General features: G+C 41.8%; 1 protein-coding gene and 1 long non-coding RNA gene across 2 annotated transcripts; one reads left to right on the forward strand and one right to left on the reverse strand.

Moving 5' to 3' along the window:
• Positions 1-8,271: 8,271 nt before the first annotated feature.
• Positions 8,272-18,604, reverse strand: LOC122426866. The gene is made up of 3 exons (XR_006265254.1): positions 18,107-18,604; positions 16,586-16,753; positions 8,272-10,808 (listed from the first exon to the last, which is right to left on the reverse strand). It is a non-coding gene; the product is annotated as an uncharacterized LOC122426866 (long non-coding RNA).
• Positions 18,605-21,683: 3,079 nt separating this feature from the next.
• On the forward strand, positions 21,684-85,376 carry IRS1 (insulin receptor substrate 1). Its single transcript, XM_043446095.1, has 2 exons — positions 21,684-25,415; positions 81,285-85,376. Exon 1 carries the CDS (start codon positions 21,684-21,686, stop codon positions 25,392-25,394), a length of 3,711 nt encoding a protein of 1,236 aa, XP_043302030.1. The 3' UTR covers positions 25,395-25,415; positions 81,285-85,376.
• Positions 85,377-144,179: the final 58,803 nt, after the last annotated feature.

The following is a 144,179-nucleotide window of genomic DNA, read 5'->3' on the forward strand; positions in this document are numbered from 1 at the left end:
ATGGACAGGGAAGTCTGGCGTGCTGCAGTCCATGGGGTCGCAAAGAGTCAGACACGATTGAGTGACTGAACTGAACTGAGCCACCTGGGAAGCCCACAGTTAGACATACCATGTTTAAAATATAGGGCTGTTGAAAGAACACTTAGGAGTGAATGAATTTTATTAAAGGTCAATGAGTCCACCTGTCTCCCAGCTTGTGGCAGTCCTGACTAGAGGGAACAAGAAGCAGAGGGATCTTGAGTGGAAGGAGAGAAATTGGGATAAAAGGCACAGTAGGAAAATTTGCAGAATTATTACTAAGGCTTTGCCCAATTTGCTACAATAGGACTAGGGAAAATAGAAGCCATGGGCAGAGCAGAAGAGGAGGGAATTTTTGGCATCACCTATGAACACAGATAGCTTCACTTTACATAATTTAGATTTTTCTTTTTCTAACACACCTGACTTCTAACAAAAGCGTCTCTTTTCCAGGGAATTTGTTATTCAATTGATAACTATCTAAGTAAAGGCTGACATTTATCTGAGAATGTTAAATATATTTAAGTGAAGATTTTTTTTATAGCTTACTGTTTATTTTTCTTAAGTTATGAGAATGCCAGTCTTTAAGTGGAGGGCATATCACATAAGTTTTCATGGTCCCAATTATGTTTTTAATTTATTTTGAAATAGTTGCAGACATTATAGAATAAAAGTTGCAAAAATAGTACAGAGAATATCTGTATATTTGCAAAATATCCTAAATGTTAACATTTGTTGCTTTTTTTTTCCTCTCTCCCTATCTATGTAGGTTGTATTAATATTAATATATTAATTGACACATTATATACATACACACCATTTTTGAATCATTTTGTTGTCAAACCCAAGTTTGTGTACCTGATGCATTGTGAGGCCAAACAAACTAAAACTGCAAAGGTTGGAGCAGAGAAAAGTTTATTGCAGGGCCATGCAAGGAGGAAAACTGGGTGGCTCATAGTGAAAAACCCAAACTCCCTAGTGGTTTTCAGGGAATGTGATATTCAACTGTCACACTAGCTATGTGGTCTTGTGTAAGCCATTTAAACCCTCTAAAACTCAATTTTCTCAACTGTAAGATAGAATAATCACATGAAATTATTTCCAAGTTCTCTTTCAGCTTAAGTATTTTAAGATTCTAAGATCTAAAGAAAAAAATAAATAGCACATTTGGAAAAAACCAAAGATAGAAAGATATTAAAATGTGACTAGACCTAAGAGTTGCTGAGCCAAAAGGAAGATAAAGTTTGAGATATAAAGAATCATCATAATTTTTAACATTTAAAAATTCACTTTAATTAAAACTTTAATGGTGTAGAAAAATGGGTAGAATATACAGTTTTGTTATATTTTGGAACAAAGAAAATAAAATCGAAGTAGTCAGTAAACTAAACATGACTCGCAGTTACTTAATAAATATATCTTGTGCTATGATGTCCATAAGAGGCAATCACTGCTGCTGCTGCTGCTGCTAAGTCGCTTCAGTCGTGTCCGACTCTTAGCGATCCCATGGACTGCAGCCTACCAGGCTCCTCCATCCATGGCATTTTCCAGGCAAGAGTACTGGAGTGGGTTGCCATTGCCTTCTCCAAAATTATAATGCATGAGTCAAAAAAAAAAAAAAAGTTTAAAAATCTCTATCTACTGACAGCCAGTAAGTCATAGGAAAAGAATAAAGAAAAAAAATATAACTAAACAAAGTCAACAACTCTGGAACAAACTCAAGCAAAGAATAAGTTGATTATTTTAAATTTAACAGGAAAAAATATATTCATTCACTGCTTTAAAAAAAACAAACAGAAAACACTACCAATCATTATTGCATTTATAACTGGCTTGAATTCAGGCAAACCAGGTTTGGGTCCCAGCCCAACCAAGGGACTGTGTGATCTGACCAACCTCTTAAACAGAGCAATAATTCCTTCCTTTGTGGCTTCTTGTCAAGATTGATTGTGATAAGTCATATAAAACATATACCTTAGTGACTGGCACATAGTAAGGGTTCAAAAAGATGTTAACTGTCACATCAACCTTTCCATCATTCATATTCAGTCTTCTGCTCCGAGGTGGAAAAACAACAGCTTGAGTGGCAGGGATAAGTGAGGATGGGTTTACCCAGAAGTCTAGAGAAAGAGCAGAAAAGGTCTGAGTGATGCTGGGGGTGCTACTAATCCACCCTCCTGGACTAGTTAACAGACCCCATTTCTTCAGTGTGATTCTTTGAAAGATCACCTGACTTTCCAGCAACTCCCCTTTGGATCTGTGGTAATAGATTCTTTGATCTTACTTTCAAAAATAAAAGTTAATTTTTAAAAGAAACATTTACTTTTCTGTAGACCTTAATTTTTAGAGACTGAACAAGAGTCAGCAGTGATGATTAGCTATTAGCCTAAACACTCCTTTGTCATGAATAATACATTCCTTTGCCTTTCTTTTGTTAGGTGAATAAATTTCCTTAAAAGGAAAACCGAAACAAGGGTTTACGGCATACTTTTTTAGGGATTTTTCTTAGGACCTATGAAATATTGTTTAGTCAGTGTCAGAAGAGCCAACTCATTGGAAAAGACTGATGCTGGGGAAGATTGAAGGAAAAAGGAGAAGGGGGCTGCAGAGGATGAGATGGTTAGATAGCGTCACTGACTCAATGGACATGAACTTGAGCAAACTCTGGGAGATAGTGAAGGACAGGGGAGGCTGGCGTGCTACAGTCCACAGGGTCACGAAGAGTCAGACACAACTGAGCGATTGAACAACAACAGTATCAGAAAAAGAGTCACCCTCATTGATTAAAATAGAGCCCTCATTTATTAGACTTCCCTGGTGGCTCAGATGGCAAAGCGTCTGCCTACAATGCAGGAGACCTGGGTTCAATCCCTGGGTCAGGAAGATCTCCTGGAGAAGGAAATGGCAACCCACTCCAGTATTCTTGCCTGGAAAATTCCATGGACAGAGGAGCCTGGTGGGCTACAGTCCATGGGGTTGCAAAGAGTCGGACGCGACTGAGCGACTTCACCTTCATCATTTATTGAACCTGTACCATGAACTTCATTCATAAAACTACATTTATCTTCCTAATGAGTCTATGAAGTAGGATTATTATCACATTTTATAGACAAGAAGCTCATAATCAAAATGACTAGTTTTAAGTTCACAGAGACAAAATATGAGAGATTTAGAACCCAAACCTAAATCACCATGAACTCATCCACAGAGCTTCCACTGCTAAAAGGGACACCCGGACTGCAGGAGAGAAATGATATGAAATGCAGTTTTCAAACTTAAACCCAGGCAATATTTCATAAACAGATTTTTACTTTGAATTTCCTTGAGACTTATTTTCAGTGCACATAATCAAGGGGATGAAAACAATGAAGAGAAAGGCTTATTTTTCCATTGCCAGATTATATTTGGTCTGGGGTAAAGGTAACACATTTTATTTTCGAGGCCTTGCTGAGAAATAATACACAAATTTTAACTATATTTTTAATAGAACAAAGAAAAGGGACAACATGTTGCCTATTTAATATTCTTGGGCTATTAATCACATGTGATTGATTTAAAGTGAATTTTTAAAGAGTTTCTTAAATTTATTATTTATCTTTATTTTTGGTAAAGTATAGTAACCATGTTTTCTGTAAAACAATAATCTCTAGCAGTATCTTTCCTTTTGCTATAAAAAACACACACAAAATAAAATATGCACATCAATTAGACAAGGCAAATTGTGTAGCCTCTTAGAAAGACGAGTTAGATTGGACCTTCTTTTGATTAATGGGCATTCTTTAAACGAATTAGCCCAGATTCTGCCCAGGAGCATAGTGTGGGCATCCCAGGGGGATGCAGTCAAACAAGTCTGAATGCAGAATATCTGTCTTCATCATCAAATACTGTTCAAAAGCAATTGGTTTTGAAGCACCCTTAAGACAGGGGTCACCAACTCCAGTGCCTCCAGGAGGTAGGCAGGTGATACAAATGAGTCAAGTGGGCTGGATGGAAGAAAGCATCTGAAACATTGTGGTGACAAATGGCACCTGACACTTGGCCATGGTGTCAGGGGGGTGACCTGGAGCCACACGATCATAGCAAACTGGCCATCCAAAGGGGCAGCTGCTTTTCAGTTCTGGCGGACTGAGGCCATTTGGGAATCAAGGGCCAATGCTCTCAGATCATCTGATTTTTAAAGAGAAATTAGAATTTCAAATTTTGATGTATCATCTTCTAATCTTTATGTTGACAATTAATTTTAAAGATGCTATTTGGACCAATTTAAAAAACCACCCATGGACCACATCTGGCCAGCAGGCTACCAGTTTACAGATTTAAGAAAGTAAGATAATAGTAATAAATACCTGAAAATGATATCATAGTTTTGAATTCTCATATCCATATTAGACTTCATATACATTAAAAATACACTTAAGTTGTACTTTCCCAAAAGAAACAAAAAGGATGGTATAGGTCTAGGGTTCTAGGTGAAACCATAAAGTGTATTTCTCAGTATGTAAACTATACTCTGTCTACTCCAGAATTAACTAAAGAGCTTATTTAAAATGTGCATACTGGATTTGCATTAATTAGGTCTCAGGTGGCTTCTAGCAATCTGACTTTGTCCAAGCACCCTGATCCCCAGATGATTCTAATAGTTATTAACGGAGTTCCTCCCTTGGAGAATTTGCAGGCTATGTGGTCATTTTACTGCCAGTCGTAACTTCTGCGTCTTCCCTATTTTCCCAGGCAGAGGCAGCTGTGATTTAAAGAGGGTTAGGTTTTGGATCCTTTGGATCCCTGCTTAGTTGGATGATCATAACACATCTGTGTTTTGGGGTCATTCAGTCCCATAGTTACAGGTTGATACTTCATAATGACAAATGTCTACCCCATTAGCTTGCAGTTTATGGTTGCTCAGTTTATGTCTTCATTTAGCTAATGTCTTAGTGGGTTATTTCCTCGTGGCTCCCTACTGAGTATCAGTGTAATGTACCTGATCGGTGCCCAGTAAGTAATTTTTGATTGACTATTATAATGCATTAATTAGAACATTGTCAACGAGGCCTACCCGATCAACTGTCTGTGACTGAACTGAATAATCATTTACTTTAACCCACCAGGCATTTTAGTTAAGCCAATAATTTGACTAATTTTTAGCTCTCAGAAGATTGTTTGATGACATTTGACCAAATGAGCCCATCCCCAAATGATTAACATAACTTCTGACCTTGCCTGCTCATACCTTCACGGAGTAAACGTATTATTAGGAGTATACAATTCACTATGAGCTGTCATACAGGACAAAAACAGTATCATCAAAGTGGTATTGTCACACCATTTTAGACACTGGAAACAATAGCTGTAGAAAATGCTGATAGACTGACATGTTCAATGAGCTCCACATTTTAGCGTGCCTAGGGAAAACCACAATTGAAATGTAAATTGTCATTTTGCTTCAGTGAAAAATCAACCAAAATGCAAATTTTCCTTTAAAAACATTGAGAGTGGGGAAAGGCATTCAACCTGTGTTTTCTATCTTGTGTTCACACCCTGTAAATGACAGCATCTTGGATACAGGGCACAGTTTAAAAGATTATTCATCCCTTAGCCTGGACTATAAGTAGGGATGTTTCTTTATTCCAACATTGTTAGACAAAAGAAACATTTGACCTCCGAGATAACCTTCTCCAGAAGATAAACTGATAATTCCTTGCACAAGTTGCCTTTTTTCATCATTTCCATTCCAGTCTAGTTAATGCAACCAGTTCTGCAGTTCACAATATTCAAATATGCTACTTGGGTTCTGGACACAGTGATAGGTCTTGAATTCTCCCTTGCAAAGGTGAAGTGACATTAAATTTGTCATAGTCTCATCTAAGTCAGCAAGATGGCACTGTATAATATCTTTAGAAATACTAAGTTAAGAAGTCCATAGGGAAGAAGGTGAAAAGAAGGTCAGCTACTGACATAAAATCAGACTTCAGATGTGATGACCTTTCGTCAGAGGCTTTGTAGCCTGCAAGTCAGCATAACATTATTGAATCCACCTCCTAGCTGAAGCCAGATACGTTGACAAAGACAGCCCAACCTGCACACTAATAGAGGAGCCAACAGCATTACCTCACAAACGAGACACCCAGAGAAGTTCTTTTTGTAAAACAAACAAACAAAACTTAAAGCTATAAATGTCCACTTTTATTTTTACTTCCTTCAAAGTGTCGATCTTTATTTTAATGTCTGAAGAACCCATGAATGTATTACAACTTAGAGAAAGATAAGAATTAACCTTTGGTAGCCAGAGTCTTGAAAGTTACACTTTGAAGAATTTCTGGAAAATTCAGTCTTCCAACTGACAAGCAACTCAACTAGTAATAACAATAAGCACTTCAGTTTTGCTGGGGACAAATCTAGTGACAACTCTTCAAATAACCCTTTTCCTCCATCAAAAAGAATTAATGAAGTGGAATAGAGATCGCAAGTTTTAAATTTTACTTTTGCCTCATGTTATGTAAGTAGAGTTTATGGTCTTTGGAATCAATAGACCTTGATATGCTTCAATTAATACAATATAAAAATTCCTCAAAGATTTCTTCATTACCTAGAGGAATTAAGCAGTAAAATATTCAATGCATTTTAAAAGCCTGGATGAAATGTTTATTAACTGTATTATCTGATGTGCTGATCCTTATTATAGAAAAGAATCTCCAAACTAGATACAAAGGATTCCAAAAGCAATTCTAGGAAATTGTTCATAACACACCATTATTTTGAGTTATAAAAATAATCTTCACCATGCTTATTGTAGAAATTAGCTTATATAATTACTGATAAGAAATTTCATGACAAAAACCAATGTTACTTACCAACAATTCTAATTAATAATGAATAAGGATTAAGAGAAGAAAAATTAATTAGGTTAGAGTTTGAGCAAAGAAAAGAAAAGAACTTCAAGCCAGTTTTCCTTAAAACTGATCCAATGAGTACACTTGAAAAAATGGTATTGGAAGGGACATCCTCCATGGCCCAAAGCAGTCTCTGAAAATTGTTTCATAGTATCCAGCTGGTACACAGATCTGTCTTCTGACACTGGGCAGTTTCTGTAGCTAGTCATGTGAGCAGTCAAATAGATCAAGGAGCACACAAGAGTGACTGCCAGTAACTGCTCACTCCCTGGAGGATGGCAAGGATGGAGGGTGGCTTGTTCGCTTCTTGTGAGGCCTGTAGCCCTGGACTCCTCTCTATATTCTATGCAAAACTTGTATCAGCCAACTAAGTCACCCTTGTGGGCTTGAGGGACTGGGAACTGGCACTAACATGCTGATTTCCAGCTACTACTTTTTCTGTGCATAATATAGTCTTCCATTTCTTAAAAAAAAATGTAAAAAGTAGTCAGATGTACCACCATCCTCCCAATTGCTAAGAATCAATATCCCAGTCATCTTTGACTTCTCTCTTACAATTGTTCCAAACAGCTGGCTGTTTTCAAAGTCCAATATCCCCACCTCTGAGTTGTTTCTCTTTTTTTTTCCACATATGTTCCTTCTTCCTCATTTCTATCACCATGAACCTAACCCGGACCCTCATTATCTCATTTGATCTTTTGAAACAGGTTTCTACCTAACCTACCTTGCCCAAGATTTCCATTTTATTCTGTTTTCAGATCTGCTCATGTTACTTCCCCTGTTTATCATAAGTACTCCTTATTATTTGCTAAGTAATTCCAAACTCTTTGATCTGCTTTCAAAGTCAGCTGTGTGGGCCCTCGAGGTTAATGTAAAAGCATTCAGCTCTACAATGGGGTACTGAGTGCTTGCCATGAGTGATTCTCAAATGAAGAGGACCCTCTTCTCCTCAAAGAGTTTATAGTCCCTGCTTCTTATAATGGAACTGTGATGATTACGAGGTGATTAATCCCTTACATGCATGATCTCATTTATAGACAGGCAGTGTATTCCTTTTCTTCCAGTCCACACAGAACGCCTGCTTTTCTTCATGACTTTCCCACCGTTGTTCACATAGTTCTCCATGTCTGGAATGCTCCCTTAAACCATCGTTATTCAACACATATTTGTCTGGAGATATATTTAACTTGTGCCTTCCCAGGTGGTAGCTAATGGTAAAGAACCCACCTGCCAATGCAGGAGATGTAAGAGATGTGGGTTTGATCCCTGGGTTGGGAAGATCCCCTGGAGATTGTCAGTATTCTTGCCTGGAGAATCTCATGGACAGAGGAGCCTGGTGGACTATGGTCCATAGTGTCGCAAAGAGTCAGACACGACTGAAATGACTTAGCACACATGCATACATATTTAACGTAACTTGTGATACTTAAGAAAAATAAAGTAAGTTAAGGTGAGAGTTGACCTAGCAAACTCTTACCCCTTCTTGAAGGATAAAATTTCTATGATTCTCACCACTGCATGGTAGGCCCTGTTCTGCAAGGGATGAGGGATTAAAGATGAGAGAGATTACTGGTGGGAGTAATCCCATTCAAAATACATGGCTAAGACAACAATAATGATGGTGACTAATATTTATAAAGCATTGGTAATACAGGAACTATCTGTTTAAAATCTCACAATGGCCCAATGAGATAACCATTATTATTCCCATGTTTTTAATACTTGAGACATGAGGCAGGTTAGATAAGTTATCAACATTTACAATGATGGTAAGTGGCAGAGCCAATTGAACAAGACAATTCAGTTCTAAGGAAGGCTTAAATTAATCACCTTCTATGAATTAATCCACAGAGGATCAGGGTGCTCTTGGCAGGAGATGAAGAAAGTGAGTGCTGTGTAGATGCCTAATAAATTTCCATGTCAATTACCTCTCTGCCTCTAAACTTTTCTCTTCTAAGTCCATCCTCCAAAACTACAAGAGTGATCTAACTACGAAGTCCAACTTTGTCATTACCCAGATTAAACAATTTAATGGCTCCAACTGCTGGAGAAACTATTATCGTTCATTGCTCTCTAAAGAAATTTACAAAGTGGCATTTACTTTAACTATCAGTTTAAGAAAACCTCTACCCCAAATCTAAGCTCCTGGTACAGAAGGGTAAGCTTGTTCTACTTTGTTTTATTGTCATTATGAAGAAATCCTTACTGGATGCCACTGATAGGCTGTCTACAAGGAAGTTTAGCTTTTCAGCCACAGAAATCTGTCCTTGGGTGTATTACAGGAAAGTCAGGAGCAACTCATGGAGGCAAAGGGGTGGAATGGTTAAAGATAAAAGCTCTGGAGCCAGGGTTTGGAATTATGGCACTTTGAATTAAGATTCTTTGAGCCTTATTTGCAGCAACGTCAAGTGCAATTTGAGAAACACATTTTTCTTATAGGGTTGCTGTGAGGACTGAATGAGAAAGCATATTAAAGGGCTTAAAACAATGGCTATATAGAAATTCCTAAGCAAGTGATAACCGTTGCATGTTATTAAAGTTTTCCTTGTTCTACACTTGTTATATTAAATATCATGGTTTAATTCCAGTAGTAATACAAGAATGTAGTTGAAAAAACAAACCAGCACTATAAGAGAATATGGGAAAACAGAGTCCATTTCCCAGAGAAAACCATTGCTAAGATTTGTTTGCCCTTCTAGAGTTTGTCTATGTACAAAAATACACCTGTGATTTTTAAAAAACACAAATGAGAGCATTTGTAATACAGTTTTGTACCTTGACTTTTTTTTCCCGTGAGAATTGTTTCACAGTGATACAAATAAGTTTCCTAAATTATCTTTAATGGCTATGCAGTATTTCAACACTCAAATATGGAATAACTTATTTAATAAGTTCACTATTGATGGACATGTACGTTGTTTTCAGTCATTTTCTATGACAAGACAAATTTCAATGAATATCCATGAACAATTATTTCCACAGAATTCACTTCTGTAAGTGGAATTGCTGGGTCAAATGGCACATGCATTCAAAATTTGTATAGCTCTTGTTCAACTGCCTTCTGAAGAGCTGAAAGATTAATATACTCTTGCTCAGTTCTAGTACAGAGAAGTTATTTAAATACATTCCTTATAAACCACTTCAATTTTCTTAAGCTCATTTTCTCACTGTCCCAGAAAATCCCAGGTTATATCCCTGCTTCCTTGCTGTAAACTTGTTTTGCTTCTAGCCTAGAATTACCTTTCTTCTCATTTATCCATCTCATCCTACATATCTGCGGTGCTAGGACACATTCAGTTGCAAGTAACAAAACTCAAATGAATCTAGCTTATGGAAAATTAAAAGGGGAGAGGAGGAAAACTACTGAAAGGATTCTAGGTAGTTCACAGATCTGAAGGACAAGCTGCAAGTTCCCAGGGCAGTTCTAGAAACATAAGACGGGAGCCTTCACACAATCCTCTGATTACCCATCCTCAACTTCATGTATCTCTGAATGATTTCATTCTCTTCTATGGTAGGTGGGTAAGCCTCCTAACTGTTAAAAAATTTGAAAATTTACATAAAAGGCCTCACATCATAAACATGAAACTTCAAAAGATGTTTTGTACTGGCAGTGTCTGGTTCTACCTACTCTGGGTGTATTCTTGTCTTAAATTACATAGAATTTGATGAAGAAGGTTTAGAAAAAAACTGACACAATGTCCAGAAAAATAACTTCTCACAAATATCAGAGAATCAAGATTCCACTTTTCTTCATTACAATACTGTCCTTTAAGTGAAAATTGTCCAGCAACTATTTCAGGAGCAATCTTTCCCCCACCTGTATGACCAGGATATGTTGGTAGTGCCTCTTCCTCACGCTCTCCATGGTGCTGAACCACATGGGGTGCTTCATTTTAGAGTCTGTTGAAATGTGATAGGAAGGGAATTAAGGAAAAGAGAAATTGAAAAGGCTGTTAAGGAGCGAAAAAAAAAAGATTTTTGTCAATTTTGTTGCCAACAAATAAACCACAATTAACCTTGGCCAAACTGAAAGAGAATAAGCAATTTTGGTGGGAATCATTGCCATCTGTGCAGATGTCCATATGCATAAGCAAGACTGCACGGTGATATTGTCATCGTGCTTATTTAACTTATATATGGAGTACATCATGAGAAACATTGGGCTGGATTAAGCACAAGCTGGAATCAAGATTGCCAGGAGAAATATCAATAACCTCAGATAAGCAGATGACACCATCCTTATGGCAGAAAGTGAAGAAGAACTGAAGAGACTCTTGGTGAAAGCGAAAGAGGACAGTGAGAAAGTTGGCTTAAAGCTCAACATTCAGAAAACAAAGATCATGGCCTCCAGTCCCATCACTTCCTGGCAGATAGATGGGGAAACAGTGGAAACAGTGGCTGACTTTATTTTTAGGGGGCTACAGAATCACTGCAGATGGTGACTGCAGCCATGAAATTAAAAGACACTTGCTCCCTGGAAGAAAAGTTATGACCAACCTAGACAGCATATTAAAAAGCAGAGACATTACCTTGCCAACAAAGGTCCATCTAGTCAAGGCAATAGTTTTTCCAGTAGTCATGTATGGATGTGAGAGTTGGACTATAAAGAAAGCTGAGCACTGAAAAATTGATGCTTTTGAACTGTGGCATTGGAGAAGACTCTTGAGAGTCCCTTGGACTGCAAGGAGATCCAACCAGTCTATCCTAAAGGAAATCAGTCCTGAATATTCTTTGGAAGAACTGATGCTGGAGCTGAAACTCCAATACTTTGGGCACCTGATGTGAGGAGCTGACTCATTTGAAAAGACCTTGATGCTGGGAAAGATTGAAGACGGGAGGAGAAGGGGACAACAGAGGATGAGATGGCTGGATGGCATCACCAACTCAATGGGCATGAGTTTGAGTAAGCTCCGGGAGTTGGTGATGGACAGGGAGGCCTGGTGTGCTGTGGTCCATGGGGTCGCAGAGTTGGATATGACTGAGCCACTGAACTGAACAAGCACGATCTCTGAGGGGAGTGGGCAGATCACCACTGAGCAAAGATGAGATGGCTCAACTGCCATTCTCAGTTGACCCAAAACAAATTATAATGGATTTTCTTGATTTTTTTACTTTTATATCATGATGAGAAAATTGCAGAACTGAAACAATAGTAAAGCTTTCCAATTCACAGATATATGTGTTTAAGTATAGTTAGTAATTCTATAAATATTCAAGAGTATGGTTTTTACTTGTTGGTAAATTGTGTGTCCACCAATGACATAAAGGGCTTCCCATGTGGCTTAACTGGTAAAGAATCTGCCTGCAATGCGGGAGACCTGGGTTCGATCCCTGGGTTGGGAAGATCCCCTGGAGAAGGAAATGGCTACCCACTCCAGTATTCTGGCCTGGAGAATTCCATGGACTGCATAGTCTGTGGGGTCACAAAGAGTCAGACACAACTGGGTGACTTTCACTTTCACCAATGATATAATCATTTCAGTTTTACATAATTATATTGTTGGGTATTGATTTATTTTACATACGATTTTGTTTCTTATTTTTCCAGTTTAACATGATTGCTGATATTGATATTTGTCCTTTGAATGTGCTAAATTATTTTCCATTAATCTTTAAAAGTAATTCAGCCTTTTGGCTGGAACCACCTTCTTCCAGCAATTCACCAAAATGACCAGCAGAAAGGGAAAGAGGAGGGGCACCCTCCACACGTCCTCTAGGCCTTTTGGAGAACTTGGAATTGTTCCTTTGCTACCTACATAAAAATCTACAAGAAGGGTGATGGTGTAGATATCAAGAGAATGGGTAATATTCATAAAGGAATGCCCCACAGATGTTACCATGGCAAAATGGGGAGGGTCTACATTACCCAGCATGCTGTTGGTGTCACTGTAAACAAACAAGTTAAAGGCAAGATTCTGGTCAAGACAATTAATGTGTATATCAAGCATATGAAGCACTCCTAAGTCGAGATAGCTTCCTGAAATGTGTGAAGGAAAATGATCAGTAGAAGAAGGAAACCAAAGAGAAAGGGGCTTGGGTTCAGATGAAACACCAGTTTCCTCTACCCAGAGAAGTACACTTTGTGAGCATCAATGTTAAGGAGTTAAAAACAGTTCTAACAGTTGAACTGTTGGAGCCCATTCTCTATGAATTCATGGCATGATGGGTGTAAAAATAAAGACGTGGACAGTACAAATGTTTCTCTTAATTGAGTAGAGGTGTTGTGTTCCCTCCCCAAGGAAATACTTAAAGCACACTGTAATTGTGTCCAAATTCAGTGGGTGCCGGTCTTCTCAAATTTAGTTTTTTTTCTTTCTGAAAGATATAAAACAGTTTGTTGTTTGATATGCTCTGTTGGTTAATAAATTGCCAGATAATATTTATATAAAAAAGTAATTCAAGATAAAGAGGAAAGCTGTTATTTGTTATTGGGAAAATTTTAAATCAGTAAGCTTTAATAAATCTAGAAGTAGATTTCTAGAAGTAAACTTTCATCTGAAAATATTTTTTAAAAGGATTGTTAAAAATGAGGACATATTATTTGGAAATCTTTCCTATAAATTTCTCTATCCCTCTCTCTTCCCCTCTCCCCTCTCTCGAAATTTTAAGAAATGTCTAGAAGTTTACATTACAGACACCAGAAGGCTAACAGTCAAACTTTTCACACTGTAAGTCATGACACCTGAATGTGCTTGGAAATTCATTTAGTAGATCTTGGCAAGCTTTGGAAGAAAAATAGCCATGGGAGCAAGAGAGGGGGACAGAAAGAAAGTAGAATGATCTGAGTGCATTGCAAAGAGTAAGAATAAGTTTGTTTCGGTTAAGTGTACCCGTGGACAGGGCTTGAGGTACGAGGTCTGCAAATGTATTTTTGCTGTAAAGTGAAAAGTGAAAGTGAAAGTCACTCAGCCGTGTTCGACTCTTTACAACCCCACAGACTACACAGTCCATGGAATTCTCCAGGCCAGAATGCTGGAGTGGGTAGCCTTTCCCTTCTCTAGGGGATCTTCCCAACCTAGGGATCAAACCCAAGTCTCCCACATTGCAGGCGGATTCTTTACCAGTTGAACCACAAGGGAAGTCCTTTTTTCTTTTTTGCTCTAGGTCATGGTCAAAAGTTTTTAAGAAATATGGTAGAGTATTTCTGAATAAAACTATTGACAGAATGTAGCAGTTACTGGAGTTCAATCCATAGGAATTTCATAATATCCTCATTTAAAATACACAGTTTAGATGCAAGCTAATGAGTAGTGTTCAAATCTTAGCACACATAAAATTCCTAGGAGTAGGGGTAGGAAATGGGGAAGGGCACGTGGACCTACAGAACATCCAATTTTGTGACCCTGTGGGGGAGAGGGCTAGTGGGGAGTAGTTGGGGAATATGTAAGCTTTGAGTTAAGCACCCAGGTGATTCTGAGGTGGGTGGTCCTCTGCCAATCTGAAGAGCCAAACCCTGCAACACCCCTGGTAAAAGTGTAATTACAAACATCCTGAGTTCAGATTAACTCCTATCTTCCTAATCCACCCATAGCACATATGTCTAAACTTCTAATCAGCTGGTTTTTGTTTTTCAAAATGAAGGACCTGACGTCACAAGCCCCAGTCTGAAGTTTGAGGAACTATTTTAAAAAAAGAGAGAGAAGAAAAAAGGATGGTTTTTAACCTTGCATTTAAGGAGAGAGTGTGAGAAAAGCGAGGGTCATGTGGATCCAGCAATTCTTTGTTAGTAACACCTATTAGTTTTTACCTCTAGAGCCCTGGGTACATGGATGTTAAGTCACTTCAGTTGTGTCTGACTCTTTGTGACCCTGTGAACTGCAGCCTGTCAGGTTCCTCTGTCCATGGGATTCTCCAGGCAAGAATACTGGAGTGGGTTGCCAAGCCCTCCTCCAGGAGATCTTCCCGATCCAGGGATCAAACCCATGTCTCTCATGACTCCTGCATTGGCAGGTGGGTTCTTTACCCGAGCCACCTAACAGAGACATTGAAATTCATCATTACTTCAATTCCTGTTAAGAAACAAATATTATTTTGAAGATAATTTTTAGTTATCACATTTTATACTGAGTGCATTGCACCAAAAAACAAACAAAAAACCCACAACAACTTTAAGATGAAATATAAGGCAAAATCAACAAGAAGTGTTATAAAGTTTACAAACCCTTCTAGGCATGTGCTTTTCTGCATAAAACATATGTTTCTTTAAACACAAGAAAGAGCTGAGGATTCTTTATTTAGATTAACTAACTGATCAACAGATTTGATGGCATTATCTAAGACGACAAATTGCCAAACCTCAATCCTCGACCAAGAATGCAGAGGAAAATGAAAACACATTAAAGCAATCAAGACAAGTTTTAAAAAGCAAAAGCAAGTCTTTTAGATAAGTGTCAGTTATTAAGGACTAACCTAAAAAAAATCACCAATTGGTAAAATTTGTGAAATGGAAAAATTAAACAGTGGCATGAAGTTTTCACCTCCTCCCTTTCCTTCAACCTCATCCATCTATTTATTTCTGGCTTGCATGCTTGGGTGCTCAGCTGTGTCTGAGTTTGTGACCCAACCAATCTTCTCTGTTCATGGGAGTTTTCAGGCAAGAATACTGGAGTGGGTTACCATTTCCTTCTCCAGGGGAACTTCCTGATGCAGGGATCGAACCCTTGTCTCCAGTGTTGGCAGGCGAATTCTTTACCACTGAGCAAAGCCCCTTATCTCTGGCTTAATTTATATCAAAACCAAAAAAGTCTTAAAATTGTCTTTTGAAAGTATTAGTGTCTTTCTGAAATCTTGTTCCCAAAGTATTTAATTAATTTTCCTGTGTGCCTAAACCAGTGATTCTCAAATTTTACTGTAAGTAACATTCTCTATGGGGCTTCCCCGATGGCTCAGGGGTAAAGAATGTGTCTGCAGTGCAGGGGACTCGGGTTCGATCCCTGAGTGGGGAAGGTCCCCTGGAGGAGGAAATGGCAATCCACTCCAGTATTCTTGCCTGAAAAATCCCATGGACAGAGGGGCCTGTGGGCTACAGTCCAGTCGTCACAAAGAGCTGGGGACCTGACTGAGCACTCACAGTGCATTTATATTCACACTTTGGAAAACACTAACACAAATGTGTGAGAGAGAATTAACTCTTCACACTTGTCAGAAAGATATGATACTTGGGATTGAAAAGAGAGAAACCTCCATTCTGTATTGTCCTAGTTAAGTAGATTTTTTTGTTGTTGTTGTTCTTGGTATGCATACAATCCTAAAATGTAAGTATCTTGCTTGACTTTCACAGCATCATATTACTGTGCCTTTAAATGAACCATCAATCACCTAGAACTTCACTACTGAAAGTGTACTGCCCACATCTGCTCCCTAGCAGAATCAGCATCACTGGGAGTATGTAAAAAAGGCAGACCTCAGCCTGCCCTAGACCTTCTAAATCAGAAACTGCATTTTAACAAGATCCTCAGGTTTGAGATGCATTGATCTTGCAAATTTTCCAGCTAAATGTGATTTTTCAGCTCACTATTTTAATTTCACTTTCACATTTTTAATCGGAAAGGAAGAAAGATTTTGATTACAAGAGAAAATAAGGTTATTAAGGAGAGAGACAACTGAAGGGCCCCAAGTTGACTCTGTGACTTATGACTTTTAAAATGAGAAGGCAGTTGGTTTTTATGGAATCTCACCTGAGATCACGGCGCTCTGTAGATCACAGGGGCCTGAGACCCCAGTACCTTGAACTGTATTCGTTTGTCTCTCTTCACTGCAAGCTTCTTGTGGGCAGGATCCTCTTAGGGTATTTAGATCTTCTGTGGCCAGCCTAACACCTAACCCAAGGAAGTACTCCAAAATGCCTGAGTGGGGGAAAAAAATTACCAATCACTTATGAATTATATCCACCCTTCAGATTCAAGCTTAAGGCTCCTTTCCTCCAAAATATTTCTTTAGTTATTTTACCTAGCATAATCTCCACCTGCTCTAAGTAAATACCACTTATTTGACATTTAATGCTAGTGGTAAATAACCTGCCTGCCAATGCAGGAGATGTAAGAGATGAGGATTTGGTCCCTGGGTTGGGAAGTTCCTCTGAAGGATGACATGGTAACCCATTCTAGTATTCCTGCCTGGAGAATGCCACAGACAGAGGACCCTGGTGGGTTACAGTCCATAGGTCCCAAAGAGTCAGACATGACTGAAGTGACTTAGCATGCGCATGCATGCACGTGCATGCATGCAGGTGCACACACACTTTAGTTATCAATTATCTTTAATTTGTATCTCTCTTATTACCCCACCAAAACTGTTAAAAGCTGCTTCTTTTTATACTTTTCATACTGTCTTGAAGAGTAGGCATTCAAATATTGCTTACTACTGAGAGCAATCTTAAACTTTAAAAAAACTACTAAAGTTAGAAAATCTATACAATTTTATTTTCCTCCAAGGATCATTCTAAATGGTCAAAACTAATTCTAGAGTTGGTAATATTTAAACAGCTCCTCCAGCTGCAATCTATTTCACTGAAGTAAAGCATCACTTTGATATAAGAAATACTTTCTAATTTTCAAATGGTTAGTTGACCCTTCAGCCAACTCAATTCTCATTTTGGTTATTTTTGCCAGTAACTTATACTTCTGTATGTTGTGGGTTCGATCCCTGGGTCAGGAAGGTCCCCTGGAGGAGGAAATGGCAACCCACTCCAGTATGTTTGCTCGGGAAATTCCATAGATGGAGGAGCCTGGCCGGCTAGAATCCATGGGGTCGCATGTCTCTAGACATAACTGAGAGACTAATACTGTCCCACTCTAGCCTCTTATGCAAGTCATCTCTAAGTGTCCTATAGATGGCAGCATTGAGCAACAGATTAGTGTTTGGTAACGATGCTGTTTTGGTTTCTGAGAATTTTCAGTTGGGAGTCAATTTTTCATACAGTATATTTCATTGTAGTACACCACAAGACTAATTTAGCATAGGCTGGCAGGATAATACTTGTACCTGCTCAAAATTACTTCAGTTAGTTTCCACAAAAGCATCCTTTCTATTCTGTATATAAACCATATATGCATTTCCAGAGTTAGCTCAACCCATTAATAAAAGAAGAAAGTAAAGAAATATGAATTACTATAGTATAATTGTAATTAACTATTAAGCACCTTTAACATTGGTAGTAAAAAATCAGCAAGTAGGAAGAAAGGACAAGAATATCTTACCATCAGTGATTATCTATGATGGGAAATCCACTGATTTGGGAAAAAAATGTCAGCAATCTGAGTTATTTCATGATTTCTAATGAATATATTAGCCACTGAAGTTGGGCTTTTAAAGCAGAGATCCTTTCCCACAGAGTTTTTTTTTTTTAAAAGCTTTTATAATAAAAAAAAATAACATTTTTGTGTGATCAAAATTCTAACCTTTCTGTGAAAATTTTTCTAAAATATTTTCAAATTAGGTTGATCTTTCAGATCCCTCTTTCTCCTAGAAAAGAGTATTTTGTTTCCCATAGAGGTATATACTACCTTCATTTAGCTTTATTTTTGAAGAGGAGCATCATTTCTAAAGTAAATGGGTTTGGATTATTTTTCCTACAAAACGTGAAATATTCTCCACCCCCACCCTGCGCTAAACATCAAACCTGTAAAAAGCCCTTTGGCCTTAGATTACATTATTACTAGTAAACAACACTTTTACCTCCCCTCCCCCCCTCTCTCTCCAAGGGTAAAACCCCACAATTACTTTACTACTAACTTCAGACTTTCCTATTCGCATTCCCTTCTTGTACTCGCCATAAAACACGCTTTCCCCCCAGAATCCCGGTCACTGTCATTGCCGCCTAGTTACCGGATTACATTTGCTATTTATAGCTTTGCTGTTGTGGGCACGTGTGCCCACATCACCAAGCTGTCAGAGGGAGAGAAGGGCGGGCTTTCAATTCAACAGCGTGTACACAAATTACAGATGAACGAGGCTCAGTTGAGGCTGCATGATGGCAGGGAATAAGAAGGTGAGGGAAGAAATGAAAAGCTCCCAGGCTTTGGTGGGGTGTAGCTCCTCCACAGATACCGGGTACCCCAGTTCACGTATCTCACACGCTGCTGAATGGCGCCTTTGGTTCTTTTTTCTTTCTTTCTTTTTTTTTTTTTTTACTACGCTTTGCAACCTACCTTGGTACCCTTACCCTCTCTCCCCACCTCCCCTCCTGCAGTGCAAGGTTTGAAAGACAGGCAGCCCCACCAATCAGCAGGCTACCCTAAGAAACTCTCCCCGCCCCTCAGCCCGGTATTAGGCCCAGGCTGGCTCCTCCGCAGCCCAGCGGGTCCTGCCCAGCGCATGCCCAGCGCCTCCACTGCCGCGAGCATCGGGCAGTGCTTGAGAGCTGGCGACAGGGGAGGGTCTCCTGCGCGGAGGGGTGGTGGAGACTCCCAAACGGGTCAGGACTGGGGTGGTAAAATAAGATAACGTCAAAGAGATGAGGAGTCATTTTTAAAAGGGTCCTTAAAGATCTGTAGATCACCTTAACAAACAAAAAACTTTGGGGAGCGTTTGCTTGTGATGATTGATACCGCAAGCTAACAGCCTAAGAGTCTCCGCAGGTAGACCCAAGCTACTGACGTATGCTACCCACGAAACACCCATTTTCCTGTACAGCTCAGCTGGCACCGTCCTTGTTTTCTCCCGATTATCCTTGTAGTCAAGGGTAAAAATTTTATGGGGTGATTCGATGGGTGTGGAAGCTGTGTGTGAAACAGACACTTCGGCCAATGTTTACCCAGTAGTGTTTTGGCCTTACGAACCCTCTGTAGGTCCCTGACATTTCTTTTTTTTAAAAAATCACAAATAGGTTTCGGAATGTGATAAGGGGAGTCTCATTTTCTCCCCAAGCCTTCACTCCCAAGGTGTGACTCCCCGACCGCACGCTAGGATGAGACGGGAGTGGGATGGGGTGGGGAGAAGCTGTGATATTTACAGTCTCTCCCTAATGGATCAGCAGCTAACCCCACCACTCCGGACACACGACACTTCCCCGGGCTCCCTCTTCTAGTTTGGGAGTGACCATAACCTCCTCCTTCCCTCCCCCAGTCGTTGCCCTTGGGCGTCCCTCTGTTCTGTCGTGGTACTTCACTGCAGCAAATTCGGGGATTCCAAGGTGAAAGGCTGGCCCAGAAGTCCTTTAGTAAAACCTCACGAAAATACAGATCTCACCATGGCCTATCACACTGCAACTGAAATCCAGCTTTTAGATTTCCAGGGAGGGAAGAAACACTCTCCAGAGGGGCTGCATCTTACCTGTTAGGTAAGATCCAGCCCAGCTCTCGAGTCCCCCCCTACCCGGGCCCTCCCACGCAGGGCCCAGTAGCCGCAGTGCCCCCCCGTCGCCCCCCACCCTCACTCCTGCGTCTTCCCGGGTTCGCCCCCCTCCCCCGTTTTCCCAGACTCCCCTCGTGCTTTCGGGGAGACACCCAAACACCCCCGCCCGCGGCGGGGATTCCTGCGGGCCTGGGGCGCCCTGGGTGGCGCGCGAGGAGGCCGGCTCTGAGCCCGGGCGGCCGACCGCGTAGGGGCGCTGCCCGAGCGTGGTGCCGAGGCCGGGCGCCGGCGCCTCTGCGGCACAGCCGGGGGGCGGAGAGGGGCGGGCGCGGGGCGGGCTCGGCCGGGAATGTAGAGACCCGGGCGGGAGCCTCCCGGCGGCGGCGGCGGCGGCCGGGCTGCGGAGCGCGGAGGCTCCGTCACGTGTTTTTTTCTCCTCCCGAGTGAGACGGCGGCGCGGTCGGCGCGCAGAGCCAGACGCCGCCGCTTGTTTTGGTTGGGGCTCTCGACAACTCTCGGAGGAGGAGGAGGGAGGAGGGGATAAGTAGCGGCAGCGCCTCCCGGGGAAGAGGCGTCTTCCCCCGACTCCTTCCCCAGCCTCCCCCTCGCACCCCCGACCCCCCCCCCACCTTCGCCTCCCGCCCTCATCCCCTCCCCTCCTCCCCGGCCGACTGGAGCGAGGGGCAGGGATGAGCCTGTCCCTTCGGCGCGCCCCCAGCTTCCCCGGCTGCCTAGTCGCGTTTCGCGTGGAAAAGCCACTTTCTCCGCCCGCCGACATGGGCCCGATCGGGGGCTACAGAGGACGCGTCCGCGGGCTGCGGCAGCAACAGCAACAGCCGCAGCGCCGCGGTCTCCGCGATTGAACTGGTATTTGGGCGGCTGGTGGCGGCGGGGACGGTCGGGGGGTGGGAGGAGGCGGAGGAAGAGGCGAAGGAGGAGGAGGGAGAACCCCGTGCAACGTTGGGACTTGGCAGCTCGCCTCCCCCTGCCCAAGGATATTTAATTTGCCTCGGGAATCGCTACTTCCAGAGAGGAACTCCGGAGGGAAGGCGCGCGCGCGCGCCTGGAGGGGCCAGGCGAAGACCCCCCCACCCCCCACCACCACCCCAACCTCGCCCGCCCGCCCGGGCCGCCGCCTGCCAGCGCCGGACTCTGGCCCCGGCGGCGAGAGATGCATCTTAGCTTCTTCCCGATCGCGGCGGCTGAGAGGAGACTTGGCTCTCGGGGGATCCGGGCTGCACTCGCGCCGGACGCGTTGCCTCCCCCCCAGGGCATGAAACGCCAGTAAACTCGGGTCGGGGCTATCTCCTTGGCGCAGCTGCTGCGTCCTCCCTCGACCGCCCCTCCCCGGCGCAGAGGGCGGCGTGGATTTCGGAGTCGGGGTTTCTGCCGCCTCCAGCCCTGTTTGCATGTGCGGGGCCGCGGCTAGGAGCCTCCGCCCCCCACCCGGTTGTTTTTCGGCGCCTCCCTCTGCTCGGCAGCATGGCGAGCCCTCCGGAGACGGACGGCTTCTCGGACGTGCGCAAGGTGGGCTACCTGCGCAAACCCAAGAGCATGCACAAGCGATTCTTCGTGCTGCGGGCGGCCAGCGAGGCTGGGGGCCCGGCGCGCCTCGAGTACTACGAGAACGAGAAGAAGTGGCGGCACAAGTCGAGCGCCCCCAAACGCTCGATCCCCCTGGAGAGCTGCTTCAACATCAACAAGCGGGCGGACTCCAAGAACAAGCACCTGGTGGCCCTCTACACCCGGGACGAGCACTTTGCCATCGCGGCAGACAGCGAGGCCGAGCAGGACAGCTGGTACCAGGCCCTCCTGCAGCTGCACAACCGTGCCAAGGGCCACCACGACGGGGCCGCGGCGCCTGGGGCCGGAGGCGGCGGGGGCAGCTGCAGTGGCAGCTCTGGCCTCGGAGAGGCCGGGGAGGACTTGAGCTACGGGGATGTGCCCCCAGGGCCCGCCTTCAAGGAGGTCTGGCAGGTGATCCTGAAACCCAAGGGCCTGGGTCAGACAAAGAACCTGATTGGCATCTACCGCCTCTGCCTGACCAGCAAGACCATCAGCTTCGTGAAGCTGAACTCGGAGGCGGCGGCCGTGGTGCTGCAGCTGATGAACATCAGGCGCTGCGGCCACTCAGAGAACTTCTTCTTCATCGAAGTGGGCCGTTCCGCAGTGACGGGCCCCGGGGAGTTCTGGATGCAGGTGGACGACTCCGTGGTGGCCCAGAACATGCACGAGACAATCTTGGAGGCCATGCGGGCCATGAGCGATGAGTTCCGCCCTCGAAGCAAGAGTCAGTCTTCCTCCAACTGCTCCAACCCCATCAGTGTGCCGCTGCGGAGGCATCACCTCAACAACCCTCCACCCAGCCAGGTGGGGCTGACCCGCCGCTCGCGCACCGAGAGCATCACGGCCACCTCCCCGGCCAGCTTGGTGGGCGGGAAGCAGGGCTCCTTCCGCGTACGTGCCTCCAGTGATGGCGAAGGCACCATGTCTCGGCCCGCCTCTGTGGACGGCAGTCCTGTGAGTCCTAGCACCAACAGGACCCACGCCCACCGCCATCGAGGCAGCTCCCGGCTGCACCCGCCTCTCAACCACAGCCGCTCCATCCCCATGCCTTCTTCTCGCTGCTCGCCTTCCGCCACCAGCCCGGTCAGCCTGTCCTCCAGCAGCACTAGTGGCCACGGCTCCACCTCAGACTGCCTCTTCCCGCGGCGGTCTAGTGCTTCTGTGTCTGGCTCCCCCAGTGATGGCGGCTTCATCTCCTCCGATGAGTATGGCTCCAGTCCCTGCGATTTCCGAAGTTCTTTCCGCAGCGTCACCCCAGATTCCCTGGGCCACACCCCGCCTGCCCGGGGTGAGGAGGAGCTAAGCAACTACATCTGCATGGGAGGCAAGGGGGCCTCCACCCTCACTGCCCCCAATGGTCACTACATTTTGCCTCGGGGTGGCAATGGTCACCGCTACGTGCCAGCTGCCGGCTTGGGCACAAGCCCAGCCCTGCCAGGAGAAGAAGGAGCCGGTGTGGCAGATCTGGATAATCGGTTCCGAAAGCGGACTCACTCTGCAGGCACCTCGCCTACCATTTCCCACCAGAAAACCCCGTCTCAGTCCTCTGTGGCTTCCATTGAGGAATATACCGAAATGATGCCCACCTACCCACCAGGAGGTGGCAGTGGAGGCCGAGTACCCAGCTACCGGCACTCTGCCTTCGTGCCCACCCACTCCTACCCAGAGGAGGGTCTGGAAATGCACCCCTTGGAGCGGCGTGGGGGCCACCACCGCCCAGACACCTCCAGCCTTCACACCGATGATGGCTACATGCCCATGTCCCCAGGGGTGGCCCCGGTGCCCGGCAGCCGGAAAGGCAGTGGGGACTACATGCCCATGAGCCCCAAGAGCGTGTCTGCCCCGCAGCAGATCATCAACCCCATCAGACGCCATCCCCAGAGAGTGGACCCCAACGGCTACATGATGATGTCCCCAAGCGGCAGCTGCTCTCCTGACATTGGAGGTGGGCCCAGCAGCGGCGGCAGCAGCAGCGGCGCCGCCCCTTCTGGGAGCAGCTATGGCAAACTCTGGGCAAACGGCGTAGGGGGCCACCACTCTCACGCCCTGCCACACCCCAAACTCCCGGTGGAGAGCGGTAGTGGCAAACTCTTGTCTTGTACAGGTGACTACATGAACATGTCGCCCGTCGGGGACTCCAACACCAGCAGCCCCTCCGACTGCTACTATGGCCCCGAGGACCCCCAGCACAAGCCAGTCCTCTCCTACTACTCATTGCCAAGGTCCTTTAAGCACACCCAGCGCCCTGGGGAGCTGGAGGAGCCTCGGCATCACCAGCACCTCCGCCTTTCCTCCAGTTCCGGTCGACTCCTCTACACTGCGGCCGCAGAAGATTCCTCGTCGTCCACCAGCAGCGACAGCCTGGGCGGGGGATACTGTGGGGCTCGGCCCGAGCCCGGCCTCCCGCATCTCCATCATCAGGTCCTGCAGGCCCATCTGCCTCGAAAGGTGGACACAGCTGCCCAGACCAACAACCGCCTGGCTCGGCCCACGAGGCTGTCTCTGGGGGATCCCAAGGCCAGCACCTTACCTCGGGCCCGAGAGCAGCAGCCGCCGCCCCCCTTGCTGCTCCCTCCGGAGCCCAAGAGCCCAGGGGAGTATGTGAATATTGAATTTGGGAGCGATCAGCCTGGCTACTTATCGGGCCCGGTGGCGTCCCACAGCTCGCCTTCCATCAGGTGTCCATCCCAGCTCCAGCCAGCTCCCAGAGAGGAGGAGACGGGCACAGAAGAGTATATGAACATGGACCTGGGGCCGGGCCGGAGGGCCACCTGGCAAGAGAGCGTGGGGGTTCAGCCGGGCAGGGTGGGCCCGGCGCCTCCTGGAGCTGCTAGCGTGTGCAGGCCGACCAGGGCGGTGCCCAGCAGCCGCGGCGACTACATGACCATGCAGATGGGCGGTCCCCGGCAGAACTACGTGGACACCTCACCCGTCGCGCCCATCAGCTACGCCGACATGCGGACGGGCGTCGTTGTGGAGGAAGCCAGCCTGCCCAGGGCCACCGCGGCCGCTCCCTCCTCATCCTCGACGGCCTCTGTTTCCTCCACTGCTCCTCCAGGAACAGGGGAGCTGGCGGCCCGCTCGGCCCTGCTGGGGGGCCCGAGCGCCTTCACGCGGGTGAACCTCAGTCCCAACCGCAACCAGAGTGCCAAAGTGATCCGTGCCGACCCGCAAGGGTGCAGGAGGCGGCACAGCTCCGAGACCTTCTCCTCGACGCCCAGTGCCACCCGGGTGGGCAACACGGTGCCCTTCGGAGCCGGGGCTGCCGTCGGGGGCAGTGCTGGTGGCAGCAGCAGCAGCGCCGAGGATGTCAAACGCCACAGCTCTGCTTCCTTCGAGAACGTGTGGCTGAGGCCTGGGGAGCTCGGGGGAGTCCCCAAGGAGCTGGCCCAAGTGTGCGGGGCCACTGGGGGTTTGGAGAATGGTCTTAACTACATAGACCTGGATTTGGTCAAGGACTTCAAACAGCGCCCTCAAGAGTGCCCACCTCAACCGCAGCCTCCTCCACTCCCGGCCCCTCATCAGCCTCTGGGCAGTAGTCAGAGCGGCCCCACCAGCCGCTCCAGCGAGGATCTAAGCGCCTATGCCAGCATCACTTTCCAGAAGCAGCCAGAGGACCTCCAGTAGCTCAACTGGACATCACAGCAGGTGCGTTTCATGGTAACAAAGTCAGAAGACAAAACTGCTTTTAACCTGGTGCTCGAATTCTGTGCCTCTGCCCCAGGGCCCTTCCCTCTCCTCCCTCTGCTTCTGTAGGGAGTGCACTCCTGGGAGGGAGAGGTCTGGGCACAGGAGGGGACATGTGCCTGATGGTCAGATAAATCTATAGAAGCAGCCACTCCAGAGAGCTTTCCCCCTTGAGTTTCCCAAGTGAAGTACTTTAGTATTTCCAAGACATATACCCTGTTAATACCAGTTCTGAGGTTTGTGAAGTTCGTTTGTAAGAACCTTGATCTCCTTATGGAAGTTTTCTTTTGACTATATACTTAGGTCAGTCTCTAGAAGGGACAGTTCTACAAAAATATTTGTTAATCCAGGGGCTAAGCCCTTCATTTCAAGGTAATTTCTCAGAACTCTTAAGGGTGATCTTATCAAGTTGCCCTGTGTACTTTAGTTCTGTGATTTCACAATACCAAGGCAACATAAGTAGCAGTGGGAAACATCAATTTTTATTCCTGTTGCCCTAAAAAGATTCAGAAGTAAGAGCTTGCTTTAGGCTTACAGATTTAGAGAAATAGCTGTCTGTCTATGACTCTCTTTAGAAAGTAATTATTGGTGACATTTTGTTTCTGAATGAAGATTTATGAAATATTACCCACACATGGACCCATCACCTCACAGGCATGGCTGCTTTTACACAGTGAAGTCTGCCTGCATCTGGGACCCATTATTGAGTTAAGAGTTATGAAAATTCATCCCACCGTGTCAGCCTTACAGTTGTCTGTTCTTGCTAAGGCCTGTTCAGAGACCCCCACATAGATCATATGGGGGCTACTGTACATCTTCTGTAAAATTGCTTAACATATTTATGTTGAAAAGAAATATTCAGACAGGGAGATGGAAGAGTTTGGTTTTCATCTGCATTGAATGTAAGGGCTAAACCTTGTCCTCTTCCTTTGTAGGATATTTACTGTTTGCTTTTTAAGTTCTAGAGTGGATGCCTCATTAATGTTGAAAGTTGGCTTCGGGTCTTCTGTGGCTAAGGCTGTACTGAAAATGAAAAACATTTCTAATAGGAAATTAGCCTGCCCTTCATTCTGTTGAGCTTTTTTCTGGTGGTCATAATTGTGGGAAGAGGAGAGGAGTATAGTTTGCAAATAATGTGATGAGTTGGCAATGTAGACGTTTCCAGCATTTGGAAACACTTTATTCTGACAAACATTATCTTGTGATAACCTTTTTATATATGTTTCATCAAATGTGCTTTTACATTATTCTTCTTAATATGTGCCCATCCATAAGAAATTCATGTGTATTTGGGGTTCCTATTCCTATTGATTCTAATATTTGACCCATATCATTTGCTGTTTGTCTGGAACAAGGCACAGGCATACAAACATTCAAACTAAGATTTTAGGGGATATTATGCAAAACATTTATTTGATTAGTATTTAGATTTATTTTCATGATTCCTTCTCTGTAAGAGAGATTTAATTGTGTGCATCAACAGTAAAAATTTTGGTTGTTTCAAATGATGTTTTGGGACATGTGGATCCCTCTAACACTTTAGCTGTTTGTGTTGCAAAGTTTCTCATTTATAAAGGAATGGGAATTTGAAAGGGGAAAAAAAAATTCCAGCAGAACCAAGATTTTGGTTTTAAAGAAGAAAGAAGCAGCTAAGAAACAACTCACCTGTTTTCTTAATTTGATCAGGGTTTTTTGTTTTTGAAAGTAGAATAAATAATATTTTGCTTTGAAGGAAGTTGACCAAATAAAGTTTTCATTTTTCAAAATGGCTTTAAAATAAAATCCTCCTTGTATTGAGGATACATTAAAAACAAAGCAACCCAAACAAAACAATCTTCTAGTCTTAACTTTCTGAGAGAAAATATAGTATTCTGGAACAACCATATAGTCATTCCTTAATAATTCTGAAGCAGCAATAGACCAGCAATGGACAGCACCATGCCAGAAAAATTCTACAATGTGTATTTGTAAGACGTAAATGGAGAGAGGTGAGGGGGTGTGTGTGTTTTAAGTGAGGCACCAAATGCTACTTGGCACATATACATCCTGAATTCTGCTTGTTTGCCTTTGCCCTGTTGCCTTTAAAGATGTAATTTAATAGATAATTATCATATGAAACAAAAAGAAATCAAGCCTGTCTGTGGCAAACCCCTTTGCCTGGGAAGGAGTATGTTACTTTGTGAAAACATTTTCCTAACTTCTCAGCAATTGCTATCTTTGCCTGTCTTTCTTATTTCTCAGGTAAAACCTAAAAAAGGAAAAGGAATGAGGGTCTTGGAGATGTGTGTGTGCTCTTTCTCTTAACTCATTTTAAACGTCTCGGCTTGTTGACTGTTTTCCACCGTCTGTTACAGGAGAATGTTTCCGAGGCATTTAGCGCAGGTGCCCAGGAGTGTTGGTTGCCCTTGATTCACCTTCTGTCTGATCACCTTTTCTGTTTCCCTTCTCCACTCTCGTCCATCCATGTCTCCTCTGGGTTCTAACCTGCTGGATTTTTTTTCCGGTACCCTCCTCTCCCATCCCCCTTGTCTCCCACCTCTTATTTAATGTTCCTGCCATTGTCTGTTTTTTTCTCTCTCTTCTCTCTCTTTGGCTCCATTTCAGAATTTCGCAGTACTTGTGGCCTACTCTCCCCAGAGTTAATGGAGAGCCCCGAAAGCAGGGCAGAAAGGGCACAGCAGCCAGCTATCTTCAACCAGCGTTTACAAGTTTGTTTTGTTTGGAAACTGCTGCTGGGCAGGTAGAGCAGGCTTTGGCAAAGACATAGACTCCTGCCATCTATTTTAGGTTCCTTTTTTTTGGGGGGGGGGGTCATTTTGTTCTGTCCCCTTGGGAAAAAAGTCCATTTTTCTTCCTTCCACTGCATTTCCTAGCTGTGATTTCCAGGACTCCTACCTCCAAGTCTGCCTCCCATCTCTCCTTCCCCGTTCCTCCCTCCTGTCACCTCGCTGTGTGGCCTTTTTGTCTGGCACTTTCTCATCTCCACGGTCACCTTTGCTTCTTGCATGCCTCTCTTATTTATTTGGCACTTGGCTCCCCCACCCTCCTACAAGCCCTTTTGGCCCGGGGTTGGAGGGGTTAGTATCGAGGCGGAGGCTACCCTCAGACTCCCACCCGGTCCGTCGCCGGTCGCCCGAGGGCGCGGGGGCGGCGGGACCCCATTCCGCGCGCGGCGCGTGGTGGGCGGTGGCGGCGGCGGCGGCCGAGCCCTTGGCCCCAGCAGAGCGGGGCAGAGACTGGCCCCGAGTGGGCGGGGCAGCCGGGCGCTGATTGGCCTCCGCCAGAGCCAATCAGCGCGAGCGCAGGCTGTGCTGCAGCAGCGGTGGGGAGGGGCCTCGGGTGTAGGGGGTCGACTGGGGGCCTTGGTTGGGGTCCGGCGTGGGCGGCGGGCCAGGCATCCGGGCTGTAGCCTACCCCTCTCCCGCCACCCCTTCCCTCTGGGGCCGCGAGAACCGAGCCAAACACACGCCCCCTCCACCCCCTTCCCGGAGGATGTTGTGCACTCGGCCCTGTTAGTGTGCATCCAGACCAGAATCCTAAGAATGAGAAAGTCCAACCAGCCCACTGACAGAGGCCGGAAACGCACACTTCCTCTTATATTTAATTGAGAAAAATCCAGGCCGTGACCATGTGACGTGCCCCATTTTGTTTCCCTCCTCTCTTTACTACGGTTTACTACTACGCCACGTTCCTGTTCCTTCACCTTCCCAGGAAGCTACAGCACGTGGCTTAGAATTGATTGGGTTGGCTCAGGAGTTTTACATTTATTTCTCTTACTATTGGGAGGGAGGAGAGAAAAACAAAACAAAACATTGGAGTAGAAAATACAAGTGCTGTGGCAGGCACCGTGTGGGGATCATTCGGAAAACACATTTGGCTTGAATTTGCCTTGGAGTTAACACTTTACTGAGTGCTTGCAGTTTGCAAAGCAGGAAGCTAGGTAAGATCAACAAAAACCGACCATCCTAGGCCCTCGGGAGTTCCCGGTGAAATGAAAACATCTGATGTATCTTTGCCAGTCGTGAGAATCTAGAGATTCATTATAAGGGCTTGGATAGGGTTCCTTACTGAGCTTGGAGGTAATGCGGCTTGCTTCTAAAAAAACGATTTTTTTTCCCCTCTAGTGACAGCTCATCAGACAGACTGGACGAACTGATTTTGAAAGCTTGCTAAATTTGTGTTGCTCTCCCTCAACATAACCAAACTTTTGTGCGCTGTATAACCAGATGAGATTGGAAATTTGTTCACATTTGTCTTTTCTACAGTAAAGAGGGAAAGTAACAGAGAAATTCCATGGAAGTATTTTCTTCTCTCCATGGCTCTCAAATAAGTTTTTCTCAGCAGCCGGCAATCACTGTTGCAGTCGCTGAATAAGCCCCAAAGGCAGCATTTTTCCTTAGGTGTTGATTGAAACATCACAGGTGAAAATGTAAGGAAGTAATTCTGTGCCCCCTGAGTAATTCTGTGCCCCAATACTGTGTCTGAGCAGGTGGGAGCAAGCTTCTCTGTTCCAAAAAACTTTGAGCATTTCATAATTTCTACCAATGTTTGGGTAGCATTTTATTTTAAAAATAAATCCATAAACATTTCACATATTGTAGTTATTTATCTGATTACCCCCCACCCCCAAATAAACACTATCTTCAAAATTGTCTTAGAGTAAGAGACTTGGAATTCAAAAGGGAATACTTCCCTCCCTTCTCCCTGTTTTTTTTTTTTTGTTGTTGTTTGTTTATCAAAATTCCTGGAAAATAATTTAACTCCATCTTGAATGATACAATGGAAAAAACAGTTTCTGGGAACCAGAGATCTTGGGTTGTAACACAGCCTGTGTCCTTCCTAAGCCAGGTGACCTCGAGAAAGTCGCTTAATTTCTCTGGACCTATTTCCTTTTCAGTAACTTGAGAATTTTGTACTAAATTATTCTAACCTCTTTTGCAGCTCTAAACATAGCGATATTTTGTAGAAAATGACAGATATTCTTTAATGGGTCAGTTGTAATGAGGGTTCTTTCTGGAAAAGCTGTTGTTGTGGTTGTAATGAAGCACATTAGAATGTTCTGTCCCATTCTACCTTCTGAATCTCTGTTTTGATTTAATTCAGGACTGATTTCAACCTTTCTTATTTGGATGGAGCATTTTCAGGTTTTAACAGACCTTAAGACAAACCTTCCTGACTATACCAGTCTAAGTTTTTGGAACCTTCTCTAAACTCAGTTTGGCTCCTCTCCCCCCTCCTCTTTTAAAAATAAAATTTATGTAAGGATGTAAGTTGGAGAAGACTCTTGAGAATTCCTTGGACTGCAAGGAGATCAAACCAGTCAGTCCTAAGGGAAATCAGTCCTGAATATTCATTGGAAGGATTGATGCTGAAGCTCCAATACTTTGGCCACCTGATGTGGAGAGCTGACTCATTTGAAAAGACCCTGATGCTGGGAAGGATTGAGGGCAGGAGCAGAAGGGGATGACAGAGGATGAAATGATTGGATGGCATCACTGACTCCATGGTCATAAGTCTGAGCAAGCTTCCAGGAGTTGGTGATGGACAGGGAAGCCTGACATGCTGCAGTCCATGGGGTCACAATGAATCGGACATGACTGAACTGACTGAAGCATGTAAGTTACCTGCTGATTCCTTCACTTTAAGGTCAGCTGTTGGAAGCACCCCTCCCCGCCTGACAATATGCTGTTTAGTCACTAAGTCCTGTCCCACTCTTTTTCGCAACCCCATAGACTGTAGCCTCTGGTGGCTCAGTTAGTCAAGAATCTGCCTGCAATAAGAAGATCCAGGTTCAATCCGTGGGTGGGGAAGAGCCCCCGAAGGAAATGGTAACCCACTCCAGTATTCTTGCCTCGGAAATCCCATGGACAGAGGAGCCAGCTGGGCTACAGTGCATGGGGTCACAGAGTTGTACATGATTTAAGGACTGACTACATCACCACCAAGACTGTAGCCCGCCAGGTTCCTCTGTCCTTGGGATTTTCCAGGCAAGAATACTGGAGTGGGTTGCCATTTCCTTCTTGAAGGGATCTTCCTGACCTAGGGATCCAACCCTTATTTCCTGCATCGTAGGAAGATTCCTTATTGACAGTTTAGGTCAGGCTTTAACCAATCCATTTCCATGGCGTTATTCGGTTGGAATAGAGCTGGTGGTCTGTTTATGGATAATGTTTCTCAGTTGTTCCATCAGAATCCTTCAGTGAGGTATCCACTTGAATGAATGGAGAGGAAATCAGAGAGGCCAATTGGGAACTGTAGGAAGTCATGCACAATTTTTTGTTTAGTTTAGTTTTTCCTCTGTTAGGTGTGTGAAAAAGCTCAAAGCTTCTCTTGCTGGCGGAAGTTAGCATTGTGCAGTTTTTGTCCTTCAGATTTTTGATTGGTCATCTGAGCTGTTCAGTGCTTTGCTGACCCGGTGTAACCCTTCCTGTCCAGTTGCCAATGCTTCCAGAAGGTCGTAGCCTTTGGGCACATCCATGTGGATTTCATAAATCATTAGAATAGTCTATTGACTCTTTCATTCAAAACTTCATTGACCTAATGCTTTTCCAGTCTTCCTCCTATAATCAGATCTATTTCTTAGCTGTATTGTATATAAATGATTCCTTTTATTTTGGTGGGTTGGTAGTTTTAGTATAATGGAACGCTTCACCATTTTAAGGTTTTGTTTTGCTTTGTTTTAAAGAAAACCATTTCCTCAATTATTTCCTCATGTTACAGAGTTAGTGGAAATTGTATTAAAGGAAAATTGCTTCTGGTGGATTAACTTGAAGTCAGTTTCACACTAAATATTCTGTAACTTTTTTCATACTAGTACTTTTCTTGTATTTAAAATTATAGATACTGTACCACATTTATAATTATGTAATTGACATTATTTCATTACCTTGAAAATCTATAGCTATGTGGCAAACTTGAAAAGTTCTCTTAAAAATGTTATTGAAATAGGCTGAGAAGTTGTAATCACTTTGAACTTGAACAGAATTACATTTTAATATTAGTATGGTATCATAGTATACTCATTTCAAACAATGGTGAAATATGGCAAAAAATAAGTTGTAAATCTTTTTAAAATGATAGACTAGTATATCTTTTTTTTTTTCTATTCTTATCTTCTGTTATGAAAATGGTAGTATTTCTCCCATTCTTAATTTAAGGGAATAGGGGCAGAATAGAGCAGATAAGTATAAGGTACTGTCATCTATGGGAAGAGGAACGTATTCCATTTTAATAGTCTTGCTGCAGGCTCTACTGTAGTCTGTTAAAACAGATTTGTTTGGCTAAATGTTATTTGTGCTTCTTCAATGAGTCAGTGATCTTTGAATAACACAGCTTTTAAAAATGCTGCTTTTCTTTTTCAACCCCCTTTCTGCATTTCTGTTAATGATGGCCATGGAATTGAATATGGGTCAGAGTATAATTTTAATTGTATTTATCTTCAACCAGAGAGGAGATTTTTGTGATTTTATTACCCTAGTTTGAATATTCTATTGAGTAAACTGAGTTGCATTCATGGTCTTTGCCATTCCGTGATTTTTTTGTTTTTGTTTTCCATTCTATGTCACCCTGTCCAGCATCACCCTGGCTCTGTTAGAGGCAAATTCACATGCATCTGATGATAATTGGTCAGGCTGAAGAAGATGTCTGTATAACCCAAGTTGTAGTAAGGGAAAGACTGTAGTAAGGAAAAGACTTTGATAAACTACCCTCCCCTCTTTTTTTCTGTTGACCAAAAAATTCTTCAGTGTGAGTTCTCTGATTGTCCTTGACATATTTGGGTCATATAACTGAGCAGTGTTAGTTCATCTTGAGAAATTCATAGTTGTGTTATGTTTGTTGAAATGATCAAAGAGGCATTCTTTTTGTTGTTTTCCTTCAAATATATCTAGTGTGGCAAACAAATTATATTTTGCACAGAGTCATGATTCTTACTTTCAGGAAGATTATGATCTAAATGAGACTGGTAACATTTAAAAAAAGAGATTTGCTAAAAATAGAGCAGTTGAAGGTCTCCAAAATATTCAGTAATTACTTTGTTTTTTTTGTTGCTGTTTAGCCGCTAAGTCGTGTCCAACTGTTTTTCGACCCCATGGACTGTAGCCTGCCAGGCTCTTCTGTCCATGGGATTTCCCAGGCAAGAATACTGGAGTGGGTTGCCATTTCCTTCTCCAGGGGATCTTCCCAATTACTATGTATTTAACTATAATTCAGTATTCGCCAATAAAATAATCTCCATTTTCTTTTTAAAATTATTGAATGGGCTGTATGGAATGTGAGGAATAATCATACTTATCCTTGAGTCTAAGGGATTGTGGAAATAATCAGAAGAACTTTCCAAAGCTATAGAGGCCACCCACCTCCCTTCCGCAGTGTCAGTGATTTTCTTTGGCCAGACAAACCCTAAACTACAATTTCCTCTTGGTTTCCCTCCCCTTTTGCCTCAATAAGTACCATTGAGCACCTGTTGTGTTCCAGATAGCACTTGTTTTGCTAAGAGTGTGGGGATGGAGACCAGGAAATGGGGATGAAAATGGGAATGAAGAGAGTTTATCCAAGAACTACCAAATTTCTTCTGGCAGAACTTGGTGGGGGTGGTGGGGGAGGGTGCTGGGGAAGGATAGAAATCAAGATTTAGAGGTGTGTGTGCACACACTTAGTCGCTTAGTTTCTCAGTCATGTCGGACTCTTTGCGAACCCAGGGACTGTAAGCCCGCCAGACTCTTCTGTCCATGGGGATTCTCCAGGCAAGAGTACTGGAGTGGGTTGCCATGCCCGTCTCCAGGGGATCTTCCCAACCGAGGGACTGAACCTAGGTCTCCCGCATTGCAGGCGGATTCTTTACCGTCTGAGCCACCAGGGAATATTAAGAAGCCACCAGGGAATATTCAGAAGGTGTAATTCATGAAAACTAGCATTTTTTTCCTAAACTTCAGGTGTCCATCTGCCTTTAAGTTTTGTACTTTTCTTAATCATTCTAACCTCAACTTCCTGCCTCACCATAACACTAGTATATTGAAAGAGTTTATAAAGCTGTTGCAACTCTCCTTTGGAAGAATGGTTCAATTTTGGCTCTTTTGATAGCAAACATAACATTTGCAAGAAGCATGAAAAAGTTATCTTTACTCTAAGTGAAGCAGACAGGAGAGGGGTCCAGGTGTTAAATGAGCAGAAGTTTAGTGAGTACTTGTCATGGGTTGGTCAGTGTTAGGAAGCATGGGGTGAGGATGAGAACTACAAAAAAAAAAAAAGTGAAATCTCTTTTTTTTTGGTCTTAGAAGCTCTATTATTCAAGGGCATTTCCCCCCTGCCTTTGGGTAGGTGGTTTTTATTTTTAGTAGTGAAAACCTCTAACCCTCTGATCTCTGGTTCCTGAGCTTGCTTCTGGTGGGAAGTATAATCTCTTTTGAGATTTTTTCATTTCTCTTTTCTCTCTCTTTGTTTTGATGGTGTGCAGTCATACTTGTTTTTAAGCTTGTAGTAGTTTCTTCTAGAAATATTAAAAAGGCATTTTTTTAAAAAGTCCATCAAGTTTTATGATAGTTTGCTGTATCCAAACTTTTTTTTTTCTCTTTACTGTTTTGGCATAGGCAATCATGTAACGTGCTATATGTTTCAAGTGGTTTACACATTTTTTAGAGGTATAGAGTGACCATTTAGGCTTCTTCCCACACCTGTACCCCAGTTTGTCTTCTCAGAGGTCACCACCAACACTGTTTTTTTGTTTATCTTTCCAGAGATGAGCTGCGCATAAATCTTGAAACTTAGTTATAGAAAGTTGGTTACATGCCCAACAACTCAGTCTTCCATAGAAGAACACGCTCAGACCTCACATTTCTGCAACGAAAGAACACAGCAGATGACATACCTCTTATAGTAGATTCAATGCTTTGTTCCTGTTAAAGGGAAAAAGAAAAGTACTCTATTTTCCATGCCTCTTTTGAATCGTCAAGTTAAAATAAGCACATAACCCAGGAAGGAAGAAAAGCATTGGTTAAGAAATGGTCTCTTTTTCTAACTTTGAAGCATTTCTCCTAATTGATGGAGAAGCGGAAGGTATCTAAATTTTCACATACTATCATTTTATTGCTTTCTTTACTTCCCTGGTTCACTTTCATAGTAGTACTCGACCATTTGACACCCAGCCCTTAACCTCTCTAAGACTGAATGAATAACTAGTTCTTAATATAGTGTAGTAGGATTAAGTATAAAGGTTAAGGATCTTTCTGAAGAGTTTCTGGACACCGAAGTCTCATAGTTCTGAGAGTTCGAAAGAATTAATGCCTCTTGCTGGATGGGTGAAAGCTAGAAGTTCACCTCTGAGAAGAACAAAAAACGTGACTTACTGGGGCTTCTCATACCAGGCTGTTGTCTATATTTTTAATGCCATTGGTGGTTGGTAAAAATATTCATGGTGTTTTCCTAGACTGGAGAATTTTACTTTCTAATAGTCCCCAAATGGCTCAGATAGGACTGGAAATGAACTGTGGTCCTGGAAAGGCATCCTGAGCCCAGAGGGTCTTGAGACATCTTGAACAATCCTTCTTCTACCTCTTCACCAAAACTGCCCTCTCCCCACGGACCCCGGAAGCTGAAACAGATGAGAACTTAAACTTGAGTGGGGAGAGCTGGGGAGCCATGACCGAAATAGGGTCAAAGACTTTTAAATGACTTAAAAGAGGTTTTCCCATCTGAATACAAGTCCAGATCTGGGTAACAAGAGTTGCTAATTATCGGAAAGCAAACCCAAAGGGTTGGCAACATCCCACTCAAAGCCAAGGCAGGGTTGTAACTCTTTGCCCCAGATCTTCTACCAGTCAGCATTTACTTTTTTCTTTTACCAGAATCCCCATGCCTTAAATGATCCCAGGGTTACAGAACAAAACAAAATGGGGCCACTGTAGGAAGTATGTCATGGTAGGGGAAGGGGAGGGACTTCCTTAAAGTGTTTTGAGGGCCTGGCTGAGCGGGGTATCTATAACCTACTTTTGGCAACTCCCACCTAACCCCCAAATCCTCCCTTGATTGCTGTTTTTCCCCCTTGCCTAATTCCAGTGTATGCTTTAAACCACAGTTAAACAGTAACTTCCTTTCAAACCTGATCCCATTCCTCAGGTTAAGGAATATAAATATTGCATTTTTTTTTTTGAAAGAGTAGGTAATGACTTAATTTCTGAAAATACTTTACTTCCACTAGTAGGGCACCCTAGATGTCATTGAGATTATAATTAAGACTTTCCCTTTTGCCTAAACTTTACTCTGTGTGTGTGTGTGTGTGTAGGCGGGGAGGCAGAGAGCTGGGGAGGTGAAGCAGAGGGTTATGGAGAGGAAACTACAGTCTGATAAAAAGTGTTCTATTCCTAAAACTAGGTCTTTAAAAATATCTTGCAGGCTTGGTCCCTCACAAGTCCCTGCAAGGGACGACCTTCAGAAAGTGCAGGCTTGTTGTTTCTTGGGCCTTTGAACTGGGTGAGGAATGTGTCTCAGGATGGAAAAATGAATGGCTGGTGCTTTTAGCCTCCAGCTTGAAACTCGATGGAGGAATGTCATTGTGAGATTCAGAGCCTGCTTCCCATCCCACTGGGCTCTTGGAAAGTGTCTTTGCAGCATCAAGTACGCAACAAAACCCCATGCCACCCAATTTGATCTAATTCACTAGCTACTTTTTGGTGGATTTTAAATGAATGTCTCTTCTCTAAGAACGGAACACCATTCCATGGTTACTCATGAGATAAAGAAACTTCAGGCTTTTTCTTTTTTTGGCTTGCAGAATATTATTTTAAAAAACAGTGGCAGGAGGTATTTAGAGACATACATGAAGAGTTCTTAGCTCCGATAAGTTCAGAATGGATTTTCACTATCTATAAAATTGCATTTGCAGTGTAAAATCAGTTCATTTAATTGATCAAAGAAAATATCTAGAGCCTTTGGTTTCCTGGGTTCCAGTGTACCTAGCACGCTGTCTCTTTCCTTTCTTTCAGAAAGTTTACCCCTTCCTGAGAGATGCTGGAAACCCCTTTCCTGGCTCGAATTACTGGTTTCATGCTCCTCTTTCCTCCTAAAAATTGCAAGCTATTTGAGAGTAGTCTCACTAATTATTTCATGACTCCAGTATCAGTGGAGGTGCTCACAAAATGCTTGCCAAATTAAAAATTTGTTTATCGACAGTTAAGGAGAGAGTTGTTGAATCCAGGGAGAGGATAGCTTTAGAAAAATCTTAAATGAAAACAACACTGTGGATCTGTTTTGAGGCCCTGAAACCCTTTCATTTGCCAAATATTTTAAAAATCAAATTCAGATTTAACAAGATATTAAAAAAATCATCAAACAGAATTACAGGAATCTTTGCAGTCTGATATGACCGGATGTGAAAACTTGGGGAAAATTAGTTACAGCTGCATCATTGCTGTGTCTGAAATCCTTGCATACTTCCTTTGCTCCCCCAAACCATTCTTTGAAAGATTGACAGAAACTTTGCTTTGTTTTGACAAGATTTATTTCTCTGCTTCCAACAGTAGTTCATCAACTTTTATTTTACTAATAGAGTTCTTCTGATGTTAATTGTAGCCTACTGATCTAGGTCAAAGCATAGCATTTTTACTGAGGTTTGAAGATATCAAAAGCAATGCAAAAAGTATTTGAAAAATAATTATTGTATCATAGTTACCTCTATTTTTCAAAAAGAGGCCAGTTATTAAGTATGTGATTCATAGAGGACCCTTCTAATTTGTCCCCATGCTCATCCTTTTTTTTTCCTCTTGAGTATATTGTTGCTAATTAGCCTTTCTACTAAAATATGAATAAGGTCTGGGGAAAGGAATTAAATTTAAACGAGTCCATTTTGCCAATGTGGTACTTGTTATTACTCTGCTAAAAATTTACCTTGGTCTGAGCAGCTGACCCTGATTGCCAATGTCTGAGACTTTACTCTTGCATTCTGTTTCTGCGTTTGGTTGAGGCTGGGGTAGTTTGATGGCCAAAGGATTAGACCGTGTGTTCTCAACTAGCTTATCACCTATTATAGTAATTTTTTCAACATTGCCTGAAGTTTTAAGTATTAAGCTCACAGCATCCAAGCAATTTTATATATAGCAAAAATTTATTGTTTTTAATATAAAACCCTACAAATCCCCAAGATCTATAACATAAATATGTTCTATTTTATATTAAATAGGACTTCAATTTCCTTGGTCCTACATAGTCACGTTGGCATTTATGCTACTTTCTAAAATGTGAAAGTATTTTCAATGGGCGTGTGTCTGGTATTGAATTAGGCTATTTTTCTCTCTGCCAGGGTGGTTGACAAGGTTTACATGCTTAGTGCAATGCCTCTGGCATTTGGTTGACACTCTTTGTTGTAGATACTGAATGAATGAATGTGGGACCATATGTTTTTAAACCACAGTATGGGAAAAGTGCCAACACCTCATTTATCTATAGAACAGAATCATATTCTATTCAGGAGGACAGAGAGTTAGAGTTTTTCTTAGCTACATTACCACTGTCTGACACTTGGTAAGTACTTCTTGAATATTTCCATTCATTTCCATAATTAAGCTGTTGTCATTACTGAACCTGGAAATTTGAGGAAATCATAATCCGACTTGAAGATAGCTGTGGGGAAGTGCTGAAGACTCAAACGTTCTGGTTAATTAATGCAACAAGGAGTTAGTGAATTTCTCCTGGGTGCCAAGCGTATCCCTAAGTTCTTAAATTACAACTGTAAAGAAAACAGGTGAAAATTTAGGCCCCTCATAGAGCTTGTTTTTTTTTTTTTCTTTTTGAGGACCTGTTGAAAGAAAGGCTAGAAAGAATCAGCTTCCTCAGGGGACAAATAAGGCCCACTGAGAAGGAACAAAAACTGCCAGCCCTTTTCATGGACTTGAAGGGTTCACATTGATTTGTTCATGTACTTTTACTCTTCGCATCCTTTTGCCTGGATCTTAGTATGTTTTTTATACTACTTGTGGCTTTTCAGTTGTGATCAAGGTTACCTTGTGACTCACAAATGAAACACAGTCACATTTTTCTGACCTCATGGGACAGGATATGAAAGAGAAGGAAGTAAAGACTTGAAATTGGTGTGTGTCTGCTTGGGAGAGATTGCCTTATGTGAAAGGCAATATCTGGAACAGATGACCCTCAGGGAAGGGGTGTGAGGGGTGAGTGGGATCTCCAGGAGGCCCGAGAAAAGGCTGCGACTGTGTGTGGCCACCTCTGTGTGTTGGGCCACGTGTATGTGTTGATGTCGTGAACCACAGCGTATGTCGTGGGACTGGACGGTAGTAGTTTTCACTGTTTCAGAGGCTTCTTTTGAAGACTATCATGCAAAACTGGTTATGGGTCATACCAATTCTTTTCTGAAGTTTCGTTTGAAAATTCTGATGGAAAAATATTTAACATGTTTACTTTTCTCTGCATCTATTCTTCGTATAAAATGTTTGGAAGGAAAGACCAGTATCTTGAAACTACTTTTTAAAAAAACGCTTTTATTTTTATATTACCGTGTAATTTACTAATAAGGATATTTGGTATGTTCCTGGTATATCCATACACCACAAGAGTAAATTCCACCATTTTGAGGTGACTTTTTTAGTGGTTACCAGGTTTTATGGTGAGGAAATGTGAGATTATTTCCCTCACTTTGATTTTAGTAGTGATGACAAGAAACAAGGCCCCTGTCCTTTTTATTTTTAAATTGAAGATATAAATTATATTTTTATCAGAATATTTAAATTTATATATATATATATAAACTTCTATAAGGTACAGTAAAGTTCTAAAAAAACATTAAAGAAATAAAACAATGCATTTAAATGTGCAGAATATAAAACAGGAAATTATAGCAGCATTGCTATTGTTATTAATCAGTTTACTAAAAGAGGAAATGAGACTGGAAATAAATTTAAACAGAAATTCTTAGAGGACAATAGCCATAAACATGAACTGTTTCATCAGTGAGTAGACAATGTTCACTAAACTGAATATGACTTTCTGGGTTTCAAATATATATTTATTTGCTGACATTTAATTGCAGTCATTTTCCTCAGAAAGAAATTTTGCATCATCCTACTTTTCTATAAAAAAGAAGAATTCATCAAATACAATTTACCATTTAGGGTTCTTTAAAGTGGCCAGGAAATTTAAAGGTGTTTGAAAACCATTTAGAGAACAGAACACATGAATATTTTTTATAATCACCTAACCTTGTTTTATCACTCATTTTTAATCCAGTAGAAATGTTTTAAAACATTTCTCTATTTTCTATTGTTGTAAGATGCTCCGTGATTATCATATTTATTTCCTGCCCCTGTCCTAATATCATCCATTCGTCTAGGGAGCTCTGATTCCTTCTACTGGAGAACTGTGTTAGAAACCAAGATCTTGGCACTAGATTTCTTTGTTGCTACTGGAATGTTATTTCTTTTTTGCTCTCTTAGCTGTCAGAGCAAGGAAATGTATGTGTGTATATTAACCTAGATATATATAATACTATATATATGTTTATATAATAATATATAATATATGTAATAATATATAGTATACATATATATATATGTATGTTTGCTCAGTCGTTTCTGACTCTTTGTGGCCCCATGGACTGTAGCCTGCCAGGCTCCTCTGTCCATGGAATTTTCCAGGCAGGAATGTTGGAGTGGGCTGCCTTTCCCTATTCCAGGGTATCTTCCTGACCCAGGGATTGAACCTGCATCTCCTGCATTGCAGGTGGACTCTTTACCACTAGCATCACCTGAGAAGCCCATGTGTGTGTGTATATATATATGTGTGTATATATATATATATTCACATGTACATATACACACGGACAGAGTCGGCTGGCAGACTACAGTCCAAAGGGTTGCAAAGAGTCAGACACGGTTGAGCAACTAAATACACACATATATCTATAAAAATTTCTGCATGTAACCATCTGTAAGTAACTTAAGCTAATCTTGGCTAATCTTGGGTTCATACTAATATCTGAACTCTGATGAATGGATCATTATTGATCAGATTATTGGTGGATTATTCTAGCCTCTGCCCTTTGTTTATCTTTACCTCCCACCCCAACATGGAGAAACCTGGCTATCACCACCCTTCATCCATGTACTTACTGGTTCAATTCCACTGCATACGTGTATGTAGCAGTGTCAGAATTGTCAACAGATGCCCTATAGGAAACGACTTTATCAACTAGAGTGCAGTTTCTTTTGCCTTTAGTTTTGTAGATTTTTGCCACATTTCCAGAGTTACTTAGGTCAGCACCTCATATCTCCACCTGCTTCAGGGAGATTGTCTCATGCATTGGTGATATATCTAGATGCTTCCATCACATTCTGTATTCCACCTATAATCAATGACCTCTTGAATTAAAAAAAATTTTTTTTGCATACACTTAAGGTTTATTTTTTTTGCTATAAAGTTCTAGGTTTTGACAAATGCTTGTTGTCTTGTGTTTACCATTACAATATCATGCAGAATAGTTTCACTCTCCCTGTGCTTCCCTATTTAAACCTCTTCCTAATACCCAGCATCTGGGGGTAAACCACTGATCTGTTTAACATCTCTGTGGTTTTGCCTTTTCCAAAATGTTATATAATTGGAATCACACAGCACATACATTTATTTAGCAGACTGTCTTCTGTTGCTTCGTGGTATGCTCATTAAGATTCATTCATGTCCTTTTTTGTGGCTTGATAGTTCATTTCTTTATGTTGCTGAATAATATTCTGTTATATGGATGTACCATAGTTTGTTTCCTGAAAAAACTAAAAGCTGACTTCACAAAGGTCTTCAAACGCATGTAAGAAAATATCCCATAAGAGGTCAGTGGACTAGATAAACAAACATATGATATTTCCCCTACGTCTGACTTACTTCACTTGGTATGACACTCTCTAGGTCTGTCTTTGTTGCTGCAAATGGAATTATTTCATTTTTTTTAAGGCTGAGAATTCATTCTGTTGTATATATGTACCACATTTTCTTTATCCATTCTTCTGTCGATGGACATTTGCTTACATGTATTGGCTATTATAAACAGTGCTGCAATGAACATTGGGGTGCATGTATCCTTTTGGGTCATGTTTCTCTCCAGATATATGCCGAGAGGTGGGATTTCAAGGTGATGGTAGCTCTATTTTTAGTTTTTTAAGGAACCTCCATATTGTTCTCCACAGTAGCTATACCAAGTTACGCTACTATCATCACTGTAGGAGGGTCCTCTTTTCTCCACACCCTCTTCAGCGTTTGTCGTTTGTGGATTTTTTTATGATAGCCATTCTGACCAGTGTGGAAGAGGACATACAGATGGCCAATGGGCACATGAAAAGATGTTCAGATCGCTAGTTATTAGAGAAATGCAAATCAGAACATTATAGATTTTTGTATCACCTTGGAGCCACTGTGATCACCAGCGCCTTCTTGAGCTGTCTTCCTCCAAGGACCTAGCTACTTGGATTTTTTGAAACAGTTATATGAATCCTTCCACTAGTAATCTTTTAAAGAATATTTTGTGATATTGCCTTGCTATAGCTATTTTGGTGGCGCTAGTGGTAAAGAACCCACTTACCAATGCAGGTGACCTATGAGACGTGGGTTTGATCGCTGTGTCGGGAAGATCCGCTGGAGAAGTGCATGGCAACTCACTTGAGTATTCTTGCCTGGAGAATCCAATGGACAGAGGAGCCTGGTGGGGGAGGCTATAGTTAGGGTTGCAAAGAGTCTGACACAACTGAAGCAACTTCACATAGATATTTTAAAAACACATTTTTTTTCTTACCGTAATTCTTTCCCAGGTCTCAAAGAATCAAGTTAATAATGCAGATCCTGTGAGCATGGTCATCATCGATTCTGCAATAGGAATCTGGAACTGGCCAGGCACTGCAGCCTGGTCTGGGTGTAGTGTGGTTCACACAAGACGTGGTTCACACCAGACATGGATTTCACAAGACGGCCACAAAATTCATTCCTGTCTGGACTTGTAGTCTGGGGACAGGACTTTCCTTCCTGGATTGCAGAATTGTTCCTAGACTCATAAAGGGGCCACTCGGTGGGAATCTGTGCTTATCACTTGGGCTTAAAAAAAAGCAATTACTTAACAAATGGCTAAAAGGGGCTTGAAGAGCATATTGAAGAGTTTTTCAACACTCAACAAAAATTTTTGAGCATTTACTATGTTCAAGGTGAAATCAATCTTAAGGCTACATTTGTAGATTGACATCCATTGAGAACAGTCAAACCCCTTTTTACCCACCTGGGGTGAGTGTGCTGTAGGGCAGGTAATCATAGAGTGATAAGAGGGCCATAAAGGCATGGATATTTTGCTCAAATACAAGGACACAAAAGACAAGTGATACAGTCCCAGGCCATTTATGTTATGTGCCATAGTTCTTTTTTTTTTTTGGAAAACATTGATTTTTTTTTTTTTTTCTCCTCTCTCTCTCTCTGAAATTGTTTCAACTTGTTGTGTAATTCTGGCAATAGAATTCCTGACATACTAGATCATAAAGATTATAGCTAGGCGTCTTTTATACTGTGTATGTGTGTGTCTGCATGTATTCTTACCTTGGGTTACACGTGTAATTTTTCAAGCACGTTCCCGTATAATCAGTTTTGTTGTCTGTACTTGTTGACTAGCAAAGCTTCTGGAAAAGTTGTTTAAAAATATAGGACCCAAGGGTTTCCTTAAACACATCCTTTTCATCAAAATGAATCTCTGGGCAAAAACTATTTTTAAACTTGTTTAAAAATTAACTGACCTGAAATAAATCTTCGTTCTTTTACGAACCAGATATTAAAAATAGGGATCTGTTTCTGTTAATGGCTTTTGTTTCAAAATTCCAAAAATAACCAAATAGAGGTCCATAGGTCATTGACTGGGGACATTCATGGGATCCTCTGTAGAATTTCTGGGGCTGCTGGATTTTGCACCTTCTCAATTGCCACCAAAGTCTAAGAGGAATTGGTGTGACTGGACTATATTTGCATTTAGAGTGTTAGCAAGCCTCCAGAGTACATATGCTGGGCTATTTATGAAACAATTTCAGCTGACAGCTGAAGATCAGAAGCTCCTATTTTGGGACGTGTCCTAAATGTGAGGTTCTGTGGTAAAAAAAAAAAAAAACATTTAGTGTCCTCCAGATAAGAATACTTAAAACAGGAAGCAATGGTAATTTATTGCATCCTGTGTAAGTATGTCCTTATCAGTCAGATAAGCTTTTGGTTTCAGTTCTGCTTTCCTGATTTCTTGTAATCAGCTTCTGTAAGAGGATTTTAGAAAGGGGGGGTAGAGGGGCTTAGGGATCTGGGGAGAATTTGCCAGCATCATTTTTCCTGTCTTGATAAGATTATTTCATTTCCTACTACTCAATAGTATTTACTCTGCTAGGAGAAGAACCTTGTATTATTGTTCACTCATCCCATTGGCTCATCTACTGTGTGTGTGCATATAAGGTTGATTCTGTATATGTTTACAAGGCAAGGCCAGGTGGACTATAATACATGAAGGGTTGAATGATATGATAGAACCAGCATGGGTAGGAAATAAGGAGATGTGAATTTTATTCCTGATTCATCCACTTCCTGGGATCCAACTTTCTTTGACCTAATTTTCTGGTCCATAACATTGGCTATAGTGGTATTTCCTCAATCTCACAGTTTTGTTTGAATGAAGTAAAAGTGCAATTGGAAACTATGAATTGCCTTTTGAGCCTAAGATTTGCATTGGTTTGAATTTAAATCCCTCCACTCCCCCTTTGCCCTTACAACAAAAGGATGCTTTTGGTTTATGTTTGTTCCTTATTCAAAATGCTTTCCGAGTTCAGTCAGCTTCCTATACATCTTGACTGGAAAAGTATATTGTGACTGAGTGCCTGAAAAGATACATTGACTCTGACTCTCTAGTTCAGATATTTGTTTCTTGGAGCAAGAGTATTTTGTACTGTGAAATTCTAGGAATTATTAGTTTGGCACAGAAGGAACAAAGTTCTACACGTGGGCTAAATTATTTTAGAAGCTGAAAGTATAAATCAAGTTTAAAGACTGCAGTGTATTTGTTAAATTTTAAAAGGAGGTATGTGCATGCATTTTATAGTTCCTGTGGATTTTTTTATACACTAAATATGGAAAATAAAAGTATTGATGGGTGGCACTGAATGTTTCCTTCCCCAGAATTCTTGTTGATAAATATCTCTACTCTGGAGTCCCAGCACCCTTTGCCAGAGAAAACTGGTGTTCCTGGCTGTGCTGGGTAGAATGGTGACCATCTTGAGGCCACAGGGAAAGGAAAGTATGAGTCACTTACTTAGTGATTAACTCTTTCAAGCTGGTCTTAGAATTTGAATGGTGCAATTTACTAGTCCTAAAGAAAGCAAGCTTTTTGGACCGTGTAAGCTAGCTGAAAGAATGGGATTTCCTCTTGCTGGGGTAAAATGACCTTGGTAGTGTAGGCTATGTTGTGATTTTGAAGGTTACCTTTTATTTTTCCCCCACAGGGAAGAGTGGGTATTTAGATGTGAGCACATTCTTGGTCCTGACTTGCATTTTTCAAGGTCATGGTTTTGGGGGAAGGATAATGACCCCGAATATTCATTGGAAGGATCGAAGCTGAAGCTCCAATGCTTTGGCCACCTAATGGGAAGAGCCAACTCATTGGAAAAGACCCTGATGCTGGGAAAGATGGAAGGCCAAAAGAGAAGAGGGAGGCAGAGGATGAGATGGTTAGATAGCATCAGCGACTCAGTGGGCATGCATTTGGGCAATCTCTAGAAGATGGAGGAGAGAGCAGCCTGGTATGCAGCAGTCCATGGGGTCACAAAGAGTCAGACGTGACTTAGCAATTGTACAACGGCAACAACAAATGGCAGGGGGGTACACATGACCGCAGAGGCGTCTACAGCCGCGTGCTCCTTCCTTTGCTCAGGTGTACAACGCTAGTTAGCTGTAGAAAACAATAATTTTAAGGGCTCACTTGGTGCATTTGTAGTCCAAAGTTCAGGGCATTCAGCTCCATTGGTCAAGGAAAAAGAAAACGGGAAAAATGAGTACAATGGAGTAAACTGGAGGAGGTGTAAAACTGTGTCACACTTCTGTAGCTAGTCATTGGCCATAGTTACTTAATGATTTATAATTACCCAGAGGTCAGGAGTTAGCATTTTAGTTATTATTGCTATTTTGTTTTCCATGTAGAGTGGATTTTGTAAACCATGTATGACTCTCTTGAGTTTATTAAGAAGAATATTAGGGCTGTAAGCGTCCTTAAAGATGATAAAGCTTAAAACATTCATTTTATAAATAAATGGCAACCCACTCCACTATTCCTGCCTGGAGAATCCCATGGATGGAGGAGCCTGGTAGACTATAGTCCACGGGGTCTCAAAGAGTCGGACACGACTGAGCGACTTCACTTCACTTTTAAACTTAGGCCCAGAGAAGCTGAACAACTTGCTCAAGATGACACAGCTTTTTTTTGTGGTAGTATCAGCCAAGAACCCTTATCATCCTGAGTGAGTGCTCAGTCACTAAGCCATGACCAACTCTTTGCGACCCCATGGACTGTAGCCTGCCAGACTTCTCTGACAAATGGGATTTCCTAGGCAAGAATACTGGAGTGAGTTGCCATTTCCTTCTCTTGGAGCATCTATGACTTAGTCAACCCTAACCATAAAGTTTTAAAAATGCATTTATGACTACTAGAACTTTATTAGTGCTCTTTTTTTCAACCTCCTGTTTTGTTTCTGGGAGAGGAGTATATTCCCAGTGACTGTACTTCTCATATAGGAGAGCAATGAAAACCATGATGCTGTATTTTACACAACTTGAAAGGGCATGTCTTATATAATAGTAATGCAATCAATGGATGATATGTCTTAACTAAGGTAAATGTATGCTTTTTATCAGTGTGACCTGAGTTCATTCAGAAAAGCTGGAAGACTGTCCCATTGGCTTATGACTTTTTGTACACACCTGTTTTCCAAGAGTCATAGATGCAAAGTTTTCTAGAGATAATGACCAGCGGAATCATCCTCTTATCTCCCCTTTTACCATTAAAAGAATCACTTTATTAAACAACTTTGATGTTATTAATGATGGGAGGGTAAGTTGTTGCTTTTCAAATGGAAGTTAAGTCTCTCGCCTCTTGTGGAACTCTTTAGTTCAGTTCAGTCACTCAGTTGTGTCCGACTCTTTTTGACCCCATGGACTGCAGCACGCCAGATTTCCCTGTCCATCACCAACTCTCAGAGCTTGCTCAAATTCATATCCATCGAGTCGGTGATGCCATCCAACCATCTTGATCTCTGTCACCCCCTTCTCCTGCCTTCAATCTTTCCCAGCATCAGGGTCTTTTCCAGTGAGTCAGTTCTTTGCCTAAGAGGCAGTGAAACTCTTAAGAAGCCTGAAATGACATGTCCTGCATGGCTATGTCTTCCATCCATGGCCTGGTTGGCTGGAAGGCTATACCCGGAAGTGGTTCCATGGGGTGCTAGAGGCCTGGACTGCTTTGGTCTAATTTTGAACTTCCCAGAGACACCGTGGGCAGTCTTGATTGAGCTTCTTTTTATTTGTCAGTCACTGATCATAGGGACCTGGACTGTCCTGCTTTTGACGTTTGTATTCTGTGTTGCCAGTGACCATCCTTGGCTGGGCAAGGGCTGATGTCCTCAGTTGACTTCAGTTTCATTGTTTGTTCATAACTCTTTTCTGACTCTGTGCCATTGATTGCAATCTTTGGCATGTCTTCAATGCTTTTAAGAGCATTCTTGTGGTCACAGAGTGATTTGGTGATGGTGGTAGCATTGGATTTGGAGAATTCTAGTACCAGTTTCTAGGTTCTGATTATCTTTTCAGTTGTATAAACAATATTGAGCTATACTGAATGGAGTTCCATAAAATACAGAGACTGTGTGAATGGTCCTGTCATGCAAATAAGTGTTACAATGCTGTTGGAGAACGGGTCACAGAAGGTACCATCTATCCTGCCTCAGTCAGCTCTCATGACTTTTAAAAAAGAATCAAGAACTTAGTGAACTTTTGAGGGCATCCAAATTGGTAATAGCCAGAGCCTAGTTTCAAGTGGATTTTAAGGTCAGCAAATACAGAGGAGTGCTCCAGGCAGTTTTGCCAGTCAACTCTTGGCATATTACGCAGTACACAAACACTTTTGCCTTTGATTAGCCCTTTGGCTGTGACTGGGGTTGTTTTCATCTTATCAGTGATTATTTGCTTATTTTCGTTATTACGTCATAAAATGTATTTGTATCAATGCAATCAAAATGTGTCCAGTTACTTGTTGAATATCTATTCTGTGCCCAGATATGTTTTTGGAAAATGGAGATTCTCTAGTGACTCAGGCAGAGTGAAATTTTTTTTGTCCTCATGGAGTATATATGATTGCAGTGGAAGAGACAAATGATAAACAAGCAAACAAAAGTCATGTAATTTCAGAGACTAAGCATTGCAGAGAATATTAAGTAGTGGATAGTGATAGAGGTGAAGTAGTAGCATGGGCTGTTTTTGATAAGGGTAGTCAGAAAAGGAGGCAGTGTTGAGCAAACACCTGAATGAGGTGCAGGAGAAAGTCATGTAAACTGTGCTGCTGACGACTGTTCTCAGGAGGAGCTGCAGCGGATGGAGTCCTACGATGGAAACGATTCCAGCATGTTCCAATGCTTCCAGAGGAGCAGAGAGAGAGGTGGGAGATGTGCCTGGACTAGTAATTTAAGGCCAGATCCTGGCGGGTTTGATAGACTGTGGTGAGTCATTTGGATTCATTCTAAGTGTGATGGGAATTCCATTAAGAGAGGTTAGCATATGTGCCAGGACCACCCAACATGTCTATCAAGTTTCCTATTGCAGAGACATGGAGTTCTTCTGTATGGAGTTTTTCTTTTGATAGAGCCAATCAGCTGGGATCTCTTAGATAGGAACTAAAGCCACCTGTGACCTAGATTGGTTTTCCTACATTCATTCCCAGCATCACCCAGGGGTGCATTCAGGAGATTTCCTCTTCAGTCTTGCCATTGCAGCCTACTGCTCAGGCCCCTGGGATGCCCATTGGCCAAACGGGGTCCTTTGAATACTATGACTACAGTTTGGTCTTAGTTCCAGGCCAAGCTGGATGCTCGGCCGCCCACCTGGTGATTGTTGACACCTTCCTTGTAAGACATGCCTCTCTAGTTTCTTTAAAGCCAGATCCCAATTCTTCTGTATAGAATGGCATTATTAACGCATATATGTATATGGAGTCTAGAAGCCTGACAGGCTACAGTCTGTGGGGTCGCAAAGAGTTGGACACGACTGAGTGACTCTCACACACACACACAAATACACACAGAATCTAGAAAGATGGTATTGATGAACTTGTTTGCAGGATAATAATGGAGATGGTTGGGCAAACTCTGGGAGATAGTGAGGGACAGGGAGGCCTGGCATGCTGCAGTCCATGTGGTCGCAAATAGTCAGTCATGGCTGAGCGACTGAACAATAACAGCAACAATGGAGTTGTAGACATAAAAAACAGACCTGCGGACACAGTGGGGGAAGGAGGGGGTAGAATGAATTGAGAGGGTAGCATTGGAACATATACATTACTGTATGTAAAATAGTAGGAATTTTCTGTATGACATAGGAAGCTCAAACCCAGTGTTCTGTGATAACCTAGAGTGGTGGGATGGGAAATTAAGAGGGAGAGGACATATGTATACCTATGACTGACACATGTTGATGTGTGGCAGAAACCAGCACAACATTGTAATGCAATTACCCTCTAATTAAAAATAATTAATAAAAAAATAAACCGAGAGATCATCCAACATCCCCCCCCCCCCAAAAAAAAAAAGGAATGGCAAAAGCCCTTCCTTCTGAGGTAGGAGCCTTGGTATAAGCCTCCAACAAGCATACCAAGTATAAATAACTAACCCAGTTTTTATACCTTGATTCGGTTGTTTTTGTTTTGGAATCCATGTCACCTGACATGACCCATTCCCATATTGGCCCTATTGGTGCTTGTACTTATTTCAGCACTCTTTTTATCTTAAGTGGTTTTTAGATTATGAGATCCAAATTTAGACTCTCTGGTATCAGTTGGCTGCCAGTTGACTGGCCCTGAGTGGAAATCTGTGTGTTTTAGGAAGTGCAATATTAGTTCATTTTAATCCTTTAATCTTGTGTATGCTAGAGACTAGTCTGCTCCAGCACCTAGGTTTCAGAGCATTCTTTCTGTGACATTTAAAACCTATCATGGAAACATATGGCACCAGTCAGGTAGCATGAGTTAGCACTGACTTTTATTGCTTTCTTTAAATCGGATTTTACCTACTTCCTGGAAAATGTTGGCCGAAGTAACTTTTCATGATGTTTGGATATGCCATGTGCTTTAAGGTGTTAATTCTGTGATCACTCTTATTTGGAGCTGCTCTGGACAGCTGGCTATAGTAGTTTCATAGGGACGTGTGAACGGGTTGATGAAACCCTAATAGATGGGTGACTGGGGTGGGTGGTGGTGGAAGAGTGAGCTTCATGATACAAGTTCCTGCAGCTATAAGGATTTAGTTGGGAAGTAGAAGCTATAAAAATATCCATTTATGAATGAACCACTTTAAAACTCCCCTTGTGTATTATCTCACTGTTATTAATACCAAGTTTCCCTAGTGATAAAGAATCCACTGCCAATGCAGAAGAGATGGGTTCAATCCCTGGGTTGGGAAGATTCCCTGGAGAAGGAAATGGCAACCCACTCCAGTATTTTTGCCTGGGAAATCCCATGGACAGAGGAGCCTGGTGGGCTACAGTCCATCGGGTTGCAGAGAGTCAGACATGACTTAAGTGGACTAAAAACAACATAATTAAATGAGTTTTTTCTCTCTCTAAATGGATTTGTAGAAGTGTGAGTTATAATCATATTACAAATAACTAAGGAAGGGAGGCTGGTAGAGTCCATATACAGTGGGACACAATTTAGCGACTGAACAACAATGATCATTAAACCAGGGACTGTGCCTCTGTCATTATAGTCAACAGTGAAAACGTGCATTTTGCAAAAGGTGCAGGATTTCATGAAGTCAATGAGAGTCGTTAAAGAAAGGCTAGGATTCACAAGTAGTCAATGATAAGATCTAGCAGAATTAGATGAGTCAGTGGTTGAAGAAACAAATCAAAGATAATTATTTTCTTAGTACTTTTAATGCAAATGGTAAAGCTATCAGATTAAGAGAGGCCCTTGGGGAAACTAGTGAAGCCTTTGACTATTTTTATAGAAATGATCCTTTATATGGTTGTTCTATGAAAACCAAGAAATCAAAGATGAAACATGAAGGATAAATAATCCAAAAAATGAACACTCAATCACAATCTGTTCATTCTGAGACTTTGCTAGTAGATGCAGTGAGGCTTTTTTGATAAACATGGGATAAAAGAGCTCTTTCTCATATATTTTAGTTTGAATATGTCCAATATTTTAGTTTTCCCGATATAAAATTCCATTCAACCTCTCCCTTGCCTTTTTTTTTTTTCCTTTTTCACTATGAAAATCAGGTCCCTGTGTTAAATAGATTTTACTTTTAAAAATGGCCTTATTCTGGTACCAGTTAGGTTCAGCTGATAATGGCATCATACATATTTCTTTTCAGGGTGTGGTAGAAGATAGTCATGGGAAGCCAGTTATTTTGCCCCCCACATTTTGCTCAGTAGAAACTGAAGTTTCTTACTGTTTCAGAGCTGGGAGGCCAGTTGTTAAACAAGCAGGTGGCAAAACTCCAGAGATATTTCACTCCTGTGGGCCCAAGAAAGGCCATTAGTGCTCATGGGTTGTTTTCAAGAACTCACTGGAACAGTGATGCTAGCCAACTTTGTAGCAAACGCAAGTAAGTTGCCGATTCCTCACAGGGCCTCCATCAAAATTCCTCCTGGCCTTGAGTGCTGGATATGAACCAGTCCTGAAGACAGCTGCATCAAGAGGACCCTCCAAAGTAGTTTGTCTGACAACAAATAGCTATTCATGAAGAGCTTGCTACTTACTAGTCAATAACATTTTAGATCTTAAAGGGATTATCTCATGTCGAATTCCCATGTCAGCTCAACTGTGTGTTTCCTGAAGGAGGAGAGTTTGAGCAGATTTTTTTTTTTCCTAAGAAAGAAATATGAATTGATGAAGTGCTAGCGTGAGATTGAGGTAGATAGGGGTATAATCCAAGGGGAAGGAAATGGAAATAGAAGCGAATTTTGTTGGCTTTGAAGAGAATTACCAAGAATGAAAATTTGGGTGGTAGAGTTCTAAGCGTTATAGTGATGGTATTTCTGTAACTATCATGTCAGTGTCATTGTGCCCCATTAGGTCTTTATTTGTTTTAATTAATTTTTTTTGTTGTTGACATATAGTTGCTATACAATATTAAGTTATAGATGTACAATATAGTGATTCATAATTTTTAAAGGTTATACTCCATTTATAGTTATTATAAAATATTGGCTATGTTCCCTGTGTGGCATAGTATATCCTTGAAGCTTGTTTTTTACCTAGTAGCTTGTCCCTCTTACTATCCTACCCTTTCCCCTCCCCCCTTCCCTGTCCCCACTGGTAACTACTAGTTTGTTCTCTAGTTCTGTGAGTCTGCTTTACTTTTGTTATATTCACTAGTTTGTTGCATTTTTAAGATTTTTAGGGAGCACTTTGTTGGTCGCATGTGGGGCATAATCTTGTAGGAAAACCAGTTAGGCAGGTGACCTGGTTCTGATCTGCTCACGTGTGTATGCATGGGGGCTGCTTTGTGTCCAGCTCTCCGAGACCCTATAAACCATAGCCTGCTAGGCTCCTCTGTCCATGGAATTTTCCAGGCAAGAATACTGGAGTGGGTTGCCTTTTCCTACTTCAGGGGATCTTCCTGGCCCAGGGATTGAACCCGCATCTCCTGCGTCTCCTGCATTAGCAGGCAGATTCTTTAGACGACTGAGCCACTAGGATTTCCTTCACATATGTACAGATGAGCATAAGAACTTGATGACTCCCAACACTGAACTTATACCACTTATGTCTTAAAACACTTATAACACTGAACTTATAACACTTATGAGTTCTAACACTGAGTTTATAAGTTGACTATAGAGCATTCTTGCACAGAGATGATGATGCCATGATGCCAACACCATGATCGGCTGCCTCAGCTCCTTTTCTGGATTCATAACATCCTCATTTGTTCTCTCTTTTCCCCAGTCTTTATGTGTTAGGTTTGTGAAGTCCAATTTTAAAAATCCGTATTTTAAAATTTGAATCTTTGTCACATTTCTTTAGTGATCCCTTGTTATCACCGAAGGATCACACACTTTAATTAGTGCAATAAAAGCAAAAGCAAAATATTATTTAGAAAATCTGGTGTGGGAAGAAAATCATAAAACTTGTTTTCAAATGGGGTAAAAATGATACTGGATTGTGTACTGTTAAAAGTTATCCATGCTTCCTTTGCAAAGTTATGTCAAGGATTTTCATCTTAGTACTAGTATTTGTTTTGTGGTTTATATATTGTATGACATTGATATAAATGAGTTTTGAAGCTCTGACTACTAAGTGACTGATTCAAAGATTTCTATATTAAGTAGGATATCTTAAATGTCCTGAGGTTCATTGTTGGTATTGCCAAAGAAGACAAGAATAATTTTGGTATTGCTAAAGAGAAATTCAATTCAGAAGTCAGAGTTTTTGTGAATGGGGGATTCATGTAACATCCTTTCTGATGACATTTAAAATTGATTTGAAATTATTGTGAGGATAATGAGTAATTCCAAATGGAATATAACTTATAGAAACCAAGAAAGACCACAAAAATGTTGATACCTTGGGCATCGGAAATCAAATGTACTATAATGTTTTGGATCATTGGTGCTAGAGAGGGAGAGAAAGCAGATGGTATCTTTTGAAAGTCACGCTCTCTGAGTGGCTCATTTCATTGTCATGCTAGCATTCAAAGTGGGGGAACCACCAGGATCTGAGATGTGGCATCTTTGGCACTTCTCATGGATTTTGTTTGTCATATTTTTGTCATAAATGTGCATAGTAGCCTTCCCAGAGAGCCTTCATACAGAACCTTGCATAATTCCAGGACTGAAGAAACCACAATATGGTATAAAAAGAAAAACCCTAAAAATGTAGTCATTTGAATAAAAAGGAGCTGAAAATAGAGTGGTATGGGGAATATTTAGAGAATGGTGAATTTAAAACTAACAAGACCCTCCAGTGTAAGTGCCTCAGCCATGTGGTCTTCGAAGCTTCTTTATTCCTTACACTATCTTCATCTCTTGCCTTTGAAGATATTGTCTCTTTTCCCCTTTTATCTTTCCATTCAGAAAATTTCTGTGCCTTCTTTACTACAAAAGCATTTAAAGGAAGATAAAGACACAGAATGTTCTGAAGGTAGTCTTGTTCTCTTCTGGGTGATCAAAATAGCATTATAATATTCCATAAGAATAAAAATAACCTATTTATATTTGGGCAGATCACTTGTTAGCTGTTTTCCTTACCTGATTCCTTGCTTTCGGTTTATAGGCTTGTTACTCTGAGCTGATTTTTTTTTTAAATTTTATTGAAGAATAGTTGACTGGCAAGGTTGTGTTAATTTCTGTACAGCAAAGTGATTCAGTATACATGCGCGCGCGCGCACACACACACACACACACACACTCTTTTCCTTTTTTTTCTGGTCACACTGCACAGCTTGCAGGATCTTGGTTCCCTGACCAGGGATCAAACCCAGGCCCCCTGCAGTGGAAGAATGGAGTCCTAACCACTGGACTACCAGGGAATTCCCTATATATTCTTTTTTTCCATTATGGTTTATCACGGGATATCAAATATAGTTCCTTGTGCTAAATAGCAAGAGCTTGTTTATCCGTTCTGTATATAGTAGTTTGCATCTACTAATCTCTAACTCCTGATCCATCCCTCCCTCACCCCTCAGTTTGGCTTTATGTGCAGTCCCTTTTGTATTCTTAAAAGCTTCCCACAGAGCTCAGTCGGTAAAGCATCTGCCAGCAATGCGGGAGACTTGGGTTCAATCCCTGGGTCAGGAAGTTCCCCTGGAGAAGGAAATGGCAATCCACTCCAGTATTCTTGCCTGGAGAATCCCATGGACGTTGGAACATGGTGGGCTACAGTTCATGGGATCACAAGAGTCGGACATGACTTAGCACTATCTTTCTTTCTCTCTTTTGTATTCTTATTTCTGATTTACAGTGAAATATGTGGTTTTACTGACTGCACACTGCACTGAGTCAACAGATTAGTCTTAGAGCCTAAAATCTGACCATTGCTTGTTTCTGTCATTTTGTGGGGCACAGCTAAACCCATATATGTATTGTCTGTGGTTGTTTTCCAGCTGTAGCAACAAAATTGAGTTCTGGCAACAGAAATTGTAGGTACCTGGTAGGTAAAATTTACCTGGTAGGTAAAATTTACATTGTAATGTTTTGCTCTTTATCTTGTTTTTACATTTCTATGGTCTCATGCCTTTTTAGATGGTTATATCACAGGAGACATGAGTTACGTGTCTTCAGTTATTAGTACACTATGGCAGATGTAATGGCTTCCCAAAGAATTCTGGGCATTGAATCTGAGTCAGGATGCTACATTCAGATGGTAATAGTGCATTTGTCTACCACGAAGAGCAAGGTTTTTAAAAATTTTGTTAATCGATCAAACCAAAGTTAAATCTGTGTTGTTCTGGAAAATGATTCCCAGTTGTTGCAAGAGTGTGAGCCTTAGAGAGCCTTCTAATTGTATTGAGAGTGCTTCTGTAGTAAGCAAGAATTATATGGATCTAGAACTGTAGATCAGCCCTATAGAAAGATCAGTCATTTTTGCCCTCCCTTACATGCTTTTTGGATAATCAGAATGAAGTGCCTGTACCAGCCAGTAATCAGGGGTCTTCACTTCAAAGAATGATAAACCTTAGTATTCATGTAGTTTACGAAGGAAAGCAGTGTCACTTGGCAACCTCTCGTATTTGTGACCATGTTTATGGCTCTATCGTGATTTCCAAGTTACATTAATGAAACAGTCAATTACGTTCCAAGGCTGACAACTTGGAACTTCACTAGATCAAACACCACTTCTTTGGGCAAATTCCTTGGCTTGGGAGAATTTCAGATTTATTGAAATACCTGTAAAATCTTAGTTCTGTTCAAATTTTAGAACTTGTTATCATCTGCAATTTAGGATTCTTGGTGGGAAGAAGGAGGCTCTTTGAAAGCTCAACTGACCTTTATTTAGTATAAATTTAGATAAGAAAGAGATGGGCATACCAGACCACCTGACCGGCCTCTTGAGAAACCTGTATGCAGGTCAGGAAGCAACAGATAGAACTGGACATGGAACAACAGACTGGTTCCAAATAGGAAAAGGAGTACGTCAAGGCTGTATATTGTCACCCTGCTTATTTAACTTATATGCAGAGTACATAATGAGAAACGCTGGGCTGGTGGAAGCACAAACTGGAATTAAGATTGCCGGGAGAAATATCAAAAACCTCAGATATGCAGATGACACTGCCCTTATGGCAGAAAGTGAAGAAGAACTAAAGAGCCTCTTGATGAAAGTAAAAGAGGAGAGTGAAAAAGTTGGCTTAAAGCTCAACATTCAGAAAACTAAGGTCATGGCATCCGATCCCATCACTTCATGGCAAATAGATGGGGAAACAGTGGAAACAGTGGCTGACTTTGTTTTTCTGGGCTCCAGAATCATCGCAGATGGTGATTGCAGCCATGAAATTAAAAGACGCTTACTCCTTGAAAGGAAAGTTATGACCAACCTAGACAGCATATTAAAAAGCAGAGATATTACTTTGCCAACAAAGGTCCGTCTAGTCAAGGCTATAGTTTTTCCAGTAGCCATGTATGGATGTGAGAGTTGGACTGTAAAAGAAAGCTGAGTGCCGAAGAATTGATGCTTTTGAACTATGGTGTTGGAGAAGACTCCTGAGAGTCCCTTGGACTGCAAGGAGATCCAACCAGTCCATCCTAAAGGAGATCAGTCCTGGGTGTTCACTGGAAGGACTGATGTGAAGCTGAAACTCCAATACTTTGGCCATCTGATGCGAAGAGCTGACTCATTTGTAAAGACCCTGATGCTGAGAAAGATTGAGGGCAGGAGGAGAAGGGGATGACAGAGGATGAGATGGTTGGATGGCATCATTGACTCTATGGACATGGGTTTGGATGGATTCTGGGAGTTGGTGATGGACAGGGAGGCCTGGCGTGCTGTGGTTCATGGGGTCGCAAAGAGGCGGACATGACTGAGCGACTGAACTGACTGACTAGACAAGAAGCAAAACTTTATCACTGTAATTGACAGTTGACCAGTGTGGAGAAAGTGGTTGGGAAGAATTACATAAGCATAGTATCAGAGATAAAATGGATAATTTCCAGTTATACCTCTGGGTAGACTTAATAAAACCTACAACCACCTGATCACCACTCCTTGAGACTATTTCATACAGATGATGGTGTAAATAGCACCCCCTGTGGTTGTACTGTCAAAACCTCAGGTTCAACAAAAGCTAAATTTAATACCAAGCATGCATGTGTACTAAGTCACTTCCATCCTTTCTGACTCTTTGCGACCCTATGGACCATAGCCCACTAGGCTTTGAAAGCATGCCATAGCTTTTTTTTTTTTTTTTTTTTTTGCTGTTGTAGTTAACTTTTGTAGAGAGCTGGGTTTGATTGCCCTGCTTTGTGCGTTAAAACCAATAGTTAATTGGAATTGTCTGTACGTTCGCATTCCTGCCCACCGCCAGTGAGATGTTGTAGCTTGATAGAGAACGCAGCTTGATGTCTAAGTTTAGCTTCACATCGCGAGCCAGCAGTGAAACCTAGAAGTGTTGGTTTTCATGGAAGCAGCGTGGAAAACCTCAGCAATTCCCAAATCTCCACTGCAAGGCACATGTGTGAGTCTACTGCTGGGAGGGGGGCAGAGGTGCAGGATTAGATTTCACAATGTTACTTTCACAAGACTGGCCTTAACCTTGTACACATTTGTTTCCAAGGTTTCTAGTGACGGTTAACACCCTGGACTTCAGACAGCTTCGATGGCAAGTTTTCAGGCTTTGTTCTTGTAATATCTTTTCAACAAAAGAATTGTTAGGTGTCTGATAATAGTACAGAATTCAGTGATTAAAAAAAAAACACTCAGTTCCTCGCTGGCTTCATCAGAAGGTGGGAAGAAGAGGGCATATGCAGGATTAACCACTGAGCCATGTGGATGTAGGCACTTAAGCGGGGTTCCTTCCTGCGTGCCCAGATCTCCACCAGCTGTGTACTTGTTCATCTTTCACAGGGGGGGTGAGGGTTTTCCTCTGACGTAGAGACATTCCAGATGGATAAGAGTGTAAATGCCAGGTTACATTTTTAGGGGCTTACTAATGGAGCCACAGCAGATTAAGAAGGGAAAAAAAGGATGACTGCTTATCTTTGTAGGGAAGTGTGGACCGGACACCATTAGATTTGCTGTTCCTGAGATTCTCTGCTACTGACATTTTATAAACTAACTGGGCATTTCAACTTGCTCCAAGGAACAGAGAGATTCTAAATGCTACCTTTTGTTGAAATAATATTTCAGACAACATTTTTGTAAAGCCACTTATGGAATCTTGGTTTTAAAGTTAACTTTTAATCTTGTCTTTAGGGCACAAGACAACAAAACAAACAATGTAAAAATAAAACAAGCAAAATGAACTCTAAATTTAATTTATGCACCTAAAGGAGAAGACTTTTGTTTGGAGGGTGGGCTTATTCTGTGAGTGACTTTTCTGTTCTCTAAGCCTGTGTATGAATTCTAACAGAGCTCTAGAAGACAAAACATCTCCGTGTGTTTTCATGGCTTCATGATTCATGGCATATTTACATTTTATTATGACGTTCGAGTCTCTGAAGTTTTTGCTAGTGTAAAAAAAAGGCATGTTTTAAATTAGATTTAAAAAATGGTTTTTATTTGCCTTCACATGAATTTTGAAAATTGTTAAGTTTTGGTGTTACTTTTCATTCACTTTTAAAATACATATGAAAATTTCTCTGTGCTCTGTTTGTAATGAGCTCTTCTATGCTCACATGGTCTTCATTCAGCCTTAGTAGAGGAAATAAATTTCCCTGCACATCAGCATTTTACTACATTATAAGAAGAGGTTGCAGAGTTTTGGAATGCGGCTTGCTTCAGCTGCTGTTTGGTGGGTTAATGGTTCGGAATGTTTGCCAGCTGCCATGCTTTGCTGGCGATGTCAAAACCTTTGTAATTTCAGACTCAAGAACCCAGTACTCATTTGCCCCTTTATTACATGCAGGTACCATGTTTAGAAGTTCATTTGTTTTAGACCTCTGTAAGTTTGCTCTGACAAGGTGTTATGCTTTGTGGAAAGAACTTTTCCATTTACCAGCATTTCATTTGTAAAAATACAACAATTTTATCTCACATTTATAAATGAGCATTTGGATTTCAATTACATGAGGGCCTAATGAATATTACTTACTAGTTGTGACTTTGTGCTTTGAGCCTTGTGTAATATTTTTTTCCCCTGAAACAGGCAGTTTTGGATATTAGGGCTTATTTTTACATGATCCCCCACTGGGCCTCTATGAGTCATCTTCTGGGCACAAACAGAAGTGAATGTATAATTGCACAGCCTCTCTTATTCTGCAATTATTGGCTACAATAATTTGTAATGTGTGCTGAGCATTTTTGCTACAGGGATTTATAAAAACGTCTTCAAGATAATCCCTGTGTCTATCAGAAGAGTTGCAAAAATTCCACTTCCTTGGACATTTTAGGCATCTTCGATTGGACTGTGTCCTCTCCGGCTGTGTCCTCAACAGCCCTTGTGGGGCTGTTGCCATTTACATCTGGTGCTTTAACTTCCCTTCCCTGCCACTATTGCCTTTTTGATGACTCCTATAAAATGTTACGCTCTTTCTGTTTCATTTCCATATTTCTGGGAGTTTATAACTTATATACATAAAGATATCTTAGAAAATATGCATATCATCGCAGCCTTTTGGAAGCCAAGAAAGGGATCAAAGTCATAGTCTGAGTCGTTGTAATTATTTCTATATTAATCAAGGTTTAACCTCATAAGGTAAAATTTCTGCCCATCTAAATATTCACATTTAAACATTCAGAATTCACATTTTTCCAGAATACCCAGCCGTATCTTGAGAAACTATTTAGGCTAAAAATAATATATTCTGTTTAATATTTTGAAATAATATATGATATTGTCATTCATTTTCTTTTTTAATTTTAAATGTACTCATCCTGGGTGGTTGGTCATAGTGGTAGACTAATGGTAGAGTTGGTTTTTCTAGCAATGTAAAATATTTTTACTTTTGTCTGTATTTCTTCAATTATTATTTAAAACTATTTGTACAGTAATAAACCACTTCATTTATATGACCTTTATCCACCAATGAAGGTAAAAATAAAGCACCTTTCATACGTGAATCAGGAAAACTAAAGGATGATTTTTCTGAAGTCAAATCAAGTCTATTTTAAATGATTAAGGAAGGAAGTTTTCTCTCTCCACTCTTCAGTTCATTTTATCTCTGTATATTCATTTTCTTTAAAAAATCAAAGCATCAAATAATACTTTTGACATATGGCATGCCACATTGTAAATTATTGACTACAAATGATATTAGGAATTTAGGAATGAAAAACAGATATGATACTCTCAAAGTATATTTTTGTGTTCAATTAATTTTTTTATCAACTTTTCCATCCCCCAATACATTTCTTTAGTTTATCTCTGTATATTATTTTGTCTGATATGTCATCATAATATTTTTTGAATAGCAAAGTTCAAGGGCAAATGCTTTTTTGCGAGGGGTCAGGGGCGGGGGGTGGTCGTGGAATTTTTAACATAGTCTTTTCCAAAGTGTGTTTCACAGGATGTTAGAGTCATTGCTGTGAAATAAAATCTACATATTTTTTGATCAGAAGTTTAGGAAACACATGGTTAAACAAAATGTGAAGGTTCTAATGTCAAGAGAGAGATACTGCTTAAGTGTCAATAGCCACAGAACCTTCTTTCTCTTGGAGCTCCTGTTCTATAGAACATGTTTTGGAGCTGCTGGCTTTTTGCATATCCAGGACTAGGTCTGCAGAAGTGGTGCTAACCATTATGTGCTAGGACTTCTCACTCTGTATATTGTAGGTCCCCCAAATGTTGTATTACTTGGAGTCATTGTCATGACCCATTCATTGTAACACTTTATAAACTATCAAATTTGTACTTCTTATATCTGCCTTTCATCATTGAAAATAAGGATACAGCCCTCCAGACCCCTCTTTGGCTACATGTGGTTTCCTTCTCTGAAGACTATTCAGGAGAGAAACTGTCATATCTTTTTTCTTTTAAATATATAATTTTTTGGTCACACTGTACGGGATATGCAGCATCTTTGTTTCCCAACCAGGGGTAGAACCCATGCCCCCTGCAGTAGAAACATAAAGTCTTAACCACTGAGCCACCAGGGAAGTCCCAATATCTTTTTAAAAAAATTATAACATTTTTGATTAGAAGAGTTCTGTTCCAGAGCATTGAAGCTTCTACAGACATTTTCACTTCCCTCCTTAGCAAACTTATATACATAAGCCAACCCTTTTAATGATGAATCTGGGCAGCAAAGATCAATAAAAAGCCTTCTTGGAACCATTATATCTTAAAGGAGTCAGTTTGGTGCTTCCTTGTAATTGGAGTTGTGGTTTGGACCATTGAGTCTGAATTCACATTGCTATTGTAGTGTATCAGTAAAGGTATAATTGATCAATAAAGTCATCTGATTTCAAAACTACCTTTTTTCATTAATATTCTAAAGGTAGACTATATTGTTTTGTTTATTCATCATGTAAACCTCGGGGTGTGAAACACTTGGAGCCACCTTTTTGGATGTCAAGACATTGACCTTGTTGTAGGGTTAATATTTACAAACAGTCCTTGGAAACTTTTAGGCAACCATGATTCACTGACAAGGAATGCATATTCAGGGCTGTTTCACCACCTTCCATGGAGCATGTGTTTTGATTTCACTGAGGTCATCAATGCCAGATTTTAACATCAGAACTTTCTCAGAAAGATGAAGCTGGTGATTCACCTTGGCTTGTACCTGAAACACGTGGGTATAGGATAAATGATTTCTTAATGATAGTTCAGGACAGCCAAATCTTTTATCTACCTGAATTTTTTTATTGGCTGTCATTAATTGGCTGCTCCTGATGGAGTGGGCTTGTGTTCAGTTAAAGCTGGAACATTTTAGAATGAAGTCTCTCCTTTGATATGGACAGTTCAAAGTAAATGCCATGAGGTCTGTGAATGGATGGTGTGTTTTAAAGAGGTTTTGCCAACTGCTGGTGTCTTGAGAATGTAACAGACTGGACTTTTAGAGATTGAAGTACTCCCTTCTCCTCTTCCAGGTGCATAGGTGATGATGGGATGGGCAGATCCATGCCCTTAGGGTTCGTTAATTGTGGATTCCTGTTGTAATTCTCAGAGGCAAGAATCTGAACAGTGGTTATTGGTATGGGGCCAATAATAGTGATGAGTATCAATATCAATGCTGAGAAGTATTTATGGGTGGCTCTGATTTGATAAATAGGTAGAAGGGATTAGGGGAAAGGGCAGGGGGGAAGTTGGGAGGAGAAGGGGGGAAAGTTGAGAGGAGGAGGCAGGGAAGAATGGGAAATGAAGGGACAGAGTACCCCCAGCAACTGCATTCAGTGTCAGCCAGGGCTTGTGCTACCCAAGTTCAACTTGAGAAAGCTTTTTGGATTATTTTGATTGGTGAAACCAGTAGTATCTTACACCGTAAATGGGGAACATACACTCAAGCTAGAGAATTGTAAAGGTCACCTTTGTATTTTAGAGTTTTCTGTAGACAGATAATTAACACAATGATAGCTCTCTATTTGAGCCCTTCAGATCTGTTCTCGACAACCAGAATAAGGCACATAAACTCAGCTCTGTTTATATGTAAACTGTGTAATATCTTAAAGCTAACGTCATTGTTTGCCCCTTCTCAAAGTACAGCCTGTTTTGATCTACGTAGGGAATATTTTTGAAAAGTGGATGTCTAAGAATGTAAACAATTGGGAGGGGAGATGCAGCTGTTTGTGATTTACTTTTTCATCTTCTGTTCTTTTGTGGGTGTTTATGTCAGAGGACTTCTCTTTACCTATTCTAGTGTATGTAGTGTATATGGCTCTATAAGTATACTTTTTTTTGGTTTTTATTTTGGCTTTCTAAATAAAGGATGGAAGGGACTGAAGGAAAAGTTGTCAGATAAAAATAGCCCCGAGCCCACTAGATCTTGAGCTGCAAGCATTGGGCCAGACGAGCTACGATCCTAGAGTGAAAAGGGTTTCTATTTTATGGGGCCAGTAAATGTGAGGCCTCACTCTTTACCTTAGGGCTCTGTTTGTGTTTGTTTGTCAGAATCTATTAGTCACACCCAGTTGCTTGCATCTACCACTGTCTAGACTCTCCAGGGAATGAGAGAGTTCATATTTACTGTTTTTCCAGGAGGGCATGAATTAAAGGCTGAAGAGGTGCTTTTATGATGACAATCTCTTTTGCAAACTATTTTCCAGAAGTGAAGGCATTTCCGAGATCCAGGTGCCTATTATGTGAAATGTTGTTTTAGCTGATTTCATATAGATTTATCAGAATGGCATTTCACTATGTAATTTCTCATTACCCTTTGTAAACACGAAGCTTACTCTTCATTTCCTTTTATAAAAATAACTTTGTATGTTCTAGTGGTCTCTATTTAGATGAGAGGTTTGACAGCACTTCCACCCATTCTTTTTATAGCATTGTCTATACATTCATGATCAAGAGCATGGCTTTGAATCCAAATTGCCCCACTTACTAGCTTTGAGATCTGGAGGAATTTACACATTCTTTTTGAACCTCAGTTTACTCATTTTTAAACAGGGATAGTAGGACACTCTTAGGGTGGCTGTGAGGATTAAATGAAACAATGCATATTAAAACCCCTAATATAGTGCCTGACATGGAGCAAATGCTGGCTCTGTTGTTGATGAAGACTCTAAATTACTGTGATGTGTTCATGGGTGTTAGCGGATTTGGTAATTTTATGTACCACATCTTTACCCTAGGAATGGTTTGCTGAAATATTTGAGAAGGAAGGAGAAGACAAGAGTTTGTATTATTTGAAATCAGTTATAATCGATATTAAAATTTCTTTATTTTCTTAGCCATATTTAACTTGTATTTAACTTGTTAAAAAATTGGTTGAGATTTTTATTTTATTTAGCAAAAGAGGATAATCCTTTTAAAAGGTTAACAAACCCTGACTTTACCCACTGCTGAATGTGAGGCAAATCTCAGAAAACTTAATAACCTATTTCTTCTTTGGCTGAAATTGCCCTTAATTAAGTCTTTTGGACCTTAGAATATGTGTATGAATACTTATGATTTTCCTTGCTATAGATACTTTTTTAGATAATACAGTTATTGAGTGCCAATTATATATTAAACACTGATAAATCAAGCTGAGAGTTGAAGAGAAGAAACCTCAAGAACTATCAGGGGAAAGGTATTAGTCACATGAAGCTTTTCCACAGTCTTAGGAAATTAAACTTCATGGAATATATGGAATATGGTGTGAATATACCATGCTTAGATGTAGTTTTTCCTTTCAACTAGTAAAGCATAAAGTGCTTTATACTCACTAAGGACAATCCATTTTAATCATGGATCAGCTTTTAAATTGTAAGTTCAAAACCACATCGGAAGTGCCTTCATACCCAGTGTTAAAACAGCTGTAACTCGGGAAATATTCCTAATTTGAGACCAGTGGTGTCATATGATGAGTGTAAGTGTTGGAGTTTCCATGACAACACTTTTTGGGCATGACCAAGAGCAGAGAGCTTCAATGTCAGGTACTTTCTTTCCCCTTTCATTCCTCTTCTGTCCCCCTCCCATTATGGTTTCTGGTGGCTTCTAGCTACTGGACAGAATGAATGAATTGTTCTGTAATTGGCTCAATTGTCAAGAGTCTGTGTCACATGTTTTAGAGTCACCCTCTCATTAAGCCTTGCTACAGGCTAGTGACTTAGGTGCTTTTAATGGCATTTTACCAGGAACTCACTGATGTTGTTTGAGGTTGTTCAAGTGCCTGCGTCCCCGATAGGTAGCACTGGGGGCGCTAAAGTCTTCCACGGTGCAGTGTCCCTTCCTGTTGTCTCCCAGAGATCTTGGCAAAATACATTCTCTGTCCCAAATGGTTGGGGTAACCAACTTGGGTGGAAGGCCCGGCATGTGAAGTGCCGTGCCCAGTGGAATTAGCTCTTGGAGACTATCTCTGGCCACCTCATCATTTTCCTGCTGTTTTCTCAAGCCACTAGAAATCTATGCTTGCCTTGCCTGGGCTTCTGTTCCAGACCAGTAAACTTGTACCTCCTGGTCACAGCACAGGGTCCAGCCCAGGGAATGAAGCTGCCATCTAATAATGAAGGCTTTGCATTCCTGTGAAACTTCATGCATAGGGAAATGGAATCTGATAACTGACTACCTGATAAATCAGACTCATGGCCATGTGCTTGAATCAGGGCTGTTTGCCTTCCTGTAGAAATGGGGATCAATTTCCTACTGCCTGTTGACCTGAATGGAAATTATTAGCACACACAGACTATCTTTTTGTGCTTATTTTTCAGTTTTTCCCGAATGTTGATTCCTTTAAGTCATGGCGGCTTTGCCTCATCCCCTGATACTATCCAATGTGCTGCTTCTGGGTCTTCCCCTGCACACATCGATGGTTCCGGGGATGAGATGCCAACACGTGGAATCATCCTTGTTCTTCAGAGAGATTTTGGAGGATGAATTAATACTCACGGGGAAAGTGGAAGCATATTTTGATTCAGTGTGTAACCCTTGATGGCTCAGTGGTAAAGACTCCAGTTGCCAATGTAGGAGATGTGGGTTCGATTCCCGCGTTCCGAAGATCCCCTGGAGAAGCAAATGGCCACTCACTCCAGTATTCTTGCCTAGGAAATCCTGTGGACAGAGGAACCTGGTGGAATACAGTCCATGGGGTCGCAAAAGAGTCAGACGCAACTTAACGACTATGCCACTATCACCACTCCTTTGTTCCTTGAAGTGTGGTCCTCCGATCAGGGGCCCCTGCATCACCTGGGAGCTGGTTAGGAATGCAGAATCTGGGGCCCACCCCACTGCAAACCTAGAGATTCAGAATCTGCATTGTTAACCAAATCTTCAGGAGACCTTAAGCACATTAAAGTGAGACGAGCACTGCTTTATTTTCTCTCTTTGTGATTTATTTGTTCTGTACTTTTCTCTAGTATGCCTTAACAGTGGAGGCCAAAGCCAGGCATGGTACTGCAAAAGCAGAAATATTTTTAGCAAGTATTCTTCTATCTCAGTTCCTGTTCATACCCATGATGTTAAAAGATTTCAAACTAAATTGCTGTGTAATCTTCAGTTACAACAAATGTATAGTCTTCAGAGGCTTTAGAGGAGGTCTTTTTCTGCTCTGTATTGACGTCCATCACCTAAAGAAACCCCCTGCTTGTAGCTGAGTGACTGGGCTGCCACGGAGTTTGTTTTGCACGTATATATATGGAATACTATCCTATCTTCTTTTTCTGTTTTGCTTTTCTAAAGAGTTGGGCTACTGAGAGTTCAGTGACTCATGGTTAGAAAGAATGTGGGTGGAGAGGCTCCATCTTACCTCCATGCTACTACTAACCAGTTTCGTGAGCTCAGGCAACTCATTTAGTGATCGTTTTAACTCTTAACTAACCACACGGTCAAGGTACCACTGTGCTCACTTGTTCAGTTGTGTCTGACTCTTTGCAGTCCTTTGGACTGTAGCCCGCCAGGCTCCTCTATCCATGGAATTTTCCAGGCAAGAATACTGGAGTAGGTTGCCATTTCCACCTCCAAGGGATCTTCCCCATCCAGGGATTGAACTCATGTCCCTTGCATCTTCTACATGGGCAGGTGGATTCTTTATCTGCTGAGCCATTGGGGAAGTCCCCATAATATCAGGCCTGAGACTGCTTTGACTGTTCTGTTCCTATTAATCCATGAGACCATTATACAGTGATTTGATCATGCAGTGGAAGTTGCCTATAGCCATAGGAATGGGGTGTCTAAAACAAAAATTGGGATAATTGTCATCCATATGTGTATTTTGCTTAGTCATTGTAACATCCTCCTTACCACTTTGGTAGAACTCTCAGGTGGGAAAAACTTGCTAAGTGGACTTTTTAAAATTTGGGGTATCGTTGATTTATAACATTGTGTTAGTTTCTGGTATATAGCAAAGTGATTCATAGATATATTCTTTTTCATATTCTTTTCCATTATGGTTTATTACAGGATATTGAATATAGTTCTGTGCTATACAGTGGGACCTTGCTGTTGATCTGTTTTACATATAGTAGTGTATATCTGCAAATCCCAAACTCCTAATTTATCGCTCCCCTGCTTCTCCTTTGGTGACCATGAGTTGGTTTTCTAAGTCTATGAACCTGTTTCTCTTATGTAAATAAGTTCATTTGTATCATATTTTAGATTCCACGTATAGGTGATATTGTATGAGTTCATTACATATAAGTGATATTGTATGAGTTCACTTTTTGTTGAGTTTTTCTTATATTTCCTGGCTCTGTCTCTGGAACAAGTGCTAATAAACCACTGAATGGCCAAAGGCAGGGGCACAAGGCCACCATGGAGAAGGGTCCAAGCTTATTACTTATGTGCAGTGGTTCTCAAGTCACTTTCCTATTGACCTTCTCCGGCTAATTTCTATAGAATGGGACAAGGATCTGGGTGTTCCCAGTGCTTACACCTCTGTTGAAAGACTCTGCAATGGCTTTTATTTCTACTGGAAGTTCTCTAGGGAGGCTCCAAGAAGACACGATGTGTGCTAAGTCAGTGGCTGTGTTAGGGTCTCTGTTAGGAACTGCTGATGATTGGGAGTGAAGAGAGCTAAAAGTCAGAAGACGAGCATCTCTGAAGAATCTGTCTTGGTCTGGACCTCAACGTAGTCCCGTTCTTTAACTGATTGTTGAGGAAGGAAAGCGTGGAGAAGCCAAGGAAACAGGTAGGCCATTGTCCACTGGTGACTTGGTTTTATGGAAAAAATGTAAGGCAATTTTTGAGCAGAATTCAGCAGAGCTCATCATAGAGCTGTTAATTAAGTGTTAATTATAGCCTGTCGCTGGTGGATAGTAATGGTGAAATTGTGTGGTTCGGTTTTATTTTGAAGGCATTTTGTCAGCAGCTCAGACTACAGTCAAGAAAGAATAGACGCTATTGTTTTCTTTGTGTATCTTAGGACCGTAGCAGCTTCTGGGGCCAGTATTGAAAAGAGGATCTGTTCTTATTACTATCACGAAGTTTTATCAGAAAAAAAATCTGTATTTTACTACCTGGAAATCAATTTGTTCTTTCTGCGCATGGTCTAGATTTTAGAATTTTGAACCCTGAATTCTCTTACTGATGATGGTACATGTGCCCTGCCCCCTTCCTCCACCTCCTCTGTTATTTTTCTTCAAGTTTAAGTTGAGGGAAAACAGACCTGAAAGTGTCTTCCTGGGAACACATCTTATATTTAGAAATTCCAGTTGCTGTTTCTATCTCAGTCTTGTACTTTGACTATTTTTTTTTGTAATAAATCATCTTCCAAGGTGGATATTTATTTCATAAAGTGAAAACAACGTGTGGGAAACAGTTTTGTGACTTAGGAGTTGCCCCTTAGAGAGCAAAGTTAGTGGATTTATTTTAAAAGTTGACTAACTCTGGAACAGAGGGGACCTAATCCTTAATTTTTTTTACCCCTCCCAGATATTTGAACGGCAGTGAACAGGACTAATAGTCACAAGCCACATAAGGAAACTGTCTTCTGCTTCACAATGTCCTTCTCTTGTCATCCAGTGGAGTTTTGCAAGTGATTGTGAGAATGAGATGTTTTCTCCACTTCATTGTTCTATGGAGGCAAAATGAGACCAAATGACTCATTCAAGACCAGACAGAAGGTCCTGGCTCAGCTGGGCAGAGATACAGACCTGGGAGTGTTCAGATATATTTCTTTGTGGGGTTGATCTCTCTCATGTGGGTCAGAATGATAGTCTTCCCCTAGACCTGTTGCTTTGGCCTCAGCAATCCTGCTAGTCTCTCCTCTTCAGTCAGCTTTGTTCGTTGCGTCCAGAAGATTCCTTTGGAGCAGGGACACAGGCAAACACGGGGTAGGATTGGTTAATCAGATTAACTAGATGTCTTCTAGGTCATGAGGGAGCAGGACACAGTAGAGGTAACTTCCCATCAGTGATAAATTGGGAGGCACCATTGGGACTCAGGTCATGGTGTGACAGTCGGAAATAAAGCCTCAGAACCAAGAGCACATCTTCCCTCTGATTCTTCCCTAAAACTGGTGGGAATTCCAGAAACAGCTGATAAGCATTTGTGTGTCTTCCTCCATTTCCTCAGCTACAGCAATAACTTCAGAACAGGGTTCCTCAGACTCAGCTCAACTGACATTTGGGGCCAGGTGATTCTTTGCTGTGGGCTTACCAGGTAACTCAGTGGTAAAGAACCCGCCTGCCAATGCAAGAGATGCAGGTTTGATCCCTGGGTCGGGAGGATCTCCTGGAGAAGGAAATGGCAACTCACTCCAGTGTTCTTGCCTGGAGAATCCCATGGACAGAAGAGCGTGGTGGACTACAGTTGAAAAGAGTCAGACATGACTGAGTGACTAAACAACAATAACAACAATTCTTTGTCACAGGTGCCCTGGGCACTGTAGGATATCTGGTAGTATTCCTGGTCTCCATTTGAGCTTTCCCTGGTGGCTGAGATGGTAAAGAATCTGCCCACAGTGTGGGAGATTGGGGTTTGATCCCTGGAGAAGGGAACGGGTAACCCCTCCAGTATTCTTGTCTGGAAAATTCCATGGACAGAGGAGCCTGGCAGTCTACAGTCCATAGGATTGCAAAGAGTCGGACACAACTGAGTGACTAACACTTTTCACTTCTGGTCTCTACTTACTAAATACCAACAGTTTCTCTCTTATCTGAACTCCCAACTGTGACAACCAGAAGTGTTTCCAGGCATTGCTAAGTGTCTCTTGAGGGGGGAAATTATTCCTACCCATTCAAATTGAGAATTAATGCTCTAGAGACTTCATGGAATACATGGAGGCTAGAGGGTCTCGGGCATGAGAAGTGGGCTTAGCCCCACAAGCACATTTTAGCTGAAGTCCAGGTGACTTTTGCCTGGTACTCCAGTGGGCCTGGGGATCACCTTCACAGACCCCATTTATTTCCTTTGGGACTGTGATTCCCTCAGAGCCCTCAATAAATATTCTTCATAAGGATTCCTTAAGAGTTGTCACTACCTCTTCATTAAGAACTTGGCCCAACTGTCTTCAGAATGCTGCTAGATCAGCCCTGAACTGGCTTGAAGCACTTAATTCAGCATGCTGGTAGGGAATTTTCAGCAAATACCATTTTCCAGGTCAAAAATGACAAGTCTAAGATGTCCAATAATGAAAGAAAAGAGGGAAGAATGGGAACAGTGGCAGTGTGTCTTGAAAGATGAAAGTGGAGGACCAGGAGCTTGGGGTCAGTGTGTGAAAGGTCAGCCCCTCTTTTCCACTGGAAAAGTTTTACTCCCTTATCCAAGACAATAAAGAAGTGTTTGCAGTTGGTTAGAAATCTGCATCATTGTCTGCTTCAGAGACCTTAGAGATGAGAGCGATGTGTCCATTATCAATTTTTTTTTTCATTATCAATTATTTTAGATCATCTTTCGAATGTCTTCCCTTCCTTTTCCAGCTGCCAACAATTAGACATGTGCATCTGGCAGCAATTTCAGTTGTTCATCAAGTTCCTCAAGCAGCACTGGCCTCCCTCTCCTGTTCAGTTGAGAGATTGAGGAAAAGAATTCGGAAACAAAAGCCATTCAGTTCCTTCCCCAACAATTAGAAACAAGCTTTAGCACCTGGAGATAGTGCAAAAGAATCTCAGTGAACATCCATTCAAGTCTATTCATGAGAACTCTGTAAATTCTTTCATGTATAAGTCTTTTCATTCACTGACTTAGATAGGGTGGGGCATCTTCAAACTTCTAATTTCTTCCTGGCAAGCAGCAGAAGTGGCCTTTCTGTGACATTCCTGTAGATGGCATCCACTGAAGAGCTGCTCAAAGGCCCGCTGATGCTGTTTATCCCAGTGTTCAACTGGAGCTGTTCCCTTTGTATTCAATAGGTAAGCAGGTCTTTGTCTAAAGACCAAGGACTTCATCTCACTAGGTCCCATTTTTAGCCTTTTACTACTACTACTGTTACTCTTTTATGTTTTGTTCTGGCCTTTCCCCCATACCCACCTCCTCTCTGAAGTGACTTTTCTCTGAAGTAACTTTTCTCTTCCCAAGACTCCTCCTAATCTTGACTTCAGGTTCGGTTCTTGGCCGCCATCTGATCTGTGGCTTCCCTGTTGCTTCCTTCTCCCACCAGGACATTTTTGGCTGCTATGTATTCAGGTATCAGGAGGGGATATGAGATCCAAGGATTTCTAGTTCTTCATGAGAATAGTACCAGTAAGAGTTAATGTCTGAGGGCTTATTATGTGTGAGGCGCAATGATGAGAACTTTTCATGTATTATCTTGTTGAACCTCAAGTGATGACCCTATAGAATGGGGACTGTTAGCCCATGTTACCGGTGACAGCTCTGAGGTTTACAAGGGTTTGTAACTTGCCCAAAATTATGGAGAGAAGAGAAGCAGGAGAAGAGAGAATGTACATTCTTAGTCTTTTTTTTAAGTTTAACTTGGAAATAAGTCCTGAGTTAAAATTGATCAGTCTTTAAAAAAAATGTAACAACCATGTAATGGCTCTATCTTCATTCTCAAAATAACCTTGCTGGATGGAGTGTCCTAAACTACATTTTAGAACTCAAGATTGCTTACGGGTTATTCACATATCACTCAGGTAGCGGCAACTCAAGGGAAACAGTTGGTTTCAGAGAGTGTTCTTTCATTATTTAGGCTGCTTAAGGAAAAAAAGAAAAACAGCTCACTTAACTGCATGGTGCAATAGTAAAGAATCTGCCTGCCAGTGTGGGAGGTGCAGGGGAGGCGGGTTCCGTCGCTGTGTTGGGAAGATCCCCTGGAGAAGAAAATGCAACCCACTCCAGTATTTTTGCCTGGGAAATCCCATGGGCAGAGGGATCTGGCAGGCTCCAGTCCCTGGGGTCGCAGAGAGTCAGACATGACTGAGTAACTGAGCATGCACACGCATACTTAACTGCCAAAATCCCAGATGAATTCTCCCCAACACTTTCCCCTTGATATACTCAAAGCAAGAAGAAGGAAGACAAAGGCTAAATCCTTTTTATTTGTGATTTACAATGATGTGTTTCAGGAGATGTTAATCAGATGCGTGTAGTAGGGAAAGTCCTACACTGAGTTTGACTTTCCTAGGACCAGCTGGCAATGGCCCTGTTCTCTGTTAGGCCCGTTTAATGACCAAAACACCTACAGGAGGGAGATCAGGGCCACATGGCTGTGGTACCTCGTGGTTCCTTTGAAAGATGCTTGTTCAATTCAGTACATTTTTCTTGCATTACCAAATTCTTCCACAAAGTCAACCGCAACCCATATTATCGGGGACTCCGACTAAAACTTGTGGTGAGTAGGAAATAGATTAAACACAGGTTTTCCCTTTTCTCTGGCTGCCAAAAGTGATGTCAGTGGCATTAATGATCCTTGCCTCAGCCCTCTGCAGACCTAGGGCCGTCTGTGCGAATGCTTGTTCTATACTCTTGTTCCTGGGCTGTTACAGAAAAGCTGATGATGGCTGATAAGAAACAACTGAACAGCCAGACAATTACTCGAAGGTACACTCAGGCGCTTGCTTTCTTTCAGTTTATGAGACGACTCTAGGGAGTGGGCAAAGACTGTGATGTCTTATTTCGTGTTTAACAGAAAAAAGTAAAGGCAAGGGGATGAGGTTCACCTGCTTTCCTTTTGGCTAATTAATAGAAACGGTCTTGCAAACACTTTTTACTCTCTCTATACCACACTGTAAATGAAGTGATGGTCATTTAAGTCTACAGATTTGTATCAGAGCCAAATAAAAGCTATGTCCCATATTTCTGAACATGACACAAACAAACAAACAAGCAAAACTGGTATGAAATTACAATATAAACCTCAGAGGTGCAATTGTAATTCCTGTTAGGGAGAATATACTGCAGAAAGAGCTCCCATGAAAGCGGAAGAAGGCAACTTTTATGACCTTCTTCCTCAGGTAGGGAAGATGAGATCATATTATTTTCATGTCTTCAAGTAACAGGTTTATTTTAGTTGAGCTCTGTGAAAATGAAAACTTCCTGTCCCCCAGCACACGTGGTCTGACTTGAAATATTAGAGGGATTGTTTCTCTGACTTCCTCTGCCTTGATTTTCATGTATTAATACGTGGGGACAGATTAGAATTTTGGCAGAAGAGAGATTTGAGGCATTTGGGTTCACATTTAGTGGGGGAGACTATTGGGGGTTGACACCCCCTTTGCTTTTGTTTTAATTACCTTTGGCTTTATCAGCATGCTCCGTCTTTAAGAAAAATACGGGTAGTAACTGAAGTGATTAGTCTTTGGCTTCAAAGATCTCTGAATATTCAGATTTCCTTAGTAGGTCATTGATGGAATACTTTTCATGGTTGAGGACTGTATGTTGTCGTTGTTTAAATCGTCTTCTCCATAAATCCCTAGCCCTCTTGAAAAGTTTCCAGCCCCTTCTGTCTTCTGCCCTTTGTTGTGGGGGAAGGAGAAATCCACGATTCTGACAACATCAGCCGGCTGGACCACAGCGGGAGCCCGCAGGCGTGATGGGCAGTGTCTCGGTCCCTCCTTCTCTTCTTTCCTATGCATAATACGTGTGCCTGTCTTCATTGGTGGTCCCCTGAAGTCACCAGCCCTGCCAGAAGGTCTTTCCCTGGGACAAAAGGGAAGCTGGAGCGAGATGGCCTCTCACATGTTGGCAGCCCTCCCTGAATTTCTTTCCTTGGCAACTCTGCGCCATGGAAGGGCTGGCCAGCAACCGTGTTATTTTCACCAGCCCTCCCCCATGTGACTCGCACTGGGCAAAACTGCTATTTAAGCAGCTCCATTAAAGCACTGGCTTGGCTGGTCGGTTACCCTTTGCCATTTAAGACCATGAAACCAAGTCTTTCCAGCTCACTTCTGGCCTATTTTGAAAGATGTTGGTTGCCTTTCTTTAGCTAAAATGGCTGTCTCCTTTCAACATAAAAGTAGCAAATACCTTGGGTCTTACCTCCAACTTGACTTCTTGAGTTCAATCCTCACTTGATTTTTTTTTTTTTTTCTTTTTGGTGATTATGGTCTGAAGGCTTTAAAAGAGAATGTTTTTTCGCTACTTAGATCTGTCTTTTCCCAAAGTCTCAGATTGCCCGCACACTTCCAGTAGTACCTTGTGAAAAGCAGAGAGACAGTCCCCCTGTCCCAAACTTGAAGCTGTCTGGATTTAATTCTCTGTTCCTTGGGTAGCTGGGCTGGTAACTCTGCTTCCGCCTTAGATGCTACCATTAAGCGCGCATGGAGCAAGCCAAACTCTGAGCCAGGACATTCCTTGCATAAGGGCTTTCACACAGTCCATCAGACAGATCCCTGCTCTTGCTTATCCATCTGAGAAGACATGGTACACTACCAGGACTGTCAATGTATTTGATACTGATGATTTAAAAAAGAATTACTGGGCCTTCAAGTACACTTAAAAACAGTAATTTTGCAGTGTTTTCTAAGGTGTTTTATTGTACAGAAGCATTCTAGAAGGCTTGGTCAGCTTTAAATTGGCCATGTGTTGTTGTTCAGTTGTGTCCCACTCTTTGTGACCCCATGTGACCCCATGGAAGCACGCCAGGCTTCCCTGCCCTTTACCATCTCCTGGAGTTTGCGCTAACTCATGTCCACTGAGTCAGTGATGCTATTAAACCATCTCATCCTCTGTCTCCCCCTTGTCCTCCTGGCCTCAATCTTTCCCAGCATCAGGCTCTTTTCCAATGAGCCGGCTCTTTTGCATCAGGTCGCCAAAGTATTGGAGCTTCAGCTTCAGTCCTTCCAATGAATATTCAGGGTTGGTTTCCTTTAGAGTTGACTGGTTTGATCTGTCTGCTGTCCACGGGACTCTCAAGAGTCTTCTCCAGCACCACACTTCAAAGGCATCAATTCTTCGGTGCTCAACCTTCTTTATGGTCCAGCTCTCATATCCGTACGTGACTGTGAATTAATTGCATTAGCATCAGTGGGGTAGCCGAAGAAATGAACTGTGGTCATGGTTAGTGGTACACAGTTGAATATAACTGTGTGAAAAAGAAATTAACAAACCTGGGAAGACAGAATATAGAGAGAGATCACCGGTGCCATGTTCAGCTTCCTGCAAGGTACAGAGCTCCCCACCAACCTCTCTGCTCTCACATCCCGTCCACCTTCTTTTTTTTCTAATCCCAATCAAAGGTAATCTTCTCCTCTGAAAGGAGTTCCCCTATGCCCCCACCAATTTTTCTAAATACTTTGCTTGTGCCATTTCCTTAAGGACTTAGGCATTTGGAAAACAAACCCAAGAAGCCAGAGGGTTTTATTTATTTATTTATTTATTTATTTTCTGCTTTTAAATTATCATACTTCTCCCCATACACAATGAATTGGAAGGATGGGAAAGGGGTTAAAATACCAAGAAAGTTTAGAAAGTTGGTTAACATTTTATCTTATCACAGATTTTTCAGAATGGGAAAGATCTAAATATTAAATCTATTAAAGCATTATCTTCCTCTCTACTTAAACATCTTTGACATTAGATATAGAATGTTAAAAGTTCAAAATTTTTAAGTAAATAGTGAAATCAGAACCATAACTAAATAGTAGTTTTCCTTAGGTGACAGGAATTATAATAATTCTAATGCATAATGTTTATTCCTTCCTTTACATTTACTGTTTCTTATAAATTTTCTTTATTATGCTGAAGGTTTTTTTTTTCTAATCACAGCTGTTTATGTTAAGTGAACGAGAAATATGCTGTTTGACACATTTCTTCAAGTGGAGGAATTTATTTGTATGAATTTTTCTAGTTGAGTCTATAGTGTAAGATCTCAAACAATGATCTCCATTGAAGAAAAGTCATTACTATAGTCTTTTTTTTTTTTTTTCCTGCCATAGTTGGATGAGGAAGAGTTTCTTTCTGGCTACATTTTAGTGCATGACAACAGCCAAGCAATTTACAATATTTTTACTTCTGTTTTCTTAGTAAAATAGAAAGTGATGTTCTGCCCAGGTATTTCAACTATGTTGCACTTAACAAGTTGGCAGGAAGTTTCAAGGTGTTTAAATACAAGATAAAAACTTTTAGACAGTGGGTTTGACTAAAAATGCATTGCTGAAAAGGCGCAGATCCTTCTTTTGTATTTATATCATAACTGTATGCTGTTTCAGCTGCTCACCCAGTGGAGACTAATCAGTAGGCCGAGACAGTGTGAAAGGCAGCAGAAGCTTTATTTGTTTTTCAGCTCTAGCCAAGAGTTTAAGTGGGTCGAGTCCAGGAGATGTAAATTCCTACTGGATACAATAATGCAATAATCCATAGGTCTCAAGTAGCATAGTCAAGTGTTGACTTATTTGATAATGCTTTAAAAATTGCATTTTTCATTACTGGCAACAGGATTAGGCGGATTTTATCCTGTGAGAAGACACATGCGGACCATAGATGCTGATGTGGTGATGAAATTTTTGTCAAAATGTAATTTCCTGCTACTAAATCTTGTGACAGGTGCATCGTATTTCTGGGTTCAAAAGTTATTCCCCAGTGATGTAACTGGAGAGAATATATCACAGGAACATCACCATTTGATATTTGCACAGTTCTTCTCCAAGGATATGTTTTGCTTTTTCTTGTTTCCAGTTTATGAGTGCTACAAATGAGTTTTTGTAAAACATCCTAGCAATGTTTGCCTTGTGTGGTTGATTGGGAGTCTTGAAATGGTATATATAAAGTGCATTAAACACACTTTACCCATGTCTTCTTTTTCAGTATGTATTACAGTCTTTACCATTGTATTTGTGTCACTCAGCAGATGTTTATTGCATTTAATGACTATAGGAGCTTAGAATGGATGGGTATTGCTTTTTGTTTTTTTAAACATATTTCCAAGTTGCAAAAATGTATGAATATACATTCATAGATGATGTCTATTTTTGTCGTTTAGTCACTATATCATGCCATGCATGCAAACAAATTTACATGGGTGCCCTTCTTCAAGTGGATTGCTTTATTCAAGCTCAGCCGTATAGATTGCAAGTGTGTAGTGGTAGGGATGTAGACAGATAAACTGAAGTCCCGTGAGGCATCTGTAAGGTCTGTCTGTAAAGTTAGGACAGTTCCTTTCCAACAAAACTCTACAGTGATGTTGTTGAAACTTTAGTTTTGGAGTTCTTTGGCTTTAGATAATACCTCACTGGGAACCATTACCCAGCTTAATCAGCTCTTTTATTCACCATATTTGGGTCTCAGAGTTTTTTGACTGTCTCCAAAGATCAGATGTGCCCTCCAAGGGCCAAGCTGGCTGCTATAGAGACCATTCAAAAGGGTATGCCCAAAGCTGAGAAGGCAGTTGCAAGAAAGAAAGGGGACTTGAAGAAGGCATTCCAAAAATGCTTTGAACAATGCTGCATGCTTGGAATAAGTATGCAGATCTGAGGTGGCTGTGTGCAAGAGTCCTCACTGAGGATCTTTGTGAAAAATCTGTCTTGTTTACTCAGTAGCTAAACTTTATGTACAGACACACACACACACGCTTGCACAAAAATAAACAGTGGGCAAACTTCAGACTGTCCCTTTAAATTTTCCTCTCTTGCTTATTGATAGCTTCTGTACCTATCCCTTCCATGTCAGCCTTACCTACCACTTTCTCACTTACCTTATTCCTAGACCAGCTGGCACTGGTAGGTAGCATTAGTGACTGAGGCCTGTGTTGATCAGGATTTACGATAAAGACTTTGAAAAGTAGTATGCCAAAATTTTTTGGAGGGGACAGTGTAGGATGGAATTGATATATCCTTTGATTTCCTGCCCTTTGAACATACTACTTGTGAAAAATTACCAGGATGGTTTCAAGGGTGCAAGGGTATGTGTGTGTGGTCCAAAGCAATAGATTTCAGCCTCCAGGGACCATATATTTTTCTTTTCCTCTCCTCAAAGGGGCCCCAATTTCCGCCCTTGTGCATCCTTGCAGGTTGGCATGTGTGATGACACAACTGGTTATAGTTTGTTCCTGGGCTAAGCTGTTCATTCAGCTCTTCTGGATGAGAGCCAGATGTAAAATCAAAAGCATACCCTTGACTTTTTAAATTGGCAGTATGTTTGTCTCAAGCCTTTTAATAAAACATGGCCTTCCTACCTAATTTTAGGATGTATGAAGCTGTGTTAAGCTGTACATAGATATCCTGGTAGGAACATTTTGATAGATTGCAATATGGATTCAGAAGAAACTTGAAAGTAAGATCTCTGGGGTTTTGGAAAGGCTAGGTTATTGTTTCATTTGTAGCAACCACACGAAGTAAATCCTGTCTCTTTGATAATGAAAGAGATAAGCCTGGCTTTTTGCTGTTTTGTTTGTTTGTTTTTACCTTCATGTCTCCATGTCAAGTTTTTCTTTGTAAGTAGAAACATAGACTTTATCTGTCATTTAGGACTGAAGTTAATACTGTGAAATGAACAGAAATCTCTTAGTAAAACTTGAATCCTCATCTGGTAAATTTCAGCTTACTTGAAAGTGGTTCTTTCAGGTTCTTTCAGTGGTTAGACGATCAATGCTGGTGGGTCCCAGCCATGCTCTCAAAGAGGAGAGAGAGAGGCAGAGAAAGAAAAAAAAATTTGCATTGGTCAACATTTACCTTGTGTGGACTTTCAGGTCTGTTGCTGTCCTTGTCGTGGACATGGATCATTACTGCTGTGTGCTGATCATATCACAAAGCATGTCCTTGTGGTCCCTTCACTTATTTAAAGACGTCTTGGTCTGTCATTCACGGTTCCTTACCATCTACACAACCTACGTTTGTAGACGTCTCTCCTCTTTCCCCTTTGCAGATACCCTGTGTTCTGACAAAACTGCCTTCCTCACTTGGCCCAATCAGGGCTGTGTGCTCATCCCCCCGGGGCTTATTTTGTCCTGTGCCCTCCGTGGGACGTACACCTTGTCCCTTTCATTCGTTCCACTCATATTTAGTGAGTTCCTGCTATGTGCCACCACTGAAACACCATTTCCACATCTCCAGACTCTTGGCTTCCAAACCAAGCCAACTGTGTCAGTGCAGTGCTTACTTTACACTCCCAGCTAGAAACATTCTTCCCTCCTCTGTACATCTAGGGCAGGAGTCCCTAAGCCCTGGACCACGGACTGGTACTGGTCTGTAGACCATTAGGAACTGGAACACACATCAGGCGGTGAGTGATGGATGAGCGAGACAGGGAAGCTTAATCTGTATTTACAGCTGCTCCCCATTGCTGGCATTACCGCCTGAACTCTGCCTCCCATCAGATCAGTGGCGGCATTAGATCCTCATAGGAGTTGGGAACCCTACTGTGAACTGTGCATGTAAGAGATCTAGGTTGCACGCTCCTTATGAGAATCACTTCAAAACCATCCTTTCTCTGCAGCCCTGGAAAAAATTATTTTCCATGAAACTGGTCTCTGGTGCCAAAAAGATTGGGGACCACTGATAAACAGCTTTTTGCCTATTGCACCTATTGTGGGATTCATCCTGGTTTTACTTTGCATTCTCTCTATTTGTGAATGAAGCTTACATTCCTTGCTAGAATTTCTGGAAAGCAGAGCCTATAGCAGAATTCACCATTGTAGCCTCGATAGTACTTAATGCAACCATTTACTTATTTGACAGGTATTTATTGATTAGCTCTGCTGTGCCACCTCCTGCTTATAGGACATCCTATAAATATTGATGTTTCTATAGATACCTTTTTGATACGTGAAAAATAAGGCCCTCAGAAGGACTATCTAATGTTAAGACGAGAGCAAATGAGACTTTATAAGGTTCAGAAGGGGTCTCCTTCTGAGGGGAATGGGTAACACTCATTGTAATCTGACTTTTAAATGGCGTAGAAGAAATGTTGTGTTTCTGCCAGAATAACTTATCTCTGTTAGACCTAAATTAGAACCCCCTTTTAAAATTTAATGATTAATTAGGTCTCTTTTGCTTAGACATTTCTTTTGCATCTAGAATTTTCCTATCAACCAATGTCAACTTAAAAACCAATTTCAGATTTTATAATGGGAAAACCCTGCAACTTCAAATTCTAAAATCTCCAGTTGCCTTTTAATCAAAAGAAGATTAAGCATAGCCTGATGGTAACCTGCTTACCATATTTTGTAGTTGTTTTACATGAAAGCTGCAGTGGACGTTTTTATTTTGATCATAAGAACATCAAAGTGTTCTGTGTTTTTGTGTTGCTAAACCTCTGAAACCTCCAAACCACATCGATTGGTTTGCTGACTTAATATTGACTATTGTGAGTTTGTGATTGCTTTAGACTCTTGCATTTTGAAAGAAAAAAAGAAGTTAAATACAGTTTGTTTATTTTTCTGAAGTACTCAGTACTGCCTGTGCCTGTAAGTTCGGTTTATCCCATGCTGTCCCGCTGTCCCTTTTTAAAGAATAACCCTAAAAAAATGATTGAACGTGTGTTTTGAGATGCTGATGATGACGGATTCTTTCATTTTTCTTTTCAGAATGAAGACCTAAATGACCTCAGCAAATCCTCCTTTAACTCATGGGTACCCAGACTCTAAATATTTCATGATTCACAACCAGGACCTCACACCTTCCTCCTCAGTAGATGGTACGATGCACCCATTTCAGTTTGTTTACTTTACACAATCCTCAGGAGTTTGTTGACTGAACTGCACGTTCTATATCGTGCCAAGAAAAAAAGCACTGTGACCCCAGAACAATGAGTCTGCATAAACTTCATCTTCAACCTTAAGGACTTAGCTGGCCACATGAGCTGATGGGCCACCGTGCCACAGGAGAATGAGTTTACACTCATTGCATTTACAAGACGCATTTCATCTGCTGCTGAAACCGTGTACGACAGAGCATCATTGTAAATTATTTCCTATGGAACTGTTAGCGTTGGGTGGAGAGAGTATTAAATATTTAACATAGGTTTTTGATTTATATGTGTAATTTTTTTAATTAAAATGTAACTTTTCTTACAGCACATCTTTTTGGGGGGGGATGTGGAACTGAGGTATACAGTGTTCTATTGTAAAGAGTGGAGCAAATGCTTAAAACAAGGCTAACAAGAGTAGAATAGGGTACGATCCTTGTTTTAAGATTGTAATTCAGAAAAGTAATATAATAAGAATCATAGTGCCATAGATTTTGGTTCTCAATTGTATAGTTCTATTTGCTGATACTATCTCTTGTAATATAGCCTTGATGTTGAGCTGAGATCCTTACAAGAATTGATCTTAATTTTGTATTTTTTTTTTTTTTTCCTGTAAGGCAATAGGCCATGTTAATGAAACTGAAGAAGGATATATTCTGCTGGGTATTTTCAAGTGTCAGCTTAAAATTGGCAATTGAATGGAAGCAAAATTACAAGAAAAGGCAATCAGTGTCTTCCTTTGTATATACTGTAAAGAGGAGGAGACATGGGTGATCCCTTTGAATCAAAAGCTCTCTTTGGAATGAATAATGTGGGTGTTTGTAAATTCTGGAAATTTCTTTCTATTCATAATAAACTAGAGACTGTTGATCTTTTCTTCTCCCCCTTCCCCCACTTCTGTAAGCTTCCTGTTCCCATTGCCACCAAATTTTTTTTTCCTGTTGCACACGTTAGGATCTTTCATTTCCTGCATTGTCTCAAGAAAGATGTAAGACAAGTGAGTACTTGTCTTTCATTGCTAACCAGAAATTAAAATTCCAGAACATGTTTTTCACGATGACCAGGACTATATGTCACTTTCCTTAAGACTCTTATCTCATGTTTTCTGAGAACGTCCAGTGTTACATTATTTAACTGAATGTAATTTGGTCCATTTGCCCTGGTGGCTACTGGCCTGGCCAGTAGCCTGGTCACCAGGCTACTGGTGGTGTGTGATTAGTTAAAACCCAGGGCGCAGAGAGCACATCAAAGCATAATGACCTGCTAGGGAAACATCTAGCCAGCAGTGAAAATGTTAATCCTTTTCTTGTTTGGAAAGTACACACATCTTAGAATTTTTCCTCATGAAAGAGAAATGGCAATGAACGTACTAAAAGAAATTGCCTACAGAGTTTTGAATCTTTTGATCGGGAAACTTCCTAAAAGTTCAGTGAATTAAGTCTAGTATCAGACTCCCCTGGAGTCTGTGTGAATGCTCTATCAGGAATCCCCAGCCCTGCTGTTGAGAGGAGCAAGATTTTCTTTCACTGAAGGGTTGAGCTCCCTGGTTGGGGGAGGGTTTGCCAGGAAGGGGCCAGGGTTGGGGGCCATCTCAGTGGCTGCTCATCAACGGGTCAGGGAGCCCCCGCCAACCCCCCACTCTACTCAAAAGGGAATAGAAATCAGTGGACCCCTTCCCCTGCTGAGGCCCGTGTTACTGTTAATTCAGCTGGATGACATGTACCTCACAGACTCCTGTACAATGTTCACCTTTGCAGATTCTAAGCATTTGCATGCCCATCAGTTTCTAAGATAAATAGGTCTGTAGTCATAAGAACCCATTGTTTTCAAGGAACTTGCTGAATGACATCATTTCCTATTAGGAGGGAACACCACCGACTTTTAAAATCTGATATGAAAGTGTTTTGTTTTTGTACCCTTTCATAAAAAAGACTTTCTTAGTCAAGCTCTTATTTTTCAAGTATTCTGACTCATACTCTCGCTGGTGTAGGAAGGAAGCAAGCTGTCCCGCTCTCTTCCCTTGAGGACAGAAGTAGTCAAGGAGAGAGATCAGTGAACAAAGTCAGCCCCACCCACTTCCCTATAAAGGTGGTTATTTCTCAAGGAACCTAAACTTTGAATATGTATTACCAAGGTACCTCTGCATGTGGGATTATTAACATATTTTGGGTGACAACAAGAAATGAACCGGACTGGAAAAAACACCTCTTGGTTTCTGTTTATCATCTGTTTTGTTGAGTCATGTAGTATAAAGGTAAGACACTCCTATTTAAGCTGTTCCTAGTGGTCCCTGAGCTGGGTCTGCTGTTACTATCAAACTTCACCCGTTTAAAACTGGAAGTTGCTGGTATTTAAGGCAAAAACTCATGCTCTGTCTCTGTGAGGGGTTGACCTTCAGCTGCTAAGTCCTTGTGTTCAGTTCTTATTTGGGAGACTTGGCTTTTATCCATTTCAAAGTATTTGTAGGCCAGCCAAGGGCTTACATTAATGGGACTTCTAGTGGCCTCTGGTTAACCTATAAGTTAGTGGCTTTTTCTTCATGAGACCAACCTTTCACAGTGTTCTTTCTTAGAGACTTAGGCAGAGTTTTAAAATTCTCCTTTGTGGAAAGAACAAATATGTTCCATGACTTTGATGATATCTTTATCCTGGGGGGAAAAAAAGGTCCTAGAACCAGCTAAAAGTGAAGAGAATCCATTAATGATCAACCACCTGAGTCAATAATGACAATTCAGTACTGATGTTACATTTGTGGCTATTTCTTGCTAACTTTCAAAGGTCAGGGACTCTCTTGACGAACTGACGTTGACTGCAAAAAGTGAATTTTCCCAAAATCATCTAGCCAAAAGTAGAGATTTTTAACTTTTCTTTCCCTGATGCTTGCCTCCTAGCTATCTTTTAAATCTGAGATCTTTAAAGTGTTAAACAGTTTTACTAAACCGTAAGAAACAGTATTTGACAGTGCTGAAGCCCTGTTTTATTCAGTCCTGCATCTTGAATGCAATATACCATGTAGTTGAAAACGGATTTTTATTTACTACAGGTGGTTTCAAAATGGGGGGAGGAAGGTCATCATCCACTGATGACAGAGCCACAAAAAATGAGATGAATGTGCAGTGTTCCAGCTGCCTTAGCAGAGCTCTATGGGTCTGCCTGTCACACAGGGAGGCAATGGAACTAGAAACAATTCACGGATGGAGACCTTGACTCAGAAAAGATGAGACCCTCTGGAAGGCATGGGAAGGAGAATGGATCCAGGCCAGATAGACACTCCATCCTTTGCGGTGACTTGACGGGAGAGTCACCGTTCCTAGGGCCTCGTATATGTTCGTTGGAGTTAATGCTGCATTTATATAGCTTGCTGAGAAATTCGAAAGGAAGAAGCATACGCTCCTAGGGATGTGAGGAAATAGGACCTTGCCAACTGTAAGAGGAAAGACTTCCACTCTGTAAGCTTAGTCGTGGAGGGCAGATAGAGCCTTGTAATCAGCAGACCATCAACAGGTTAAACACTTGGAGCCATTGGTCATTTCTAAAGCCAAGTCAGAGAGGATCATGAGGGTCCCTCCACAGCTCTATATATAATCAGTCTCCTAAGGGGGGGACAGACAAGGGATGGGTCAGATGGCATATTAGATTTCTTCCCTACTTGTAACCAGAGCATCAACTTAGATGCTGGGAGTAGGTGGAATGATATTGGAGGTGTTGGACCCTACTTTTAATGAATTTATCAGTAATCCAGAGCTTAGAATTAGCTAGTATGATTAGAAAAACATAAGGCATGGCTGGAGAGCTGTCTTCCTAGTGTGTTGGTGGCATCTGTGATGTGTATACCAAGAGATCTTGGTATTATAGACTTTGGCTATTTACTTCTGTTTTTTTTTGTTGTTGTTAATTTCTTCAGTGTTGATCAAGATGCCATGTGATAGGACAAATTCAGTAAACAGAAAAATTTGTATGGACATCTTTAGTGGTTTTTTTTTTTTTTCCTTGTTAGAATTTGGCTATTGGCTTAAGAATGTAGTTCCCTGAACCATTTTTCTTACACAGTTCTTTCCTTACACCTCTTGGCTACAGGGTGGGCCAAATTAAATACATACATATTTTTTCATTTGATGTGTGTGCAGTTAGGTTTAATCATCTTAAGATGGTGGCGCTGCTTCTGGTGCTACTTCATCTGTGTTCAAAAGGACCAATGCATGGTCTGTATTGCTACCAAAACATTTACTGTATATATGTGTATAACATATGTATGATGTATATATGTAATGGGTACCAGGCCAGGTCTATATTTTTATTTAGATTCACTTTTTCCAAGTTTTCTTTAGAGTGTTATGCTTATTTTTCAGTTTTTCTTTCCCCCCTGATTCTGTCTGGTACTTAGAACTGTAGTGTCTTCACCGTTAATTAAAGAAAACTGTCTAAATGAATTCACGGATGTGAATGCTAGTGATCCTTCATGTTTTCTATTATGGGACATGAAACAAACTACCAATTAAAGTTTTCTGGGCCACTTGATTGCGTAAGAGCAGTGTACACTGTTTAAATGCTTTAATAAATGATTTTTGAATGGATAGGTTTACCTCATCCTGTCCCTCTTCACCTGGCTTCCAGTGGCCAAGAGGATAAAGAAAAAGTCCTCTGAAAAGACAGACTGTGAGTTGCTTTTGGTGGTGAAGTAATGGGAAGATAGAGAGGAGCAAAACTCCATCCTTCCCTGGGTGGAAAGATAGGTGTTTTGTTGCTGTGCTGAGTCGTATCCAACTCTTTGAGGCCCCATGGACTGTAGCCCACCAGACTTCTCTGTCCACGGGGATTCTCCAGGCACGAACATTGGAGTGGGTTGCCACGCTCTCCTCCAGGGTATCTTCCCAACCCAGGGATCGAACCCAGGTCTCCTGCATTGCAGGAGAGTTGTTCTTTACTGTCTGAGCTACCAGGGAAGCCCAAGAATACTGGAGTGGGTAGCCTATCCCTTCACCAGGGGATCCTCCCAACCCAGGAGTTGAACCGGGGTCTCCTGCATTACAGGTGGATTCTGAGCTGTTGAGAGCTGCTATAATAGAAGAGCGTTGATGATCTTCAATAAAGCTTTTTCTGATGCAGATCTGAGTAGCTTTTGAAAAACAAAAATGACCAGGCCACCTCCAGTGAGGCTGATGCGCTTTGTCTGAGGTGGGGCTGCGTATCAGTTGCTTTCCTTTTTTTAGAATTTATTTTGAATTGGAGGGTAATTGCTTCTCAATGTTGTGTTGATATCTGCCAAACAACAACTAAATCAGCCCTATGTCCCCTCTCTCTTGACCCTCCCTCCCACCCCCCACCATCCCACCCTTCTTGGTTGTCACAGAGCACCAGGTTGAGCTTCCTTTGTTATATAGCAACCTCCCATTAGCTGTCATTTTACATATGGTAATGTATATGTTTTGCTGCTACTCTCTCAGTTCCTTGCACCTTCAGTTGCTTTTTATCTTCTCTATAAATACAGGACTGCAGTACAGGTCAGGGGTGAGAATGGGTATGGGAAGTATTGCTCAAGCTTATCTGGTGACTGGAGTCACTTACTCAAAATGCTGATCCCCTGGAGCTGCCTGGGAAGGTGTATTTAAATAGGTGACCCTTGTGGTTGGCACGTTTGGAAAATCCTGATTTCTGTACAAGTGGAGTCTTTTGGGTTGTTTTCGCTCTAAGAAGGGATAGAATATCAAAGATTTTTGAAAATAATAAAATATGTGACCAATATATAAACAGCCAACTCCCCAGGTCCTCCCAAATTGAGCTTTCTTGCTTAAACAAACAGATGATGGATGTGTCTCATATTGTTAGGGCAGACCCAAATTATTGAACACTTTGGAAACAGATTTGAGATATAATTTTCTAAATTAATTTTTGTTTGATGAGCATGATGCTCCACTGAGAGTAAAAAGACAGATTTCTGCCTTTCTTACCCTTACTTGGTACACCAGGTCAGAGACTCTTCCTTCTGCCTGGCATGCAGTGTAAATGATATTTTTATTGTTCAGAAGTCACGTACAACGTGACTGAATAAATGCTTGAAGTCATTATTTCCTCTTCACTTTATATTGGCTTCCTCCATTTATTCTTTTAAAAAACATGATTTTTTCCCCCTCCCAGTGGTATTGCAAAGCAAACATCACTCTAACTTCTACTGAAATTACAAGTAAACATCACCAATTAGTATTAATTTGAGGGAAGTCTAGTTAGAGTGAATTAATGGTCCAACTTATAGCAATAATTGGCTTACTACCCTTACACATATGCCGGAACAGACTAGCAAGGAAGATGTTGTCAGCAAGATGCCTGTGAGAATGAGCAGGCAAGGAGAATCTGTAATTATCTCACTGATTCTATTATAAACAATAGCAGCATTTATTCTGCATTCATAGTCGCCAGGATGTACAACAGTTATCTCATTTTACCCTTTTAGCAACCAGAGGTAGATACTATCTTGATCCTTCTTTCCCAGAAAGGCAAGCAGAAGAGAGAAGGCACATGATGTGGTCCCGGGATATTGTGGGATGGCCAGCCTCTCAACCCTGGACTGAGCAATGGCAAAGTTTGTATTCCCATCTTCACCAATGCAAGTTTCTGGTTTCCAAGTACTTAAAAAAAATTAAATTCTGTACATTAAAAATACTATCATTTCACCTGCCTTGTATTAATGTACTGAGCAAATACAATTTCACAGGAGCCAGGAAGAAAAACTCTCTCCAACTGATAACTTTCACCCTACAAAGTAACAGACCCTTATTACATTTATTTCAATTCCTTATTTTTGTGTCTAGTGTAAAAAATCTTTTTCTGATTCCATAGTGGTTTGCTTAAGTTCACCCCTGGGACTTCCCTGAGGGTCCAGTGGTGAAGACTCTGCACTTCCACTGCAGGGAGCACAGGGTTTGATCCCTGGTGGGGAACTAAGATCCTGAAAGCTGTGCGGCATGGCCAAAAATAAGCCAACAAAAAGTTCGCCCTTTTTCAGCAAGGACTGCTTGAGACCCCATGGACTGTAACCCGCCAGGCTCCTCTGTCCATGGGGTTTCCCAGGCAAGAATATTGGAGTGGGTTGTTATTTCCTTCTCCAGGGGATCTTCCCGACCCAGAGATTGAACCCCCATCTCCTGCTTCTCCTGCACTGGAAGGTGGATTATTTACCACTTGAGCCACGGACATAGTCCCCAGCAACAGAACAGAGATAATTTTATTTCAGGAACATACCAGGACAGTAGGTGAGATGTGAAAGCCACAAAAAAAAAATCCAGATGCCTGTGTGTGTGTGGTGTGCTTTGGCATCAGGTTTTACATATTGCTTCCTTAAACCCTTTCAATCAGAGCTCCTTACATTCTCTGGTAGGGAGACTGTTAGATCAATGACCAAGATTGGCGATAGGAAAAAGTGGGGTCATCTGAGCTGGAGAGGGTCCTGACTTAAAGTGATAGAATGGTCAAAGCTGCCTCAGTATAGGAATACCCTCTCTCATATGCCCTGCAGGAAAAGTTTTCCTTGACTCTCTGAAGGTCCCTGGCTTGGACTGAAAATTAAAGGCAAACTGACCAGAGAAAAACCTATGAATTGAGATGTACGAATTTTTACATGACATGGGTGCCCTGGCTTCCTAAGGACCTGAAGAAACAGCTAAGTGTTTCTGCACTGCATTTGATGAGTGTAGACCCTCGTGGAGGAATAGGATAAGTAGTGTGGGCTAGTGTACCAAACTGGGGGAAACTTAGCGAGTCCTGTCTGTTTGCATTCTTCTTGGCATCTCTTTGTCTTTGGGGATAAGGATGCTTCTCTGCTCTGAGTATACCTCTGAGGTATATGCTCTGAGGGCACCTCTCACATGACGGTTTTATGACCTGTTTCAGGGGAGAAGGGCAGGAGAAGGTCAGAGTGACCTTCCTGCTGCTGCTGCTGCTTTCTCAGACTCATTTAGCTTAAAATATTCAGTGGCCAAAGAGCTGTATTTGCGGGTGATGTGTCCTGAACCCCATGAACCCACAGTGCGTCTCAAAACTTGGACTGTATACTACCTACAGAATTTCCTGACGACATAAGGATTCTTAACAGGGGCCTCAGGAAGCTATATTAGTGACAAGTTGTTTCCCCAATGTGCACACACACACACAGACACACTCCTTCTCTCTGGGGCTGTTCTACACCCTGACCTTGGTGGAATGTGCTGTTGGCAGTCACTAGGCAGTATCCATTCTGCTCCCTTCTCTGTATAAGTTTCTCCAAATCTCAAGTCCCACAGCCTCTAATTGTAAATGTGAGAGAAATGATGACGTTTCTGGAGTTTCTCCTGGCTCCTGAAAAAGCACAATCTATAAAGTAGGAATGTAAAACAGCATAAAAATACGAGAACTAGGTAGATTAGCAGTAAATACAGCATTATCCTGATTCTATAAAACAAAATCCCAAACAAAAATCTCAAAACATTACAAGTGGTGGCATGTTTGATGGCATTATGGATGAATTTTAAATTTTCTGGGTTTTTTGATCATGTCTGATTTTCATGATGAGAAAGAAAAAAATATTCCATAAAACACAAAGGGAATTGGATGAGAATCTTAGTGAATCCCCATGTGCTGGTTTTACCATACATCACAACACTCCGTGATCAGTCAATCAGGGGTTAGCCAGCTATGGTCTGGAAGCCAAATCCAGCCCAGGAGCCTGTTTCTGTAAATAAAGTTTTATTGAAACATAGGTCTGCTCATTCATCTACATATTGCCTATGGCACCACAGTGGCAGAGTTGAGTAACTGACAAAGACCAAACAGTCCCCCAAGTAGCACACTTACCATCTGGTCCTTTATGGAAAAAGGTTGGTCCAGCCTTATAATCACTGCTTTTTAAGAGAGAGAATTGGGATGAGACAGAGACCCTTTCGTGAACTTCTGAAATTCTCCTGAACCTGTTCAAGGAGCTTTCTGGATCTGCTGCCAGAATTACAGTGCTGTTGGACAGACTGTAGCCCACCAGGCTGCTCTGTCCATGGACTTTTTCCAGGTAAGAACACTGGAGTGGATTGCCATTTCCTGTTCCAGTGGATCTTCTCAACCCAAGGATCAACCTGTGTGGTTGATTGTTGAAGTGCTAAATGGACTTCTTTAAGTTTTGCCTACAAATACTAAAATACTTTTACAATGAAGCACATGGAGCTGAATTAGGGTAAATCTAGAATGATATTTTGTCCTTGGTGCCTCAGTTTTTCTAGATTAAGAGCCAAAAAAAAAAAAGCACAAATTGTCAATTAAAAGTTATCGCTTTCAAATAGAGGATTTCCTGAAGAGATTCTAAAGGAGGTTCAAAATAGACTGTGGTCTCCAGAATAGCAGGACTTCGACCAATGGGAGAGACAGTAAACAGGCATCCTTTCCCAGTCTCTTTTCCCAACTTGTCATCAACTGCAGTGCTGAGAATGAAAACAGTGCCAAGAGCATGGATTCTGGTCAGGAAGATAATACTTGATAACCTATGGGATGAAGATTATTGGATTAAAAAAAGAACCATTGTTATAAGTTATTAGGCTGGAAAGCAACTCCTTGGTATTTTAAAATTATAAAATCCCACTATTTATTCCTTCATCAAATCCATGATATTGTTGAGGAACTACTATGTGCTATGGAGAGGAAATAGCAACCCATCCCAGTAGTCTTACCTGGAAAAATTGCATGGACAGAGGAGCCTGGTGGGCTACAGTCCACGCATGGGGTCACAAAGAGTCAGACGTGACTGAGCTCGTATGCATTAAGTGCTGTGATGTGGCAAAGTAGAGAGTGTGTGCTCAGTCGTGTCCGACTCTGCAATTCCATGGATGGAATTGTAGCCCACCAGGCTCCTCTCTCCAAGGAATTTTTCCAGGTAAGAATACTGGAGTGGGTTACCATTTCCTACTCTAGGGGATCTTCTGGACCCAGGGATCAACCCACATCTCCTGCATCTGCTGCCCCAGTTCTTGTTCCCGTGGTATTCTCATATTTGTTTTGAAAGTGATCTATGTCTGGACCACTTGTTTTGTGGGTAAGAAAATTGAATTTCTGTTCCACTGCTATTTAACATGACTTTATTTTAAAACTGTATCTGTACCAGGTTGATTAAAACAGATCCTGAAAGGGCTTTAACGCCCTGTTAGCACCTTTTGTGGTGCTCTCATGGCCCCGTCTGCAGTGTATGAAGTGGGTGCACAGGCTGGGAAGTCCTGTCCTGGAGGGTGGCTGAGGTCGACCCGGAGAGTCAAGTGGGGAGTTTGGGACAGAGACAGCATCGAAATGGGACAGCTATAAGGACCAGAAAGCTGGAATGTGGGAATCAGAGCAACCAGGTGGAAAGGCTCCTGTAGCCAGCTTTCAAAGAGACCAGAAGGCATCAGAGAATCTGAAAGGGTTAAATCCTTTACACATCAGTGGTACAACTCCTTGTTCTTAGGTAAAGTCAGGGACCTAAGGGCCCCAGTCTCCTGCCCATGAATTCAGAACTCCTTCTGGATCAGATATAGTGAAAACCCGAGGAACACCCACAGCTCACATTTTCAAGCATTTTGCTACATGCCTGTCACTGTTCATGGATCAGCTCCTACGCCTTCATCCCAAATGTTTGTAGATATTGCATATAACGCCATTTTGAAGAGTAAAATAAACTTAGATCTAGAAGGGAACCTGTCTAAGGTCATTTGATGGTATGTGTAGTGCTGACCTTCCCACTCAGTCCCGTCCAACTCCAGAGTTTCAACAATTGAAAGACAAGGAACCTGGAAAAAAGAAATGTTCACTGAAATCCTGCTACACATTTCTGACGCAGGGTTGTCAGAAAATGCCCTGTGGAAAATTCTCTCTCTCTCTCTTTTGTTAACTTCATTTTCTTTTCTTTTTTTTTTTATTATTATTATTTTTTTTTTTTTAACTTCATTTTCTTTTAAACTTTGTTGCTGTTCAGTGGCTCAGTCATATCTGACTCTTTGTGACCCCATGGACTCTAGCATGCCAGTCTTCCCTGTCCTTCACTATCTCCAAGAGTTTGCTCAAGCTCATGTCCATTGAGTCAAAGATGCCATCCAAACCATCTCATCCTCTGTTGCCCTCTTCTCCTCCTGCCCTCAATCTTGCCCAGCATCAGGGTCTTTTCCAATGAGTCAGCTCTTTGCATCAGGTGGCCAAAGTATTGGAGTTTCAGTTTCAGCAGTTCTTCCAATGAAAATTCAGGGTTGATTTCCTTTAGGATTGACTGGTTTGATCTGCTGACTTACTTTATTTGTTTTTCAGGTGCTAATATATGGACAATAAATCTATTTAAAAATATATATTTTTTCTTCCACATATTATTCATTGTTTACTTAAGCAACCATGGGAAGAGTTCTTGATTCACACTCCCATTGCTGGACACAACATTTTCCCTTCCCCCACTCCCACCTCCCAAGTCTAACGTTCTTTTTGATGATTCTGGGGGGCTCTTCTTAGGTTGGGTGCAAGTGCTCCTCAGCTATCTCTCTTTAACCTCTTGAAGCTCAATTAAGTACAACTTAACATTTGCTTTTCACAGAGGATGGCAGCCAAAACACACACACACCCTCCACAGCACATCTCACACACACACACACACACACCATATCACACCACTTATACACACACACACACATGCACACCGCAGTCCCCTTTCCTTCCCCACCCCATCATAAAATTCTAGGAGGAAAAGTTAATGATGCATCTAAAATGGCTAAATTGTTTTTTACATCAGTAGCAAGTTTCTGGTTTAAATTCACATTGTTCCTTTAATTTTACATACTACTTTCATCACTACCACATACCAACTACTCCAGTTAGCAGGGTCTCCTGCCCCATATGTAAAAAAAGTATTAGATTTCTGAATCTGGTTTACTTCATCTTTTGAAAAAGAAAATGAGGTTGGCTGAGCTAAACAAATTTCTTCCTGAATAGAGTAACCCTGCTATTTGTGTTTGCTGAAATGTTTGACAGATGAGACTCTGATGGGGGTATTTCTTTTAGTGACTGTGCAACACTTCAGCTCTCATCTTTGCTTTGCTGCTGAGTGACTTTGAGCAAAGCACTCCTCTCTGGCTCTTTCCTTCATTGTTTATAAAATATAAAGGTTATCTGATCTTAACCTGAGATCCAGAAATTTGTCTACACTCTAAAAGCAAATGTAGTGTTTTTCCTGGGTATGACTGTGTATTTTTTATTCCTGGGCATGGTGTCTGTGACTTCTAGTACAGTCATTAAAGATTCAAAACAGAGAGATGGCATCTTAGAATCAGAAAATTTCGTGATTTTTGTGGTGTGCTAGGAAATTTTTATAGAATTTAGGGGCTGGTCTATGGCAAAATATTAGATCAGTGAAATTTGTCCCCACCACTTTCTCCCCTCAGCTCTACAGATGAGTTGAGTTTGGGTATTCTCCCTTCACGAAATGATTTTTTGGAATCCATGGCCTTTCTGGAGTGATGAAAACATTTCTGATAAACTGGGCTTTTTTCCCCAGAATACACAGAAGAACTATACAAAAAAGATCTTCATGACCTAGATAACCACTATGGTGTGATCACTCACCTAGAGCCAGACATCCTAGAATTCGAAGTCAAGTGGGCCTATGAACAAAGCTAGTGGAAGCAATGGAATTGCAGTTGAGCTCTTTCAAACCTTAAAAGATGATCCTGTGAAAGTGTTGCACTCAATACACCAGCAAGCTTAGAAAACTCAGCAGTGGCCACAGGACTGGAAAAGGTTAGTTTTCATTCCAATCCCAAAGAAAGGCAATGCCAAAGAATGTTCAAACTACCGAACAATTATACTCATCATACGCTAGCAAAGTAATGCTCAAAATTTTCCAAGCCAGGCTTCAACAGTACATGAACCGAGAACTTCCAGATGTTCAAGATGGATTTAGAAGAGATCATATTGCCAACATCTGTTGGATCATCGAAAAAGCAAAAGAGTTCCAGAAAAACATCTATTTCTGCTTTATTGACTATGCCAAAGCCTTTGACTGTGTGGCTCACAACAAACTGTGGAAAATTCTTAAAGAGATGGGAATACCAGACCACCTTATCTGCCCCCTGAGAAATCTGTATGCAGCTCAAGAAGCAACAGTTAGAACTGGACATGGAACAACAGACTGCTTCCAAATTGGGAAAGGAGTATAGAACCGTGTGTTGGAGAAGACTCTTGAGAGTCCCTTGGACTGCAAGGAGCTCCAACCAGTCCATCCTAAAGGAAATCAGTCCTGAATACTCATTGGAGGGACTGATGCTGAGGCTGAAGCTCCAATACTTTGACCACCTGATCCGAAGAATTGACTCCTTGGCAAAGACCCTGATCCTGGGAAAGATTGAAGGGAGGAGGAGAAGGAGATGACAGAGGATGAGATGATTGGATGGCATCACTGACTCAATGGACATGAGTTTGAGCAAACTCTAGAAGATAGTGAAGGATAGGGAAACCAGCTGTACTACAGTCCATGGGGTCGCAAAGAGTCAGACACAACTGACTGACTGGACAACAAAAACAACAACCTATTCTACCAGTACATGAAATTGGCTATGACTCACCCTCTGATGAACATTGCTTAATTGCTGGCAGAAAAAGAGCTAAAGCAGGAAAAGAATGAATTTCCTTCTGGCTGACAAACAACTCCTACTTGTTGCTACTAATGGGAAATCTATTTTTACTCTTTGGTGCCCCGGCAATGGAGTTGATCCTCATGACACAAGGAAAACCCCAGCCAAAAATTTACAAAGACCATTTCTCTTTGGAGATTATAAACTCAAAGTATCTTCTCTAGGAAACTACAATACGGTATTTCAGGTAAGAAGACTATATCCGCTGTGTGTATTGCATTATGATGTTCAGCCTCCAATGAAAACATAATCAGTTATCAAAGATTTTCACCAAAGATGAAATCTGCCCTTTAATTTTTTCTTTTTTGTCAATGCCATTTAATTTTTTCTATGTAGCTGTGGAGTGATGCGTTTTTGTTCCAGAAAAGGGCTGTAGTGTTAGAATTAGTCAGTCCTAGGCCACCCTGGAAACCCCATTTACTAGCCAGGGGACTGTCTGAAAATTGCTCAACTACTTGGAGCCATAGCTTTACCTTCTGGAACATAGGGCTGATGACATTTACTTTGCAGAGGTTTGGAGAGCATTCAAGGCATTCTCACCACATGCAGAGCACTTGATACAGTGCTTTGCCCATAGCTGGCACCCCACACATTGTAGACCTTGCAGAATAATTTAAATTCTAAACATTTTTGTGACTTTTGGACAAAATCTCTTCCATCATACCAGAACAGTTGGGTCTACGTTTTTATAACCGTGAAGTTTAAAAGGCCTTAGACACGAGAAGCCTTCCTTGTTGAAAGTCTGGAGTCTATCTTTCTGGTGGAAAAGGCCTGTGGTCCAAGGAAGGTTATGACGAAACCGTAGATGGAATTTTGTAACCATGGCACCCCTTCTCGGAGATGCACTCATGCAGTTTCTGAGCACAAAAGTGGCACCGATGAGGAAACTGGACATAACAAACGACAAACATATGAGCTAGTTCTACCTTTAATTCTGATTATTGCTTTACTTTCTTCAAGATCTGATCTGAGATTAGAAACGCTCATGCCTTCCACGCGTGCTCACCTATAAGTTGGATTCCGATATGACCCCCAGGTCTCACACTCTCATACTTCTTGCTTATCCGAAAGCTGCTGCTTTGTTCTGATCCATAAGCCTTCTTGGAGAGAGGTTTGTCTCTTAGCAAATACCCACTGCACCATTTGGCCCCTGGGGTTGAGTTTACTTCTGTTTAGATTTAAGACCCAAATTAGTGAAGAAATATCTTTAAGATGAAGCTGTTGTGTCTGCTTCATCAATAGCCTAGATTCTCCCTGACCAGAGTGTTCTTACAGAGGAGGGGGTCCGGGGGGAATGTGCCACCGAGACTGTGAAGGGAGCGCTCTCTGAAAGACAAAAGGGCCGGGCTCTGGCCCCCTCGTCCTGTCTCATTTTTCATCTTCCCCTGCTGCCTATCATCTCTTTTTCCCTGCATTTCGGGGCGGGCCCAACCTCTCACGGCATTATTTTTAGTTCTCCTGCTACAGCACGGACTTGTTTCTCTCGTGGTTTCTTTTCCCCTTACCAGGGATGTGTGATGATTTTTCTCCTTGCGCGTTCAACGGTGTCAGGAACACTGTGTGCTCGTGTTTAACCCGTTGCATTTCCCGGAGGTCCTTTGTTCAGTTGCTCATGAACTCTTAATTTTTTCCAGGCTGGTGTGTTTTGTCCAGACTGCAGCTTTCCTGGAGCTTGGCTGGCCTCTTTGTTTTGGGGAAGCTTATTGCTTCATAGGGAGACCATCTGACAGTCGTTATCGGCGACCTGAGGGACAGAACTGCCAGCGATGCGAGTCAGGGGCAGTGATGAGATCTCCGGGCTCCTCAGCCCCCGCCACCATCTAGGACCACGCGAGGAAAGGGACGAGGGTGACACCAAATGTTCGTGGGAGGATGGAAGATTTCCCCACCCACTAGCGCCGGCCTTGGTGTTTCCTTGAGCCCCTGGCAGTGGAGAGAAGCATTGAAGCGCAGTATGGATGGTTGGCTGTAGGGATGTCTGGACTCTGATCCTCCTCCTTCCTTCCCTCCAGCTCTCTTTCCTTTCTCCCCTCCCATTCTCCTTCCTTCCCTTCATCTCTACCTTTCACCGCAATCTGCAGTCTTACATCCTGGGCAGCATCCCTCCAGGAGGCAAACCCAATGGCAGACAGAATATCCAGTACAAGCCAGTGGACCGTGTCTTTAAGGAGCTGCCCAACCACAGTGAGAATAAAATCCGGGCTCTTTCCCACCGACGCCACCCTGTCTCCACACCCTCTCCAGCCTTTATTGTTTTTAGATTTTTTTTTTTTTTTGGATGATGGCCATTCTGACAGATATGAGGTGATTGTCATTGTAGTTTTGATTTGCATTTCTCTAATAATGAACCTGTTGAGCACCTTTTCATGTGCCTTTTTTTTTTTAAAAGTTGGGGTATAGTTGCTTTGCAATATTGTGTTGTTTTCTGCTGTGCAACGAAGTGAATCAGCTATTTGTATAGGTATATCTCCTTCCTCTTGAGCCTTCCTCCCGCCACCCCACCAACCATCCCATCCCTGTCTAGGTCATCACAGAGCACTAAGCTGAGGTCCCTGTGCTATATAGCAGCTTCCCACTAGCCATTCATTTTACTCATGGTAGTGTATATATTAGGGCCTTGCCTGGTGGCTCAGACGGTAAACAATCTGCCCACAAGGAAGGAGATCCTGGTTCCATCCCTGGGTTGGGAAGATCCCCTGGAAAGGGGAATGGCTACCCACTCTGGTGTTCTTGCCTGGAGAATTCCATGGACAGAGGAGCCTGAGGGGCTGTCAATCTGTCTCCCAATTCATCCCACCTCCCCCCACTTCCACACCCTCACCTCGGGTCCACAGGTCCATTCTCTACCAACATGTCTCTATTCCTGCCCAGCAAATAGGTTTATCTGTACCATTTTTCTTGAGTCCACATATACGCTTTAATATATGAAATTCGTTTTTCTGTTTCTGGCTAAAACACAGTTCACAAAGTGTACCAATAGTGCAAAGATTAAAAAGGATATAATGAAGAAAAAAAAATCCATACACAAAATCAAGAGTCCCTGGGGGACTGGCCATCACTTCCCATCCCCCAACCTTGCCTTCCTTCCCGATACTGCTGTCAGCTCACTCCTCACTCAGAGCTTCCTCCCTGGGGTCTTCTCCTGAAATGCTCTGGCTTCAGAACTTCTTGTAGGTGCTGACCTCTTATCCTGATTTTAACCCAAATACTCCTTTCCCAGAGACACCCTTCCTCTTTCCCCTGACCTCTGACGCTCTATGGCATGTTTTGTCTTAGTTTCTTCACAGCATTACTCTTCATCTGAAACTATCTTTGTTTGCTTGCTTCTTTACTTCCTGCCTTTGTGTTCAGTCACTCAGACGTGTCTGACTCCTATGGACTATAGTCCGCCAGGCTCCTCTGTATGTGGAACTCTCCAGGCAAGACTACTGACTCTCTATCTTTTTCTCCATGTGGTCCCCAGTGCGTCATGTTAGTTTGTCTTCAATAAATGTCTATTGAATGAATGGATAAATAGATACTCTCATAGGGGGGATAAGAAATACAAAAATAACATCATAAATAACAATAATAATAATGACTGACATTTTTGGTATGTTACTGAGCACTGTGTTTTATGTATACTATCTCCCGTCTTCAAAACCATCATGAGAGACTATTACTTTTATATTTTGCCAAAAAAAAAGGAGGCCCTCAAGAGCTGGTATTTTCCCAAGGCCACCCACCTTGTGAGGGAAGGACCTGGGATCCATCCCCAGACAGGTCTGACTCTCAAGCCCACAGCGGTTCTCTTCTCTGGACCGTGGTGTCTCATACGTGTAAACAACTATGATACAAGCCAGAAAGAGATAAGCTCCATGAGAGGTACAGATAAAATATCATGAGAATTCAGAGAAGGAAGACGTGGCTTCTGGATGATGGCAACAGGAAAGAGTTGTGACAAGGTGATTTTGTGTTTCTGGATCTCAGCCCTTGAAGATTCGGGGGTGGAGGTTCTGGACATTTGGAAGTGGAATATGGAATCCCAGGGTATGTTGTGTGTGTGTGTGTTTTATAGGAGAGAATAGAAAGGTGAGAATGACTGTGAGTTTAAATTCTGTTCTGAGAAAGCTTGTAAGTAGCTGTGGGAGGACATATTTCCTTCTTTTATCCAGCTTTGCCTTCCATTCTTTCAAGACAAAACTGCACATCTGTATCTATTAGAGTAAGAGAATCATATAAACATCTATAATCCTGCATTTCTGTTTTAGCAGACCTTGCTATTTATCTACCCCCAAAAATGTATTTTTCTACTGAGTCACATTTTAATGTCAGATGTAAGTTAAATGTTCCCAGGCCTATCTAGCCTGGGGGTGGGGGGAGGGGGCGGAGGGGAGGTGGTCACATGTGACCACTTTACCACTTAAACCCAGATTTTCCTGATTCAGTGTCTCCGTCCCCTCAAGCAGGATTTATGTCCTCCACCAAGCCTCTGCCCAGATTATCCTTGAGTCCCAGGAAGGCACATCAGCCACGTTCATACAAGGCCTTCTCACTGGCACGGCTTTGCCTTCTTGCTGCTGCGGGACGTGGCCTTCTCCACAGGCTCTTGGACTCTGTATTTTCTACCAAGCCTCCTGCCTAGGGCTTGAAACCCAGAGTTACTAGTTTCCAAATTTGCTACATTTCTTTCAGCCCTCCCAGAAGTGAAACCTCACAGGACAGGGACAAAACCTACTCTCTTCTGAGGGCTAGGACCTGTGGGGGGACGCTGGGAACCAGAATCGAAAGCGCAATAAAAGGGCTAGCATCATAATGGATTCCATTTAGACTGATACCGATATGTTGTGATGGAACTGAATATGAGAATATTATCAGTCCTGATGATGTTGAAGTGATTGTGATAGAGAATGAAATGGAGGTCATGAACACACACTGATTTCCTGATCTTTCGGTGAAGACACAAAACATAATTTATAAGCAAAAATAAATATAAACAAATGAATAAAGCAAAGGGTAGGAGTAAAAATAAATTTAAAGTAAAAATATAAAGACAAATATAAAATTGAATAATGGGGAGGAAGCAACTATAATAGTTGTGATCTACTGGTTGCCTTTATAACTACAACCATATCATAGTTTAACATGAAAAAGAGCCATTAGGAGTGAATATCTAATAGTTTCAAGCCTTGCTGTTGTTTAGTCACTAAGTTGTGGCTGACTCTTTTGTGACCCCATGGACTGTAGCCCACCAGGCTTCTCTGTTCATGGGATTTCCCAGGCAAGAATACTGGACAGGGTTGTCATTTCCTTCTCCAAAGCATCTTCCCAATCCAGGGAACCATGCATCTTCTGCTTTGGCAGGTGAATTCTTTACCTGTGAGCCACTGGGGAAGCCCAGATCCATTCCAGGCATCTCAAATAAAGGTGAATATTAAATGAGTTTAATGAGATAATTAAACTTCAAGGAGAAATTTAATAGAAAAAAAATACAGGACACTAGTTTTGTTACCTAGAACAGAGAAATATTTTTAAAATAAACTGTCAAAAGCAAGAGGATAAACTAGAAACCTGAGATATTTGATTATATCAGAATAAAGGATTTTTATTCAACAAGCATCATCATGACTAAAATGGATAAATCAGTGACAGAATGAGGGAAGGTATTTTCCACATCTAAGCCGAAGACTAATATTTAGATTAATCAAGAAACTTTTGAAAACCAAAAATAAAAATACAGCAGGACCAACTAGAAAGTGAGCAAAGGATATAAATAGGTAAGATACTGATGAGGACACTTGAAAAGCGAATCGGTGTTTGAAGAGAAAAAAAATCAAAATTAAAGTAACAAGGGTATATGGTATATGGTATATGGACTGACAGCAGACAATTAGTCAGTGGGGTTCAGGGCATAGAAATCCTTATACACTGTTAGTGGGAATATAGCCTGCTCAGGCATTTTGGTCAGATTAAACAGCCATGTACCCTCTGATTTGGACACGACTGAGCGACTAAGCACAGCACAGCACCTTGTAATTAGGAAGTCCAGCAGCTGAATTATGACACCATTAGGTTCTTAAAGAACTTGAGAGTCCCTTGGACTACAAGGAGATCAAACCAGTCAATCCTAAAGGAAATCAACCCTGAAGATTCATTTAAAGGACTGATGCTGAAGCTGAAGCTCCAGTCCTTTGGCCACCTGATGTGATGAGTCGACTCATTGGAAAAAGCCTTGATGCTTGGAAAGATTGAGGGCAAGAGGAGAAAGAAGTGACAGAGGATGAGATGGTTAGATGGCATCATTGACTCAATGGACATGAATCTGAGCAAACTCTGGGAGATTTGAAGGGCAGGGAAGCCTGGCATGCTGCTCTCCATGAGGATGCAAAGAGTCAGACACAACTGAGCTACTGAAAAGCAATAACAAAAGAGCTAGGTACAAGGATATTAGTTACAGAGGTGTGTGTGGTGTCAGGGAACCTGGGTGCTCATCTCCGAAACAGTAGGGATATATAATCAAGTGGATGTTCATCCTGGAGTTTATCACACCAGTTAGAAGCCGTGGGTTCCATGTTTGCACAATGACATGGATGAGTCTTAAACATAGTGCTTGAGGAGAAAAGGTAACAAATATTAATAGAATAAGATGTACTAGTCAGCTGTCTGGATCCACGAGTCCTGCACCCATGGATGTGCAAGGCCAACTGTACTGTGCTGTTTTATACGAAGGACTTGGGCATCTTCGGATCTTGGTTCCCATGTGCGTGCTCAATTGCTCAGTTGTGAGCACACTTTGTGACTCTTTGTGACCCCATGGATTGCAGCCCACCAGGCTCTTCTGGCCATGGAATTTTCTAGGCAAAAACACTGGGGCAGGTTGCCATTTCCTTCTCCAGGGGATCTTCCCAACCCAAGGATCGAACCCCCATCTCGTGCATTGGCAGGTGAACTCTTTACCACTGTGCCACTTGGGAAACCCCACTGGTATCCATGGAGGTCCTGAACCCAATTATCCCATGACCCAGTGGGACCGCTGCAGTACACAGTAGCATTTATGTCAGAGAATGCAGGCTCACAGAAAAACAGTGCACAGTTTGCAAGGATATTACTTTTTAGCAAGACATACATGAAACATATTAGAATGGTTGCCTATTTGAGGGGGAAGGGTAGGGAGGAAGTGTGGGGATAAAAAGGAAAAGATATTTTGAAAGAATAAATAAGAGGGGCCTTGTGTAACCAATGATAACAATGTGCCATGAATTGAAGCGTCTGATAAATCTAACCTTCTGTTCCCGAAGCTTAAAAAACAAAACAAAACTGAAATATAAACTAGACAAATAATATAAACAAAATAGAGAAGTTTGTGAAAGCGAAACCTTGGAAAGTCCCAGGCCCAGATGGCTTTTCAGGGAGGTTCTACCAAATCGTTAAAGGACAAGATAACTCCAGGGCCATGCAGGCTGTTTCAGAGCAGAAAAGGGGGAAGCTTCGAAATGAGTTTTTTGGCGTTAGTAGTCCTCACAATGCAACAAAGATAGCATAAAAAGAAAGTCATAAACAGTATGACACTGTTTTAGACAAAAAGCCTAAAGAAAGTATTGGCAGATAGATTCCAACAACACGTTAAAAAAATAACTCACCCCAATGAGGGGTTTATTTTAGGTCCATAGGGCTGATTTTCAAATAGGAATTTTAACATAGTTTAGCAAATCAGTAAATGAAGCTATTAATATATAAAGGTCATTCTCCCTAATATATGAAGAAAAGCATTTGATAATATTTAATACTGATTTTTTAAATTGAAACAGGTCCCTTAACAAAATGTTAGTAACTCAAAATATTAAATAACTTGAAAAAGAAATAAATACTAAATAAAAAGAAGAAATGCTAAAGCTAACATTTATTGAGTCCTCTATAAGAAAGGAACTGAGTTGTATCCTAACTGCAGTAACACATTCAATCTTCATAGCAATCCTATGAGACAGATAGTATTATGAAACCCATTTCACAGAGGAAGAAACAGGCTTTACAGAGGCTAACTCACTCAAGTTCACACAACTGGTCAGTAGTAGAACTGAGTTGCGGACATAGGAAATCTAACACCAAAATTATATATCCTTTATTCCTTTTCGGGTGCCTCTGTCATAAGCTTTTAAAAAACTATTTTATTTCTGGCTGCACTGGGTCTTTGTTGCTGTGCAAGGGCTTTTTCTAGTTGGTGCTCTAGAGCACAGACTCAGTAGTTGTAGTGCATAGATTCAGTTGCCCTGTTGCATGTGGGGTCTTAGTTCCAGACCAGGAATCGAACCTGTGTCCACTGCATTGGCAGGTGGATTCTTAACACTGGACCACCAGGGAGGTCCCTTGTCATAAGTTTTGTTTTAAAAAATATATCTCTGTCTCTAGTTTCCTTCCCTAATTTTTCTAACTCACATCCACTGAGTTAGATGTGTCTTCGTTTTCATGAATTTCTGAATGCATTGAGTTCCAATGGCAGTCTACCAACAGTTCTATTTACCAGCATTTCATCTTATCCAAGACCTCATTTAAGAAGAAATAGAGTGTGACAAGTTTATTTCTCTTTGTCAGGCACCTACACTTTGGCAAGAATAATTTTGAATGATAACATTTGTTAACATGTGCCTAGTGTAGATTGTAGCCATAAGGATAATATGCTAATTTGTAAAGTTTTTACCTTAAAGAAATTAGTTATTGAGTGTTAAAATAAACTAAATGCATTAAAAGGTATGTATTATGACTTTTAAAGAAATGCTATTTGCATTATTTTTAAGTAAAAATACTAAGTCCAATAAAGTCAATAATCTATTGCTCAATAAATATCTTAGGGGGTCTCTTCTAATACATAAGGATGGCTTATAATGCACAGTAACTACTTTAATTTTTATAAAAAATATATATTTTAATGTGCTTGAAATATTTTTCTTTAATGGCTTAGATATTTTCAGCCACTTCTACGTACAAAAATATAATTGATTTACTTAATGCTCAGCAGGATGCTGAATTGGAGGTTTTAACATAGTGTCAAGATATAACAAATGCTCAGACCACATACAAAAATCAACACAAAATGAACCGAAGACCTTAATGTAAGAGATAAAATAGTAAAACTCAATTCCTAGCAGTTAATTTAGAGCAGTCAAGGCGGGGTAGTGATACAGAAGAAAGAGCAATGTGTGAATGCAACAGGAAGGAAGTGGCACCATGTGCAGACTTAGAGAATCCCTCTAATCGCCACATTTTCCAGGAAAGGCTCATCTGTGCAGAGTGTCTATCCTACCTTCCAGCTCTGCCTCCCAGCAAGATCAACACTTCCCTGTACCAAAGTGAGAGAAAAGGAGGAAGCCCTTGCACAGTAAATAACACAGAACTATCAACCTGAAGAGCTGCAAGTGCATTTTCTTAAGTTTGGGACTGTGGAAAACATTCACTGATGAGCACTTTCTCACCTACAGCACCTATAGTACTGCATACATTAATTTTTTTAACAAGTGATGATCAGCACTTTCTACAGAGTGTCTTGATTTGAGAGACTTCATAGGTTTATTTCAAAAGGTGCTTCACGAAAAGGCATATGTCGTGGTGGCTTCTACAAGTTTATATCATTCATTAAAGTTTGGCAAACATCTGGCAGTGTGGACACATGTTTATACCCAAGGTTGAATGAGAGGCTTTGAAATGTGATATTTGGTTGAATGCTTGGTGAGTTAGCAGAGGACTTCACTATCACAAATAAGACAGTTATAGTTCCAGCTGGTATTATTTTGATTCCTCTCTCAAAGTACTGCCTTCAAAAAATAGTCATCTCTGCTGAGAATTTTAAAAGAATGCTGCTCATTCTACTTAGTTTTATCTGTAAAAGGAAAAATAGTCTTCATTGCATATAGATCCTAAAAAAGAAAAAAAAATAGATTCTAAAAAAGACTATTTCTCAGCTACACATTGAGCAATGATATTTAAACTATTTTGACAATGCAGACCAATGAAATCAGTAGATAAGAGATTCTGGTGTGCAAACCCTGATCTAAGCCAAACCTTGAATCTTACAGATGAGGACAGTGGGGCTCAGATATCAAGTGTCAAAGGTGAGTTTGTCTTATTCTAAGGGCTTCCCTGGTGATTCGGAGGTAAAGAATCTGCCTGCAGTGCAGGAGACTTGAAGGAGACATGGGTTTGATTAGGAAGATCCCCTGGAGAAGGAAATGGCCACCCACTCTAGTATATTTGGAGAATCCAATGAACAGAAGAGCTTGGTGTACTGCAGTCCATGGGTTTGCAAAGAGTCAGACACGACTGAGTGACTAAACAACACCAAAAACTTGTCTACTGTCTACCACCCAATGCTGACAGAAGATTGGAATGTGGCCAGAACTATCAAATGTCTTGAACAACTTCCTCAAAGCTCTTATTCAAAGTCAGCTTGGCCACGAAAATAGGAACTGAGTTACAGTGGCTAAGTCCATTTTGTCCTTTATCTTTGTTCCTTCCTCTTGAGGAAAAGAGGGAAGAACTTTTATATTTTGCATTTAATCTGTAGGCGTCATGCTGACACTGTGGTTTCCATCTCTCTACACCTTCGTGGGTTGAAGTTGCAAGGAAGCAGTGGTCAGGGGCTGTGCTATCAGGCTGATAACTGTGAATTTGCAGTGTTTTACCCTGCTACTTGTTGAGGAACAAGAGATGATCTTAATGGACTTCGAGACGCATGGATCCTGTTGCAGCCTGCCCCATACTTGCGTGCTCAGTCCCTAAGTGCATGGGATCCTCACTGTGGTGGCTTCTCTGGTTCTGGAACACAGGCTCAGCAGCTGTGGCTCACGGGCTCTAGAGCATGGGCTCAGCAGTTGAGGTGCATAGGCTCAGTTGCCCTGTGGCACATAGGATCTTCCCAGACTAGGAATGAACCAATGTCCTCTACATTGGCAGGTGGATTCCTATCCACTGTGCTGCCAGGGAAGTCCCCACACCAAGACTTCATATTCAATCTGTACTGCTCTCTGGAAGAGATCATGGTAGCCTGAGTTTGTACAGACGAGGATTGATTATTCCTTTCTCTTCTTGTGCTCTTCACTCTTCAAATTAAGTCTCATCACTGCACAGGAGCAGTAACTGGAAATCCTACTGGCTCAGATCTTTCTGGACCTCAGTGGGGTCTGGAGGGATTCTGTGTAAAGCTCTGAGCTTGGCTGCTTTCCATTCCCCGGTTGGGAGCCCCACCTATGACACTGGCCAGTGAATTCCCTCTCATCCTTTAGATTTAACCTGTGCGTGCCTGTAATGTCTGGTGCTATGGATGCTGTCAATGGAGAAGGGGAGGATGAGTCTTATTGCTGGATAGGATGATCCATATAATGTCAGAAGAAGAATCTGCCTTGAGATTGAAGGGCCCAGGATCTAGAGTTAAATTGCCAGAGCCTGAATTTAGTCTGTGTGATCCTGGGTGGGTTGAGAAGCCTTAGGGAGCTTTGGTTTCTTAACCTGCAAAATGGGGAATCATGGCAGTTCTTAGCTTCCAGGTTTCTACAAAGACCGGATGTTACAACCTTGAGTCAGTCTCTTAGCTGCTTACTGGGCATCTGGAAGCACTCAATCCATGGACACACTTGCAAATGTTGTGTCAAGCCATGGGGACTCTATGAACATGGTTTTGATGGTTAATTTATCAAGATTATGCTGAAGCTATGTGTGTGTGTGTTGTGGGTGGGAGGGAATGTACTGGACCTCAAGGTCTCATCTTTAGTCATATTTATGGAGATTCTTGTTAAGAGTCAGTGCTGTGGGGAAGAACAATGGAATATTACTCAGCCATCAAAAAGAACAAAAATTGTGCCATTTGCAGAGATATGGATGGACCTCGAGGCTGTCATACAGAATGAAGTCAGAAAGAGAAAGACAAATATTGTATATTAATGCATGCATGTGGAATCTAGAAAAATGGTGTAGAAGAACCTATTTGCAAAGCAGAAGTAGAGACACAGACATAGAAAACAAATGTATGAACACCAAGGCGGGAAGGGGGGTATGGGATGAATTGGGAGACTGGGGTTGACATATACATTTTTGATACTATGTGTAAAATAGATAACTAATGAGACCTTACTTACAACATAGGGAACTCTACTCAATGCCCTACGGTGACCTAAATGGGAAAGAAATCTAAAAAGAGTGGCTATATGTATATGTATAAGCCGATTCACTTTGCGGTACAGCAGAAACGAACATAACATTGTAAAGCAACTATACGCCAATAAAAATTTTTGAAATGTATAAAGCTCAGCGTCTGAAAGAGAGAGGAAACTAGAAAATAAAATTCTTGTAAATGCCACAGGACTAAGACAGCTAGTCATACCCTAGGAATCCAGAGCGAGATAGAGGGATTTGGGGCCATGGAAAGGAGGGCTGGCTTCCTCAAGAATGCGGGGCTCCACTGACTTGCAAATCTCTGCATACCAGGCTCTTAATTCTCTGAATTTGTTTCCATTTAAGATAATTTTGTGTCTGTTTGTAGTTAAGAGGGTGGCATGGAAACATGACCGAGTGTTGTGTCTGCATGGGCAAGCTGGCTGATTTGCCAAGCTCACAAGAGAGAGTGCAGTAGGGCTACTAACCAGGACAGTTGGCTTCTCCAGAGGTATCTCTTCCCATCTCCTGCTCATGCTGGGGAGGGCTGGGTGTGGAAACCCAGAAACTGAGTTCTGGAGCTGAGCGGATAAAGGACGCTGATGGGAGCATCCTTTACCACTGAGTTTGTGCAAACTCCGGGAGATAGTGAAGGACAGAGAAGCCTGGTGTGCTGCAATCCCCCGGGTCACAAGGAGCTGGACACAGCGTAGCGACTGAACAGTGATAAAGCCGGGACAAGGCACTGCTGTCTTGAACCCCCGACAGCCTCTTCGAAGTAGGGTGACGGTATTACCTGCCTGATGCTGCTGTCTCGAAGTACTGCGAAGCAGGTGGCTTAGAACAACAGAAACTTATTTTCTCACAGTTCTAGAGGCGACCATTTTAAATCAAGATGTTGGCAGGGTGAGTTCCCTCTGGAGGGGTAAGGCAGTCCATGCTTCTCTCTAGGTTTCTAGTGGCTTCTGGCCATCCCTGACGTCTTTTGACTTGGGGCAATGTGGTCTCCATTTCCTGCCTCAGTTGTCACAAGGCCCTCCCCACTGTGCCTCTGTCTTCCCCTTTCTGTCTTGTATAAGGGCTCTTTTTGTGGGATTAAGGGCCTAATTCAAGATGGTCTCCCTTCGAGTTTCTTACCTTCACTACATTTGCAAAGATCATTCCAGATAAGGTCACATTCTGAGGTTCCAAGTGGATATTTTTTGAGTGACACAATTCTATCCAATACAGTGACCACATATTTTTTTGTTCAGACCAAGACACTTTGCCATTGACAATGCTGAGCTGGACAGAAGCCAGTCAAGCATCTTGGCTTGGGCACTTTCTTGGATACGAGGACTGGTTCTACGTTCATCTCTAGGTAACCACCCACCTTCTCTCCTGGGAGGAGCAGCTCCGCGCTGTGGGCTGGGAAGACAGAGTGCCAAGATTGCATGTTTCCTAACCCCGACTTCTGAGTGTTTCTGCTATCCCCTTACAAATATTCACTCGCTCCTTGACTAGCCCCCTCCTTTAGGGACACCGAAGTTGAAATATAAGTCTCTTCTTGCATCCAAATGTTTGACATTCTCTTTTGTTATTCTTCCCTCTCCCGTTGTTATTAACCATCAACCACAAGTGGGAAAAATGATGGTGAGGAAAATACTACTGTAGGCTTTGGGAAGGAGTGGAGATAAGTGTCCCTGTCTGCTTTTGTATAAAATAATGTGTATTATTAGAGGGGCTTTCCTGGTGGCCCAGTGGTTAAGACTTTGCCTTCCAAGGCAGGGGATGCAGCTTCAATCTTTGGTTGGGGAGCTAAGAGCTCACATGCCTCATGGCCAGAAAACTAAAGCTTAAAACAGAAGCAGTATCGTAACAAATTCAATAAAGATTTTTAAAGTGATCCACAACAAAAAACTTTATAAAATGAATGTGGGTAAGGGAAAATTGCACTTGTTTTACTTTATGTTACAACACAAGACATGAATACTTGTAAGAGAAACCTCACCAATAATTTAAAAAGTTGCAGCTGAAACTGCAGTATAACACTTACACATAAATAAACCCAACAGATTCTTTTCACTGTAATATTGTGATATTTAATGTGACTGAGGATGCAGGGTGAATGGACAGGCTCATACGTTACTGACAAAATATAGAGCAGTAGACTTTTCTGGAGGACAGTTTGACATCAAATATCAAATGCCTGAAAGATATGCACAACCATTCACCTAGTTTCACTTCAAGAAACCTATCTGGAAGAAAAGAAAAAAGAGATTCGTTACAGTCTTATGTGTGAGGGTAAGATTTTCTTTTCTTGGGCTCCAAAATCAGTGATAGTGACTGCAATCATGAAATTAATAAATCATGAAATTAATCATGAAATTAAAAGATGCTTGCTGCTTGGAGGAAAAGCTACAGCAAACCTAGACAGTGTTTTAAAAAACAGAGACATCACTTTGTTGACAAAGGTCCATATAGTCAAAGTTATGGTTTTTCCAGTAGTCATGTACAGATATGAGAGTTGGGCCATAAAGAAGGCTGAGTGCCAAAGAATCGATGTTTTTGAACTGTGATATTGGAGAAGACTCTTGAGAGTCCCTTGGACTGCAAAATCAAACCAGTCAATTCTAAAGGAAATCAACCCTGAATATTCATCAGAAGGACTGATGCTGAAGCTGCAGCTCCATTACTTTGGCCATCTGATGCAAAGAGCCGACTCACTGGAAAAGACCCTGATGCTGGGAAAGAATGAAGGCAAAGGAGAAGGGTGACAGAGGGCAAGATGGTTGGACGGCATCACCGACTCAATGGCCATGAACTTCAGCAAACTGGGAAATGATGACAACAGGGAAGCCTGGGGTGCTTCAGTCCGTGGGTCACAACACGTTGGACGTGACTTAGAGACTGAATAACAGGAACACATCGCACACTGTGTGTAGGTCAGAAACTGTTGAAATGCAAGTGTGATCATAGTTGGCTAAATAAGAAGGCATTCATGTGACAGCAAGGCACTCAGCCAATAAAAACCATGTCTTAGGGACTTCCCAGAGAGTCCAGTGGTTCAGACTCTGTGCTACCACTGCAGGAGGCCTGGGTTCAATCCCTGGTCAGGGAACTAAAATCCTGGATGCTGCACAGTGTAGCCAAAGACAAACCAAAACAAACAACAAAAAAATCATATTTCAGAAAAAATATTTAATGACATTGCCAGATGATGAGGATTTTATTTAAAATTTAAGAGGCAGGTTACAAAGCAGTATATTCACAATGATTCCCAATGGAAAAATAAAAGAAACAAGCAACTTTATTCATTGAGAAAAAAATGACAGCTGCATGGGTGCATGTCAGAATGTTCAAGTTGAGTATCTCTGAAGGATGAGCTTACAGGTGGTATTTACTTCTATTTTTGTGTTATTCTGCATCTATGTATTTTCTACAATAAACATATGTTAATCTGTATTGCTGCTATGTTAAGAAATACACCCAATAAAACAAAAAGGCAAGATGAACATAATAGGAAAAAATAATCTGTGTCCCTGTCCTTTGCCCTTCCTCTTCTCACTGTGTTCCTTGCATGGTACAAGGTCAAGCTATTTAGGGACTGGAATCTATATACACTCCCCAGTGACTGCCATCTCCTTCTCCTCCACCTCTGTACTCACAGTCAAGCCCTTGGTGGCATGCCTTTACAGACTCTCTGACCCTGACAATGTTTCTCTAAGCCTGGCTTGTTCACATGTCATATACCTTAGTATCTCTTTGAACCTCTGGGATGAAAAAGGTTGGGCTTCCTAGGTGGCTCAGTGAGTAAAGAATCTGCCTGCAATGCAGGAGATGAGAATTTGATCCCTGGGTCGGGAAGATCCCCTGAAGGAGGGCATAGCAACCCACTCCAGTATTCTTACCTGGAGAATCCCAAGAACAGAGAAGCCTGGTGGGCAACAGGCCATGGGGTCGCAAAGAGTTGGACATGACTGAGTGATTTAGCGTGCACACACACACAATGAAAGGGATTGCTTTTCTTTTAGCTAGCAGTCTGGAACAAAATTTGAACAGTCTTTAGTGTCACTTTCCTGTCCTCCCATAGTGTCTCCTGCTTCTAGCCACCCTGTTGGGAGGGCAGTACACATTGTCAACACTCACTGAAAAACTACTTTGACCCACTGCAGTGAGTCGAATCTGCCATCTAGCCTTTCATGCTGTCACGAGCTTTGCTCTGAAAGCAAGTCTTTTGGTTTATGAGATTTGCCCTGAAAGCAAATCTTTTGTTTAGACAGATAATCTTTGAAAAAAATTTTTATTAGAGTATAATTGATTTACAATGTTGTGTTAGTTCCATACGTACAGCAAAGTGAATCAGTTATACATTTACATATATCTAGTCTTTTTTAGATTCTTTTCCCACATAGGTCATTACAGAGTATTGAATAGAGTTCCTTGTGCTATACAGTATAGTTATCTATTTTAGATAACTAAAAATACTCACCTATTTTATATATAGTAGTGTGTATTTCGGACGTCTCTGGTGGCTCAGCAGTAAAGAATCTGTCTGCAATTCAGGAGACATGGGTTCGATCCCTTGGTTGGGAAAATCTCTTGGAGGAGACCATGGCAACCCACTCCAGTATTCTTGCTCAGTGAATCCCATGGACTAACGAGCCTGGGGGCTACAGTTCACGGGATCTCAAAGAGTTGGACACGAGTGAAGTGACTGAACACACAGACATATACATACAATGCGTATATTAGACAGATAATCTTTAACTTATTCTATTTTCAGTGTTAATCAAGTATTTGAGGTTTTTTTTTTTTCTTCTTCAAATGTACTCATTGACCAGTTCTACATATTTTAAAAAAATTCCATACCCACACTCCCTCTATTCTCTACCACCTCCTCACTCACTCACCAGAGCTGAGATATTACCATTTCTGATCTTTTATATCATTGTTGCTATTGCTCATTTTCACCTGACTTCTTATGCCATGGAGGCACCTTCTTCATGCTCAGCTTAGTTTCTCAACTTCATTTGTGTGTGTGTGTGTTTAAGAGCAGATATATGGGAAAATTACAGTAGAGTAATTGGCTACAGTTTTATGTGCTAGTGGTAAAGAACCCACCTGCCAATGCAGGAGCTATAAGAGATGCGGGTTTGATCCCTGGGTTGGGAAGATCCCCTGGAGGAGGGCATAGCAACCCACTCCAGTATTCTTGCCTGGAGAACCCCTTGGACAGAGGAGCCTGGTGGGCTACAGTCCATAGGGTTGCAAAGAGTCGGACATGGCTGAAGTGACACAGCATGCACGCATGCACACTTTTGACAATCTTTTTGGGATACACAATCTGTTTGGGATAATAAGGCTTCCCTGGCAGCTCAGCTGGTAAAGAATCCACCTGCAAGCGGGAGACCTGGGTTTGATCTCTGGGTGGGGAAGATCCCCTGGAGAAGGGAATGGCTACCCACTCCAGTATTCTTGCCTGGAGAATTCCATGGACAGAGGAGCCTGGTGGGTTATAGTCCATGCGGTTGTAAAGAGTAAGACATGACTGTGCAACTTTCACTTTGTGATAATAAATGTAAGACTCTCTATTTACATTACTCCATAAACATTTGTTGGAATCTCAGGTGGCTCAGTGGTAAAGGATCCACCTGCCAGGGCAGGAGACGGGTATTAGATACCTGGGTTGGGAAGATCCACTGGAGAAGAAAATGGCAATCCACTCCAGTATGCCTGCCTGGGAAATCCCATGGATAGAGAAGCCTGGAGGGTTACAGTCCTTGGGTTCACAAAGAGTTGGGCTTGACTAAACAATAACAATGAACATTTATATACTATTCCTTTGTTTAAATGACACTAGGTTCTAAATCCAAAATTACAACACGTGGTATTTTTTCCCCTAGTGTTTAAATATCTATTTGGTTGAAGTCTCACAAAGGGATAAACATGAAAGAATGTTTACTTTAAATGGTATCTGTATTGGTAATAAGAAAATTCAATGATATTAGGATTGTTTTAGGAAATCTTTGTCACCTGGCTATCATTGTTTTTTTATCCTTTGGGGTGTATGTGTAAGTGTGTGTGTGTGTGTGTATCATGCTCACAGATACTCAATCTACACTATATACAAGTAGCATTATATGAATAATTCCCTGGGTATTAAAATATGTGATACCTCAAAATGCAGTTTATATTGACCCATCAACTCGTTAACTTATCAGCCTCAGACACATTTAACATGGAGCAGCAATTGTTCATGGCAGGTTACTGCTTGCTTTTCTCAACTGACAGATAAAGAAATGCTGAAAAGAGCTTTGTAGATTGGGAAACTTATACTTTAAAAAAAATGATATTACTTATGAGGAACACAGAGTAGGAGTTTTTAGGATGAAAGTTCCAGATTCCCATGGCTTAGATGGGGGTGTTACTCACTGTCTTACCTGTTATACTGTTTATCTGTCGATATAAGTTGTTTACTGAAAATAATTTAAAAAATACAGACGTAGAGACAGCTTCTATGAAGGATTTAAGTTTTAAAGGAATTATGGGGCTCTCCCAATAGCTCAGTGTGTAAAGAATCCTCCTGTAGGACAGGACACACGGGTTCGATCACTGGGTCGGGAAGACCCCTGGAAAAGAAAATGGCTACCCACTCCAGTATTCTTGCCTGGAGAATCCCATGGAAAGAGGAGCCTGGTGAGCTACAGTCCATGGGGTCACAAAGAGTTGGACACTACTGAGCAACTAACACTTTCACAGGAATATATAAAGATCCTGCTGAATATATAATTTTGTACCTTGCTTTTTTTTTTAAACTTCACATCATATGTTAAACTTTGTCTATGCAATTAAAGGCTCTTAAGAACATAAATAAAAAAAGTATTTATTTATTTGGCTGTACCAGGTCTTAGTTGCAGCAGGCAGGATCTTCCTTCTCTGTTGCAGCATGCTAGATCTTTAGTTGTGACAAGCAGACTCTTAGTTGCAGCACGTGGGATCTAGGTTTCCCGATCATGGATTGAACCCAGGCCCCATTCATTGGGAGTACAGAGTCTTAGCCACTGACCACCCGGAAAGTCCTGAAAACATAATTTTTTAATGATTCGAACTCCATTATTGCAGAGATCTTTGTCTGTTTTCCTAACTGATGTTCATCAGGTGCCAAGGACAGTGCCTGGTAGGCACTTAACAGTTAATGAAAGGTTCTATGTATTATAACCATTCAAACATGGTCCACTGGAGAAGGGAATGGCAAACCATTCCTGTATCCTTGCCTCGAGAACCCCATGAACAGCATGAAAAGGCAAAAAGATGACACTGGAAGATGAGCTCACCAAGTTGGTAGGTTTTCAATATGCTACAGGGAAACAATGGAGAAATAGCTCCAAAAAGAATGAAGAGGCTGGGCCAAAGAAGAATGACACTCAGTTGTGGAGGCTTCTGGTGGTGACAGCAAAGTCTGATGCTGTAAAGAACAATATTGCATAGGAGCCTGGAATGTTAGGTCAATGAATCAAAGTAAACTGATTAAAGTCAAGCAGGAGATGGCAAGAATAAGCATCAACATTTTAGGAATCAATGAACTAAAATGGATGGGAATGGGCAAATTTAATTCAAATGACCATTGTATCTACTACTGTGGGCAAGAATCTCTTAGAAGAAATGGAGTAGCTCTCATAGTCAACAAAAGGGTCCAAAATGCAGTACTTGGATGCAATCTCAAAAATGACAGAACGATCTTGCTTTGTTTCCAAGTCAAGCCATTCATCTTCACAGGAATCCAAATCTAAGTCCAAACTGCTAATGCTGAATAAGCTGAAGTTGAATGGTTCTATGAAGACCTACAAGACCTACTAGAACTAACACCAAAAAAGATGTCCTTTTCATTATAGGAGATTGGAATGCAAAAGTAAGAAATCAAGAGATACCTGGAGTAACAGGCAAGTTTGACCTTGGAGTACAAAATGAAGCAGGACAAAGGCTAACAGAGTTTTGCCAAGAGAACACACTGGTCATAGCACACACCCTCTTCCAACAGCACAAGAGATGACTCTACACATGGACATCACCAGATGGTCAATACTGAAATCAGATTGATTATGTTCTTTGCACCCGAAAATGGAGAAGCTCTATGCAGTCAGCAAAAGCGAGACTGGAGCTGACTGTGACTCAGATTATCAGCTCCTTATTGCAAAATTCAGGCTTAAATTGAAGACAGTAAGGAAAACCACTAGGCTATTCAGGTATGACCTAAATCAAATCTCTTAGGATTATACAGTGGAAGTGAGAAACAGATTCAAGGGATTAGATCTGGTTGACAGAGTGCCTGAAGAACTATGGATGGAGGGTTGTACCATTGTACAAGATGTGGTGACCAAAACCATATCCAAGAAAAAGAAATGCAAGAAGGCAATAAGGCAAAGCAGTTGTCTGAGGAGGCCTTACAAATAGTTGGGAAAAGAAGAGAAGCAAAAGGCAAAGGAGAAAAGGAAAGATAAACCCATTTGAATACATGGTTCCAGAGAATAGCAAGGAGAGACAAGAAAGCTTCCTAAGGGAAAAATGCAAAATAAATAAATAAATAAATAAAGGAAAACAATGGAATGATTAAGACTAGAGATCTTCTTAAGAAAATCAGAGACACCAAGGGAACATTTCACAAAAAGATGGGCACAATAAAGGACAGAAATGGTAAGGACCAAAGAGAAGCAGATGAGATTAAGAATAGGTGGTGAGAATACAAAGAAGAACTATTCAAAAAAGGTCTTAATGACGCAGATAACCACAATAATGTGGTAACTCACCTAGAGTCAGACATCCTGGAGTGTGAAGGAAAATAGGCCTTAGGAAGCATCACTACGAAAGCTAGTGAAGGTGATGGAATTCCAGCTGAGCTATTTCAAATCCTAAAGGATGATGCTGTGAAAGTGCTGTACTCAATATGCTAGCAAATTTGGAAAATTCAGCAGTGGCCACAGGACTGGAAAAGATCAGTTTTCATTCCAATCCCAAAGAAAGGAAATGCCAAAGAATGTTCAAACTGCCATACAATTGTTCTCATTTCACGTGCTAGCAAAGGCAATGCTCAAAATCCTTCTAGCTAGGCTTCAGCAGTATGTGAACTGAGAACTTCCAGATAGATTTAGAAAAGGCAGAAGAACCAGAGATCAAATTGCCGACATCCACTGGATCATAGAAAAAGCATAAAAACATCTACTTCTGCTTCATTGACTATGCTAAAGTCTTTGACTGTGTGGATCACAAAAAACTGTGGAAAATTCTTCAAGAGATGGGAATACCAGGCCACCTTACTTGTCTCATGAGAAACCTGTATGCAGATCAAGAAGCAACAGTTAGAACTGGACATGGAACAATGGACTAGTTCAAAACTGGGAAAGGAGTATGTCAAGGCTGTACATTGTTACTCTGCTTATTTAACTTCTATGCAGAGAACATCATGCAAAATGCCAGGCTGACTGAATCACAAACTGGAATTAAGATGCTGGAAGTAATATCAATAATCTCATATATGCAAATGATATCACCCATATGGCATAAAGTGAAAAGGAACTAAAAAGTCTTTAGATGAAGGTGAAAGAAGAGAGTGAAAAAGTTGGTTTAAAACTCAGCATACCAATAATTGAGATCATGGCATCAGTCCCATCACTTCATGGCAAATAGGTGGGGGGGAAAAAGTAGAAACAGTGACAGATTTTATTTTCTTGCGCTCCAGAATCTCTGCAGACAGTGACTGCAGCCATAAAATTAAAAGACCCTTGCTCCTTGGAAGAAAAGCTAGGACAATTTTAACGTATTAAAAAGGAGAGACATCACTTTGCCGACAAAGGTCCCTATAGTCAAAGCTGTGGCTTTTCCAGTAGTCATGTATGGATGTGAGAATTGGACCATAAAGAAGGCTGAGATCCAACGAATTCATGCTCTTGAATTGTGGTGCTGGAGAAGACTCTCGAGAGTCCTTTAGACTACCAGGAGATCAAAGCAATCAATCTTAAAGAAAATCAGTCTTGAATATACATTGGAAGGACTGATGCTGAAGCTGAAGCTCCAATACTTTGGTCCACCTGATGCAAAGAACCCATTTATTGGAAAAGACTCTGATTCGGGAAAAGACAGAGGGCAGGAGGAGAAAGAGGCAACAGAGGATGGTTGAATGGCATCTCTGAGTCAATGGACATGAGTTGTGCAACCTCCAGGAGATGGACAGGGAAGCCTGGCATGTGGCAGTCCATGGGTCCCAAAGAGCTACTACTGAGCGAGTAACACTTTACTTTTCTGCGTATCGGAGGGAATCTCTAAGCTATCCCATAATATTCACTGCCCCAAAAAGGCATAAAGACAGAACTTGGGTTTACAAACAAGCAGAAGACTTAGGAAGCTTCCTAAGGTTACCTTAAAAAAAAAAAAATTTATAATAAAACTTGCAAAATCAAGCCTGCCTTCACCTTTTGCCCACTCATCTGGACACAACCTCTTTTTCTTGCTGATGTGTTGGCCATGTGCAGAGCCCAGAGCATTTAAGAGCACCATATTGATTCCCTTTACACTATTTCTAGGTTTACAGTCTGCCCTAAGATGATAAGATGTGAGATTTATATTGTTGCACAGATACTGAGTACATTCCTTTTATTGCATTTGTTTTAACTTTTTGGTGTGGGCTCATGGATGAGCACCCATCTACATTCTCTCCTAGATGAGCAGTAGCTTGGGATACTTGCTAGATGGTACTGAAAGGGCCAGCGATGGCCTTGGGTGCTAATGCTGAGTCTGAAAGAATAGCCCAAGAGGCAGCATCTGGGGGCAGAAATAAGCAAACAAAAATCAGGTAAGACCATCCAGCCAGGGTCCTCCTTGGTGGCTTGGTGGTAAAGAATCTGCATGTGAATGCAGGAGAAACAGGTTTGATCCCTGGCATAGGATAATCCCACATGCCTCGGGGCAGCTAAACTCATGTGTCACAATTCCTGAGTCTGCTCTACAGCCCAGGAACCACAACAACTGAAGCCCTCTTGCCTACAGCCCACGCTCCAAAGCAAGAGAAGCCACCGCAATTAAAAGCCAATGCACTGCAGCTAGAGAGTAGCCCCACAACTAGAGAAAACTCCGTGAAGCAACAAAGACCCAGCACAGCCAAAAAAAAAAAAAAAAAAGCGTGCAGCTAATATCTCAATCTGAAGGACATATGCAGAGAAAGAGAGTTCAATTAATGGGAGAGAAACCAGATGAGTCAAGGGAATTGGAAGTGGAAGGGAGACAGAGCCCGAGCTGGGAGAGTGACTATAAGCAGCTTTATATAGGCACCTTGTTACCTCTAGGGACGGCAGAGCATTAGCGTGAAGAGCAAAAGCTGGAGCTGGCCAACAATTCAAAGACCAGAATAGTAGCTGTAAACAGGCTCCTGGCTGGCTGGAAGCCAAGAGCAGATTTTACTGGAACTGCCACAGCAGCTCAGGGCCAAGGAGCATATGGCAAGACCCCTGAGTCATCTGCGTTCTCTCTAAGCACTTTGAGAGATGCAGTGGAATGCTCACCTTTGCGTACTGAGTGATACCAAATGACTTTGTATCACCTGGAATGATAATAGATTGTATTTGCTTGGGATGAACTGCCTCATGATACTTTGTTGCCAGGGAGCTCAGCAAAGGAGAATGACGTCAACCTTTAGGGCTACTTAGTAGACAGCTTTTCTCAGGTAAAGAGCACTTTTGGACAGATGGCTAGATGACAGAATGCTGGGTTTCTCTGCCTCAGGGGATCAAACACTCAAAAAACAGTTAAAAAAGAAAGAAAACCTGCTCCAGGTATAGATGATGATGAAAAGGAAACTGGCATTCCTCGTTTTCTCAGTTCAGTTCAGTTGCTCAGTCGTGTATGACTCTTTGAGATCCCAGGGACTGCAGCATGCCAGGCCACCATGTCCATCACCAAATGCCAGAGCTTACTCAACTCATGTCCATCGAGTCAGTGATGTCACCCAACCATCTCATCCTCTGTCATCCCCTTTTCCTCCCACCTTCAATCTTTCCCAGCATCAGGGTCTCTGTCAGTGAGTCAGTTCTTTGCATCAGGTGACCAAAGTATTGGAGTTTCAGCTTCAACATCAGTCCTTCCAATGAATATTCAGGACTGATTGCCTTAAGGATGGACTGGTTGGAACTTCTTGCAAGTCAAGGGACTCTCAAGAGTCTTCTCCAACACCACAGTTCAAAAGCATCAATTCTTTGGTGCTCAGTGTTCTTTATAGTCCAACTCTCACATCCATACATGACTACTAGAAAAACCATAGCTTTGACTAGACAGAGCTTTGTTGGCAAAGCAATGTTGCTGCTTTTTAGTATCACCTAGGTTGGTCTTAGCTTTTCTTCCAAGGAGCAAGAGTCTTTTAATTTCATGGTTTCAGTCACCATCTGCAGTGATTTTGGAGCCCCCAAAAGTAAAGCCTGACACTGTTTCCATTGTTTTCCCATCTATTTGCTATGAAGTGATGGGGCTGGATGCCATGATTTTAGTTTTCTGAATGTTAAGCTTTAAGCCAACTTTTTCACTCACTCTCCTCTTTGACTTTCATCAAGAGGATCTTTAGTTTTTCTTCACTTTCTGCCATAAGGGTGGTGTCATCTGCGTATCTGAAGTTATTGATATTTCTCCCGACAATCTTGATTCCAGCTTGTGCTTCATCCAGCCTGGCATTTCGCATGATGTACTCTGCATATAAATTAAATAAGCAGGGTGACAAAATACAGCCTTGATATACTCCTTTCCCGATTTGGAAACAGTCTGTTCCATGTCCAGTTTTTAACTATTGCTTCTTGAGCTGCATACAGATTTCTTAGGAGGCAGGTCAGGTGGTCTGGTATTCCCATCTCTTAAAGAATTTTCCACAGTTTGTGAGGATCCATACAGTCAAAGTCTTTGGTGTAGTCTAAAGCAGATCTTTTTCTGGAACTCTCTTGCTTTTTCGATGATCCGTTGAATGTTGGCAATTTGCTCTCCAGTTCCTATACCTTTTCTAAATCCAGCTTGAACACCTGCAAGTTCACAGTTCACGTATTGTTGAAGCCTGGCTTGGAGAATTTTGAGCATTACTTTGCTAGTAATGCTAAGTAATGTGTGAGATGAGTGCAACTGTGTGGTAGTTTGAACATTCTTTGGCATTGCCTTTCTTTGGGATTGGAATGAAAACTGACCTTTTCCAGTGTTGTGGCCACTGCTGAGCTTGCCAGATTTGCTGGCATACTGAGTGCAGTGTTTTCACAGCATCGTGTTTTAGGATTTGAAATAGCTCAATTGGAATTCCATCACCTCCACTAGCTTTGTTCGTAGTGATGCTTCCTAAGGTCCACTTGACTTCACATTCCAGGATGTCTGGCTCTAGGTGAGTGATCACACTGTTGTTATTATCTGGGTCATGAAGATCTTTTTTGTACAGTTCCTCTGTGTATTCTTGCCACCTCTTCTTAATATCTTCTGCTTCTGTTAGGTCCATACCATTTCTGTCCTTTATTTTGCCCTTCTTTGCATGAAATGTTCCCTTGGTATCCCTAATTTTCTTGAAGAGATCTCTAGTTGTTCCCATTCTATTGTTTTCCTCTATTTCTTTGCACTGATCGCTGAGGAAGGCTTTCTAATCTCTCCTTGCTATTCTCTGGAACTCTGCATTCAAATGGGAATATCTTTCCTTTTCTCCTTTGCCTTTCACATCTCTTCTTTTCACAGCTATTTGTAAGGCCTCCTCAGACAACCATTTTGCCTTTTTGCATTTCTTTGTCTTGGGGATGGTCCTGATCATTGCCTCCTGTACAATGTCATGAACCTCCGTCCACAGTTCATCAGGCACTCTGTCTATCAGATCTAATCCTTTGAATCTATTTGTCACTTCCCCTATATATTCATAAGGGATTTGATTTAGGTCATGCCTGAATGGTCTAGTGGTTTTCCCTACTTTCTTCAATTTAAGCCTGAATTTGGCAATAAGGAGTTCATGATCTGAGCCACAGTCAGCTCCTGGTCTTGTTTTTGCTGACTGAACAGAGCTTCTCCATCTTTGGCTGCAAAGAATATAATCAGTCTGATTTTGATACTGACCATTTGAGGATGTCTGTGTGTAGTCTTCTCTTGTGTTGTTGGAAGAGTGTGTTTGCAGTGCATTCTCTTGGCAAAACTCTGTTAGCCTTTGCTCTGCTTCGTTTTGTGCTCCAAGGTCAAACTTGCCTGTTACTCCCCATATCTCTTGATTTCTTGTTTTTGCATTCCAATCTCCTATGATGAAAAGGATGATGAAAAGGATGAAAAAGGACATCTTTTTTGGGTATTAGTTCTAGAAGGTCTTGTAGGTCTTCATAGAACCATTCAACTTCAGCTTCTTCAGCGTTACTGGCTGGGGCATATTCTTGGATTACTGTGATATTGAATGGTTTACCTTGGAAATGAACAGAGATCATCCTGCCATTTTTTAGATTGCATCCAAGTTCTACATTTTGGACTCTTTTGTTGACTATGATGGCTACTCCATTTCTTCTAAGGGATTCTTGCCCACAGTAGTAGATATAATGGTCATCTGAGTTAAATTCACTGTTTCTAGTCCATTTTAGTTCACTGATTCTTAAAATGTCAATGTTCACTCTTGCCATCTCCTGTTTGACCACTTCCAATTTGCCTTGATTCATGGACCTAACATTCCAGGTTCCTATGCAAGATTGCTCTTTATAGCTTTGGACTTTACTTCCATCACCAGTCCCATCCACAACTGAATGTTGTTTTTGCTTTGTTTCTGTCTCTTCATTCTTTCTGGAGTTATTTCTCCACTGATCTCCAGTAGCATATTGGGCACCTATTGACCTGGGGAGTTCATCTTTCAGTGTCCTATCTTTTTGCCTTTTCATACTCTTTATGGGATTCTCAGGGCAAGAATACTGAAAGGGTTTGCCATTCCCTTCTCCAGTGGACCACGTTTTGTCAGAACTCTCCCCCGTCTTATCTCTCTGTCTGTCTTGGGTGGCCCTACACCACATGGCTCATGGTTTCATGGAGTTAAACAAGGCTGTGGTCCATGTGATCAGTTTGATTAGTTTTCTGTGATTGAGGTTTTCAATCTGTCTTCCCTCTGATGGATGAGGATAAGAAGCTTATGGAAGCTTCCTGATGGGAGAGACTGACTGAGGGGGAAACTGGGTCTTGCTCTGATGGGCAGGACTATGTTCAGTAAGTCTTTAATCCAACTTTCTGTTGATGGTTGGGGCTGTGTTCCCTCCCTCTTGTTTGGCTTGGGGCCAAACTATGGTGGAGGTAATGAAGATAATGGGGACCTCCTTCAAAAGGTCCATGCCTCCACTGCTGCACGCAGTGCCCCTGACCCTGCAGCAGGCCACATGGACCCATGCCTCCACCAGAGACTCCTGGACACTCACAGGCAAGTCTGGGTCAGTCTCTTGTGTGGTTACTGGTCCTTTCTCCTGGGTCCTGGTGCACACAAGGTTTTGTTTGTGCCCTCCAAGAGTCTGTTTCTCCAGTCCTGTGTAAGTTCTGGTGGCTCTATGGTGGGGTTAATGGTGACCTCCTCCAAGAGGGCTTATGCCATACCCAGGTCTGCTGCACCCAGAGCCCCTGCCCCTGTGGCAGGCCTCTGCTGACCAGTATCTCTGCAGAAGACACTCAAACACAGTTCTGACTCAGTCTCTGTGGGATCTCTGGGTCCTGATGCACACAAGGCTTTTTTTGAACCCTCCAAGCATCTCTGTTGGGTATGGGGTTTGATTCTAAATGTGATTTTGCCTCTCCTACCATTTTGCTGGGGCTTCTCCTTTTCCCTTGGACATGGGGTATCTCTTTTTGGTGGGATCCAACATCCTCCTGTAGACAGTTGTTCAGCAGCGAGTAGTAATTTTGGAGTTCTCCCAGGAGAAGATGAGCACACATCCTTCTACTCCACCATCTTGTAATTTTCTACCCCCCAATTTAAAAGCTGGCAAGATAGTTACATCTCTATACAACTATGATTACGCCAAGGAAATTGTGTAGTCATCTCATTTGTCCTCAAGTGTTCGGAAGACTTGAACTTTACTCTTTCCTCATTTTAATATCTCTAAGGGCCAAATTAGTACTGAGTGTACTAGTTTAAAATTTTCCTCTGGGAACCTGCACCATCTCTTCTTGTACTGGCTGTTCCTCCTTTATTGAACAGTAGCAAGTGTGCTACCCAGTTTTAAGTCCATATTTAGCAAGATCTCCATGGTCCAGACAGAAGTGCCAAAAGAGGAGATGGGGTCAGCTTTACTTGACTTTTTATAAGAGATTTAATTCTTCATTTCAAAAGCAGTTTGTCAAGTGTTTAGATTAAAAACAAACATATCTGCACAAACAGTATTTGACTCAAATTAGGATAGGCTATGTTTTGAATTTAGATGTGATGAACTGTTTGGCTGAATGAAGATTTATTCAGTATTCAACAAACATTTATTGATTTCTCACTGTTGGCCAGGAATTGTGCTAAATAGTATAAGGTCTAAACTGATAAATGAGATAATCCTTGTCTTCTAATCACTCATAGTCTCTTAAGGGAGACACCTAATGAAAGATTAATGGCATGTTGTGATTAATATTTATGTATAAGTAAGTACAGGAGTCGCTCAGTCTGACTCTTTGAGACCCCGTGGACTGTACAGTTCATGGAACTCTCTGGGCCAGAATACTGGAGTGGGTAGCCTTTCCCTTCTCCAGGGGATCTTCCCAGCCCAGGGATCGAACCCAAGTCTCCTGCATTGCAGGCAGACATCACCAGATGGCCAACACCGAAATCAGATTGATTATATTCTTTGCAGCCAAAGATGGAGAAGCTCTATACAGTCAGCAAAAACAAGACCAGGAGCTGACTGTGGCTCAGATCATGAACTCCTTATTGCCAAATTCAGACTTAAACTGAAGAGAGTAGGGATAACCACTAGACCATTCAGGCATGACCTAAATCAAATTCCTTATGAATATACAGTGGAAGTGAGAAAGAGATTTAAGGGACTAGATCTGATAGACAGAGAGCCTGATGAACTATGGACGGAGGTTCATGACATTGTACAGGAGGCAATGATCAGGACCATCACCAAGACAAAGAAATGCAAAAAGGCAAAATGGTTGTCTGAGGAGGCCTTACAAATAGCTGTGAAAAGAAGAGAAGCAAAAAGCAAAGGAGAAAAGGAAAGATATTCCCATTTGAATGCAGAGTTCCAAAGAATAGCCAGGAGAGATAAGAAAGACTTCCTCAGCGATCAATGCAAAGAAATAGAGGAAAACAACAGATGGGGAAGACTAGAGATCTCTTCAAGAAAATTAGGGATATCAAGGGAAAATTTCACGCAAAAATGGGCTCAATAAAGGACAGAAATGGTATGGACCTAACAGAAGCAGAAGATATTAAGAAGAGGTGGCAAGAATACACAGAGGAACTGTACAAAAAAGATCTTCATGACCCAGATAATCACAATGGTGTGATCACTCACCTAGAGCCAGACATTCTGGAATGTGAAATCAAGTCGGCCTTAGAAAGCATCACTACGAACAAAGCTAGTGGAGGTGATGGAATTCCAGTTGAGCTATTTTAAGTCCTGAAGGATGATGCTGTGAAAGTGCTGCACTCAATATGCCAGCAAATTTGGAAAACTCAGCAGTGGCCACAGGACTGGAAAAGGTCTGTTTTCATTCCAATCCCAAAGAAAGGCAATCCCAAAGAATGCTCAAACTACCACACAATTGCACTCATCTCACACGCTAGTAAGTAATGCTCAAAATTCTCCAAGCCAGGCTTCAGCAATACGTGAACCGAGAACTTCCAGATGTTCAAGCTGGATTTAGAAAAGGCAGAGGAACCAGAGATCAAATTGCCAATATCTGCTGGATCATTGAAAAAGCAAGAGAGCTCCAGAAAAACATCTATTTCTGCTTTATTGACTACACCAGAGCCTTCAACTCTGTGGATCACAATAAACTGTGGAAAATTCTGAAGGAGATGGGAATACCAGGCCACTTGACCTGCCTCTTGATAAACCTGTATGCAGGTCAGGAAGCAACAGTTAGAACTGGACATGGAACAACAGACTGGTTCCAAATAGGAAAAGGAGTACGTCAAGGCTGTATATTGTCACCCTGCTTATCTAACTTATATGCAGAGTACATCATGAGAAACAGTGGGCTGGAGGAAGCACAAGCTGGAATTAAGATTGCTGGGAGAAATATCAATAACCTCAGATATGCAGATGACACCACCCTTATGGCAGAAAGTGAAGAGGAACTAAAAAGCCTCTTGATGAAAGTGAAAGAGGAGAGTGAAAAAGTTGGCTTAAAGCTCAACATTCAGAAAACTAAGATCATGGCATCTGGTCCCATCACTTCATGGGAAATAGATGGGGAAACAGTGGAAACAGTGTCAGACTTTATTTTTTGGGCTCCAAAATCACTGCAGATGGTGATTGCAGCCATGAAATTAAAAGACGCTTACTCCTTGGAAGGAAAGTTATGACCAACCTAGATAGCATATTAAAAAGCAGAAGACATTACTTTGCCAACAAAGGTCCATCTGGTCAAGGCTATGGTTTTTCCAGTGGTCATGTATGGATGTGAGAGTTGGACTGTGAAGAAAGCTGAGCACCGAAAAATTGATGCTTTTGAACTGTGGTGTTGGAGAAGACTCTTGAGAGTCCCTTGGACTGCAAGGAGATCCAACCAGTCCATCCTGAAGGAGATCAGTCCTGGGTGTTCATTGGAAGGACTGATGCTGAAGCTGAAGCTCCAATACTTTGGCCACCTCATGCGAAGAGTTGACTCATTGGAAAAGACCCTGATGCTTGGAGGGATTGAGGGCAGGAGGAGAAGGGGACAACAGAGGATGAGATGGCTGAATGGCATCACCGGCTTGATGGGCATGAGTTTGAGTAAACTCCGGCAGTTGGTGATGGACAGGGAGGCCTGGCGTGCTGCGATTCATGGGGTCGCAAAGAGTCGGACATGACTGAGCGACTGAACAGAACTGAACTGAACTGAAGTACAGGAGGCTTTGAAATAAGCTGTGGGGCTCCAGATAGGAACTATCAGGCTCTGATGATCACCAAAGACTTTTACAACTAGAAATATGGATTCTTATTTCTTTGAATATCTCAAATATTCTCTACATGTTACAAGGTTTGGTGTCCCATTCTCTTTGGGACATTTCAACGTCATCTTCCTACTGAGGTCATCCCTGAGCATCCTATTTTAAATTATACCTTCTGTCTGTACATTCCCAGTATTCCCTACTTTTCTTCCATACTCTATTTCTTTTTCTCCAGCAACTTCCACCATCTGATACAATATGTATTCATTTTTATTTGTTATTATTATTGCTGGTCATCTATCTCCCCTCTCCCCTTACTGGAAATGTGAGCTCAATTTTCATGCAGTTGTATTCTCAGCACTGAGAATTGTGGCTTTCAGATAGGAGGTGCTTAGTATGTAGTTGTGGGCCAAAAGAAAGGTTGAAAAGTTTTATTATTTGTGCAAAGTTAAGAATGCATCTAGTGGCTTGGGCATTTTACTTTTATGCTTTACATAACCAAAAAATTTTGAAGTGTGTTGCTGAAGAAGACTCTTGAGAGTCCCTTGGACCACAAGGAGATCAAACCAGTTAATCCTAAAGGAAATCAACTTGAGTGTTCATTGGAAGGACTGATGCTGAAGCTGAAGCTCCAATACTTTGGCCATCTGATGTGAAGAGCCTACTCATTGGAAAAGACACTTATGCTGGCAAAAATAAAAGGTAAAAGGAGAAGGGGTTGGCAGAGGATGAGATGGTTACATAGCATCACTGATGCAATGGATATGAATTTGAGCAACTCCTGGAAGATAGTGAAAGACAGAGGAGCCTGGCATGTTGCAGTCCATGGGGTCGCAGAGAGTCAGACATGACTTAGCAGCTGAACAACAACAAAAGCCAAAAAGTGTTAAGCAGAAAATGTTAGACAAAAGTGGGATAGAAAAAGGATCAGATTGCTTAATTTTATTGAGGGCCTATGACATACTAGGCATAGCACTGGATGATATGGCAAATACAGTGAAGCTCAAGAGAGATTTTTGCCTTCAAATAGCTTTTAATTTAATTGATGGGGGAGATATGAAGCTATATACTAAAAGACAACACACAGAAAAACAACATGATATCTCAAACAGACAATGAAAACAAAACAAAACAAAACAAAACAAAAACCCTAAAGGAATGTGCAAGCAATCTTGGCTGAGGGTAAGCTGGTTTGTCAGGAAAAGTTTCCTGGAAAATGTAGGACTTGACTTTGGGTACAGGATTTAAGGAGAAAGAAATGAAACCTATGGGGCAGGCATGATGGTGGTAGAGAAATGTACATTACAGGACACATCACTTATGGAGAAGATTACAAAACCGTGACATTGGGAGGTACACTATAACATGATATTTAGATATTTATGTGATAACTTTAGAGAAATTATCTTGGGAAACAATAAACTTTCAATAATAATACCTCTGCTCAAATCATTGTGAAATGCCCCTTTGGAAACCAACTTCAGAGACTGTGACTTGTGCTTTTGAACTTTCTCACTGGGGGCATCTTTCATTATTGGAAAACATGCACGATATTTTGGGAAAAGCCAATGGTAGTTCATGGTCAAGTTGGGTGCTATAGACTAAAGCTGGTCCTCTCTGCATCCCCCACCATTTATGTGTGAAAAATCCTAAAGCCCAAGGTAATAGTATTAGGAGGTAGGGCTTTTGGGGAAGTGATTAAGTCATGAGGGCTTTCATGGGATTTAGAGTGGCATTAGTGCCCTTATCAAGGAGACTTCAGAGAGCTCTCCCTCTTCTTCCACCACAGTGAAAAGATGGAAGTCTAAGAACCAGGAAGGAGATTCTTACTAAACACGTAGTCTGCTGGTGCCTTGGACTTGCCACACTCCAGAACTGTAAGCAATAAATGTTTGTTGTTTATAAAGCACCCAGTCTCTGGTATTTTGTTGTAATAAACAGCCTGAATGAACCAAGACACTGGGTTAACAGAAAGAATGATAAAATCAGGCAACACAGTTTGGGCCTCCACTGAGGTGTGATTTTAAAGTAACTGGCTAGATTTTCAGAGGCGTCTCATACACTGGAGCTGAAGGTAACTCCAAAATTGGGGTTTAGAAATATGTTGAAGAGAATTGTTTCTTTGGCATAAGCCTGAGTCGATTGCTTTGAAAGCCGTTGTCCACTTGGACAAATGATTGCATAAAAAAAAAAAAAATCAGTGTTACACCTTAATAAGTCACTCTTCACAGCTGTGAATATGGATTTCTTTCTAATTTCTCTGAACTCTTTTCACTAACCCTTTGCATATGGAAATATGTTCTCTGTTTCTTTATTTATTGGAATTGAACCAACTAGCTGTGAGGGTGAGAAATGATGTCTTTGACTCAAGAACAACACTAGAAAAAGAGATGAGCATTATTGGTGTGGTCAAAGGAGGTAATTATCTTTGTGCTTAATAAAAAACTCAGGTGTGGCTACATCATGTGAACAAGAGATTTGGGGAAACATGGCAACCCATACTATTTCTGTTCCTTTCTGTTCTGCCATATCCAGCCATCCTCTTCAAACAGACTTTGGTCTCAGGCCTGAGTTCTGAAATACTCAGATGATGGGTGAGCTAAGGTCATCATAATCTCTACCTCCCTGGGTAGATGTCATTTCCAGGTTCTTCAACATTAGAGATTTTGGTGGGAGATGGATTGTAATGACCAAACCATTTCTATTTTACATACAAAAGGGAAGACCAATAATCAGATTTAAAGTCTGGAATCCATATAATTGACTCGTTTACAAGAACTTTCAGAAGATTGTGACAGCACCAAGAGCTAAAAGATATCATTAAAAAGGCAGATTTGGTTACCATGGCTTTGATAGTCATTTACCTCCATTCATCTATCCCAGTGTGGACCATCAGAGAGGGGAGAGGTGAGTGCAGATTATCAGCTGGCTGGAGTTTCACTTCCTGCTGACAAATAGATCCTAAGTGCGAGGGATCACTTGTTAAGAACCAGCCTTGCTGAAAGTGACAAGGTCATGTTTCAGGAATGGCAGTTCAATTGTCACCCTGGGTCTTAACATCCACAAGACTTACAGCCTGTAAGACATAGTGGAAGCCCTCTGCTTATACCATCTTAGAATTCATATGCCGTGAAAGTAGACCAGAAAAGATAATTCATTTTCCCAAATTCCCATTTAATTAATCTATAATGGGTCATTGTTGCTTAATATGGATTAGGCTTAGCTCTAAGAGTGGATTGTGTATTCCTTGGATAGAGTACAGAATATTTCCACTTATATTGTTTCCACTTGGGTTACCGAGCATTGGGCTAATTGGAAACACACAGTTCAATATCTGTTGAGTTACCGTAGGGACTAATCATTTGTAATTATTATTGGGTTTCACAATATCTGTAGAAATACACAGAGTTCAAAAATGAAGGGAATGAGGGAGAAAAAAAAAATGCACACAGCTAGAAAGTGACAAGAGACAAATTATTTTACAGCAGATCTTTCTACCTCTCTGTAGCTCTGCAAGCCATATATATCCTTTAGCTATGTGGTTTTAGCACTTTATATTATTGCTGTCAGATCTACAGTGCATTTTAAAGGCAACGTCCTAACTGGTGTTTAAGCAGGAAGAGACAGCCTGCGGTATTCGCAATGTAATGCAGAGAGAGCCGGAAATCGTGAGCAAGTTGGCACTTTGTAGATCATTATTGCCCTTGCTTAATAAAGTAATAGATGCTTGGACAACTCTTTGAAGTGGTTGCCAACTTCCTCACAGTGCTGTGAAACCTGATACTTCTGCCTTTAAACAGTGTGTGAAAGTGCAAACGGTAGTACTTGTGAATTCATTCAGCCACTTCCAAACTGAAGTCTAAGCAGGGAGCCAGAATCCAAGACTGAGAGGAGGGGGAGGTGGCCTATGCAAGTTTCCACGCTGGATGCAGATCGCTCTGACTTTTAGTTATGCGGACTTGAACTTTACAGAGATAAACGCTGGTTTCCCCAAAGGATCTAAAGGAATTAAAAGAAGGAACTTTGATCTTCGAAGCAGGTTTTTTTCATTTAATAAGCTCACAGCAGAGTTTAAGTCAAAGCCAACTCAACCCACTTTTAATAAAATGCTTATTGGGTGACCAAATTTAATAGGTGCATTTCAGAAGGTGGAAATATGTCCAAATAAAAAAGGGGTGGGGGGCTGTCAGGAGAATATTTTTTGGCTCGAACTGAGGTGACTACTAAGGTTGGCTCCATCCTAAGGCTGAAATAATTTTCTGTTATCTGCCTTCCCGTCCTGAGTGGGTGGTCCATGTACTAACATTCTTGAAAATGTCAAGAGTTATTTTTGTGTGTATCCTCAATGCCACCCAGGAAACTGAGGAAGCTTTATTTCCAGAACTGTATGCTGACCCTGGGTATGTACTCACAATCTCTGTTGCATTTGGGGAGAACATGATAACTGGGTTGTTGTCCTTGCTCAGTTTGCTTGCTAACAAAGTGGTTTAGAACAAAGGTTGACTCCTTGGCAGCTCACGGCCCGCTAAATTGTGTGAGAGAGTCAGAGGTCTCAATCTGCCACTTTGGCTATTGCTGAGGCCACAAGCCTCTATGTCAGAAGAGAAGAGGGATGACGCTCTTGTGCTACCCACTGGCAAGCGGCAAAAGATCATGTGGTTTAGAGAAGAACTGATTTGAACAATTCCCAAATAGAGAAGTCTTGATTTGAAAACTGGTCCAGAGCAGTGCTGAAGGGGCTCAGTGGTAAAGAATCAGCCGGCAAAGCAGGGAATGTGGGTTCGATCCCTGGGTGGGGAAGATGCCCTGGAGAAGGAAATGGCAACTCACTCCAGTATTTTTGCCTGGAGAATTCCATGCACAGAGGAACCTGGTGGGTTACAGTCCATAGGGTCACAAAGAGTGGGACACGACTGAGTGGCTGAGCACAGCGCACACCAGAGCAGTGAAAATCCACTCCAAAAATGCCTCATTTGGGTGGAGTGTAGATCTCCATATTCTTTCACGAAAAATCCATGTTCTGCCAAAGCGTTGTTCAACAAACACTTTCCCCAATGAACGAAATGGCCTATGTATCTGCACTGTCCAATATGGTAGCCACAAACCACGTGTGGCTGTGGAGACTGAGACACTGAACTTTCATTTTACTTATTTTCAGTTCATTTTAATTTAAACAGTCACATGTGACTAATAGATTTTATACTGCACAGCACATTTTTAGAGGGACCATAGCAGGAATGCATGTGAGTCCCTGTTCCACGTGCTGCTTAGAGCTGATGGAGATGGTGTCTGCTATGTGTGTTTAACACTTGGGAGTTTCTATTTAGTCTCCCCAGGAAGTTGCGATGCTGATCATAAAAGCAAAACACATTCCTGCAATAAGATAAATCCCTCATTAAAAATCAGAATGAGAAAAAATGAAAAAAAATAAAAAATAAAAACAAGAAACTTGAGGCTACAGGTATTCCTAGAGCAGGATTGATGATTATTTCTTGGAGAAACATTCTCTACTATGAAAAGTGGTAATGTCTCAGCAAGTGGATCTGTCTCCTACTGTCATTTTTTCTGGATACTGGGTTCCTGCACTTTGATCTGTGTTCGAGAGCGAACTCCTTTCCAAGACATCTTAGAAAAGCAAAACAAAGCAATAAAACAGAGAAAGGAAGATGTGCTAGGTGTGGGAAAATGCTTAACAGCACAGGTTTCAACTTGCTACCAAGTCATGTCATACGTAGCTGTAACTCATTTATTTGGAGTCTTCACGGCGCTCTCCATGGAAGTGCTTTTATAATTTACTTATTTCCAAGGCTAAACTCTAGTAGTCTATTTTGCTCATTATGGAGGGGATGATGGTATATTTGTAGTAAAGACAGTAGAAAATATCTCTCTGGAATACTCATTGTTAATGGAAGACTGGATCAAAACTCAGCAATGTTAATTATTTGCTGTGTGTGTGCTCAGGCGCTGAGTTGTATCTGACTCTTTGCAACCCCATGGACTGTAGCCTACCAGGCTCCTCTGTCCATAGGATTTTTCAGGCAAGAATACTGGAGTGGGTTTCCACTTCCTTCTCCACAGGATCTTCCCTACCCAGGGATAGAACCCGATCTCCTGAGTTTCCTGCATTGGCAGGCAAATTCTCTAGCCACTGAACCACCTGGAAAGCCCTAATTACTTGATACTACTCTCAAAAAATATGGTTGAAGTTTGAAAAAATAGAATAAGAACCAATATATTTTCAGTTTGTTCTGAAGTGTTGACTGCTCCAAGAAAAGCAGATTAAACTTAGAAGTAGAAGAGACTTCTGGGAACATTCTAAAGAAGTTATTTGGTATTTTGAACTTATTTTTAAGGCTGCTTGCACTTATTAACACTAGTCCTATATTTCACTTCAAATATGTTATTTCAGAGTTGATTGTTTCCCTTTTCTTGTCTGTGGGTCTATCAGTAGTGTTGTTATTAGGATCAGTAAGAGACTTGTTTTGATTTCTGAGTTGGGCAAAGAGCAGGAAAGAAAGAAAAAATTGAGAGGGGGCATAAAAAGAGACTAATGCATAATAGACAGAAGTTGAGAGAAAGGGAAGATGTCAAGGTTTTGGATGATGATGAGGTGAAATTTACAGACTTGTGAGTAACACGGGTGCCCATTTACAGAGCATTTCCTTCCAGCACTGGGAACTGAACTAAAATAGTTACATTAACTATTTTGCATCATTATCATGAAGTAGGTTTTTCCTCCCATGCTGCAGATGGGGAAATCAAAGTTTAGAGGTGAAACAACTCACTCAAGGCACTCCCTCACCTGCTTCCAGGTAAAAGGAGATGAGCCTGGATTTAAATGCAAGCCTGCAGAGTGCCAGGCCACTGCCCTCATGTTACAATGTACCCTGAAAGCCTGAGGGCGTGGTGGTCATGCTGTGCATGAGCCCTCAGAGAAGGATGAAAGAGGTGCTGCAGACGGTGTTGGATGGGTTCCAGGTACTCATCACCAGGCCCCCAAGAGAAATTAGGAAATGAGTTACGAGCTGGTGAAGAGTGAGAAGGGATGATCATGGGGTGACCGGCTGGCGGCAGGTATCAGAATTTTCACAAGCCAGGAGTTCCAAACCCAGATTGCCTCTCCTTGCATCTCTGCAAGTGGAAACTCATCACCACCAAGGAAGTAGCTGGAACACCTTGCAAACGGATGGCTGGATCCATTGCTGGGAACGTGTCGGATGCTTTGTGGGTCGGCGGTGCCCGTCTCTCCAAGGAATTCTTTTAAGAGAAGGTTCTCTCTGATCTCAAAGGGTTAACTCTGCCAAAGGATATATCCACCCAAGCAGTAAGCCTTTTTGGAATATCTGCTACATAGGGTCAGTTCTTCTGCATGCCATAAGTGTTGGATGAATGCTTACTGTGTCTTAGAGAATCTTCAATGCCACACAGTGTGAACAACTCCAGGTACTGGAGAATACTTTCAAAAGGCTGCCTGCTTGTTGGGTGCTAAGTCGTGTCTGACTCTGCAACCCCGGGGCCTGTAGCTTGCCAGGCTCCTCTGTCCATGGGATTTTTCAGGTAAGAATACTGCAGTGGGTTGCCATTCAAAAGGTTAAATGTACTCAATCTCTTATTTTAATACAGGCTCCTCTCAACCCTTTACACCACAACACCGCGGGGCACTAAAATGCTACTTAAAGAAAAGAGTGCCCTTCCTTGCAGGGTATTTATAACTTCCTCTCAGTTTAGGGTTTGACATGGTTGAGGAGAAAACTAAATATAACCAGTGTTTGTATTTTCCCTTATAGGCCTATCGGGCATTGAAAAGGAAGGTTGAGAATACAAACTTTGTCAGAAAGGCTCCCAGTGTTAATGAGCAGCTGTATGTATCTCAGGGAAACAGTTTGTAACTAAAAATAGAGCCTCTCTAACTATAGCAACGCAGAGCATTTAATACCCAGATTCTACAGGGGCAGAAATAAATCCCCAAAGAGTGTCTGATTAAGGAGGGGTGGAGTGGCAGGGCTCAAGGGGTGGGAAGTACTGTGTCCCCCAAATCCAGGGCTGTGATAATCTGCATGAGTTTCAATCAAATATGCTTACTGCATTCACAGGAGATTTACCCAGTCTCCAAGACTATTAGAAATCAGTTTGTAACAATGAAGCTAGAAGGAAAAACAGTGCACACAAGATATTTTTAGCACACTAAGCTGAATTGTTTTTTTTTTTTTTTTAAAAAAGGACCAGGAGAGTAAGTATGCAGTAAGGAAATATAAACACTAAAAGGAAAAGGTAATATAAACTTGTTGGTATGTGGCCATCAGTTCAGTTCAGTTCAGCCGCTCAGTCATGTCGGACTCTTTGCAACCCCATGAGTCACAGCACGCCAGGCCTCCCTGTCCATCACCAACTGCCGGAGTTTACCCGAACTCATGTCCATCGAGTTGGTGATGCCATCCAGCCATCTCATCCTCTGTCATCCTCTTCTCCTCCTTCCCCCAATCCCTCCAAGCATCAGGGTCTTTTCCAATGAGTCAACTCTTCGCATGAGGTGGCCAAAGTATTGGAGCTTCAGCTTCAGTATCAGTCCTTCCAATGAACACCCAGGACTGATCTCCTTCAGGATGGACTGTTTGGATCTCCTTGCAGTCCAAGGGACTCTCAAGAGTCTTCTCCAACACCACAGCTCAAAAGCATTAATTCTTCGGTGCTCAGCTTTCTTCACAGTCCAACTCTCACATTCATACATGACCACGGGAAAACCATAGCCTTGACCAGACGGACCTTTGTTGGCAAAGTAATGTCTCTGCTTTTAAATATGCTACCTAGGTTGGTCATAACTTTCCTTCCAAGGAGTAAGCGTCTTTTAATTTCATGGCTGCAATCACCATCTGCAGTGATTTTGGAGCCCCCAAAAATAAAGTCTGACACTGTTTCCACTGTTTCCCCATCTATTTCCCATGAGGTGATGGGACCAGATGCCATGATCTTAGTTTTTTGAATGTTGAGCTTTAAGCCAACTTTTTCACTCTCCTCTTTCACTTTCATCAAGAAGCTTTTTAGTTCCTCTTCACTTTCTGCCATAAGGGTGGTGTCATCTGCATATCTGAGGTTATTGATATTTCTCCCGGCAATCTTGATTTCAGCTTGTGCATCTTCCAGCCCAGCGTTTCTCATGATGTACTCTGCATATAAGTTAAGTTTACTATAAATGTGAAGCTTACACATACATTGAAGACATTCCTTTTAGAATGGTCATCTCTGTATTTTATTTGTTAAACTCAGATATCTAGAAAACCGCTTTTTAAATGAATTAGAACTTTGAAGAGTTTTTTTGGTTGTTGTTAACTAGTGCTGTGGACTGAATTGTCCTCCCCACTCCAACCCTGCCAAGGTCATGTGTTGAAGCTTTAACCTTCAAAGTAGCAGCATTTGGGGCTTTCGAGGTGGCTCAGTGGTAAAGAATCCGTCTGCCAATGCAGTAAACTCAGATTAATCCCTGGGTCAGGAAGACTCCCTGGAGGAGGAAATGGCACCCCACTCCAGTGTTCTTGCCTGGAGAATCCCATGGACCTGGTGGGCTACAGTCCATGGGGTCACAACAAAGTTGGACATGATTGAGAGCACTGTTGGACCTTTAGACCCAATTTAGATGAGGTCATGAGCGAAGCGGCTGCATGATGGAGTCAGAGACAGCAGAGTTCCCCCTCCCCCTTCTCCTCTCCCTCTATGCCCCCAGCTCCTCCCTCCTCTCTTTACCATGTGAAGACATAAGAAGTCAGCTATTGCAAGCCAGGAAGGTGTTCCTAATGAAGAACTCAATCAGCTGGCGCCTTGATCTTGGACCTCCCGACTTCCAGAACTGTGTCTCCAGAAATAAATGTCTGCTGTTTAAACCACCGAGTCTACTGTATTTTGTTATAGTAGCCACGCAGATTCACACCATCAACTCTGCCACTGTTGTGTTGAAAAGATAAATTGCATGGATATTGTTCAGCAGTCAAGGAACAACCAATTAAGCAACTTTTTTTCCCCTCTCCACTTTTTCCTTCTTCCTAGAGGACTGAAATCCTTTGGAAACGTCAGCAGGTAAGGACATCTCCTAACACATGTTCTGATCCTCACTGGTCTTGATAAAATGTTTAAGGTATTTCCACAATGTATATATTTTAGTTTGCAACTAAAAGGCAAGACCTGAGGAGCTGAGAATTTCTGTGTCTGTGGAAGTTTAGGATTAAACACTAATCCTAAAGTGTTTAAACTATTTACGGTCACACCTTGTTTGGAAATAGTGATTGTTATGATCTTGGCAATGGAGTATTACCTAGTTCCATATATACAGGTAAATAAGGTAAGGAACTTTTCCCCACATTGAAGGATTTTGAGCCTGGTAATATGTATTTATGATATATTCGATGAATAACCTCCTTGCAACAACAGCAATCAGATTAACTTGAGAAACGAAAACACAACAAAAATAGGAAAAGAATAGAATCATTCTTCTAAACCCTTCATGCACATTATCTCATTTTTCTTTGTATTTTGGGGGTCAAAATTATAGTGGTAGCTGTAATAGCACCCTGTACTGATCGGGGCAACTCAGTCAGAAAAGTTTAAGTTAAGGGATCGTTTATTCCTCAGAAACTTTAAAATAATAGCTTTCCATTTCAAGAGGACTTAGACCAACCATTCTTAAATTCTGTTGATGCACTTTTTTTTTTTTTAGAGTGATGAAGGGCCCAAAGCTGAGGAAGAAATTCCATTGCTATTCTCAGATGTATATACCCAAACATGGATAAAAACAAGGAAACATTTATAGCACTGTGTATTGTTGAAGTCCTCTTGGTTAAAAATGGAATAAAACAAAACAAAACAAAAACATTGTGGGCAGCCTCTTTTCCTTGATGCAGACCTATCGGGCAGGACTGGGTGATTTTTCTTGGTCTCTTTCCCAGGTTGTTTTAATGCACTGTGAATGATATTAAATGGAACCATGTGAAAATGCTGCTTTTGTGGGTCAAAAATGGTCTAATATTGGCAATTTCTTCTGGTCATATTTCAAATGGATATTTCTGGGTTTGTGTTATGCAGGTTGATTACAACACTGATCAACAACAGTACTCAGGCATTTGGAACTTGCTTCTCTCCCCCTTCATTACTCACCTGCTATGATGAGTTGACACTTCCATATGCTGCATTCTGCCTGGATATACTCAGATTTCGTTGAAACATCAGAACAGGAGGAGAGAGGAATGAGGAATTATAGACAGTAAGTTTTTTATGGTCACAAGAATTAAAAGCCTGAGGCATAGATAAAATAGGCCTTAGGCTATATTTTATTCCGGGTGCTGACATGTACAGCTCACTCTCCCACTAAAGAAAGGGTGAGTGTTAAATAGAATTACCATTGTTAAGGAATAACTTGGAATTGGTTCTTATTAAGGCAGTCAGTTATTTTCCAATATTATCAGTGAATTCTTTCCAATAATCTTATACCTAAAACCCATGAAGTCCTGAGACTTCAGGGATGAGAGCCCCTGGTGTCACCAAACAGTCCATGGGAACAAAGCGGTTAAACTCTTAAAGCCTTGAGCCTGGGCTCCTGGGAGCCTGTATAATGGGCCTGCCAGGGACGATCAAGAATTCCATGTCTGGGAAACCTCTTTCAGTTTGGATCCAATCTGTAAGTTAAAATCAGTTGCTTTAAAAACCCTCCCAAATGCTGCAGTCCCTTGGAGGGGGCTGGACAGAGCCTCAGGGGGTGAGATCCCTCAAGATGCAGAAAGAGACACAGCTGGAGTGCCCACAACCAAGCCCAGCCAAGGAGCCCTCTCAGACAAGTGCTGCATTTCAGAGGGCAGCGAATGCAACAATTGCAGTAGGGCTCTGCTTGATAAAGCCTGAACACCTGAAATTGCCACTTCAAGCAACTGCAGACTGAAGATCTCTGCAGCTGATAGGAAACGCCTTGCTGCAGAGAAACTTTCCTAGAACTCCTGGAAATGGGTCTTCAGGTGACAGAACTGGAACCAGGGCAGCCGCAAAGGACGCACACAGGCCTGGCCAGGGACAGGCCCCTTAGCCCTCCTTGGCTAAGAATTTTCAGTTAGCGAAGAAAGGTTTGGAAATGAACATCAAGACTTTATAGAACAGTATCTGTTGTTTGTTTTCGGGGTGTGGTGGTACTAGCTGTGGTTCTGCTGGTGTGTGTGCACACATTCTTACACTAATTAGTTAGTCACCTCTCTCCAGTTTTTTTATTTCATAGTGTGGGTTTCATCACTCTCAATGGACTCTTTTTAAAGTCTTGAGTGGAAGAGTCTGTTTGGATTTTTTACAGACATATTTGTACCAGGTGGAATTAATGAAATTCTTATGAGTCTCAGATCCTCCCAGAAGGCTGACCAGATAGAGTGATCCTTCCAGTGTGTGTCCGGGCAAGGCTTGGTGCGGCCTGGGTGTGTCCACAGTCAGCTAGCACAAAAGCTTGATTGCTTTTGGTCACGTACTCACTGCCTATATTTGGCAGAGATAGGGCAGGAAACCCACTTATGTATTCTTTTTTTCCCTCACAGCAGAGTTTTGGGAGAGAGAGAATCAAATTCATAAGGACAAGGGGACTTGCCTGGTGGTCCAGGGGTTAAGAATCTGCCTTCCACTGCAGGGGATGGGGTTCAGTCCATGGTCAGGGAACTAAGATTCCCACATGCTGCAGGGCACCTAAGCCCACACACCAGGACTAGAGAGAAGCCCTCAAAGAAGCCAAAAAAAAAAAAAAAAAAAAAAAAACCAAACACAAGTAAATACTAAAAAATAAAGGCCTTCAGAATAGCTATACAAATGATGTCATTGAGTGTCATGATATAATTTGATGATTTGGAATTGGATTTAATAATATGATTGAAAAAAACAAAGGCTTGAATCTTAGGAGCAAATATTTAGGCAGTCACTTAAAAAAAAAAAAAAATTCCAGAAAGAGTCTACTTGAAGACCAATCAAATACAGGTGAATATTTAAGATAAGGTCAGTGTTAAATCAATTAGTGGCCTCCCAGGTGGCCCGGTGGTAAACGAATCCACCTGCAAAGGCAGGCAATGCAGGAGACCCCGGCTTGATCCCTGGGATGGGAAGATCTGCTAGAGGAGAAGATGGCAAAACACTCCAGTATTCTTGCCTGGAGAATCCCATGGACAGAGGAGCCTGGCAGACTCCACAGGGTCACAAGGAATGGGACATGGCTGGGCGATTAAACACACACTCAGGCAGTGTTTTCTTTTTTTTCTCTCTCTCTCTGTTTCACTCTTCTAGTTGGCCATGAGAAATTTTAGTATAAAATGGGAACTTTTATGGGACTGAAGTGGGAACTCTACTTGGTCATGGACATTCAGGGTAAACCTGAGTCTGATTCCACCAAGAAGTCTACAGAGAAGTGGGTCATCTTCCGTGAGACACAAATTCTGAACTTGGTGGGAAAGAACTTTCCTAATATAAATACACAGTTGAAATAAAAGTAGTATCTGGAGCAAGAATTTCTAAATCTATTCCTTATCAAGTAGAAATGAAATGGCTTTCTATGTTGGTGCTCATTGTTTCTTAGCTGTTGGCTCTGGGAAGAACTTGCACTTGGACCAGTACTGAAAGCAGGGCTTGAAGGAGGGTCTAGGGCAATGCTGCTAGGAGCTGCCGAATGGCCCATCACTATAATTAATAATATTGCCTTGCTGATCCCAAAAGACACTCATTCTAATAATCCCTAAAAATATTTCTGGAGCAACACAGGGTAGAAATACATGAATTGAAAATAAAAACATACATTGAACACCTTTGCACAGTTTAAGCAAGCAATTTGTGATCAGAGAACAGCTAGAAAGAAAAAAGGTTCTCCAACCTAGCCATCTTGTATCAGAGCCTTCCCTCACACAGACTTAATTTTTTGAGGACATTGATGGACAGATATGACCGGATTAAGGGAAATGAGGAAGGAGATATAAAATCTGAAGAAATAAGATATTTAGTTATTTATGGTTTACTAACATCTCTTCCCAGGTGGCGCAGTGGTAAAGAAACTGCCTGCCAATGCAGGAGACACGGGTTCATTCCCTGGATGGGGAAGATCCCCTAAAGAAGAAAATGGCAACCCACTTCAGTATTCTTGCCTGGAGAATCCCATGGACAAAGGAACCTGGTGGGCAACAGTCCACAGGGTCACAAAAAGTCAGACACAACTAAGCATGCACACATATATAATATCTCTTAAGGTGAAAGCTCCACTTCTATTGCCTCACTTTTCTATGTGGAGGGACTTCAATCAGAGCAGAGATTCATATATATTTTGTGGCAAAAGTGGCGGGGGTGGGGGCTCTCTTAGGAAGTCTGGCAAAGCCTGTGGACCCCTTCTCAGAATAATGTTTTTAAATGTATACAATACGATATTTAGAGGCATAGAGGAAATTAATTATAGCTAAATGCCATTTTCAAAATAGTAGAAAAAAAACGAGAAGTTATGGTATAATATCATATATGTTTCTTAATGCCCTAAATAACAAGGCAGAGCCGTAGGTCTGAACCTCTGTGATTCTGAAGTTCTGATACCCACGAATGAGCTTCCAGACCTTTCCAGAGTAGTAACATGCTGGGAACACACCTGATAGAGTCGCACGTGCTGCTTATGTGAGTCTGGCTTTCTCCTTTCATAATGTAAGGAAATGCTGAATTTCAGCTAGAGGTTAGTAGGTCGGAGAGAGGTCAACGACAATAAAGAAGTAATTTTTCCTCTTTCCAATTTCATAGTCCCCTGGAGTTCTCTCTAGGGACCTCTTGCTAAGAGGCCACAACTCTGCACGGGAGGAGGTGGGGCTCTGTGCCTTCTGACTCTGAGAGGAGGGCATTTCTCTTTTCCATCCAGCCTGGCAGCACAATCAGTCCTGAATATTCAGTGGAAGGACTGATGCTGAAGCTGAAACTCCAATACTCTGGCCACCTGATGGGAAGAGCTGACTCATTGGAAAAGACCCTGATGCTGGGAAAGATTGAAGGTGGGAGGAGAAGTTGTGTCTGACTCTTTGTGATCCTATGAACTGTAGCCTGTCCATGGGATTTTCTAGGCATGAATACTGGAGTGGGCTGCCATTTCTTTCTCCATTTTAAGGGCTGGTATTCACAATTCTTTGCAGGGGTACTAAATAAACTGTGCATTCCAGTTCAGCTCTTCTCAGTCGTAAGGCTGCCATTTTGGTGTCCGAACATCGCTGTGGTCTTCCTCCTCTGTTACCTCCAGCAGCTTGAGTATGAGTCTGAAATGTGTACATAGATTCTGGAGGCAGACAGGTTGGGTGCACAACTGCCTCTGCTACTCTTGATCTGGGACTTTGCAAAAGTGATCTATTCTCCATCTCAGTTTCTGCATTTGTAAAATGAGGATGATGATGGAACCCGCCCCATAGGGTTGTATGAGAATTTAAGGAGTTTGTTCAAATTAAGGTCTTAGAATGACATTGGGAACCGGGTGTAAGCTCAACAAATGCTTATTTTCATGGTTCTGAAATGTGGTGTGGAGAAAGATATGCTCTCAGTTGAGCTCCCAGCCCCAGCAATTTTTGCTTGGAGTCTAAAATATCCAGTTGCCTCTATGGGTGAAATCAACTAGATACCTGTCAGATCGTATCTACTTGTGCTGGGTAAACACAACCAAAGTGTCAGGCTTTGCTTATTTGCAGAGAGACTTAATCCCCACATACACTTTGATATGACTGTGCCAGTTATTAAAATAGTGAGGTATTAGGCTGCATTCCATGAAATCATCAGTTTTGTAGCCCCAAATGGTTAAATACCAGGAACTTCATGTGATTTTACCTGATGCTTCCATTTTGTTGTTCAGGTGCTCAGTCACGTCTGACTCTTTGTGAGCCCATGGACTGTAGCGCGCCAGGCTTCTCTGTCCTTCACTATCTCCTGGAGTTTGCTGCAACTCATGTCCATTGAGTCAGTGAAGCCATCCAACCATCTTGTCTTCTGTCGTCCCCTTCTCCTCCTGCCTTCAACCTTTCCCAGCATCAGAGTCTTTTCCAGTGAGCTGGTTCTTAGTGTCAGGTGGTCAAAGAATTGGCGCTTCAGCTTCAGCATCAGTCTTTCCAATGAATATTCAGGGTTGATTTCCTTTAGGATTGACTGGCTTGATCTCCTTGCAATCCAAGGGACTCTCAAGAGTCTTCTGTAATCAGTATGGAAGTATCCATATCAGTTGTAATTATAATTATTTAACAACCGGTATGGAAGTAGTTCCATACCGGTTGTTAAACAATTACCACCTTCCAGTCCCCAAAGACCCCTGCAAGATGCCCCAGTGCTTTTCAAAGGGGTTTCCAGGACCTTGCCGTGGTGCCAGATTGACATTCATTTTGGCTGTCTGGTGCCCATTGAGTTATTAAGAGAAAAGCTTTTTCAAGAGTCTCTTACTTACTGAGTATCTGATGAGTTGGACTTCCATGGTGGCTCAGATGGTAAAAAATCTACTAGCAAGGTGGGAGATGTAGGTTTGATCCCGAGGTTGGGAAGATCTTCTGGAGAAGGGAATGGCTACCCATTCCGGGATTCTTGCCTAGAGAATTCCATGGACAGAGAAACCTCGTGGGCTACAGTCCATGGGTCGCAAAGACACAACTGAGTGATTAACACTTTCACTTTCAAGGCCCTCAACTTATGGTTTGGGCTTCAATTTTCCTAAATAGTCACTCAAAAAAAAAATAATAATAATTCAGGGCCTCTGGTTGTTTACTCTGAAACATCAAGGCATCCATGACACTTTTTGAACCTGCACACGATGTCCCTCTAATTATCTCAGATCTCAGTTATGTAAGACTCAGTGTCTAGTTCTCTCAGCAAAAACCTAGTGTGATCATTGATCAAGCTGGGGTTTCTCAAAGGATTATCAGCAGGTATGTGGCTCCCTGTGCTCCCGGCTGAGGCCAGACTCCTGGGGGATGAAGTTTCTCTGTGCCCAGCAGGGAGAAACAGACTGAACCTGGGGATCAAGTTGTAGTATTATTTCCTGGCGTGTGTAAGTCATTTCACACAACCAATCTGACATCTGAGCTAACTTGGGGGAGCAGATCACAAAAGATGGTTTTTCAGAACGTCTAGTTCCTCCCAGGTGATTTTTCACTTCTGTATGTTTTCCCTTTTGGAGTCGCTTTCCTTCCACCATTCACTGCTGAGAGGTAAAATCCAGCCCAATTGCCACTTCCTTCCCAAAGCCTCACAAGACAGACTCTATATCCTGATGATTCCTGGATCACATCAAGGCTTCACGCAGAGTGTGCTCACCAGGGCTTATGCAGATCAGAACTCCCTTCTTCCAAAGACTGACAGTAGGAGGAAGAGGTTTGATGTGATAGATACACACTAGCTGAGCTCCTGTTAGGAGTCAAATAGTTCTGAGAACTACTGTTTGATCATCTGTAGGCAAATATTTACGTGCCAGGTATGTTCTAGGCACTAGAGACAGAATGAAAAGTAGGAGACAATATCTATTCTCAAAGGGACTCAGATCCTAAGCTACTCTTCAGATCTAGATCTTTCTTTCCATTCACAAGGCACAGCTTTTTTTTTTTTTTTTTTGTGCAGTGGTCTGCTAATCTCTCTTCTGTAAGATCAGGGGAAAACATAAATGCATATGGAACAAGAACTAGATATATAACCCTTTCCTTCTCCAAATAGAGAATTGTAATCACGACTCTTCTACCTTGACCCCCATATATATACTCTAGTATAAAATAGAAGGACCATAGAAATAAAGCAAAATAAAAGAGCCGAGGGTAAATGTGCCCCTTTTCCCTTGTGACTGAAGACCAATGGATTTCTCCCATGTCTCTGTGGATTTTCGTGGGCAACACCCATGATAACACCAAGCATT

Source organism: Cervus canadensis, chromosome 24 (genome assembly GCF_019320065.1).
Source record: "Cervus canadensis isolate Bull #8, Minnesota chromosome 24, ASM1932006v1, whole genome shotgun sequence".
In the NCBI taxonomy this organism is placed as follows: Eukaryota; Metazoa; Chordata; class Mammalia; order Artiodactyla; family Cervidae; genus Cervus; species Cervus canadensis.

Coding starts and splice junctions, on each gene's coding strand:
- IRS1 (XM_043446095.1), top strand. CDS start 21,684: ATGGCGAGCCCTCCGGAGACGGACGGCTTCTCGGACGTGCGCAAGGTG.